This window comes from Myotis yumanensis, unplaced genomic scaffold, assembly GCF_028538775.1.
Source record: "Myotis yumanensis isolate MYYU_CA2020_CCGP unplaced genomic scaffold, mMyoYum1.0.hap1 SCAF_7, whole genome shotgun sequence".
Classification (NCBI taxonomy): Eukaryota; Metazoa; Chordata; class Mammalia; order Chiroptera; family Vespertilionidae; genus Myotis; species Myotis yumanensis.
Genome location: NW_027223758.1, coordinates 12,404,486 through 12,526,381, shown reverse-complemented (window position 1 = coordinate 12,526,381; position 121,896 = coordinate 12,404,486). Strand labels below are relative to the sequence as shown.

General features: G+C 43.3%; 1 protein-coding gene across 2 annotated transcripts; it reads right to left on the bottom strand.

Moving 5' to 3' along the window:
- Positions 1 to 19,459: 19,459 nt before the first annotated feature.
- B4GALT5 (beta-1,4-galactosyltransferase 5) lies at positions 19,460 to 92,694 on the bottom strand. 2 transcript variants are annotated; one of them, XM_070419779.1, is made up of 9 exons: positions 92,411 to 92,694; positions 41,016 to 41,150; positions 28,761 to 28,874; positions 27,726 to 27,850; positions 26,749 to 26,865; positions 25,970 to 26,157; positions 25,168 to 25,290; positions 23,499 to 23,600; positions 19,460 to 22,632 (listed from the first exon to the last, which is right to left on the bottom strand). In XM_070419779.1, exons 1-9 carry the CDS (start codon positions 92,523 to 92,525, stop codon positions 22,485 to 22,487), a joined length of 1,167 nt encoding a protein of 388 aa, XP_070275880.1. In that variant the 5' UTR covers positions 92,526 to 92,694; the 3' UTR covers positions 19,460 to 22,484. The 2 variants fall into 2 exon arrangements, with proteins under 2 accessions (XP_070275880.1, XP_070275881.1); XM_070419780.1 differs by lacking the exons at positions 27,726 to 27,850; positions 41,016 to 41,150; positions 92,411 to 92,694 and having other exon boundaries at positions 28,761 to 28,848.
- Between the last annotated feature and the right edge of the window lie 29,202 nt (positions 92,695 to 121,896).

The following is a 121,896-nucleotide window of genomic DNA, read 5'->3' as shown; positions in this document are numbered from 1 at the left end:
TTTGGCAGCATCTCCGGTCTCCCTTCACTCCGTGTCAGCATCACACCCCCATCCCTCTGCATAACAACCAAAACTGTCTTCTGACATTGCCAAGTAATCCACTGGAGAGAAAAATCTCCCAGGAGCAGTCACGGGCCCTGCCCTGGTGCCTGCTTAACCGCGTTCATTTACTGAGCACCCGCTGTGCGCCCCAGTTTGCTCCCCTCCAGGCTCACAGCCCAGAGGACGGAGTACCAGCAGGGATCACACCCAGGCAGAGCAGGCCCCCAGAGAGCCCTTCAAGACAGTTGAATGTCAAAAGTCAAGTTCATCCACTGCACGGGGGAGAGAAGCCCTAGGTGCAACCCAGGTTTCCCCACTTATTAGCTGTGTGACCTTGAGCAAGTCTCCATGGCGCTCTTGAGCCTCCAGTCCCCATATGTGGAATGAGACAGGAGTCTGTTTTGGTGCCAAACCCCAGTGCGGCCTGGGATCCAGCTATGGTAAGGCCGCTTTCCCCCTCCAGGAGCTCCCAGGCCTGGACAAAGGACACCCACAATGTGAATAATGCACACATGGGTGCATACTCGAACCCTGACACCTGCCCCCAAGCTAGAAAGCAGGAGGTCCGATTCAAACACAGGCTGTCTGAACCAGCTTCCCTGCCTGTATTGTCTTCATGCTGTCACCATCTTTTGGCTCCCAACTCAAGCTCCCTGTGAGCAGAGATTCTTGTCGAGGTTGCTCACTGCTCTGTTTCCAGCACCAGGATCATGCCTGGGACTCAGGAGGGACTCCGTTTGGTTGGGTGAATAAATTCCCTTCTTCCATTTTTGCCCCCATATAGACTACAGTCCGTTCTCCACAAAGGCAGCCTGAAGGATCCCGTGGAAACCTACCTCAGATCATGTCCCTTGGAACGATCTTCATTCAGAGGAGAAGCCAAAGGTTTCCCCATGACCTAGAAAGCCCTACCTGATCTACCCCTCCACTCCACCCACCCTCCAACCCTGCCAATCTCACCTCCTTGACCTCATCGGCCCCAATCTTCACTCCGTTACTCTGTGCCGGACACACTGGTCTCCTCGCATATTCCTGCCTCAGGACCTTTGCACTTGCTGTTCCCTCTGCCTAGAACTCTCTTCCCCATAGATACTGGCATAGCTCCTCCTTTCATCCAAGTCTCTGCTCAAATACCACAGCCTCACAGAGGCCTCCGTCCCAAACACTCTCTACCCGATTATTTTCACAGCGCCTGCCACTAGCAGAAAGGATCTTGTTGAAATGTAAGCCTCTTTATTGTTGGTCTCCCACACACAACAGAAAAGCTCTGCCCTCTTGGGGCTCACATTCTAGTGAGCCAGATCAGGAAGGGCCTCTTTGAAGTGGGGCGGGGGCAGGGGGTTGTGACTGGAAGGATGAGAAGGGACTGGTTGTGGGAGAAACTAAGGCAAGGTCTTTCCTGGCCGAGGGAGTAGCAAGTGCAAAGGCCCGGGGGCTGCTCACCTCCAGAGCCTGCCTTAGAGCAGACCTGTCGGGCAGGCCCTGTTCACTGGGGTGGTGGGTTCCCAGGCCACGCACAGCTGCTGGCTGAGAGCCCATGAGTCACCAGGAGCCCACAGAGGGTGGACAGGGGCTGGGCTAGACCCGGTCCCATAAAGGCCCATTGACAGCCGGATGGGAAGGGCGGCTCCCTCTTGTCAGCCCCCAGGAAGCGCTGGCTGGAGTGACTGACCACCTGGAGCTCCCCAGGAGAGGTGCTTCCCTGGGTGAGGGAGAGAAACGCAGGCAGCCTGGCCGCTTGGATGCGCAGAGCAGCTGGGCCGGGACTTCAAGGTCCCACGGCCCCGTTTTAAACCCTCCCCACTCCTCCACAGCTGGGTGGCCTTGGCCACATCATCCCACTCTTCGAGCTTCAGTTCTCTCATCTCTAAAGTGCAGTGGAAAACAGGACTGAGCTCACCCCTAGGGTGAGGCCACGTGGGAGAGCAGTGGGAACCGGGGGTCATCCAGCAGGTGCTTGGCAACCGGTGCTCAGCTGTGGTGGTCGGCCATGGAGTCAGCTGTGGTCGGCTGCAGTGGCCCCCCTATGGGGCGGGGGACTGTGGTCGGCTGCGGTGGCCCCCCTATGGGGCGGGGGGAGTGTGATCGGCTGCAGTGGCCCCCCTATGGGGCGGGGGAGTGTGATCGGCTGCAGTGGCCCCCCTATGGGGCGGGGGAGTGTGATCGGCTGCAGTGGCCCCCCTATGGGGCGGGGGAGTGTGATCGGCTGCAGTGGCCCCCCTATGGGGCGGGGGGAGTGTGATCGGCTGCAGTGGCCCCCCTATGGGGCGGGGGACTGTGGTCGGCTGCGGTGGCCCCCCTATGGGGCGGGGGAGTGTGATCAGCTGCAGTGGCCCCCCTATGGGGCGGGGGACTGTGGTTGGCTGCGGTGGCACTAGCATGAGGCCAGCAGGGGAGCATGGTGTGGGCTTCTGGTTCAGACAGCCTGTGTTTGACTCAGACCCCCTGCTTTCCAGCTTGGGGCAGGTCTGATCTTCCTGCTCTGTGCCTCAGTTTCCCCATCAGGGGTCATGAGGAGCCTTCCACAGGGAGGAGAGTAAAGCACCCAGCATGGGGCTCGGGCCTGTGGTTATAGAACGGGCAGGCTTTGGGGGGGGAAGACACAGAAGGGCAGGCAGGAAGTGTGAGGGCGTGCTCCCCACAGGCTGATAACACGAGGGTTGGTGGGAAGGCCCAGCTAATAGCTAAGACACAGATCAGGGACATGAAGCCTGCATCTGGGCTCAGTCTGCTGGGTTTGAGTCCCCTGTGCCAGCTGTGTATCCTTGGGCAAGTTACTAACCCTCTCTGTGCCTTGGTGCCTTTTGGTGAAACAGGGACAGGATCATCCTGACTAGCCATGGGGTAGGTGTATGGTCCTGACAGAGAAAATTCACATGAAGATTGGTTGACAGGCTTAGTGCCCATCTGGTGACAGAACTGGGAAAGCTCGCGGGAGCTGGGAGGACAGTTGGAATATTCCAGGCTTAGGGCCTGGAAGGGCCAGGAGGCAGGAGGGCGACCTTGTGTGTTCCTGCAAACACATGTACATGCTCGGCCACAGGTTAGGGTGGGAAAGAGCAGGCCCCTGGAGTGGAAAACAGTACAGAGGTGGCAGCAGGGGCCATCGGTGCCCTGAGAGGTCCTTCTAGAAAGGCCGGCTGGACCCAGATAAGGGCGAGCGGATATGCTTAGATAAGGAGTGTGGACTTTGGCTGGGGCGAGAGGGAGCCATGGAAGGTTTAGGGTTGAGGGCCAACTCGTCCTTTCCATGAGAGCTGGCACAGCTCAAACATTCCACCTCACAGCTTCATTCCCAGCACCCAGCCCAGAGCCTGCGCATAGTAGGTACTCAGGGAGATGGTTCTGAATGAATAAATGAAATCATGGATGCGTGAGAAACCAGCCACTAAAAGGTGGCCCCTATCTCACCATTCACCCACAGAGCTCTAAGTACCTTGAGCGTCCTAGAAATCATTGTAGAAAAACTTACTAGTACAGTAGCTAATATTTGTAGTGCACCTACTGTGTGCTAGGTACTGGGAAGAGCCAAGAACTAAACAGATCTAGCCCGTGTTTGTGGAGCTCGAATTTCAGGGGCAGATGAGGGACAGGTAAACGAATAGTATGGTTCTTTCAGAGTGTTCAGTGCTATGGAGTAACAGAGCAGGAGTGTGAGACCGTGAGGAGGGAGCTGAGGGAACAGTGGTGGGAATGCCAGGCAGGGGGCCCAGCACGGGCACACGTCCTGAGGTGGGAATGAGCTCAGTGAGATGGAGAAGCAGGGGACCCCCGAGTGGCCAGAGAAGAGAAAATCAGGAGAGAGAGAGAGAGAGAGAGAGAGAGAGAGAGAGAGAGAGCCCTGTGATCTTTGTGGATGCGAAGGGAGGACTTTCTTACAAGTGCAGGAGGCACCTCTGCAGGGCTCTGAGCAGGGGAGTGACTTGATGTTGTTTGCTTTTTAAATCCTCCTCATCAAAGGGCTTAACCGTTACTATCATCCCCATTTCACAGCTGGGGAAACTGAGGCTCCAGAGTGCTAATGACTTACCTTAGTTCACACAGCTACTAAGAAACAGAGCCAGGATCCAACCCCGGTCTGCGTGCCTCTGGGAAGCGAATTGGAAGATGCCTGCTGGACCCACGCAGGTCCCCTGAGTCACAGACTGGGCCCAGCGCTAACCTCGGGCACCCAGGAGCCGCCCCGGGCGGTGTCCTTGCATCCTCGCCCTTTCTACTCCCCAGGCAGCTCTGGCCACCGCCACGCAGGCTGAAGGCCCCACAGGGGACTCATGACAAGCTGTCTCCAATCCGCCCTCCTGCTGCTGTGCAGGCTCGGGTAAGCCCTCAGCCATCTCTGGACCCACAATGCACCTGTTATCAGGCCCAGCCCCCCGAGGCTTCAGTGCCCCCCTCCTTTGTACTGTGTGGAGTCCCGGGCAAATGCTGATACTGGGCCCAGGCGGGAGGGCAGAAGGCGAGAAAGATAAACAGGCAGTGGGAGATCCTGTGGCCCCACAAGCCCCGCCTCCGCTGGGTGGGGCCGAGGCTGTGGCTGCCTCATCAGAACCCCAGGGGCCCAGGCCCCACCCAGATAATGTGACCCACGAAGAGGGAGACTCCAGCAGCAGAACTGGCTTCTGTAAGAGGAAGAAAGCAAAGCGGGGGAAGGAAGGGGTGGAAGGAGGGAGGGAAGGAGGAAGGATTCCGTAGCTAGCATCTCCTTTAACCCTCATAGCAACCCATGGTGATGATTTTGCAGATGAGAAAACTAAGGCCTAGAAAGGAAAAGCAGTGCCTGCTCAAAGTCCCCACGCCAGGACGCCGCAGAGCCAGGATCCAATCCAGGCCCATCTCATTCCAAGGGCCCCTTGGACCCCGCCTGGCAGCCCCTCAGATTCTAAACTTTCGTTTTCCCCTCAAAATGGTCCAGCCCAGCGATCTGGACGGAGCCTCCAGGGCCCAGCCAGCCTGGTTGTGAACCCTGGAGCAAGGTGGACAGGGGGAGCCTGGTGGCCTCCCTGGGGACAGCCCAGAGCCATCACAAGCAGGTGTCGGACATCAAAACTGCCTCCCCGCTGGAGCCTGCTCAGCCCAGGATGAACCAGCTGCAACACACACGTCATCTGGGGCCTGGGGACCCGTCTGGAGGTGTAAGAACGGAGCCCAGAACGTCCCTGTAACTTGTCCAGCGTCCCACAGGGAGAGAGCAGACGAAGTTGGTGATGTCCAGGGACAGGGGGCCTGGCTCATTTCCTCCTTCCCGCCTGCTCAGGGATGTTTTTCCAGCAATCGCCTCTTTGTACAGCCTCAGTTTCTCCTCTCAGGCCCTCCTGTGTTAAAAAAAACATACAATGTCCCCCCTTGACCCCATCACCGGCCCACAGGCGCCCCATCCCTGCATTCTGTCCCACATCGAGCTCCTGATGGGCATTGTGCACCCTCCCTGACTCGCTCACTTCTCCCCCCTCCCCCTCGGCCGTGTCCTCCAACCAGGTTTCCACCCTGTGTGCTGCCTCGGGGCTCTGATGTCACCATCCTTGCTGCCAAGTCCATCACGTGGCGTCCCGTGCTCAGGGTCACCTCTTAGCAACCTTCCCGCTGAGCTGGTCTTTGGACCCTCCCAGCCACGCCCTTGGCAACCACTTCTGCAGCTGTAAATAAATGCGATGAACCTCACATTCCCAACAGCATCCCCACCTCTCTCCCGGGCTCTGGACCAGAGAATCTAATTGCCTACTTGAAACATCCTAAATAGACATCTCGATTTCCCCAAATTCCTCCCCCCACCCCCACCCCAACCTCCAGTCTTGGCTCTTCCTAACACTACCCAGTAGTTCAAGCTCCAAAATGAGGCATTACTCTCGAAGTATCTGGTTACATATTCATGCACATAGGCGTGTATTCACCCACCAACAAATACTTACTGAACACCTACTATGCGCCAGGCACTGTTCTGCACACCTGGCTTCCGTCTACAGCAGTGAACAAGGCAGCCATAGGTCTCTACCTTCAGGAGATAAACAAATCATTCCTACTGGACCATTAGGAATGTTGGCTGTCTGCCTCCCCCACGAGCCATTTGAGAGCAGGGTCTCGGGCCTCTTCATCTCAGTATCTCGGCATTTAGCTCCTGGCCCGCAATATCAGAGAGCTCTGGTGAGTAAGAGCGAGTGGGGGAGTGAAAGTGCCAGCAAGTGAGAAGACTCAGGAGCATGAAGCTTCTGAGGCCTAGAGAGCCGCAGTTTGCACATTCAGCGCATGCACAGGAGTAGTAGCTGCACTGCCTCAGGCTGCTTCTGGTTTCACAAGGATAAAAAGGCGGGACTTTGCGGTGCCTGGAAACTGATAGGGACCAGAAGTGGCGCTGGCAGTGTGTCTCCAGAGGGGGTTTGACTACTGATCTGATTCTCCAGTTAGAAGAGCTGTGGGAGTCACATCAGTAAAAAGACACTCTGACGCCATTTCGACCAAAGCCACAAAGCCCCAGGGCGCTGAAAGCGGAGGTTCTGGGGACTTTCGGTCTCGCCGATGTGCACACACCTCCAGGCCCGTCCAGACGCCAGTCTGGGTTTGCCAGTGGGATGTAAACAGAACAGTCATGCAGAAGGGGCTGCATGACCTGGGCGGGGGCCCCCTGAGTCATCACCTCTCAAGAATGGACTTGTCACCACAGAGTGGCAGGTGCTATTTTTATGGCTCTAATTGGTCCATGTCTTTGCGGGGTTCACTGGGAACAGACTCAGAGACAGGGCCCCACCCACAGGTGGCTCCCGGAGTCCCGCCAGGGGCCGAGGGCCACGAGGGGCACAGGGGGCTATTTTTGAATGGATTCATAAACATTTCCTGATTCTGTGGTTATGTCTCCTCACTTATTCCCAATCGTGCTCTTTTTACTCTTTTCCTGAGTGAGACTTGCCAGGATTTATCTACTTTACGCTGCTTCCCTCTGAAAGAATCCTTTAAAGTTTTTTATCATTTCTACTAAGTTGTTTTTTTACTTCATTAGTTGCAGAATTAACCTTTAATTTCTTACTCTTACTTTAATATATATATATATATATATATATTCTATTTTTTAAATTAAATACTTAATTCATTTGTTTTTCTTTTTTTTTAAATATTAGAAGTTTGTAGGCTCCGGATTTCCCCTGTGGGCACATTTGCAGCATCTGCTATGTTTTGGATGACCAGTGTCTACTTTTCAGTCTAGGTAATTTGCCATTGCAGTGTTGACATTTTCCTCTGATGCTAGGGTTATTTAGAAGAGTGGCTCTGATTTTTTAAAAAGTTAAGAATTTGGTGGGGCTCAGGGTTGAGCATCGACCTATAAACCAAAAGGTCACAGTTCAATTCCTGGTCAGGGCACATGCCCAGGTTGTAGGCTCGATCTCCAATGTGGGGTGTGCAGGAGGCAGCCAATCAATGATTTTCTCTCATTATTGGTGTTTCTCTCTCTCTCTCTCTCTCTCTCTCTCTCTGAAATCAATAAAAATATTTTTTAAAACTTAAGAATTTGAGGCTCTTCTGAGAATTTATTCTTAACTATATTGGATTATGAAATGAGAGTGGGGCTTGGAAAAATCTCCACTGTGAATCTTGATCTTGCCACTTAGCCGCTCTGACTAGACTGGGTGACTCTCCTCTCTGAGCCTGTTCCCTCATCTGGAAAGTGGGCACCACAACCAGTGTCTATGTAGGAGGGACCGGTGCCATCGGGTCAAAAGTGAGGCCAGGCACTTGTCCTGAAGCCACCATTGCTTAGCACCTCGCCGTCTTTACTTCGCTGTATGTTTATCAGGGTGACTTCGGGGGCATTGAAACTATGGGGTAGGGATCAAAGGCACCTTCTACAGCCCCGGAGCCACCCTTGATGCTGCCACTGACCATCATGGTAACACCCAGGCCCGACATGCAATCCCTGGTGTGTGACAGACACGAATGCTCCACAGCGGATGTGGGTGAGCTGCTCCCTTGCGGTCATGATCACTGAGTAATGTTCACATTTATCATCACATGGGAATTAGCAGCGAGGACAAACTGTTAAGAGTAACTCATGCCACTTATGAAATGAATGCTGCTCGTGGCTGGCAGACAGCTTCCCTGGGAGGAAGCACAGCCCTGCCTCCTCCCACCACCTGCCGACCTCTCCTCACTGCTCCCCCCCACCCCCACCCCCCGCCTGTGCCCCTCAGCTCCCACCACTGCTGGACCTGCCACCCGCAGGCCCTGCTCGATTCATGCCCAGGACAGCGGTGGGCTGCTTGGCAAAGCAGCCAAACAGGAACGAGGTCCCCGCGGTGTGGGGAGGCTGGGGTGAGGAATAGGGGAAGTGGGGAGTAAGTCTGCTCTTAGTTCTAGAAAGAATAGGGACCAGAAAGAATAGTTCTGACCGCAGCCTGGGGAGCAGTCAGACAGGGAATGAGAATAAACCAGGGTGGTCCATGTTTCTGTAAGGACAAACGGAGAAGCAAAGAAGCCTGAAAAAGCTTCTCTCTCTCTCTCTCTCTCTCTCTCTCTCTCTCTCTCTCTCTCTCCCTCAGTCCCTCCCTCCCTCCCTCCCTCCCTCCTTCCCTAGTCTTCTTTCCTTCATTCAGCTAATATTTTAATCCCGCCTGTTGCTGGCCACTGCTCGGGGAGTTGAGGCGAACTGAGTTTCTTGCCTCCAAGTTTACAATGCAGAGGGGGAAATGTAGGTCATAAACCAGCGCACAAATAAATGAACAAGTGGAAGGATCTAATGATGTGATGTGGAGAACAATGACACAGGACTCGGTGCTGAGGGCTCCCAGCAGAGGGAGGAGCCAGGGAAAGTCCTCCAAAGTTCATGTGCCCTGGTCAGCTTTGACCGCACTCGAATTATTGACTAGTACTTACAGCCTTACCTGAAAAGGGCCAGGCTCAAACACAACATTTCACCTTTTGTACTTTAACCTGGATTAGTTAGGCAACAGGCTGGAAACTTTTTTTCTGTAAAGGTCGTAAATATTTTAGAGTTTGGGGCCACACATCCCTGTCACAACTACTCCGTTCTGCCACTGTAACTCGAAGCAGCCGTAGACCCTATGTAAGCGGAAGGGCATGGCCGTGTTCCAGTAACATTTTATTTACAAATCCAGGCAGCTGACTGGCCAGAGTTTGCCAACCCCCGTACTCTCCCCGAGTTAGGCTAAAAATTAATAGAAATATGAATGGGGAAGCAGGATCACAGAACAAGGAACACAAAACCAACAATATGTACTGGCCAGGTGATCACCAGGTAGCAATAGCAATAGCAATAGCAATAGCAATAGCAATAGCATGGGAGGAAGCAAACCGCCCAACAAGAATGGACAAACCAGCTGGGCTCTGTCAACACAGAAGAGAAGGCAGTGGCAGTGACGAGATTACACAGAAACATGGAAAACAAGTCTGCTGAGCGGAGAGAGGACACGCCACAGGAGGGACGCGCTGGTTACAATATTAAACTGACGCTCCTTGATCCTGGGACACAGCGGAAGAGAGCTGGTTGGAGATTTAGGGTGATGGGGCGGGGACACGACATTTCTGTGTTTGTCATTCTGCCTGAGCAGATGACCAAAAACACAATAGAGGTTTTGGTTATTTATTTATTTATTTACTTACTTACTTATTTTTCAAGACTTTTAATCAATTTTTAGAGAGAGAGGAAGGGAGAGAAATATCAATGTGAGAGCAAAACATCAATTGACTGGCTGCCTCCTGCACGCCTCCCACCAGGGATCAAGCTCGAATCCCAGGTATGTTTCCTGACCCGGAATCGAACTGGCAATCATTTGGTGCACTGGACAATGCCCAACCAACTAAGCCACGCAGGCCAGGGCTGGGTATTTTTTTTTTTTTTATAATTTACAAATTAAGTCAACAAATATTTAATAAGGGCCCATTACATTAGGGGCTACGAAGATTAAAAGTGGTAGTAATGGCAGTTCCTATTAGGAGTTGTTGAGAAATAGCATTTCATTATATTACTTTTTAAATTTTTAATAACGGTCAAATTCACATAACATAAAATTTACGCCCTGACTGGTTTGGCTCAGTGGGTAGAGCGTCGGCCTGCGGACCGAAGGGTTCCAGGTTCAATTCCAGTCAAGGGCATGTACCTTGGTTGCGGGCATATCCCCAGTGGGGGGTGTGCAGGAGGCAGCTGATGGATGTTCCTCTCTCATCAATGTTTCTAACTCTCTATCCCTCTCCCTTCCTTGCTATAAAAAATCAATAAAATATATTTAAAAAAAGAAAAAAAAATTTACCATCTTAACCATTTTTATGTGTACAGTTCAGTATTAAGGATATTCGTATTATTGTGCAACCAATCTCCAGAACGTTCTCATCTTGCAAAAATGAAACTGGATATGCATTAATCAACTCCCCACTTCCCCCTCCTCTCAGCCTCTGGCAGCCACCAGTCTACTTTAGGTTTCTATGTTTGACTTCTCTAAAAACCTCACATTAATAAAATCATATGGTATTGGTCCTTTTGTGACTGGCTTATTTCATTTAGCACAATATCCTTAAGGTTCATCTGTATGTCAGAATGTCCTTCCTTTTTAAAGCTAAATCGTGTCCCACTTTTTTTGTCCACTGATCCATCAGTGGAGACTGGGATTGCTTCCACTTTTCCGCTGTTGTGAATAATGCAGGTGTACAAATATCTTTTTGAGACTCTGCCTCCAATTCTTTTAGATACACATTCAGAAGGGAATCACGTGGTATTTCTATTTTTTATTTTTTAAAGATGTACTGTTCTCCATAGCATTTGCACCATTGGACATTCCCTCCAACAGCACACAAGAGTCCCCATTTCTCCACATCCTCATCAACAGTTCTGGAGGCAGAACTGTTTAGAACTGAAATCTTGACTGTACCTTGTCGCTCCCCAACATCGTCAAGACCATGAAGTGGGTTTTGGCTGGTTGTTGTCTTTCTTCCCCACTAGAATAGAGCACACAGGCCTGTTTTGCTGTTCAATCCCCAGCACCTAGTCCAGGACGAGTGTTCAGTATAACCCGAAGTACAGTGTCGGTGCTCAAATATTTGCTGAATGAATGAAAGAATGAACCCCTCTGTTTGGCAGGTAAGGAACCAAATGAGATAAGATAATGGATGTAGAAAGAGCCAAACACACCCAACCCTGAATCCTGACGCGGGTGCCGCGGTGAGGTCACCGCTCTCAGGTCCTGTCTGCTCCTTTGGAAAAGGGAGGTGACAATACTTTCCACACGGAGAGGAAGAGGTGCCTCAACACACAGGAGCCCCCTAGCACTGTGCTGGACATACCATAGGCGGTCAGTCCATGCAGGCTTCCCTATAAAGCACCACATATAAATACAAAGTATTCTCACTATTAAAGTCTAATGCTTCAGACCAACCCACCCACAGGAGAAGTAAATGGGAGCCAAGATTTGTAGTCAGTGCAAGAGCACTGACATTTCTGTTAAAAGAACTATCTTAATGGAAGTAAATACAAAGTAAGATCACAATACAGAAAGAGGCCATAAGGTTGTGGCTGCCTATTATATAGGGATTCTTCTTTTTCACACCATTTTTTAAATTGGAAACCCATTGAATAACAACAATGTGGTTGTGGGGACATGAGTTGGTCATGGCTGGAGTAGATGGCCCAAGGTTTCTTTCAGCAAAAAATAAAATAATTAGTAATTCTAGATATGACTTAATATTGTAAAGATACTGCCGAAACCGGTTTGGCTCAGTGGATAGAGCGTCGGCCTGCGGACCGAGGGGTCCCGGGTTCGATTCCGGTCAAGGGCATGTACCTGGGTTGTGGGCTCATCCCCAGTGGAGGATGTGCAGGAGGCGGCTGATCGATGTTTCTCTCTCGTCGATGTTTCTAGCTCTCTATCTCTCTCCCTTCCTCTCTGTGAAAAATCAATAAAATATATTTAAAAAAAAAAAATATTGTAAAGATACTGAGCCTTCCCAAGTTAACAATTCAATGTCACGCCAATCTTCACCCTAGATTTTTTTACTAGAAATCGACAAAATGAATCTAAATTTCATTGGATTAATACATAAAAATAGCCAAGAAAATTTTGATAATAAACAATGATGTTAGATGGGTATGTTCAATCTGACAATTCAAAAAGCTGGCTATTCACATATGATGTATGGACTCTTCTGTATGCACACTCCATTCTAGAAAAACTTGTTTAAACATTGGAGGAGAGACACTTGTCTTATAAAAACATACTATGGAAATATAGTAATGTAAATATAAACCATGTAAGGCAGAATGAGACAAAGAGCTCAGCAGAATGGAAGAATCTTGTTATGAAATTTAATGTATGAGATACAGTGTTTCATATAAGTGAGGCAATTATAATAATAAAAACTGTTGGGACAATTAGCAGTTGATTCAGTAAAAAATACATTTGGACCCTCGCCTACCTCACATAAATCAATTCCAGGGGATTAATGATATAAAGGGCGTGGTCAATCATAGATGGGACAAGGGTTAATTCATACTGCCTGCCTATAAAACTTCCCAGGGCTGAGAGATCAAAGAGGCTGACAATTCCATCACTACATCAAGAGCTTATTAAGGGAACTTATGTTTGTTTTTCAAAAGTGTATATTACCTGTCTTTGTTTTCCTATACATACATGTAGGTATTTGTGTATAGGTACAGACACTAGCCAGACTGCTGGCATTAAAGGGAATGAGATTTAGAACTTTTCCCAGTAAACAGGTACTCATGGCCCTAGCCAGTTTGGCTCAGTGGATAGAGCGTCGGCCTGTGGACTGAAGGGTCCAAGGTTCGATTCCGGTCAAGGGCATGTACCTTGGTTGTGGGCACATCCCCAGTAGGGGGTGTGCAGGAGGCAGCTGATCGATGTTTCTAATTCTCTCTCTCTCTCCCTTCCTCCCTGTAAAAAATCAATAAAATATATTTAAAAAAACCCCAAAAAACAGGTACTCATGTATTACATCTATCTACACTAATAAAAGAGAAACATGGTAATTGGCGTACGACCGCTACCCTTCCCATTGGCTAATCAGCGTATCCTTATGCAAATTAACTGTCAGCCAAGATGGCGGCTGGCAGCCAGGCAGCTGGAAGCTAACAGGAGGCTTGCTTCCAACGTTCCCTGCTGGCCTCTGAGCTTCAGTTGGAAACATAGTAACATTTATAGAAGATAAACAAAACTCCAGAAACCTCCTGTCAGTCAGCCGGGATCTCAGAGCTGGAGTCGCAACATTGTTTTTAATACAGAAAACAAAGGCCAGAAACCTGCTCTCAGCCGAGCCTCAGAGAGAAAGCCGGCTCTCAGCTCCAGTGACAGCCATAGAAGGTAAATAAATGCCAGAATAAAAAAAAAAGAAAAAAAGGAGAGGTTTGGAGCTTCAGTCGCCCGCCAGCCTGAAAACGGCCCTCAGCCCCTCACCCAGACTGGCCAGGCACCCCAGTGGGGACCCCCACCCTGAAGCAACAAGATGGCGGCGAATTTGCATACTGAAGGCAGGCGGCAGCAGGCAATGCTGTCTGCGGTCTGGGACCCGGATCTGTGACCCTGCCGGGCGGGATCAGCGGAGCCGCGAGGCCTCCCAGCACCAGGATCAGCGTGACAGGGGGCAGCGCCCAAACCCCTGATCGGCCCTGCTCTGTGGGTGATAGAGGGCGGCGCCCCAACCCCCTGATTGCCCTGCGGCTCTGTGTGTGACAGTGGCGGCGCCCCAACCCCCCCACGGGCCCTGCTCTGTGTGTGACGGGGTAGAGCCATACCTCCCCATCGGCCCTGCCCTGAGTGTGACAGGGTGTGGCTCCTCAACTAAACCCCCCCCACGGGCCCTGCTCTGTATGTGACAGGGGGCGGTGCCCCAGCTCCCCTATTGGTCCTACTCTGTGCATGACAGGGGGGAGCTCCCAACCCCCCTGATGGTCCCTGCTCTGTGTGTGACAGGGGGCAGCTCCCCAACCCCCTGATTGGCCCTGCTCTGTGCGTGGCAGGGGGTGGCGCCGCAACTTCCCTATCGACCCTGCCTTGAGTGTGACAGAGGGCGGTGCCCCAACCCCCCAATCGGCCCTACCCTGAGCGTGGCTGAGGGTGGCATCACAACCTCCCGATCCGCCCTGCTCTGTGCATGACAGGGGGCAGCACCCCAACTCCCCAATCGGCCCTGCTCTGAGCCCGACCAGGGGCTGCACCTAGGGATTGGGCCTGCCCTCTGCCACCCAGGAGCAGGCCTAAGCCAGCAGGTCATTATCTCCTGAGGGGTCCCAGACTGTGAGAGGGCACAGGCAGGGCTGAGGGACCCCCTCTCCCCGCCGAATGCACAAATTTTTGTGCACCGGGCCTCTAGTCTATATATATAAAAGCCTAAGCGGCCGGTCGCTATGATGTGCACTGACCAACAGGGGGCAGACGCTCAACACAGGAGCTGCCCCTGGTGGTCAGTGTGCTCCCACAGCCAACCTCCTGCGGTCCTTCCCCCGGCTGGCCAACCTACCATGGTCCCGCCCCACCGCTGGCCGGCCCGAATTGGCCCCAACTGGGACTGGGCGAGATGGCCCCGATCAACCCCAATCACCGGCCAGGCTGAGGGACCCCACCCGTGCACAAATTCATGCACCAGGCCTCTAGTTTATTTATTTATTTATTTTTAAGTGCAATTCTTTTTTTTTTTAATTAAATCTTTATTGTTCAGATTATTACATTTGTTCCTCTTCCCCCCCGCCCATAACTCCCCTCCTTCCAGCTCCCACCCCATCCTCTGCCCTCACTACTCACCCACTGTGTTCATCCATAGGTGCACGATTTTTGTCCAGTCTCTTCCCACATCTCCCACACCCCTTTTCCCCCCAAGAATAGTCCATTCCCTTTCTATGTCCCTGATTCTATTATAATCACCAGTTCATTCTGTACATCAGATTATTTATTCACTTGATTCTTAGATTCATTTGTTGATAGATGCATATTTGTTGTTCATAATTTGTATCTTTACCTTTTTCTTCTTCTTCCTCTTCTTAAAGGATACCTTTTAGCATTTCATATAATACTGGTTTGGTGGTGATGAACTCCTTTAGCTTTTCCTTATCTGTGAAGCTCTTTATCTGACCTTCAATTCTGAATGATAGCTTTGCTGGATAAAGTAATCTTGGTTGTAGGTTCTTGCTATTCATCACTTTGAATATTTCTTGCCACTCCCTTCTGGCCTGCAAAGTTTCTGTTGAGAAATCAGCTGACAGTCGTATGGGTATTCCCTTGTAGGTAATTGAGTCTCTTTCTCTTGCTGCTTTTAAGATTCTCTCTTTGTCTTTTGCTCTTGGCATTTTAATTATGATGTGTCTTGGTGTGGTCCTCTTTGGATTCCTTTTGTTTGGGGTTCTCTGCGCTTCCTGGACTTGGAAGTCTATTTCTTTCACCAGGTGGGGGAAGTTTTCTGTCATTATTTCTTCAAATAGGTTTTCAATATCTTGCTCTCTTTCATCTTCTGGTACCCCTATAATTCTGATGTTAGTACGTTTGAAGCTGTCCCAGAGGCTCCTTACACTATCTTCATATTTTTGGGTTCTTTTTTCATTTTGCTTTTCTGATTGGGTGTTTCTCGCTTCTTCGCATTTCAAATCTTTGACTTGATTCTTGCGCTCCTCTGGTCTGCTGTTGGGAGTCTGTATAATATTCTTTATTTCAGTCAGTGTATGCTTACTTTCTAGATGGTCTTTTATCACACCATCGAGGGTCTCATTAGATTTCCTGTACATCTCATCAAGTTTATCGACAGACTCTAGAAGCCTCTTGAGAGACCTCAAAAGTGTGGTTCTGAACTCAATATCCTCCCTTGATAGTTTTGTCCTGTTTCTTTGTCTCCGCATTTTTTATGCTTTCTTGGTACACCCCCTAGTGGTCTTTGTGCGCAGTCTTGTTGTAGTTAAGCCTTGATTGTTATAGTTAATACTAGAGGGATTTGACCTCCAGGCCGACTGGCTGTGGTAATCAGCTGTGTCTGTAGTAGAAGAACTTGTGTCCTCTAGGGAGGTGCTAATCTAGCCTTTGCCTGAGGCTATCCAACAAATGCTTCTGTGCAGGGCTTGGGCGGGGCGGGTCCCACGGGATCAACAGGGCAGAGGAGGGAGCAGTTATGGCTGCTCTCAGTCCATCCCCAGGGGCTCTGCCTCTCTGTCCCAGCAACAGCTGCAAACCTCCGAGGGACCGTAGCCAGACAGTCCTGCTTCTCCCATTTGAGTCTGGGTCCCTAGAGACTCGCCCGGATCTGGAGCTCTGAGTCTGAGGCTCCCTCTGGATTAAAACAGACAACCACGCCCTCAGCCACCAGCCTGCGCCGCGCGCACTCCGCACCTTAGTATTTTACTTCAGCACTGCGCCTCCTCTGATTCTCGGTTCCTCCTAGTTGTAGAACTTCCACTCAGCCAGCCTTCCTGTGGTTCTGGATGATATCCGTTCCGTCTTTTAGTTGTATTTTTGAAGTGGTTGTTCGAGGCAGCAAACTCCGGTGTTAACCTATGCTGCCATCTTGGTTTCCCCCAGGCCTCTAGTTTATAATAAAAGTACTTGTGAACTGTGTCTGAACAAAAGCTCTTAAGAGCACATATGCAAAGAAGAAGTTGGGTCAGAGGCAGCTTGGGGGTTCAGAGCATCAACCTTGGGGTGAAAAGACGTGGTGTCCACATGCCAGGTGGCTCCGTGGGTGTTTTGTGACCTCGGGCAAGCAGTGGCTTTGGTGGCTTCTGTGCCTCAGCCCTAGAGCAGCGGAACCAGGGGATTTTGCTCTCCCAGGGTCGTCTGGCAATGTCTGGTGGCATTATTGGTTGTCACAACTGGGGAGGAGAGGTGCTACTGAACATGCCCCAGTGCGCAGGACAGCAACTTCCCCTCCGGAAAGAGAATCCACCCGCCCCAGGTATCCAGAGTTGAGGTTGAGAAACGGGGGTTCTAGAAAAGGGGGCAAGTCTACCTTGCAGGGTTGAGGCCTAATTGTGTACAAGGTGCTTAATTAGCACAGAACAAGCCCTCAGTAAATGGGAACTACTATTTTTATGACTGGACTTCCACAAAATTAAGAAAAACAATATGGTAGGAGGAAGTGGCAGTGCCTGGAGCCCACTCAGCCACACTCTTACCTTGGGAGATAAGAGGTCCGTGCCCTTTCTAACGGCAACCCTGGTCTCTGGCGTGTCTGTGTCGCCAAGTGGAAGTGGTGTGCGAAGGGCTCCTCGCTCCTCACTCCTCCGGCGTTTTCGTTGCCAGCCTCCGCCCTGTCCCAGCTCAGGAGCATGCTGCTGGATGGTCCCTGGGCTCTGGTATATTCACCATCTTTCTCTGGTGGGCATATCCCTCTGCTTCAAGAACACACTCAGCTTCTCTTGTTGGAAAATTAAAACCACTCCCCTTCTCTTTTTCTCTCTTCTCGTGAAATTCAAGAGGTGCCAACACGGAGGACTGATGCTTCATTTCCTGCTATCTCCACCAAACTCCAGCGTGCCCCTCCCCTGAGTTCAGCCAAACCACTGTGCCACATGACCAACCATTAGCTTCCACTCAACTTACTTCACTGCTTTGCTGCATCCTTGCTGTGGGCCACTCCCTTGAACATCTCTTCCCACGACTCTCCTGTCCTAGCCACTCGTTTTCCTCCTACCTCTCTTCCTGTCTACTTCGTCCACTCATCTCTTCTCAAATGTTATTAAACGGAGATGTTAGAGATTGGGCCATGGCCATCTTCTCTTCGCCCTCCAACGCTTCCAGCTCTACTCAGTTCCTCCTCTACTCCTACATCCCAAATCCATCCCTGGTCCCGACCACTCCTTTGAGTCCCCAAACCAGAACATGTATGACTGTCTATTCGTCATTTCTGTTTGCTTGTCTCAAAACCCCCTGAACTCAATACACTTGCAATTGATTGAAGGACCCTCCCTGGGAACCTGGTCCAATTCCAGTGCCCCCGTCTCAGGGAATGGCCTTGCCATCCACCAAATAGGGAAGCCAGCAGCTCGAGACAGTTCTCCATCCCAACAGCAATCTGTGCCCAGGTTGTCTGACCCCAGCACCCCTCCTCTCCATGGCTGTCTGACCCCAGCACCCCTCCTCTCCACGGCTGTCTGACCCCAGCACCCCTCCTCTCCACGGCTGTCTGACCCCAGCACCCCTCCTCTCCACGGCTGTCTGACCCCAGCACCCCTCCTCTCCATGGTTGTCTGACCCCAGCACCCCTCCTCTCCACGGGTGTCTGACCCCAGCACCCCTCCTCTCCATGGTTGTCTGACCCCAGCACCCCTCCTCTCCACGGCGGTCTGACCCCAGCACCCCTCCTCTCCATGGCGGTCTTATCCCAGCACCCCTCCTCTCCATGGCTGTCTGACCCCAGCACCCCTCCTCTCCACGGCTGTCTGACCCCAGCACCCCTCCTCTCCACGGGTGTCTGACCCCAGCACCCCTCCTCTCCACGGCTGTCTGACCCCAGCACCCCTCCTCTCCACGGCTGTCTGACCCCAGCACCCCTCCTCTCCATGGCGGTCTTATCCCAGCACCCCTCCTCTCCTTCGTATGGGCCCATGGACTGGACTCACCGGATTGGCCCCCATTCTTCCCCTTTGCTTCTCTACAATCCCCCACTCTCCCTGCAGCCAGCGATCTATTAAAAATTACTGTCTAATCACATGACACTGAGCCCTACCTGCTGGAAACTCTTGCACCCGCTGCTCTAAGGTTAAAATCTAAACTCACCTTGGCCCACAAGGCCCTGCAGTACAGTCTGGCCCAACCCAACCCCTCAGCCTAACAGTGCCCAGTGTGGTCCTTTGATCTCTCTAACCTTCCTGGCTTCCTGTTCCTGCAGCTCACCCACTATATCTCAGGGACAGCTGCCCCACCGTGCACCTGGGGCCCACAGTATCTCCTTCATCGCACTCATCAAGGTTGGAACTTTAACCTCGGTGGGTGGAACAGTAAGCAATGACACTGACCTTGTCTTATTGCCCATCATTATGGCCCCAACTCCTGGGCATAGAACTTTACACTCATAAATATTAGTGAGTGGTCAGCATTAATATGATTAGAATCTCTGAGCAGAATCAAGCAGATGGCAAACTCTGGAGTGACCCCAGCGGACCTTCTGCATCTAAACCGTCGACCCTAACCCTCCCCTTGCTCAGGGGTCTTATTCGACTTGGGCATCACCTGGGCCAATTCTTCAAAGAAAACCCTGGTGTGGCAGGAGGCCTGGATAGGACAGTGGTGTTCGGTGCTTTTGCTACACTGGCTGCGTTTTTCACTCACTGGTCTGCTTGCGAGGGCCGGGTGGGCAGTGCTTCTCTTAGGAACCCCCAGTGCTGAGCTGAGCAAAGGAGAAGCCCAGTGCTTGAAGGAACACATGGAGGAGCTGAACTCGCATAAGAAAGGAAAGGCCCAAGAAGCCACAGGGTCCTGGGCAAAGAGAGACGACCACCAAGGTTTGGTTCTTGAATATGTATTTTTACTGAAAAAATCATTCATAAATTAACATACAAAAATGTACAAACACATGAGTAAATAATGTAATGACAAAGGACTATCTTTGTGAAAAGTGTTTTTTTAAAACATCTTTAGATTTCAGTGCAAAAATGTACCCCTGGCACCTCTTAAAACATAAGAGCAAGCTCAAAAAAACGTAGTGATGGAAATAAGCTAGCTACGTTCAATGTCATCGTCAATGGTGAGTGGATACAATCAATACATGTGGCTGTTGCTCAGCTATTAACATCTGCGATTGAGGAGCTCTTACTAGAGTCCCTGTAATGTCAAAATGAATATTTTTGCAAGTAACACCCCGCCCGCCCCCCCAAAAAAACAAACCAGAGTGTGAAAGGAAAACCTTTCCCTGTACTCAATAATCAAAGACAAGAATGATGTAAGGGGTCACCCATCAGTAGCCTTAACTAATTTCAGCTGCCAAAATATGCACAAGGTCACATTTGGTTCTTATTGTTCCTTTTCTTTTTTGACATGAGAATTTCACACCACTAACAGCACTCAGGCCTAGCTGTGTGTGTTTAACATTTTAGTTTCCCACACAAGGCTCAACGCGGTGGATGAATGACGAACAGCACACAATAAGAGTTCACACTAATAATACAAACTTACACGTGATTGCAAGTTCATTTAAGTGACCCCACTTCATGAGACCTTTCCTTTTTGTCCTCAACCCAGCATTTTCTTTTTTAAGTCAGGTGTCAGCCTTTTGCCAACATTTGGTTCCTGGCTGTAACGACATTAATTAAAAAAGCTTCAAAGAAGATCACTTTAGAACACCGCCAGCGGCCCGGCAGTCTGTCCTGGCCAGTTCTGCCGAACGGCATCCTAGTTTTGTCACACTGAGAGCAGCTCGGCCTTCAGTGACGGAGGAGGGAAGGGGAACGGGAAGGGTGAGAAGCCAAGGCCAGCACAGAGGTCTCGGGGTGGGGGGTGGGGGGAGTGAGGGGTGAGAGGGAAAGTAGTCTTTATTGCTATATGCACCATACATCAAAGGAAAACCAAATGAACTGTGTGTAATGTTCCCTCGTGAAGGTCTTTTAAAGCACGAAATTCTCAAATTCTTTTAAAACATATGATACAACTTACCAGCATTTTCAAGGGCAGCAGCCTGCTCTCTCATACGAGCCGATAAGAGCAACTGATTTTCTAAATACCACTCTATTCTTCAAAAGAACAAAAACATTAACAAAAACAAGGCCTGGCCAATCACTCCCACAGCTTGTGGGGATCATACGTCCATGGAACCAACACATGCAATGGAGAAAACCCCAACCCACACGTGTATACAAATATATCCCTACACACACATCCATGTAAACCATGAAATTAAGGAAGTTGAAGGCAAACAAGGCAATTAAAAAAAATATGAAGTACTCTTCAGAAAGTACTCCCAATCATGATTTATAAATATGTTTTATGGAAAGGGAGGGGGAAAACTGGCATTTTTCAAAATTCTGCAGAAGTCAACGGGGACTGTGAATTGAGGGAGTTGGCTCAGGGCAAAAACAGAGAGGCACAAATTCAAATGCAATTTAGAATTTGACTTCCAAAGCACATGGGGTGTGAACAGCCCATGTGGCTCCTGCACCCTGGCTTTGCTAGTCCAACTTAAAGTTCTGATTTGGTCTAACCTGGATCTCAGCTGACCCACGACACATAAGTGTCACTTGCTCCCAGATGAGTTCTTCATCATTCGATTGCTCGCTAGCTCTATGTACTAGTTAATAATGTTGACAAAGAATCTTTCCAGAAATCAGTAAAGGAAATATTCAGAGGGATCACTAGTTGGTCGCTAGTTGGTAATTTAGGCACAGATTTTAGAAATTGTGGTCATGTTCTTCAAGAGGGAAAAAAAATTTAAGGGAGAGGGAAAGAGGGGAGACACCACTCATCCTCTCTCTTGATGATGATGAAAGAACGAAACAAAGTGCAGGGACCCGTGGGTGGGCGTGTGCCCGGTGAGCCCCCCCCCCCCCCCCCCCCCGCCCGCCCGAAGGGCTTGCTTTGAGCAGAGGGAGCGCCTGCTGTAAAACAGCAACCTCCTGTTCAGCAAAAGACTGGGAAGAGCATGTCCGTGCCCAACAGGGGAGGGAATCCAGAGCAAAAGTCAAGAGCAAGACCTTGGGAGAAGGGGGCAGAAGTAGGTGCCAGTGACAAAGACTGGACTGTTTTGTTCTTCTGTGACGCGCCCTAAATCCACCCCCTTCCAAAGTGACAGCGATCTGGGAGATATATTCTTCCACAGCATTTTAACGGAGTTCCTGCAGTTGCCAACCAAATAATGATCTAATAAGATAAATCCTCAGTTTGAATCGAAGCCAGCTATAAAATTAAATTTAAAAAAGGCATTTTACATGGCTTATTTACAATTATACTTCTTCAAGAAGTGATTGTTACATGTCTATTTATCTTCCCCAATCCCTCCCCTCTACCCTCAATCCCCACCCAAAGCAGGTAATTTAAAAAAAACGAAACCGAAGAGAACACCAGAGACGGTGGTGTGTGGAGTCTCATTTGCTCTTCCTAAGACACAGCTGCCCTGGGGTGCGTTTGTCTGCCTCTTTGCTCTGAAGGCCAAGAAGCTCCAAAGGCCATTCGTAGGACAGGCTCTGGGGCAGGTCCACGGCGGATCACAGTTCCGGTTCTGGAGATTGTGGCTAAGATGGGACGTCGGGGAGGAGACGGGGAGAAGAGCAGCAGGACAGACGTCTGTCTTGTGAAAATAGAAAGCAGTCCTGATGAAAGGAGTTCCCGAGCGGACGCCCTCGATCCCAGCGGGTCCAAACAGCGGAGGTTCTGTGCGTGTTCTCTGTCCACAGTTTTCCTGAACCCTGTGATCCTTCATCAGACACTGTTCTTCTAACTCCCATCCCGTGCGGAGCCCCAGGACATCTCCACACACCAGGCTGCTTTCTTGGCGGTGGTGGGTAAAGCAACACACATTCCCTCCTCATCTCAGTACTCGGTCACCTGAGCCAGCTCAGGGGTCAAGTTGACAGTAATGTTTTTATACAAGGCGTCATATGTGATGTTTGCAAAGTAGTTCAAGTTGTTGAGGCCGTCCAGCCCTTGCCGCTCTTTGGACCTCCTCAGCAGAGCGTACCTGTTGGTGCAGAGAACAGAGGTGGTTCTGAGAGGGGTCTGACCGCCAGGACAGACGATGGGGCAGGGCAGCCACAGGGGAGGACACATGGCGGGTGACCGGCCATTCAGCTACTCCATGCCCGATGCTGTTATTATTAGAAACACCTCCTGTTTCGTGCCAGCTGCTTTATTACAGATTTCATTTAAGGCACCCACCTCTTAAACAAATGAGGAAACCAAGGCTCATGATGTTAAATGACTTGCCCAAGGTCACAGAATGGGGAAGTGGGAGGTAAGATACTAACACACCAGATGGGAAAGTTCAGAGTCTGTACTCAGTGCCCTGTAATTCCCGTGAAGACAGAGTTCATGCAATCAGAACTGGCTCTCCAGAGGCCATCCTCCCCCATTAACAAAAGACAGAGAGTTGCCCTTGAAAATGTAGAGGTGCAACTCCGTCCACACTCCCCAAGAGTCCAACCTAGGATTTACGTATTGAAAGCAGAGAGGTGTTAAAGCAACTGCAATCACACAAACAGAGGCTCAGGGCCACCCCTCAGAACCGGAGTTTGCAGGCAGGTGCCAACTCCGCTCTGTCACGTCAGTGAAAGTCCAAGACCTTTACCCGAGTGGACTTTCCCCCAACTCTCGGCAGCTGCCGAGGAGACGATAAAGCGTAAGATGAAGAATGAGTGATTCCCTTAAAGGACCTAACAATCAACAGTCCGATTTCACCCTCCAACGCTGGCCTCACAGGTCAAGTCTATTTGGGACCTATAAACAGCTGTCAGAACAGGACCTGGGAGAGGCTGGGGGTCGGGCAAGGGGCTCAGTGTGCCCTGGGACACCTGGAAATGCAAAGAGGAATAAGGAAAAGGCACCAACCTTCCCAGAAACTGGACTTCTCCTCGATGGTGATGAGGAATGGACTTGTACTTCCCTGTGTCACCTTCCGGCCGGCTCACAGAATAGCCTGCATTCTGTACTCTGCCCAAGACAAAGAGAATGGGCTGTTTAGATAAAGTGATCAAGTCCTACAGGTGACCTAGGCCGAGGCTGAGAAACCCAAGTTGAACAACAGAACTTTCTCTGCATCTAAATATTCAAATTACCTATACTCTCTGGATAAGTTCATGGTTTTATAAAAGAAATCTACAAAAAAGTTTTGAAAAAAAAAAAATTCAAAATGAAGTTCAAAATTCTTGAGGGTAAGGTTGACACGGGTCCTCGGTGGTAGGTCCAACAGTGGTGCCCCTGGCCGACGAGTGCACACCCACTCCCTCTTGCTGGCTCGCTGGGGTCCTATCAGACACACCTTTCTCATGGGTGGAAAGAACCTTTCCCTTCCACAAGCTCCCACAAAGCAAGTCAGAAAAGTCAGAGTTGCAATGGGTTTTCTCTGCTTAGGTCTAAATTATGTCTCCGCTCACCTCCCCCATCACTACAGAGATGAACAAATTTACATGACAATCTCTCAATGTAAAACTTTACAATTTATGAAAAGTCACTACAAGGGAGGCAGAATTTAGAGAAGATGTTCAGGATATTATCCTGCCATGATAAAGGTAAGATTTCCCAAGCTGGGTGTACTGGAAACTTAATAGGGCTCTAAGAAATCATTAATAGACTTTGTCTTCTATGGAAAATTTACGGTCATTTTCATATTATTTCAATATCCTCCTTACTCCAAATTATACTCTCATTTGATAAGTATACATGGAATGCCTACTGTGTGCCTGGAACTGTACAGGGTGCTGGGGAACGAACCAACCACAGTTCCTGCACAGAAACTGCCCCCCTCCCCTGAGCTGGGGAAGAGAGGGGGAAAGAAAGAGAGGAAAATTGGACAGATGTTCTGGGAGAGATCAACTGGATTCAAGGACCAGCCAAACCAGTTAAGTTTATGGAAAAGCAGAAAGAAACAAGTGTTAAAATGGCTACTTCCTGGGAATGAAATAGGATGGCAAAGGGAAGTAAGACTTACACTCTTTGGTGTATGTACTTTTGTATCACATGAATTCTTACCAACAAATACTACTTTGTAATTAACAGCCAACACATACTTTCTTTTTTAAAGCCAACCTAAAAGTAAACAGAGGTGGCAATGCTTTTGCTTATTCATGCCTTGTTGAATTACTACACCAGTCACAGAACTGTTCACACAAACTTGTATAATACAAGCCTTGACTGATAGCATGGATAAATCTGTGCACATCACTAACATTCAACCTCTGGCTTGGGGAGGTCTCAGTGAAATGTGCTATGAGTGGAAAACACACACCAGATTTTGAAGATTTAGTAAGAAACAAGGAATGTAAAGTATTTCATTAACATTTTATATTGATTACATGTTGAAATATTATTATTTGGATACATTGTGATAAATACATTGCTAGCAAATTTTATTACCATATTAAAATTAATTTTCTTTCTTAACGGTTTGAAATGTGGCTATTAGAACATGTTTAAATTATGCATTTTATTCATATTGGACAGCACTGGCCTGGAGAGTCTAAAGGAGCTTTTCTAGAAGACACGGGAAGAAGGGCAGTACCTGTTCCACAGGTCGTCATCCTCTCCGCCCCAACCCCAGAAAGCATTAGGAAAGCCATTGATTTTCCGAAATTGTTCCACTGTTAAGCCACTCACTCCGCCGAAGAACTCAGTATAAGGAAGCCTGAAAGGAGATGCAGAGCATCAATCATCTGTGCACAAAAGGGCGATTTTCCCCCTAGAACAGGCCATCTCACTGGAAAACTATGTCTACAGTAAATCAAGGCTCTATGCTACTGCCCTGAACCATCCGAAATTGTTCCCTCTCGCTGAGATGCATCAACCTGAGTAGCTCATTGAACATTTTTTATACCAGCTTTTCTGAGATATACTTGCCAAGCCATATAACTCAAGAACATAATTCAAAGATTTTTAGTATATTCACAGAGTTGTGCAACCATGTCCACAATCAATTTTAATACATTTCATTACCCGCAAAAGAAGCCTTGTAGCCATTAGCAGGTACTCTTCATTTCCCCCATTCCCTCATGAAACCACTATTCTCCTTTCTGTTTCTATAGATTTGCCCATTCTGGAAATTTCATATAAGTGAAATCATGTAATATGTTGTCTTCTGTAACTGGTTTCTTTCACTTAGCGTGTTTTCATCCATGTTGTTGCATCTATCGGTAATTCATTCCTTTATACTGACAAACAATATTCCACTGTGTGGATTTACTACATTTCGTTTATCCATTCATCAGGTGATGGGCATTTGAGTTGGAGCTAATTGGATTTGCCATCTTTGCATCTCATCATCCTTTTAGATTTAACTTCTTTAATTAAGAGGAAATGATACTCACAGATACATATACTTATCCAATTTAGTTGCAAAATGCCTTGGCATCTGTCCACATCCATAGTAGTTACGATCACTTTCAGGTATGTGATCCACATCATGAAAAATAAGACAGTCCCAGTCCAAGTCCTTCATTGCTTCTTGAAAACCGACATTGAAAAGCATGGCTCGATTAAAGGGTTGGGTGCCAACCTAAAAGGAGAACTTTATTTTTAAAAGGATTCTTGAAGCAAAGTCGCTGCTAGAGGAACGCTTACTGAAACCCACGGGAAAGATGGCTGGGCCGGAAGTGAGACAAGACCAGCACGGGCACCACTGACTCACAAGCCACCTGACCTCCAGCCTCGGTTCCCTTAGAAATAAAGGGGGTGGGGATGATAAACCCGAGCTGCTCTCTCCCAGGCTGTGGTGGACAGCGCTTGGATTACCCAGCCCATAAAGGAAGGAAGAACACTCTGCCCTTTCTACTCACAGCGCCTTATCATAAGGGGAATTTCCTGGAGCCCGAAGACACCACCCAAAGCAACTCTAGCAAACGGCCACACAAGAGGCCTTTGTGCACGGGTAAACAAAGCTCCACCCTGGACTCAAATCTGTGGTACTGACTGACCAACATTTCAAAGAGGAGCAAAGAATTGCTCTCTGTTCCCCTCCCCAGCTCAGGGTGACTCAGTCACAAGACTTCCGTTTTACCAGCTCTTCACGGCAAAGACGGATTAGCTTGAAGCACTCTAACTGCTGCCTCAGAAGAGAAAGGAGAGGAGAGAAAGGACGACCACTCACTTGCTCAATGACATAAAATGCAAACCGCAGGCGCTGGCGCTGCAGCATGGGAACCAGGTGTCTGAGCAGGACCGGGAGGTGCTCGTGGCGGTTCCGGAAGGGGATGAGGATCGCCACCTGGAGTGGGTCACAGCGAGAGAAAGAGGCTGCCCTGTTAGTCCCCTCGACTTCTGCAGAATCAGCGGCCAGCCCCTGGGGAGTCAGGCTGGAGGCTGCCTTGACCTCAACTTCCTTTAGAGGAAGAACTACTTTGGCAAGTCAAACCTTTGGAGCAAGTGGAGCTTGTTCTTATATGTGCCCTACTGTACACACAGTGGGCCTGCTGAATGGAGTCATTCCAGACCACAGCCCAGAGGAAGACACACATCTACATGGTGACCCAGTACACGGATATATCCATACACATTACAACTAAAATACAGTACTTCCCCTTACAACGTGCAAGGCACTTTAACATAGATAGATTTATTTAATGATGGTCATTACACTGATTTTACATTCTAGCAACAGCCTGGAAACACTGATCTGTTCCAGACCCTCCTGGGTCACTGCTGCACCCAGCCATCTCCCAGGGCTGGCACAGAACAAGTACTTCAAAATGCTCAGTGTCAGGTGAGCTACCTCCAGTTTTAACTCCACTGAACTTATAGTAACAATGGCGAATAGGGCATAAAGCACTGAATTTGTGAAGATGGCCTCTGTAAATGTGTCCTAAGAGACCTACCAACCCTCCCGCTGCTTAGCCAATGGTCCATTAAGGAGACAAAAGAGTCCTGCTCAGTCACCAGAACAATGTAAATTTCTGGCTACACAAGAGTCCTTAGGGGAAACCCATTCCTCCAAAGTATTTCCATCAAATGCAAATACTTTTCATTGGGTAGCAGGAAGCAAATTATAGAATGTCCTAGTCAGTGAATCCCATGGTGATCTGAAACAATGGCAAGTCTGAGCACTTCAGGTCTGACTCCACACCCTACCTTCCATCGGGGCACGCAATCGGAAGGTGACCAGTGACCTCCGAGCTTGATGGCTGGGTCTTTGGAGAAGAGTTCATGAATGGTATCCATTCCAATTTCACTCATGTTTATGTCTATTGGGCCCTCTGAACAGAGAGAGAGAAAAAAAAATTAAGGCCAGAAAATGGTAGATTCTTTCCCCTATGTCCAGGGTTTTACTCTCTGGAGCAGGTCAATGATTTTTCAGCTTATTGTGTTCCTAATAGGAGTGGGAGTCCCTTCCTCTGCCTTCCAACTCATTGCATTTCAGGTTGTCACTATCACTGCAGCCAAACCAAGACGTAGAGTTCTGCTTCTGTCCAGGTTATATAGAGAAGTTAGAACCAAGTAAGAAAGACAGCAATTGAACTTCTCAAAGAGGAAGGAGAAAAAAGCTGAGCTTGGAGCCATCCCTGCGTGCTCCTGAGGCAAGTGCAGACGCACTGTCCCAGTTCATTTACCAGTTACCCTGACTGGTCGTGCCCAAACTCAGAACACACATCTCTAACTTAAGTTAAGAAGTGGAATTGTCTAAGATACAGAAAAAGTGTAGTGCTTTGTTGTCATTGCCTTAGAGTAAGCATGGGAGTTCAAGAAAATAGGAAAGAAAAAAGAGGCAATAATTTTTTAAACTAGCACTTGTGAAGAAAGTAACTTCTCTCATATCAAACAAGCTATAATCAGTGTAAGATTCATAATAAAAGATGAAGTTGGTTACCTATACTTTCTCTAGGACGTCCTTACAGGCCCCAAGTTACAATCGAGGGTGCATGTGCAAAGGGCAGAGGGAACAATGTAGAAAACGGCACTCAGAACACGGGCGCCTTTGCAGGGGGCTGAGGAAGAGTCGGGGCACAGGTAAGTTTCACAGCCCCCGTTTCCCATGCCAGGGAGATGTTTATGTTTTCTATGCAGGTAGACGCATACAGAGAACAAGAGCAGCCTCCCTCTTATTTTAATCAAATAAAAAGACAGCAGTTTCAAAAGTGGAGGAAGATAAGGGAGAGCTCTACTCACTCATGGAAGGGAGCCTTTCGGGACAGGTATGGTTTGCAAAGTAGGTGAAGTCTTCAGGAAGAAAAGTGGTGGTTTGTAGGAAGGTCTCACTGTGGTTCAAGTCAAGAGGATAATCTAGAAAGGTAAGAAAAAAAGGCAACTCAGACTGGCACGTATATGTGATCAGTTCTGCAATCTCAGATGTCTACCAAAGAAGTTTTTTTCTTAGACATCATTTTTTGTCAAGCAGGATTCTGGACTAGCTCTTCACCGCAGCTATAAATTTGATCCCATCAATAAAAATGTTAACCAGATGACACTATTTTAACCAGTGTTTCTATTCTGATTGATATTACAGCTTTATATGCACTCAGGTTACTGTCAAATTACTCCACAATGTAATTATAAAAACAGCACACACACCCTGTACCTTATTCTCTAAAGCAGGAGTGAGGAACCTTTCTTCTGCCAAAGGCCATTTGGGTATTTATAACATCATCCACGGGCCAGACAAAATTATCAACTTAAAAATTAGCCTGTTATATTTGGTTAAACATTTAATAAACTCACCCCTAATGCCTTGGCAGGGCCAGACCATATGATTTCGGGCCAGACACACTCCACCCCTGCTCTAAAGGAACTACTCTCACTTCTGTTAGCCAACACTTTACTAGTTACCTCCTTTCGCTTACACAGTTCATTGTGATGCTTCCGCTTTGGGTCTGACCTGCTGACTTCCCACTATGGGGACAGGATTTCCCTCCCTTTCTTCCCCTGCCTCACCACACACATGCCATTTCCGTCCTCCAGTCTCCTAATAATCATATATGATAACTGTGGTTATGGAACTATTCATAGCTGAGAAATGTGGAGAGTTATGACTATTTTTCCTTCCTTTCCTGAATATTGTTTTTCCGAGTGACTGTCTTGTTTTTGTGCTTGCCAAGATTTTTTGTTTGTTTTTGTGAGGGCTTTTTGTTAAGGATATTTTTTCCATTGATTTTTAGACAGAGCAAACGGGAGAGGGAAAGAGCGAGAAACACTGATGTGAGAGAGACACTTCGATTGGTTGCTGACCGCATGGCCTGACCAGGACCAGGGATTGAGCCTGTAACCATGTGTGTGACCGTGACTGGAATCAAACCCGGGACTCTTCAGTCTGAGGGGCGATGTTCTAACCATTGAGCAAAATCAGCCAGGGCTGTTTGCCAAGTTTTAACACCATGCCCTTTATCACTGCATTCACAGGTATCGGGTATTCTCTCCATTTCATGGCCCCAAGAATGTCCAGTGCCTCTGACCCACTCCAATTTGGACTGGCTTTCCTCTGTGCCTGACATGCAGATGCTATCCTGGGATCTCCCTCCCTCAGTGTCCTGGAGAATCCTTTCATCTCTTTACAGAATTGCTCTTCATTTTCCCCAAGTTCAATTTCTCCCTTTTCCTTGCTTAATGGAGCACATCCTCAAAGCAGCTCTTACGAAGGGGAAATGGGAAGTGATTTTGAAACCTGTACATCTGATTGTTTTTATTCTTCCTCCTTTGACTCATCGGTTGGTTGAGCTTATAGAATTCTGGGCTGGAAGTAATTTTCCTTTAGAATTTTGAAGGTGCTGTCCAGCTGCCTTCTAGATTCCACTGTGTCTGCTAAGTCCAAAGCCATTCCAATTCTAGATCTCTGTCAAGGTGCCCAGTAGTATCTTTCTGGAAGGGTAAAGAACTTCCTCGTTGTTCAGAAAATGTCATAGTGGTGTGCCTTGCTAGGGGGCCTATTAGCCACTGTGTTGACCATACCTAGCCATTTTGCTACTCTATCAATTTTCTCAATTTTACCCAGCCCTATTTTTATTTATTTTTTTAATTGTTTTATTGCTTAAAGTATTACAAAGGGTATTACATATGTCTCCTTCCCCTCCCCCCCCCCCCGCCCTTGACATTCCCCTGGCCTCCTCTACCCCCCAGTGTCTTATGTCCATTGGTTATGCTTATATGCATGCATATAAGTCCTTTGGTTGATCTCTTACCCCCCATTCCTGCCCACCTACTCTCTCCGGCCTTCCTGCTGCAGTTTGACAATCTGTTTGAGGCAGCTCTGCCTCTGTATCTATTTTTGTTCATAAGTTTATAATGGTCTTTATTATCCATGAATGAGTGAGATCATGTGGTATTTTTCCTTCACCCAGCCCTACTTTTAATGATCATTTCTGTTATTATATTTTTTATTTCAAAGAGTCCTTTTTATTTTCTGAATGTTCATTTCATATAATATATTCTTGTTTCATGTTTGGTATCCTTTTTTCTCTTATCCTTGAGAATATATATTATTGTTGTTTTAATATTCTTCTCCCAGCATAGTTTGTTTCTCCTAATTTGCTGCTGCTTGTGTGTTTCAATCCCTAGCACAACAATCCTTGGTCATCTGCTGATATTTGAGTGGGACACTAATCAGCTAACTGAAAGGGTGTGAAGTGAGGTTCTTCATGATAGGGTATTCTAGTCAGAAGTTTGGTTTAGAAACTTCCAGCACCAATATCATTGTGTCTTTCCTCTTGGTCCCGTCACATTCCCCATAGAAGTCTATTCTAATCTCCTGCCAGAATTGCAGTTTTGGCTATAAGCACCCTGGAACTGAGGACACTAAGATGAGATGACCCAAGTTGGGAGACCCTCTGTTTTACCATCTTTGAATGTTATCAAGTTTCCAATTCTTTGCCAAGATGGGGAAGGAGTTCTGGGCATCTGATTACTTTTCAAACAGCTTTCAACCAACCTTTATCTAAGTTGCCACCTTTATTTTTTTAAAATATATTTTTGTTGATTTCATAGAGGAAGGGAGAGGGAGAGATAGAAACATCAATGATAAGAGAGAATCATTGATTAGTTGCCTCCGGCACACCCCCACTGGGGGGCTTGAGCCCACAACCTGGGCAGGTGCCCTGACCGGGAATCAAACCATGACCTTCTGGTTCACAGGTTGACACTCAACCACTGAGCCACACTGGCCAGGTGCCACCTTTATTTTTATCTCCAAAAGTACTTGATATTGCTCATTCCTGAGCTTCTAGAAGATTCTGGGGTATAAACTGGAGTGCTTGATGGCTTTCCTTACTGCCACATTAGCAGTCAGTTTTTGGGGGGTCTATTATATCCTTTTATCTGTTTTCCAACTTCCAAAAATTTTTGCTGTGGTCTGCTTTCTTGTTCACTTCATTCTTAAGGGCTTATAACATTATGTACGCATACACACATGCAGCATGCACACACACACATTTTTTTTACTGTCATTCAGTGGGGTTTTAAGTGTTTGAAGCAGACGCCTTTTCCCTAGGGGATTCTAAGAAGGAAGCCCCTCCAACCTTTTACTTTTTTACAGATAAGGAAACTGAGACCCCATATAGACAACTTGTACAAGGAGACTTGGCTAGTTCATGACAAAAATCTGACTAAACTCTGGGTCAAAGATCTTTCCATTGGACTGTACTATTTTTTCAGAGTACTAAAGTCTCTCTTCCCAATCTTTTTCATACTGATTCATACTGATTCTGTGAACATTAAAACTTCCTATTCAAATTCACTTTGCAACCTGAAATTCCAGAATCTTCAACTCAAATATTTTTTAAAATATATTTTTATTGATTTCAGAGAGGAAGACAGAGGGCGAGATAGAAACATCAATGATGAGAGAGAATCATAGATCGGCTGCCTCCTGCACACTCCCTACTGGGGATTGAGCCCACAACCCAGGCATATGCCCTGACAGGGAATCGAACTGTGACCTCCTGGTTCATAGGTTGATGCTCAACCACTGAGCCACACCAGCTGGGCTCAGATATTTTTTAAAAAGCACCATGAGATAGTTTCCAAGAATTAAACTTCTAATATAGTGAATCCTTTAATACCAGTATAGGCACATGACTGCCTACTCTACAAGTACTCAGAGGACAAAACTGAATGAGAGGCAACTGGCAGAGAATTTTAACAGTCACTTAACAGGGGGAGAAAGAAACAGACACTTTCTGTCCTTTTAAGTTGTAGCTTTCCTGAAAAACACTGAGCCTGGCCCTAGCCGGTTTGGCTCAGTGGATAGATAGTGCGTCGGCCTGCGGACTGAAGGGTCCCGGGTTCGATTCTGGTCAAGGGCATGTACTTTCGTTGCAGGCCCGATCCCCAGTGGGGGTTGTGCAGGAGGCAGCTGATCAATGTCTCTTTCTCATCGATGTTTGTAACTCTCTATCCCTCTCCCTTCCTCTCTGTAAAAATCAATAAAATATATTAAAACAAAAAACACTAAGCTTGCATTTATATAAAGACGTAAACCACGTCAGCATTAACCCCAAAGGTAAAATTACATTTACACAGAAATTAGCCCAAAGTCCTTAGTTTACTCATGCAAACCCGTCCTAAGTTGTTGAGCCTTTTCTGAAGGTATTAACATTTCAAAAGCTTTGTCAAGAACCTCCTAGCATACTAATCATTACTCTGGATGGTTCTGATTTTGCTTAATTACACACACACTTCTCTTTAAAACAGCATCACAGTAATTATATTTTCCTAGAAGGCAAAGAAATTCTCAGAGGTATTATAATAAGCGTTTTCATAAGCAAATCAACAAAAAACAGAAGTGAATAATAATTCTGGGCAATGATAGAACTAAACCTTGGAGCTATAACCTAAACAGGAATTAAGTAAAAACAACAAAACAACAAAAAACATGTAGGAGAGGAGACAAGACACTCTCTAACCTTGATCCTACTTTTGGGGGTTTAAAGACAGATCAGTTCCTTTCTACTTCCTTCAAACACTGATATAATAAGCCTGCTAGCAATTAACATGGAACAAAACACGACAAAACACCACATATTGTTTCTTCTGGTTACTAAATTAATAGTGTCATAAAAAAAAAAACCAACCCTCAAATACACAACTCCTACATGGAAGTCCTCCATAACTTGGCCCTACATCTTGGGGGAATCCCTCGCCAAGCCCCTAATTTCCTCTTTTCTAATTTTAAGTTCTATAGATAAAAATCTTAAAGAAGTGGAAGAGGAAGAGGACATGAATTGCTCCTGGCCTGGTAAAGCCGCATGGTTATTGTGGGGCCCTGGTTCTCCTGACGGCCTGGAAATGGGTGGGTTATACTGCAGGTGCTTCTCGGGGGGACCAACCATCAATGGCTACTCTTCTAAAGCAGGTATTTACTGAATGAGGGAACTACTGAAAGAAAAAGAACAACCTTGCTGAATGTCCATGCCACGGTTTTACCTTTTTATTTAAATCTATTTCATTTCATTCTTCCAGCAAGGGAGGTGGAAGGACAAAGAAGGCAGCTGTTTTTACATTTGTAAAATGGGAAAACAACACACATCCTTCCTACCTACAGATCCAAATGGCCTGCTTATTCAACTTTATTCTATGCCAGTGGTTCGGCAGCTTTGGTTGCACATTAGAATCATCTAGAAGCTTTAAAAACTCTAATGCCCAGGCTATGCCCAGGCTAATTAAATAAGAACCTCTGGGGGCATGGTGCAGGCATCAGTATTTTTTAAAGCCCCCACCCCACCCCGGGGGATTCCAAAGTACAGTCATGACTGACACGGCTACCCCACTATGAGGTGTGGCAAAAACCTGCTTTCTTCCTTATATTACCAAATTTAGTTAAGCAGGGTCTGGAAAGTGCTCACCAAAAGATTCCAGAAAGAACCACCACTTTCCCCTCCCTTTGAGAAAAAAACAAACACTTGCCTCTCTGCTTAAAAAACGTAGACACGTATATATGCTAGAAAGATGTCATGGGGACAATATCCGTGGAACATAAAGAATTAGCATTCTTCAAGAGTTAGCATGCTTAAGGCTGACTACCTGTAGAGAACAGACAAAAAGAAGACTATGGACTGAGCATCTAAAAACCAGAGAGAAAGGTATGAATATCTACCTCACTGAATATATCAGAGTACATGGCAATGACTTCACTCATTTTATTTGCCTATGGTAACAGATCTGGGTTTTTTTGTTTGTGTTTTTGTTTTTAATATATTTTTTTATTGATTTCAGAGAAGGGAGAGGGAGAGAGAGATAGAAACATCAATGATGAGAGAGAATCATTGATCAGCTGCCTCCTGCACGCCCCCTACTGGGGATAGGGTCCACAACCTGGGCATGTGCCCTTGATTGGGAATCAAACCCAGGACCCTTCAGTCCACAGGCTGATGCTCTATCCACTGAACCAAACAAGCCTCTCTGAAATCAATAAAAATACATTTTTAAAAAAATGTTACTAGATAGGATAGCACCTGGAAATTCATATTTAAGTAAGTATGAGAAATGCCAGGCCATCCAACTCCTCACCTCATCTATAAAACTAAATAGCTAGACTGGATGAACCCAGAGAATTCTCTTCTGATGTCGATATTATCTTGCTTGTCTCTCCTACTACTCCTAGTAAGTTCTACAGGATCCACAGTCTCCCCTACCTATGGCTTTCAGTGATAACAAGAAGCTTCTTCAGGTCATTAAGTCAGGCTCATTCCAGGCTCATAGTCCTACCCCCCAAAGAACATTCTTTTTTTTTTTTTTTTTTTTTTAATATATTTTATTGATTTTTTACAGAGAGGAAGGGAGAGAGATAGAGAGTTAGAAACATCGATGAGAGAGAAACATCGATCAGCTGCCTCCTGCACATCTCCTACTGGGGATGTGCCCACAACCCAGGTACATGCCCTTGACCGGAATCGAACCTGGGACCTTTCAGTCCGCAGGCCGACGCTCTATCCACTGAGCCAAACCGGTTTTGGCCCAAAGAACATTCTTATTAGACAACCACCACTTTAGCTTTTAAGGGTGCAGAAAGCTAGCACTACTTAAATGTCACACGATGCTTTTTAGTACACTTGGCTAATGAAGGCCTTTTAATGTGCGTGTGTGCCACGGCACTACTTACAGGGTAGGGCAGGAGTTGGCAGACGACCATAGTCCAGGCTACTGTCCTCAAGCCCATGGCACTCCTAGTGGGAGTGGCTGGGTCAGAGGTGACAGTCATCTGACTATCTCAGCAGCTTTAGATCCAGAATGCCCTCTCTGACTGTGCTAGGCAGAGAACTGCTTAGGAATGAATAAAATTGATAGGTTTTCACTGGGTACACATTAAATGAAATGATATTTTTTCTTTAATACTTACTCACTAAGGATGTGCCAATAACATAGAAGCCAATCAATATGGTAATCTCAGAATTAGGCGACAACACTTACCTGTGTTTTCTTATTAAATCTATTCCCTTGCATATTCAAAAAAAATCATTTACTGAGAGTCTCCTATGGTCTAGGCCAGTGGTTGGCAAAGTGCAGCTCAGCAAACTGCGGCTCGCGAGCCACATGCGGCTCTTTGGCCCCTTGAGTGTGGCTCTTCCACAAAATACCGGCTCTTCCACAAAATACCAACTTCTGCGCATGGGCCGCGAAGTTTCAATCGCACTGTAGGTGCACGCCCGCACGTGGTATTTTGTGGAAGAGCCACACTGAAGGGGCCGAAGAGCCGCATGTGGCTCGTGAGCCACGGTTTGCCGACCACGGGTCTAGGCCAGTGGTTCTCAACCTTCCTAATGCCGTGACCCTTTAATACAGTTCCTCATGTTGTGGTAAACCCCAACCATAAAATTATTTTCGTTGCTACTTCATAACTGTAATTTTGCTACTGTTATAAATCGTAATGTAAATATCTGATATGCAGGATGTATTTTCATTGTTACAAATTGAACATAATTAAAGCATAGTGATTAATCACAAAAACAATATGTAATTATATATGTGTTTTCTGATGGTCTTAGGCGACCCCTGTGAAAGGGTAGTTCGCCCCCCAAAGGGGTCGCGACCCACAGGTTGAGAACCGCTGGTCTAGGCAGTGTACAAGGAACTGGAGATACAAAGATGACAGAGGCTGTGAGGGCATTGCTGGGACTCAGAGACCAGCAAATCCCAATTACACTGCTGCCTCGAGTCTTCTCACTCCTGTATGCTTTGACCCCTTCAACCCTAAATGGGGACAGGTAGTTACCTTACTGAGTTCTTGTGAGGATTCCATGGGGATAATGCAAGTAAAGTGCATAGCATAATAACATAGCCCCCAACAGCAAAGACTTCCAATTTATAAGGGAAATAGCACAAATTAAACACAAAATGGATGATTAACTATTTCAACCACAAGGATGATGGAAAGAATTACTTTGGTGTATGATAATTTGAGAAATACATGCAAAACCAAATGAGTTCCTGGATATGCCTTCCAAGGGCGCAAGTCACTCCTGCACTCAGTTTTGAAGGACAATAACCCTCGGGGAATGAGTGAGAACCTGTGTTCAAGACCAGCAGCAGTGTAGGGAGAGTCCTGCTTTGCGCCCCTGTAACTTCTCAAAGAGAACAGACCACCTCATTAAATGCCCAGAAAGCTAGCATCACCTAACCGTGGAGTGGCATGATCACTTGGACTGGATAAATGTCACAACGGCACAAATGTTCCTTTATCCAGAGTGAAACAGGGCAAAGAACTCCCTAATTTTACCACACAACCTAAAGCAGGTTTGGGGGAGGGTTCAGGGAATGTCACATGACCAAGGCACTCCAACTCCCCCAAGATGATTTGTACTACCTGTGAAAAACGGCAGTAACATAAAATCCTGTCCATCTGACTGAGCCATATGTTCTAATCAAATCACACAAAGTGTGTGGCATCATTAGGAAAACCTAATGCCACACAGGATGAATTAGGGCACAAAAATGTGCTCTCCTTCTTCCGTGCCTTTGGGAACTGCAGGGATTCCTCTCCCAGGTATGGTTCAGAGCTCAGGCAATTTGTCCTGAGACCACAGTTTGACTAAAAAAACTCTGAAAAGTCATCACTTGCTCTCTGTAAACAAGAAGGAACTACCAACACTTATCTGGTTTGCAAACTATAGTCCTTTGTTGCTGCCAAGTTGGCCAGCAGGACAGACTGGTAAATTAGAATGTGGTCAATTTTAAAGATTTAACTTCCCTTCAAGAGGCAACATTTTCTCTTGAGATCCCAAGCACACAGAATAATTCTCATTAGCAATGTCTGCAAAGACAATTTCATTTCTACATTGAGCTGCCGAAGAAGGGAGGACTGATTTGAAGGAAAGAAAAAACTCTTAAATATACATATTTTATAATACTAGGCTTGAGTGAAATCAGTAAGAAGCCAAAGGAAAGCACATTAGTCCTTAGAGAAGTAAGAGGCAAATCATGAATGCTTAGCAGAATAAAATCTCAGAATCTATTTTTAAAATGAAAATCATTCCTGGCTCAACTGGACAAGCCTCACGACAGTCCCATTTAACCATCTGAAAATACTTCCTTTGTTCAATTTTTGGAAGCGTTAAAAAAGAGAGACATAAAAAAGACAGCTTTCTCTCAAAGGTAAAGAACCGCCTATGTATATTGTCTTTTACAAAAATAGTCAGGAACAGGTTCTTTACAATATTATTTTAGGCAAGCCATTTAACCTGTGTTCTTTTCTCCTCTTTATATAATTAGTGCTTATCTATACTAGTATATATATAAAAGCCCAGCAACCTAATGGTGGAATGACCAGAACGACTGGTTGACCAGTCGCTATGGTGTGCACTGACCACCAGGGGGCAGATGCTCAACGCAGGAGCTGTCCCCTGGTGGTCAATGCTCTCCCACAGTGGGAGCGCCGCTTGGCCCCAGGATGAGGCCAAGTCTTTGCACCTATCAAAATACCTGAGACAATCCAGACTCTGGTCTGACCCCACCAGCTGATGCAGGCCCTCTAAGGTGTTATCTAGAAAGAGTGTGGGCAGCTGGCATAGGCAGATGGCAAGAGGGGACATGACTGTGGACCCTCCAGGGAGGCTGTCCTGATGGCTGAGGATCCTAGAGCACGGCTGCCCTGAACATCCCCAATGGTGTCACCGACCTGGCATCACACATCAAGGACATTCACCGAGTGGCTTTGGGGTGCAAAACTCTCCGCCAGGTTCCTCCAGGACACAGAACACACTTTTACCCAAGACATTAGCCCGAAATATCAGCTCAGACTAATTTCCTCATTCAGCGGTCACTCAGAGGGCAGGTCCACAGCTGCTCGGCTGACCGGGATGAGCAGAGCTCCCACAGTGGGCCGATCCCCGCAGGCCACACCCCACCCCACCAGTGCATGAATTCATGCACTGGGCCTCTAATCCTATCTAATAATAGAGAAACATGGTAATTAACCGTAACTTCGCTACCCTTCCCATTGGCTAATCAGCGAGATATGCAAATTAACTGCCAACCAAGATGGTGGCCGGCAGCCAGGCAGCTGAAGTGAACAGGAGGCTTGCCTGCTCCAGTGACGGAGGAAGCCAACATTCCCCGGCTGCTGCAGCCCAGCTCTAAGCTGCATTCTAAGCAACAAAGTTGCAATTATAGAAGCTAAACAAGCTCCAGATACCTGCTTTCAGCCAGCTTCAGCCTCAGAGCTTAGAGCGGCAGTGATGGCAACAATGTTTCAATTATAGAATCTAAACAAACCCAGATACCTGCTTTCAGCCAGCCGCAGCCTCAGAGCTGGAGCCAGCTCTCAGCTCCAGTGACAGCTATAGAAGGTAAATAAATCCCAGAATAAAAAAAAGAAAAAGAAAAAAAGGAGAGGTTGGGAGCTTCAGTCACCTGCCAGCCTGAAAACGGCCCTCAGCCCCTCACCCAGACTGGCCAGGCACCCCAGTGGGGACCCCCACCCTGAAGGGGGTGTGACCAGCTGCAAACAGCCATCAGCCCATCATCCAGGCTGGCCAGGCACCCAAGCAGGACCCCCACCCTGATCCGGGACACCCTTCAGGGCAAACCAGCCGGCCCCCACCCGTGCACCAGGCCTCTATCCTATATAGTAAAAGGGTAATATGCAAACTGACCCTAACAGCAGAAAGACTGGGAATGACTGGTCACTATGACACACACTGACCACCAGGGGCAGATGCTCAATGCAGGAGCTGCCCTCTGGTGGTCAGGACGCTCTCACATAGGAGGAGCTCTGCTCAGCCACAAGCCAGGCTGATGGCTGCCAGTACAGCGGTGGTGGTGGGAGCCTCTCCTGCCTCCTCAGCAGCGCTAAGGATGTCCGACTTCAGTTTAGGCCTGCTCCCCGCTGGCAAGTGGACATCCCCCGAGGGCTGCCGGGCTGCCAGAGGGAAGTCTGATTGCCATCTTAGGCCCAATCCCCTGGGGAGCAGGCCTAAGCCAGCAGGTGGTCATCCCCTGAGGGGTCCCAGACTGCGAGAGGGCACAGGCCGGGCTGAGGGACCCCCTCTCCCCCGAGTGCACAAATTTTTGTGCACTGGGCCTCTAGTAAGGTAATAAAAGCCACAGGTATAAGTTCCAAAGACTGGTGCAGAAATGTTCACTCTTGTGTTCACCATAGCAATGTTTAAATGAATAGTATGAAAAGCTGAATGAATTCTTTAAGGCTGAATGAATCTGACCATCAGGCTAGGCCACGGAGTTGTAATTAAACCACAGGATGAAAACCACACCTGACTGGGAAAGGTAAACCAGGTGACCTAGTAAACTTCTTTCAGAAGCTGCTTTTTTAATTTGTGGAAACTGTCCCAGATGACATGATTATTATGAAGTGAAGTTATTAATAAGCATTCATGGACAATGCGTTCTACTGGGTGGAACAAATTCCAGTAGAGTCCAATAGGAAGAACAGAGCTGGAGTGACTCTTCCTGTGTGGGAACCAGGCTAGATTAGTTTTGAAAACAATATGGAACATTGTCATCACCCTGTGTAACTCAAAAAACAAAACTAACAAATCCCACATGTGAAGCCATAAAATAAGTATCAGGAAGTCCAACCCAGTTCTGTTTTTGCTCATTGCCAGTACAGATACATTTTTTGAAATTACTTCCAGAAATAGCTTTTGGTGCTCCTGTTTTGCTGGTGTCCTAATCTGTGCTTCATCTGCCTACCTGGGGCAACTACACTGAAAAAAGGTGTCTTGAAAGATACTCTTTACCTCCCTGTCCCTGGTAGGTATTAGGAACAGAAAATGGAGTCATTTAGTTGAGCTTAACATACTATTAGCAAAAGAGACAAGGATTCATTTTGCAAGAGTTTCTTTTTAGTAATAAGGTAAGACTCAGCCAAACCTTCCCTCTTTTACAATGCACTTTGTCTCATCAAAGACAATTATTCCCACCAATGTTCCCTCTCCTGGGAGGAGACATTCTAAGCAGACCGCGTCTTTACTAAAAATATAATACCTGAGTCATTTACGCTGCTATTCCTCTTGGCATAAGCGCTCCGAACCACCTGCTCATAAACCTGAGCACCTATTGTCCTCATGTTGTCCCGGATCAGAATGCCTTGAGCTTGCATCATGAAGAGGTAGGTGTTCACTGCAGGAAAGAGAAGGGAGAGGAAAAAGGGGTGAATTCAAAAGCAACCATTAAAACAAAAAACATATATAACTTTGGTTTCTTTACTTTTTTAAAAACTCTTTCAGCTCTAAAACCCTACAAATGCCATAACTGTTTTCCACACTGGGTTCAATGTTTTTAGGATACTAACAATCCTTGGGTAGCTAGTAGGACGTAGGGGGAATTTCTGTCAATATTCAGCAGTTGCAGAAAAACCATACATTTAAAAAATTATACTCCACCAGGTCTTCAAATATTCAATCTGTATTCTAGCAAGGGGACGATCAGAAAGACCTTTATGAATCATTAAAATCTTTAAAAAAGATCTCTGATCTCACATATATGCATAACCACAGAAACAGACAACAGTGCGGTGATGGCCAGAGGGACAGTACAATGTTTCTCAACCTTGTGTAAAGTGTAAATAAAAGCATCTTTAAAAAAATAAGTTCTCTGATCTCTTTAATTCACCTTCTCAATACCTGATGGAAACCACTGACTGCTGTGCTTAATGAAACACTCAGATCTAGGTCTGGTCTTGGCAACCTTATGAAAATGGTGGACTAAGACTCCAGCTACTTTTCTTTGGGGTGTTTGGAGAGAAAAAGAAAATAATGGAAGAATGTAAGCAGTATTCACTCCCCACCCACCTCAGCCCTGAAGTCCTGAGTAATGGGAAAAAAGAAGGGGCTAAGTACAAGTGTCAATTGAAACATATTTGCTTCGCAATATGTACAAATATAAAATCATGATACTGTACAACCAATGCTAATATAATGTTATATTTCAATTACATATTCATAAAAATCAGAACAGAACAAAAATATATTAACAAATGATTATTCTGATTAACTCCCCAATCACTGTCATTTTGGAAAAGTGAGTTCCACTGCGTTTTCTTTAAGTCTCTCTATGATATGAAACTCAGGGATCACAAATACAAGTGAATATAATTCTGGTGTTCCATTTGCCATCTCAAATACCATGCCATCTGTTTTCAAGAATCGAGAGGTCTAAAGACATAGCTTCTTAACTAGTCAATCTAATTTACTCACTTTGCCTGCACCACTGTGAAGGGGGGTGTCTCACCGGGTAGCATATTTACAAACCTAAACTCTGGTGTATTAGGATCCTCTGAACCCTTGGTCAACTCCAACCAAGCCCCAGGCAGGTACTCAATGGAGAGCTAGAGCCACTCCTCCAGACTCAATATACATGGCCTGCGGGCTGCCCTGGCTCTTCAACTAGACATCATTATCACAGTGTCCTGTACCTAATGGGCAGTAAATAACTAAATGGGTGAAGTTTAGAGGTCAATTTACTTTATTCCAAGCTATTGTGTTTGGTGCTTGTGCTGGTGATGGGGGTGGACATGAGGACCCGCCAACTGCCTAACTCTCAATATTGAAAAGCTCAGGTGGCCCACATTAAACAGGAACATAAAATATTTCAAAAGATTTCAAATCATCTCTGAGGTATATGCCGAGCCATAAAATAATAAACAAAAGAAGTCAATGTTCAGAATGCTTTCAGAAATGAGGTAGCACCTTCAAAGTAGGCCTTGCGTTGACTGCAAGGCAAGCACCTGCTTAATGTCTGGCGTTGGCCGAGAATAGATCAGAGAGTGTTTATTCTCTATAGCTGGAGAGTTACAAAAAAAGATAGCTTTAAATCCTTTAAAAAACGTAATTCTGTGAAGCCTCTGAAAACAGAGTTACATTTCATTTCCTATTTACAGCAGATAGCACGGTGCCTGGTCACAGTGGTAGGCAGACCATAACAATATGTTAAACATAAGATTTAAACTTCAATATCAAATTTCTAAAGTGGTTCTGTGGTATTTTTTATCCTTTGGGCTACAGAATATGAACATCGCATGTATTATATATAACTGCCCTGAAATCCTCCTTCCATTCCCAACCTACTATGAAACCAGTTGCCTTCAATAGCATAAAAACATGTATTCGTTGAACATTACGTGTAAAACTGTTAGGCACTGACAAAAATACACTACCTCCTTCCTCACAAATTTCACTCTCTTCTCTGCAAAGGACACTTTAGTCAAGCCCCTCTTAAATTCTCTCCCTTTCTTAGTTCTAGGACCCCAAACACTAAGGCACTTTTCAAACTTTGCCCTGCCCCTCTGCTGAGCAGCTTTTTAAAGCCTGCTTCCTAGGCCCCACCCCCAGAGACTCTGATTCAGTGTGTCAGAGAGGAGTGGTGAAGACTTGCAATCATAACAAGTTTACAAGTGATAGATGTGGTTGATCAGAGAACCCTATTTCTGGAACCACAGTTCTAGGCAACTTCAGCTATATAATAAATAATAGCAAGTAACATTTATTGAGCAATTAGTTATATAATTCTTTATCTCATTTAATCCTCATAATTATCTTAATAGGAAAGTAAACAATCCAATTTACAGTCAACTTCTAGGCTTTAGTTTCTCCATGTAGGTCAACAGCGAAATGGACTTGAACCAGGACTAGAATTTATGCTCTAACCACTAAGCTTTAAGACCTTGCTCATCCATGTTCTAGCCACAATCTCCTCAAAGATTTCAAGAACCCTGAAGCTTTAAATAATTACTCTTAAGGAGATAGCTCTCAAATCTTTATCTCTTACACAAAGCTGCCAGATGGTTCTTTCTTAATCACAGATTGATCCACACTGCTACAGCTCAAAGCCTTCTATGTCTCTTGCCTTCATCCCTGGGCTTCTGCTGACCTGCAGTGCTTCTGTTCTTCCTGCCATGCAAACCTTATTAATCCTTCAAACCCGTTTACATACTTCTCCTGTCTCCCCCTTCGAAGATCTCTATGGTTCTGTTACAGATTATCAAAATGAGCCTTTTGTTTATATTTTCTTAGTTGGCTAACAACTGTCTCATGTGTCAGTATTGTCATCCAACCAATAAACTTAAACCACATTTTATTAATGCTTTTCCTAAGTATCCACGGGAATGAGCACAATGCTGAAAAAATAAAAGGCTGAGGAAATAAATTTTACAAAACAAAAGAAAATATCACAAATTCATAGATTTGGGACTGGATGGGATTTTAAAGAGCACTTTTCAAAAACACCTAATGCTTCCACACCACCCCAAAACTATGCCTTCCAAGAGCAGAGTTAGCATGTAAAATACAGCCATCTTCAAGGAAAATTTTACTTTGGAGTGGGTCCAAAATATCTCCCAGTCACTTTTACCTAATGGTTCTTATTCTGCCCCTTGACAAAACAGTCAAATCCCTTTCCTGCATTTCAGACATTTTCAATCTCCCTCACACCCAACCAATCACCCTTACCTCTACCCTAACTGTCCCATCTCCCCTCCCCCACCCCCACCATGTGCCCCTCCCATGGTATCATCATACTTCCCTCCCCATCCTGGCTGCTCTCCTATGGACACTGGCCCTGTAGTCTACACTTGACAAAGGGCAGTGCCCACGCTGGCAGAGTGGTCCAGGTGCAGTCTGACGGGTCCAGAAACAAGCAGCCCTGTTCCATCTGTTACCAAAGCTCTGTCAACTCGAGCCCCCTCATGGAGACCCACATTCACAATAACTCAAGACCAAAGAAATTCTCCAACATAGATGTTCAATGATCTAACCAACCCACCATTTCCCAAACCAGAGCCACCCCCCACCCCCCATGTAATAATTAGTAACATCAAGTGATTCTCTACAGAACTCACAATGGGAAATTCTGTTTTGGATATTTCTGTTCATAGCATTTAAAACTTCCATTACATGGCAGTTAATCAAATGATTAATACTGCTGTTGGAAAATAGTCACACCATGTTACTGATTCATATTAAGCTTGCTGGAAGCAAATCCTCAATCTTATTAGATATGTTGCTGCTAAGTTACTTTTCCTGTTCTGTGCCCATGCAGTTGGTTATATAGAGCTTACAAGTGTCCCTATTAAAAGTCTTATTGCTAAATTTAGCCCATGGCTCTGGCCTAAGCTAGGAAACGTATATGTACACACACTGCTTTCAATCTTAATTATCTCATTTAAAATTCACATATTTGTGAAGCAGATAGCATCTTGATTTTTTAGTTTAGATAAGAAAGTCAAGTCCTCCAGAAGTCATTTACCCAAGGTCACAAGGTGAGTGAAGTCAAAAACTGAGAGAAGTGAGGTTCTGACACATTTTGATGAGCTTTACTCTGAAAAAAAAGTACTTTACAATAATATGGTCCTGATCAACAGTGGCTGAATCACAGCTTAAACACATTTTTCTGAATTGACACACAGCTGTTAAATCCCCCACTGGTTCCCTATCTACTGAGTAGCTACTTGCCTGAGAGCTTTCCACACACAGTCCTAGGCCACTGGGGGACAAGGTTAAGTAAGACAGCACAGGATAAGGTCGACACAATTAAATAATTATAATACAGTATGACACATGCTAAAATAACATTTACTACAAATTCAGGCGTGCTAATAACTTTTATACACTTTCATGAGAAATTGTAATAATTATCCAGCCCCATATCTAGATGGAGGGAGCTCTGATGACCACAATTTGGTTGAGAAAACTAAGCCCCATTCAGGTTTACATAATGGGAAATGCCAGCCAGATGCCAATGTAAGAGCCTTGGGCCATGACTTTAACTGAAGTTTCCGGGAGCAAAGCACGGGTCTCCTAGCAGGAAGGCAAACCCTTCCCCTCTCCATTCGAATTCCAGTCAACTTCCATAGCCTATGAATCAGGTAACATGACTGTCACTTGAACACACACATTAATAAATGCCACCGACTCATAAAAATTCCTCACAAGATAATGAAATCTGTCATTCCAGATTAGGAGCAAAATGAACCCAAGAGGAAAAGAAAGAATTACAAGATTCTATATACTTAAGAGTTTATAATCTTTTATCCTAAATGTGTGTATCCTTAATGTTTGTTACATCTGGCTTGGTTAGAAAAAGAAGGCTTCCTGATCACTCTTTAAAATCTGTTTTACTCTCAGTGCCCAAACACCCCAACACTCTCTGACACTCTCTCTCTCTCTCTCTACGTTCCCTGCTCTATGTTTCTATTTAACATATTACATATTTTTTCATTTGTCTTGTCTATTGTTATCTCCCTCAATAGATTGTGAGATCCATGAGGGCAAGATGCTATGCCCTCCCTGGTGGCTAGAACAGTGTGTCTGGAACACAGAAGATGCATAATAAACATTTAAATAAATGAGGATCTAAGTTGGGACAATAAACAAATGAATCTTCTGAACTCAGCTGTGCCTAAGGAGGCCTGGATAATGGTATTTAAGCCTTTCTATTATATTAGCTCCCTACTCCTTTATGAGAGGAACCCAAAATGTTGTGAGTTAACCAGCTTCACCGCACTAACCTGTTCCTAAGAAAAGTTCAGCAATTCCTTTTTACCAATTGAGCAGAGCTCATCACCCCCTCTCCCCGCCCCTCCCCCCAAAAAGTTCTCTGGTACTCTCACTCCTCACAAAATTGTTTGGTTTTGTAATGTTCCTTAATATAAGGCACACATTTATTCAAAATCTTGTGCAACATTATTTGTAATATGAGGAACCATTCAAAATAGCCCAATCTGAAAAGCGCCCAGAAGTCCATCAATAGGAGAACAGATTAAAATTTTGTAGCCTATTTGAATTTCAGCAGTGATTAGAATAAGCAAACTACGACTATATGCAACCTCACAGATGAATCTCTCATACATTACGTAAAATGACACCAAACAGGTATAATTCCATGTACAGAAAGTCCAAACACAAGCAAAACAAATCTACAGTGTTAGAAGTCAGGAGTATAGGTGTGGGGGTAGGGGGGCTGAAGGGGGTTCCTGGTAATCTTTTATTTCTTGACCTGGGTACTGGTTACATAGGTATACTCATTCTGTAAAAATTCATCAAGGTATTCACTTATTTGAGCACATCTTAATACATGTTATACGTTAATAAGGGAGCACAGGAGAACTGCTATTAAATCATAATGTGAGGGCAGGGGCAGGAAAATATTCAAGAGGTGATTCTAGGATAAGGTCTTGAAAGAAAAGCTCTGAAATAGGAAAGTGAAGGGCACAAATGAAGACAAAGGGGCATAAAGGGAGAAAACACATTCGGGGAAATAAAAGCAGTTCGGTGTGGCTGGATGGAGGATATGTACGGCAAACACTTGAGAGGAGGCTAGAGAAACAGGGGAGAAAGATCACAAAGGGCTTTATGTGCTACACTTAGGGGCTGGACATTGAAGAAACGGTCCCGGATCAGATTTCAGCTGTGCCAACTAGGCGGTATCAATCAAAACGAGTAAATTCACCCCAACTCAAACTCATGGCTCCAGATAAAAGACTGAGCTTTTTAGTATCCACACAAATTGCTTAAAGGGAGTGACTCTGGATGAATTGAATGGGTTCTGAAAGTAGAATCCCATTTGGTTACTGAAAGTTGGGTGTCCAAATCTTATCAAGGTTGTATTTTTATTCTGTACATGAATCAGCAGGAGGAATACAGTATCTGCCAAATCGTGGAGCAAGAAGATGGAGTGATGATGTCAAGATATAAAGCCGGTGCCACTAATAATAACCAAGGCCGGGGCAGCTGGGGCAGCAAGCAGGCATTTGGCAGTGAGCAAAGGTGCCACTTAGTGTTAGGGTGGGCCCGTCAGACTCCGTGTTCTTTCCTTGGATTTACTCACATCATGCATCTTTGTTCTGCAAAACCCTTACAGACCACACGGTGTGTGATTTATAACAGAGTCAAGTACATTCCATGAAAACACTAGAACAAATCTATGGACCAGGGGTTATACCCCAATTCGTAGGTCCCTGCTTTCAAAATAAAGGATAGGGGAAAGAGAGAGAAGGGAACAGAAGCAGAAAAGCAATAAATAGAAAAAAAAAAAAAAAGCACAGGAAGGTTCTCACTGTTTCCCTCCTCCCATATATGATATACATTAAAGATACAATAAAAATTAATAGGAAACAACAGAAATGTGTCCGAGGACTGTTGAAGCTTGATTTTGCCACGCTGAAAAATCTGCAAATCCTGCACTACCTTTTTTGATCAATATTTTCTGAGAAAAAGCAGAACCTGAAAAATAATTGATCTCTAGCCCCCAAATCAAAGATTATCAGTTTCATTGCTCTGCACAACAGATGTTGTGTAAATAAATCCACTTATTCTACTTACAGAGAGATGGGTTCCTGTAAAAAGTATACACTTACGGAGTCCCAATGAACCAGTGCTTCTCTAAATACTGTAAGCATTATCTCATTTCATCCTCACACGAAACTAGGAGGTAGATTATTACCCTCATTTTGTAAATGAGGGGACTGAGGTTGAAATAAGTAAGGACTATGTGGAGCTAAGATTTCACAAGAAGCCTTTGTCTTCAGAGTCAAGTGTTGAACAATCATGTTCTATCGTCTCTCAGTTTCCTAATGCCCAGAAAGCCCTCGAATCCACAGCTGTCACTCCTGCACTCTGCTTACTGGTTCCTTTCACCTGGCCCTTTACCGGTGATATCTTATATATGATTGGCCCATTATTTCACTTCAGTAGTGGATTCCAATGCTCACAATAAAATAGGCAGCATCCTTAAAATTTTTAATAAGTTCCATAAGAATTTTTTGTAAGTTTGAAGCTCTAATGTGAACCCTAGAATTTTTACATTTGAGATTTACTTAAAATAATACCGGACAATACTCATACTATACACTGAGAGATAATAAGGTCCAAGGTTGTGAGTGATACATTTGAGAAAGAAAAACACTTTTTTTTTAAGATGCAAGACATTTTTTTACAATAAAATTTCACCCTTTGACACATCTATTTTAATGTTCTGGCGCAATTGTGTGACAATTTTCACACAAAAATTATTTAAAGAAAACTGTGTTGGGGTAAGAGGAGGAATTAAGAGTAAGGAATCCCAACAATTACTTTTTGGGGAAAATTTCATTTGATGAATCTTTTGCTTTCCTCCTCCTTCCCATCTGAGGCAGAAAAACCACCAAGTCAGTCATAGGTTATGTTTTCCACCCTCTCTCTAGATTTTATCCCCAGCTATTAAAAAACAAACAAACCCAAGTGGTAAAATTTAACAGCTATGAAATACCCTGTAAACATTTCCGCTGACCTGTTAGTCTATGTTCTGTTAAATTATTAAACTGTACATGAGATTAGAAATGAAAATGCTGCCTAAACAGATACTAACTAGCTGTGTAGTTTATAGCAGTGATTTTCAGCAGGCGTGCCACAAGAATTCTTAAAGCATGCAATACCTGATTAGTCAGGGGCACTGACCTCTTTCCCCTTAGATTGTCAAATAAAAAAATAACAAGAACCAACACAACAATAGCCGTCTGGTGTGAATGAATAAAAATTATACCTATATTTTAGGTCAGATCAGCAAAATATATAACATAGTTTTTGGTGTGCTGCAGAATTTAATTAGTCTATGTGTGCCATAAGATAAAAAAAGTTGCAAATCGCTGGTCTATGGTAATCAACTTAACTGGTTCAGCTTTGTTTCTCCCAAATTCTTAATAGCATGATCAATTACCAACATCCAGACGTAGAGAGGGGCTCAGCAAACAAGGATGCCCAAATCTTGCACTGTATATATAACCTAAATGTAACCCTGGGTCAGAGGAAACTGTAAATTACCTTTGGGGTGCTGTCTGCATTGAATGCCTGTATCTACTTTGGCCTGGGGGTAAAGATTCAGAGTGAGTACAGATGTCCCCGATGGGAATGTGCTAGAAGAGACACAGACCAGCAGAGCAACACTGCTCTCTGGAACTGACTCTGAACAAAGGCTCTGCCCACCTCTTGGGCCTAACCTAACCTATCCCCTTTCTATCCCACTGACCAGGCAGAACCATGCCTGCTGCCCCTGCTGACACCTCGCCTCTGCATGACTGTGCTCTGGTGACGACTGCTCATACCGAGCTGTAATGGCTCTTCTCATAGCTTTTCCTGACGGCATCCTCCCCGATTAGAAGTGTCTTGGCTCCTTCCCAACTGACACGTAAACTTCCATCCACAACTCCTAGAACTCTGAGCACGCCCCTTCCAGCAGGCTGTAACTCCTTAAGAGTACCGGTGGTCTTATCCTTTTCTTCATCTACAATGTCTGATAAATAGTAGACACTCAGCTAATTGATTAAATTAACAAATTACTGCTTAGTGCGCAGCATCCTGTGGCCACTCGGTGAAGGCACCGTGTTTTTTCAAGTTAGAAGTACAACGATTTTTCTGCAACCACAGAAGAAAGATTCTATAAGCCAGAAAAGGGCAGAGTGAAACTGATACTCGACTAGCTTTGCTGGTGTAAGTGTAAATCGGTATAACCCTTTGGGAAAACTATTTGCACATTCAACAAAGAGACATACCCTCTAATCTAACAATTTCACATAAATTAACCCAAATACGAGGACATTCTGTGCACAGCTTATTATTAAATTATTTCTAAAAGAACTTGGAAAACAACTCAAAAGCAACAACAAAATAACAGGTAAGTTAACTGATACATACACTTGACAGAATCTTATACAGCATTATTTTTATTTTTTAAAATATATTTTTATTGATTTCAGAGAAGGAGGAGAGATAGAAACATCAATGATGAGAGAGAATCGCTGACTGGCTGCCTCCTGCACGCCCCCCCTACTGGGGATAGAGCCTGCAACCCGGGCAAGTGCCCTTGACTAGAATTGAACCCGGGACCCTTCAGTCCACCAGCCAACACTCTATCCACTGAGCCAAACCAGCTAGGGCAGAATCTTATATAGCTTTAAAAGGAAAAGCTATGAAACCTTATAAATAGAACAAATGTAGAACACCTAGCATAGACTATCACACTCTTACTCTCTTATAAAAATCTTCCTTCTAAGAAAGAAAGGTGAAGGGGAAACTCCTGAACTAAGGAGGCCAATAACATTGGTGTGAGTTCTGTCTGGCTCGGCCACCACATCTAGAAGATGGTTTTGTTGAACTAGATACGGCTTTCTCAGTCTTTTCAACCAAGACCCAACCCCCATCACTGATACACTGAAAAGCTATGAAAAGAATCATTAAAGATTAGTTAGAGCTTTAATGTCACCAGAGCACATTCATACAGAGGCCTTTTGCAAATAAAAACCTTAGTTTGTATTTACACTGAATGTTTTCAAAATATAAATTATATAATATTGACTATGCTTTTACAAATTACACAAACCCCTGTAAATTCTGACTCTTCTCCCTTCCCTTTGGACCTTGAGAATCACTAGACTGCAAAGTCTCTCTCAACTTAAAATCCCACAATTCGAAAGTACAGCATAGGGAACAGAGTCAATAATATAGTGTAATTATGTACAGTGACAGATGTTACTAAACTTATTGTGGTCAACCATTTTGTAAGTTTTATAAGTGTGGAATCACTATGTTGTACATCTGAAACTAATATAATATTGTATGTCAACTATAAAATAAAACCCCACAATTATAATTTCATTTTTTCCCTCCTCCCTTCATTTTGGAAAATCTGGTTTACATACACCTCAGATTTACATCCGTCTGTCTTCCCTCTTCTCCCTTTCCATAGGGGATTAGAGTGTGACTGTCCTACACAGCTGGCTTTCCTTTCCAGAACAATGATGCTCTAGCCCTCGTTGTGATTAAAGCTGGGGAGTAGTGCCTGAATTAGATGGAAAAGCACATTTCCGTAGCCACCTTCTCCTTCATACATACTGGTCAGGAGATTGTACTGGAGTTACCTAGAGTGGACATGGGTCTAATTATTTATATTTCCTTTCTTCCTCTCTTAACATGCTGATAAGTTGCATTTTAGTGATGATTTAAAAGAATACAATTCTACAGCAAAGAACTGAATTCTGAAATGCTCTCCACCTGCAACTAAGTTTCTTCTATCCCTTTGCAAATACATAACGCAAGATTTTAAGATGAAGCTAGAAATTACTTATCTAAATGATTCAAAAGAGTGGTCATAATGAATGCTGGTGAGACTTGGGGAAATAGGTACCTCGTACCTTGCAGGAAAGAACATAAATTGGCATATCCCACAGAGAGCAACCTGGCAATAGATATCAAAGTAAAACGCTCATACTCTAACCCAATAGTCCCCCCTTTCAGGTATTCACTCTAAAGAAACAACTGGACAAACAAGATGTTCAGGATGTCTATCTCAGTATTAATAAAAAGCTGTGGGGGTTCAGAGGGACCCACCTCAAGATGTGCCTCAGTGGTATGCAGATTACTTTGAGCTAAAGGCAATTTTAGCTTCAGGCCCAAGAGAAACTTCTGCCCCTCCCTTTAACTACCTAGAAGAACTTGAATTAGGGGTCTTGCCCATAAGAAGAGACTATCAGACATAACTTCTTTTGACCTGTCTATAGGGCAGGGCGAGCTTCGGTTTACTAAACGTCTGTTCTTTATGCAAAGACCCTTTGAAGCCCCCAATTACCACATCCCCACCTCAGGATGTCAAATACCTCAACCTCCCTTTCTGTCTCTGAACCTCTCCTGAATGTGGGGTCTCTGACCATCTCAGGGATGCAGGGTTCCCTTACATATGTATATAGTAAATTTGGTTATTTTCTTTTGCTAATCTGCCTCATGTCTATTTGATTATTAGATCAGCCAGAAGAGCCTTGAAGGTAGAGGAAAGTTTGGTTCCTTCCCCAACGAAGCAAAACCCCAAACCTACCTAAATGTGCAACAAAAGGGGCTCGGAGGAAAAATTATGTCAAAGTCATACTATAGAAAACTAAGCTATCATTATTTCATTTTTAAAAAAAATCATATTGTATGCCCTGGCCAGTGTGGCTCCCTGGTGAAGAAGTTAGCCGGCACACTGAAGGGTCTCGGGTTCGATTCCCAGTCAAGGGCATGTACCTGGGTTGCAGGTTCAATCCCCAGCCCGGTTGGAGTGAGTGTAGGAGGCAACCAATCAATGTCTCTCTCAGAGAGATCTCTCTCTCTCTCCCTCTCCCTCTCTTTCACTCTCTGAAAATCAATGGACTCAATGGAGAAAATCACCTCAGTGGGTTTAGCAACAACAAAATCATATGTACCAGGCAGCCCTGGCTGGTGTTGGCTCAGTTGGTTGGGCACTGTCCTGGGCACCAAAGGGTTGCCAGTTCAATTCCAGGTCAGGGCACCTGCCCAGGTGTCGGCCTTAATCCCCAGTAGGGGGAGTTCCAGAGGCAGCCAATCAATGTTTCTTTCAGGTGTTTCTCCCTTCTACTTTCTCTAAAAATCAATTAAAATATTTTTTAAAATCATATTGTATAACAATGTATATAGGATATCATATTTGTGTTAAAGAAAAAGATACAAGAAAACATATGCACAAAACAATTTTAGAAATTGTACATTTAAATGTTCAGTGTCGTTTCTGCTTAGAATTATGGGTCATCTGCGCTTTCTTTTCTTTGTAACTATGTAGCATTTCCATGACTGTCAGAAAAAAACTCTTGTATGATAAAGAGATTCTCTGTTCCAACACTGAAAATTCTTGCAGTAACCAAATCTGTTTGAAATGACCTCAAATTTCAAGTTTCCAGAGTTACTGGGAATGCCTTTTTTACACAGCCCATGTTTAATTTCTATGAATGCTGCCTTAGGACATCCTCTTTTTCTTTCTTTTCATTTTTTAAAACAATAATCATACATTTTTTAATTGGAGGGTACAAAAAACAAAAAACACCCACAACCAAACTTTTGTCGTATGGGAGTTCCCCTTTTTACTGCTCCGGGCTGTTAAAGAGAAAGCCACAGGCGGCACCAGTGCTAGAAGCCCATGACACCAAACCTAGATTTAATGGCTGATCTAACTGCAGTTTCAACCTCTCCCAGAAATATCATCTTAATCAAACAGTCTGAATTTTCTGATCAACACCAATGAGGAGCCTGTCCACCCCATAGAAAGAGGCAATCTGCATGATAAAAACCCTTCCGGTTCTCCACCCCGCCAGACCCCCGCCCCAAGGTGTCTTTTATTTTCTTCTGTTTATAGCTCCCTTGCCCCACCCTTCTTCCCATAGAAACCTTCCATTTTGTACAACCCCGCAGAGCAGCCTTTTAGTTGCTGGATGAAATGCTGCCTGGTTCATGAATTGCTTAATAAAGCCAATTAGATCAAGTTTACTTCACTGAGTTTTGCTTTTTAACAACACACAAATGATTTCCCCAATCCCAAACTATTATTCCACCTTCACCTACCCCCAATGATTTATAATTATCCTAAAACCTTGGTGCTTCTCGTTGTAACTTCACCAAGCTAGTTTCTTCTGTCTAGCTGACAATCCTAAAGTATTCTTCTATTGGCAGTTCTCTGGTCTCCCTCCTGATCCTCTTTTGGAAAGGAGATTATTCTCTGTGTCATGGGGATAATATACTATAATCATATTACTGTTAGCCTGAAAGATCATAACAGACTAACAGAGTTATCTACTCTTTGGGAATTTAAGTGTTTCCAGAAGGCATCATTCTAGCCAATATTAACACCCAAATTGTCAAACACATGAAATCAGAGCCATGATTTCCATAGAAAGGCAAAAATTATCAGAGAAAGCACGAGGAAATGTCTTGACTATAAGGCAAAAACACGTAGGAAAACATACCCTGCAGGTATGAAATCCTTCCTCCAGACAGAGGACTTGACTTTTTCAAACATCAAATGATAGTCCTAGAAAGGAGTCCTCTGAGCCATGCAGAACGCTCATTTTCTGTCATCTATTATATTGCTTTGTCTTTCACTGGATCCAGAATGATCAGACATTAACTCTTTCTTTAGTTCACCTGATAAAGCAATGCAAGACCCACCAAGTCCACAGAAACAGAAGGCCCAACCTACTCTATAAGGGAATGTTGAAAAACACAATGCATGGTCAAAACTTGTAAGATGACTCTAGAACATTAAAAACGAATTCTTCTCAGAGATGACTTGATTGCAAAGGGGAAAATGCACATTTACTATGGAGAGATCAGACAAGCACCTTTTGCCCAAGGGATCAAACTGGGCCTCACTAACATTGGAACAAGCCAACAAGCCAAAGTATTCTTGCCAAAAACTTTTAACCTAAATCTAACCAAGATTGTAAGCTATCTTCCTGTTTACAAAAATACAGGGGATTATGGAACACATCAGAGTGATACCTGGTAATTATAGAATGTAAACAGTCTATAAAACACTGGCCTAGACTCAAAAAAAGTTACTATAATGGGGGAATGGGGTTGAGGAGGTGGCTAAGACTGAGACCAAAGAGATATAATCAAATATATGATTTTGGGGGGGGGGGGGGCAACTATAAATAACATTTTGAACACCACTGGGGAAATTTGGATATGGACTGGATATTAGAAGATATTAGGAAAGTACACTTAATTTTCTTAGTGGTCATAATAATATTGTGATTATATAAGAGAATACTATCCTTATTTTTAAAAAAGATGCATGCTGATGTATTCAGAGGCTAAGTATATTGATATCATTTTACAATTTAATTTCACATGGTTTAGGGGGGTAAAAAGAAAGCCAGAGTTAAAATAAATAAAGCAAAATGGAAATAATTGTTGACTCTAGGTGGAGGATTATGTATTCATTGTGTTCTTTTAACTGCTCTGTATGTTTAACCTTTTTTTCTTTTTTGGATGTATGTAAATTGCCAACTAAAATAAAGTACACTAATACCATAATCATACTAAGAATCCTGTAAATGTGTCCAAAATTATAATACAGGGAGAAAATACCTTAATAATGTTCACATCAGAAGTTAACACTTCAGCAGCTATTCTATGCCCCTCCCCCTTCTTTAATTTGCTATTGGAACCAAGAATTGCATTTACTCTATAACTATAATTTCATAGGAGAGCTGAAGAGAAATGATAAAGAAATCTTTCTGTTACTCTCTCACTTAATCTTTGAATGGCTTTCCACTGCCTTCACAGTCAAGCTCAAATTCCTCATGGTTAGCATGTCTTAGAAGAATCCATAAAACCTTGGGCCCCTCTCTCAGATCTTGCCACTCCTCAATTCCAACCACAATGAGCATCAGCAATTCTCTGAAACCAGCCAAGATATCAGACAATGTGCTCATATTGTCCAACAATTAAAGACACAAAACTCAAGATGAAGATAAGAAAAAAAAATCTCAGGAAAAATCAACTATCATAACAAAAGCATGAGCTCAGGATGAATAGGGAGAGGAGGGGGAAAATTCTAGTGAAGTCCAAACCCATCTTTGCATCCCTTGCCTTTACCATGTAGAATTCCTAAAGTTGGCTTGTTCGTGAACCTGTTCAATTACATTCCTAGTGTGGATTAAAAAGGGACCACAAACTCAGGGGAGGGCAAGCTCTGGGACGGCCTGCATGGCGGGCCTTACCAACTCAGAGGCCTGAAGTAACCACCTACATACGATGGGCTGAACTTAACACCTTAACTAAAAGTGAGTCACTGAGGTAGTCATATCCTAGGTCTATAGCTTCCTTGACAAAGGTCAGTCTTTACCTTACCTGAGCCTGTCTACTGCATCTATGATAACATACCTTTGGAATGTTATCAGGGCACAATCTCCCACCAGGAGGCCACAGAACCACTCATTGTTATCTGTTCTCCCACTTACAGCTCTATGTGCTGTAAATATTATTAACTAACCTATACCTCTACCGATGTAAAAGTATGTGTCTGTTTTACTTCTTATCCAATCTCAGATCTCCCCACTTTGCTTTCTTATTTCCCTAATCTATCACCAATGGATTGCATGTAACCCCCTTATGTCTCCTCCTGTGAGTCTGATGTGTAAAATAAGTGGCAAAACCACCATTTTCTGGGGCATTTTCTCAATCCGTTGAGATTTTGCTTTCAGGCAATTGTCATCAGTTTGATTGAAATAAACTCATAAAAATTCTCTACAGGTTTGGGCATCTCATGTTGACAGTAGGTTTACCAAAAGAAAAATGGTTAATTCCTGACATTGGCCTTACTCTCAGACTAAAATCAATTCCCTAGGCTTGTACACCCCACAATAAAAAAACTGCAAAGGTTAAGTGCTGAATACAACTCAGTGCGCCCAACGACCTTAAGATACTGACCCTCTGCAGGCAACCATGTAGCACTGAAATGCTGCAAAAATTAAATTATGTTGCTTTGTAATAGATTTAGCACTTTGTTTTTAAATATTAACAAGACTGCCAGAGGGAGTATGTTTATCAAGGGATAAGAATCCTTGCAGTACTCACTCAGAGGCCAATTAACATTTCCCACCACACCTAACAACGAGTCTCTAGGGTTCAAGGTTAAGACCCTGTGGGTTTGTCAGCAGAGGCCTCAGCCCAATAACCTATTACAATCAGTGCATTAGGGGTTCAGCGTATAAGCACCTGAGCAAACTTAGTATGCCTGTATTTTGTTTTGCTTCGTCTGCAGTCTGAATCCCAAACCTAATGTGGCTATTTGATTCTTAGTCTGTCTTCTCACCTTGGTTTTCCCTTCTCACAGTTATTTTTAAAATCAGCAAATGCCTACCATTCGTAAACTGTCGGTGGCCATCTGTGCTTTTCACAATTAGAACACTGTTAAAAAGGAGCAAAATTTTCAGCTCTAGACTTTACTTCAACAATCTTGCAAATCTTTAAAGAGGTGAGAGTATGACTTCATCTATCAAGCAGGGTCACTGTACTATGAGACCACCCTAAACCAAACCTAATTCTTAAACTCACACAACTATAGGCTCTGAGTTTTATTACTGCCTCTTCCCCAACTCCCCCAACATAGCTTGGCAGTTTCTGAGTCTTTGCTCACAAAATGACTCAGCCCACTGATAAGGTAACTGACAAATTTTTAAGGGATTAAAATATCATCAGGTAAAAAGTGAATTTAAAAAAATATTGTTCTAGCTCTGGCCGGTGTGGTTTAGTTGGTTGCGCATTGTCCTGTGTACCAAAAGGTTGCCAGTTTGCTTCCCAGTCAGGGCACAAGCCCGGGTTACCGGTTTGGGTTTGGTCCTGGGGGTGGGGGGTTGAGGGTGCATTTGGGAGGCAACCTATCAATGTTTCTCACATTGATGTTTCTCGCTCTCTCCCTCCCCTTCCTCTCTAAAATCAATAAAAACATTTTTTAAAAAAATATTGTTCTAAAAAAGCTGTGAACTGTGTAAGAATAAAAGGAAAATTCACTTAAAGAAAAATAAAGATCAGGTAGCAACAATTATAACTTTTCACCTAAACAACTCTTCTAAATGAACCTACAGAAAGATTTTTCTTGAAGTGTCTTTGCTAACTTGTTAGAGCACAACACACTCAAGAAAATGCTCACATCAGGACAATAATATTAAGTAATTTTATGAGATTATGTCTGCATTTGTGCTAAGTAATTTATGCTGGGAATATTAATAAAACCCTAAATGAAACTAAGCTATTGACTGAAGACTGTACTAACCTTGTCCCCCAAAAGTGAGGATGAATGAGTAAGTACCTTATAGGCCCAGCACAAAAGTTGACCTCTTCCTTCTAAAAAGTTCATTGTTACTATGAACTTTTCTGCACTTGGCAGTTGTGTGGTGTCTGTGAAATCAATGAAGGCTTCTTGGTCGCAGGGCTAGTGCAAGCACACACAAAACTGAATTGAGGAGAGGCACAACCAGAGAGAGAACAGTGAAATGGCCTGTCCTGGCCCATGATGGTGAAAGGAGAGGGAAAAACTACACAGCAATAGTTTTCACTCTTTAAAAGAACAGGTGAAACAGCATCCATACACTATGTTTGACTAGTACCTGCTGCTTTCTCCTGAGTAATAAAGAGGAGTCATCCTGGGAAGCAGAGAATTACTTCTACCTACTAGGCACAATCTTTCAAAAATTACAGGTTTGGGGCATTCCAATACCACCCTATGAGGTATGCATGCCTATCTTTTAAAAGGTATTATAGTTTTGCTGACTTCTTTGTTCTCTGCAGTATTTTTATAGCCTTTTCAGAAAAAAACTTAAGAGTACTGGTCAGAGAGCACTGCAACTTTCTGATGTCACCTGGAGAGCATGGACTAGCAAGAGAACCACAAGGTTTCAAAGATAGGACAGCCACAACTATACTACCTACTGCGAAAAAATGAGCCACATGCAACTACAGTACAAGTTCATCTTGAGTATGCGATATCTTCAAGTAATCTCCCTCCCAAAAGTCTGGCCCTAAGAACACACTCCAGATATTAAGTCTGGTAAAATGTTCCTAAATCATTTTCCACCACTTGATCCCTCTCAGCACCATACCCTTCCTTACTCCAGTTTCTCCAAAACAGTATCTCCAGAACAGCACTATCTTGAATCCACTGACAACTTCAACACTGGCTAAAGTGTACTATTATTTCCATTTTTTAATCTCCTTTCACACCATTTAGGCTAAACACACTGATCTCTGATTCCAAATGCTGAGTGCAAATACTGATGGTGATCTTGTTAAAGTAAGGCTTCTTTGATTCTATAGAATCTATTTCTGAAGTCTAACTGTCCACATGGAGAAAGAGTAGAAATTGCCTTTTATTATGCATCTGAATGGGTGAAACAAAAATTAAATATAACCAGAATGTAATACAAAATAAGTCACACCCTCCAAAATTACATATGAATTTGTGTAATATGATAGGTAAAATATCTTTTAAGTCGTATGTCGGCACGTGCTCTAAAAGACATTTTCTACCTTAGGACACAGAGTAAACAAATTTTATTTCTTCAGAGCACAAGAGAATGGCAAGGTAGAGAATAAGATGACATTGGAAGTGAGCCTATAGCTCACCCCTCCTGATATGCCAATCAGATACAGCCTAGGGCTCCTGGGATAAATTAAAAGTTGAAGGTCAGCTCAGTTACTAATTTCCCAGAGACAGCACAAGGGAATCAAGATAGAAAAGCAGAACCAATCCTAGAAATCAAACGGGGCTGAATGCATGTCATAGCGTTATTTATAGTCCAGGACAGGTGGATAATAATTTGGCTAGACAAGAGTTTAGGCCCTTTCCCAAGTTTATTCACCTGCTGTTCAAAGAATGCAGATGCCTTCCTATTGCAGCCACAAGCTAAGCACCAGCCTTGAGTCCTTAGGTCAGTGATGGCGAACCTATGACACGCGAACTCATTTTTTGGTTGATTTTTCTTTGTTAAATGGCGTTTAAATATATAAAATAAATATCAAAAATATAAATCTTTGTTTTATTATGGTTGCAAATATCAAAAAATTTCTATATGTGACATGGCATCAGAGTTAAGTTAGGGTTTTTCAAAATGCTGACACGCCGAGCTCAAAAGGTTCACCATCACTGCCTTAGGTGGATACACCACTGGTTGGGGGTGCATTTGGGAGGTGTGGGCACTGCCTCTGAAGGGCAAGACTTATAATCAGCTGGCCATGAGGTCTTGAAAAGAAGCCTACCAAGGCATGCTTGATAAGATACACTGTCACTGAGCCCTGGAGGCCATCCAGTAACTCAGTCTTTGTGAGGATGAAGTGAGATAGGATATGTAACAAGGACACACTCTTCTGAAATTTCCTCCTTGCTCAAGCCTTATTCAAAATAAAAAAATTAAGAGTGAAGGATTTCATTTAATTTAGATGAAATAAGTATTATTTCAATTATATAGCAAACAAGCCTAGAGTCAATCACTGCCTTGATCTGGCTTAAAAGCTCCCACTAAGTTTGCTCCCAAGACCTTAGAGATGCTTGGCCTCCATATGTACTTCAATGCAGACACTGTTGTTGCTGTTACTGTTAACGAGCAAAGTGAAAAGTTCTCAGGTTCCTAGAGCCCAAAGCAAAGTCCACTCCAACTTCTCTGATATATTAATTTAATTCTTTGCCCACAGATAATTACATAAAAAAAGAAAATCTAGGGCCAAGACCCAAAGCTAACCACAATTCAAAAGGAGAAAACAATGGATACTTTGATCTTTTCAACTTTCATTACAGCTGATGGTTTCTGCACTGGTTGGATGCCTCAATGAATTATGGGAAATGACCTGAAAGGTCTACTGGGAAGACTAAACTGGGGCTGTCTTAGAAATAACCTCTTGCCTCTAATTTTCTTCTCAAAAATTTTTTTAACAAACAAGGATTTTTTTTTGCAATTGCCAGTCCTGAAGTTAAGCTAAAATTTAATTTTCATTCCAGCCTTCATCTTCTCTGCCACCACTGTCAAGAGCATTACTGAGACTTGACTATGAGACCAAATGTTGGTTAAACAAACGATGCCTTGTTCACATGTCAGCGGAGATTTCAGTGGCCTTAATTTCTGAACTCCACAGAAGAGCCAGGTTTTCCCTCAATGCATTCACTGCCATAAATACTGCTGTTATCAAGCGAAGAGTGAAGAGATTATTTAGATGTTGCAAATAACTCGACAAATGCCTAAAGCAAGAGGCAAACATTATAGGATTTAACCCCAAGCTCAGCAGTTTGTCAAATGAGCAAGCTAAAAATTATGGCCTCCAAAATATCTCTCAGCCCATTTCCAGAAGGAATGTATTCTGATTTGATTGCTACTTTTAAGCTGTCACTTTTTCAGTTTTTCTATTTTAAATGAGCCAAGCTTATCTTTAATTAAAAATGCCACATAATATCAGAAAATCCATCATATCACGTTAGCCAGAGAGTAAATCATCTAGTTACATAATATCATTGTCATTATTTTACCAGAGCACAAATAAGAAAGAGAGCTTCATAGGCTAGAGACACTTCTTTGGAACACGGAACACAAGGCTAAAGTTATAGACACCTCTCTATAGCAAAGAATTCCTCTTACAAGTAAGACTCAATACAAGAGGCTCATATTAATCATTCAAAGAAGTTTTAAAAGACAATAAAAGCACTGACACATGCTACAACATGAACACTGAAAACATTGTACTAAGTGAAATAAGGCAAACACAAAAGCACAAATATTGCACGATTCCACGTACATGAGGTACCTAGAAGAGTCAAATTCATAGAGACAGAAAGTAGAAATGTGATTACCCAGGGGAAGGGGAACTGAGAAATTGTTTAATGGGTGTGAAGTTTCCATCTGGGATGACAAGTTAGGGACATGGACAGTGGTAATGGTTGCACAATATTGTGAATGTACTTAATGCCACTAGATTGTACACTTAAAATGGTTACAATGATACATTTTATATGCATTTTACCACAATAAAAAAGCTGTATATAAAAACCAGAGTTGTAACTTAATAAGATTAAAGGTGGTAAATAATAAACCTAACCCAAGGGGTATGAAGGTTCTTAATTTAAAATACATTTAAGAGTCAAAAGAATCAATACTCCCAAAGTGTCAAAACAGTCCAGACAAAGCTAGTCAGTCTCATTCTTCTCTTATCCAGTCTCGTGACTTTAAATGCCATATGTATGCTGAAGACTCCCAGATTTATAAGTCCAGCCTTAATTTCTACCTTGAACACCTGGTCTGTATACCAATTGCATCCTCAACATCCAACAGACCTCCCTCACTTAACTTGTCCAAACACTGTCCTTCCAGCCCACAAACTTGCTCCACCTGTTGCCTTTCTGTCCTGGTTAATGGTAACTCTACCCTTTCACCCTCAACCCTTGACAGTCTTCTCAACCAGGCAGCCAGGGCATCTTTTTAAAATAGAAATCAAAGATCTCACTCCTCTCTATTCAAAAACCTCATCTCACTCAGAGTAAAAGTCAAACTCTGGAAAATGGCCTACAAGTCTCTGAATCAGGAGTCAGAAAACTTTAGAGGCCAAATCCTGCCTACTGCCTGTTTTTATAAACAAAGTATTACTGGAACACTGCCACACCTATTCATTTATGTACAGTATTGTCTATGACTGCTTCAGCACCACAAGCTACAAGGCGGAGTTGAGTACTGCAAAGACAAAAACATTTACTCCTGGCCATGTAAGCCTACCCACCTCTGCTCTAAATGACTTGTACCTCATCCTCACCTCTCTGTTTACTCTGCCTCACTGGCTCTGCTCCAGCCACAAGAGCCTCCTGGCAGTTCCAAGATACCCTAGGCAAGCTCCCACTCAAGGTCACTGCCCAGGCTCAGGCAAGCTCGCACCTCAAGGTCACTGCCAATGCTGCTTTCTCTCCTGGGCTGCAACCTCCACCCCCAACACCAACTGCAAGGCTTGCTTGTGCAACTACTGAAAGTCTTTATTTAGCTGTCACTTCAGGGAGACCTTCCCCAACCACATTCTAGTTAAAAGTGCAACCCCTGCACACCAAAAATCCACTTATCCACACTTTCCCCCTTCTCTGCTTATCTTTCTCCATAGCACTACCTGTCAAATATGATACATAATTTTCTTTGTCTGACTTGACCTCTACACACTAGAATAATTATTAGTTCCATGAAGGCAGATCTTTTTGCATTTTAGTTGTGTATCCAGAGCCTAGAACAGTGCCTAGAATATAGTTCCAACCCAATAAATATTTGTTAAATATAGTTGAAAGAGTATGCATGGCATAGTTAGTGAGCCTAAGGCAAAATTTCAAGATTTCTATTCTAATTGTAGGAGTTAAAAAAAAGTCAAATGATTAACAAAAAAGGTTGGGGAAATTAGAATCTGTACCTTAAAAGAATCTGAAAACACAATCTTGGCTTACAACACATTCCAAATACAAAGTTAAAGATAAATTTCTCGATTTAAAAAATCGAACACCAGTTTAGAATTTCAATTAAGTAATAAATGCCACACGTGTTCACAATTTGAAACCTATTTCAAGCTATAGCTCTCTAATTTATATTCTACTGAACTTTATTTTTTAATCTTCAGAAGTCTATATCTTAATTTATACATATTCTATTCCAATATTTACCTTCTTAGCTGAAATGACCACACTAGAAAAAAACCTCCTGTTCAATAAAGTAGTTTAAATAAAAGGTATGGCCCTGGCCAGTGTTTCTCAGTTGTTAGAGCACCAACCTGCACACTGAAGGGTTGCGGGTTCGATTCCCAGTCAAGGGCAAGTACCTGGGTTGTAGGTTTGATCCCCGGGTTAGGGCTGTGCGGGAGGCAACCAATCTCTCTCTCTTTCTCTCCCCCAGCCCCCTTTACCTCCCCTCTCTCCCTCCCTTCCACCTTCTACTTTCTCTAAATAACAAAACAAAACAAAAAATCAATGGGAAAAAAATTCTTAGATGAGGATTAACAACACAAAATAAAATAAGATAAAGAAATAAAGCCCCCCCCCACCCCCCCGCCAAAAAAAAAAAAAAGAGAGAGAAAGAAAGCAGGCCTAGCCAGTTTGGCTCAGTGGATAGAGAGTCAGTCCGAGGGCTGAAGGATCCTGGATTTGATTCCTGTCAAGGACACATACATGTCAAGGGTAGGCTCAATCCCAGCCCTGGTCAGGCGCGTGCAGGAGGCAACCAACTGATGTGTCTCTCTCACATCGATGTTTCTCTCTCTCTCTGTCTCCCTCTCCCTTCCACTCTCTCCAAAAATCAATGGAAAAGTATCCTCGGATGAGGATTAACAAAAAAAAATTTTTTAAAGCATACACAAAAACTAAACCAACCCTGTGCTAACAAAATTGGCAACTCTAATTTTTATAAACAATATTTAAAAGAAAAAATAATGTATCATGCAAATAAAGTCAAAGATGGAAGGATAGTAAATTCTTTGCCCCACAATCAAGAACATTAATGAAATTTGAAAGGCCAATGTGTAAGAACTCCAGATTTTGAACTTACCAAATAAAGTAATAAGCCAGCCTTCTGATGTTTAACAACACTAATATACCTGAAATGAACTCAGAAACTAAAATCAGTTTTAGAAAAAAGCTGTTTCATTTGGAGGAACAGGTAAGATTATTCAGGACTTTTGACTTTTTAAGATTACATCTATAACAGTAAAAGCGTAATATGCCAATTAGATCATACAGCTGAATGACCTTCCAGAGGAAGTCTTGGCTGCGGGGGCCAAGGCAAGACACCGCAGCTGCGAGGACTGAGCCCCTTGCACAAATTTCGTGCATCGGGCCTCTAGTATTACTATAATGTTTGAATTTCATAACTTCATATTCCTTTGTAAGAGAAAAATAAAGATAAATTATATACTAGAAATAAGCTGTATATCACAAATAAAAGTTCTCAACTGAAAATCACTAATGAAGCACTTAGGTTAGAAATAAATTGTTTCAACCTCACAGTTAATGATCAGATGAGAAGTTAACAAACTATCTGCAAACAAATGTGTTTTATTTGACAGATCAGGTGTCTTCTAGTTTTCCTTTCATCTTTAAACTGTGAATTGCCAGATAAATCGCTTGGTAATTGTAAGTATCAACTTTGGACAACCACCTACTAATAAATCCTAGAGGCTGAATGACCTTGGGCAAATTACCTAACTATTATGTGCCTCAGTTTCTTCATCCATAAAATGGGGATAACAATATCCCTACCTCGTTTAGAAATAAATGAGTTAATATTTATAAACACTAAGAAGAAAGCCTGGAACATAATAAGCACCACATTTACTTAAATGTTTGCTATTATTATTCACATAAAAATCCAAATTTCTAGATTCTCTTGAATATTGAAAGACCTGGTAAAAACGGGCATACAAGTCCCGCCTTTATGCGGAGGAGGTGCTAAGTAGCCTGGTGGTTGTCTCCTTTAAACAGAATACCATTTTTTTGTAATATATTTTTATTGATTTCAAAGAGGAAGGGATAGGGAAAGAGTGGTAGAAATATCAATGGTGAGAGAGAATCACTGATTGGCTGCCTCCTGCACGCCCCCCACTGGGGATTGAGCCCGAAACCTGGGCATGTGCCCTTGATCAGGATCGAATCCGGGACCCTTCAGTCCGGAGGCTGACACACTATCCACTGAGCCAAACCAGCAACACCTTCTCCATGCTACCATCTCCAACAGAAGCTTCAGCAGGTGCAGCGGGTATCCACCCAACTCATCCTCAATAGCTTCAAATTTTTCTTTTCTGCCCCAGGACCCATCACAACACAACATGCCCTAACCAACCAGGAAATGAAAAACTGTGGCCCAGACAGACTTGCATTTGAAAGGAGCGTGGATAGCAGCTGCTGCACTCGAAGGTCAGACTCTGAGTGGCCATCCAGAATGCTGTGGGCTGGCAAAGGAAGGAAGGAAAATGCTGGCTCCAAGCCTGGATCCCAGTGCTCACCCAACAATCAATCAATCTCTTGTCCCACTCCTTATCTGTCTGACTCCTAGCAGCTGCCTATCATAAAGGTAATGTGAAAATATCAGTTTAAATTTTACAAAATAGAAAAGCAGGGACTCACAGCAGACAACAGCTAGAATGGGGGGGGGGGGGGGGGGGGGGGACGGGACAGCTACTGCCCAGAGATGGAATGCAATTCACACTAACATTCAGAACTTTTTTCTTTTTTCAGACCCCACCTTTAAGAGCTCTCAAACACCTCATGTCATAGACATTTCTGGATAGTTTTTAAAGCTTTATTCCTTAGAAGTAAGAAAAAAGCATCCTCTGAATTGGAGCTTTACAGTAATCAAAGTGAATGTTTGCTACGAGATATATGTGCAAGAAAAACGGCAGCATGAGCATTGCAGAGGGATCTCTCCTCTTAGTGCTGAGCTGCTGCTATAACAATCTTCTCTGACTCAGCACCTAAAAGGCATGATGGGAAGCGAGTACCATAAAAAGGCCGTGCATTATTAATAAAAGACTTGGCATCAAAGCAGAATGATTTGGAAAACAGGAAAATGTCCACAGAATAAAAGAAAGAATAGCAAACAGTTTAAATGATTTTTGACAGTGTCATGCCATTCAGAAATGTCCCTTCTGAGTCACTGTTATTCTAAGTGATATTTTTCTCTTTTAACCCTTAGTTTTAGGCCTAATTTTGGCCTCTTTATGTCCTTTCTACCTTAAATTTCAAATGGTTATTTACATTCTGAGTAGACTTCTCTTGTGTTAATTTGCTTCTGTCAGCTTAAAGACTCTACATGTGTTAGATCACAATGAATACAGACTGCAACAATACTGCTCTGCAGAAGTCCAAGGAGATACCCGCACATGACCTGGAACAGTTCATATCACCTAGAATTAAGAGTCCGTCTTCTCAATCCTAGAACATGTAAACGTGTGGCATAAGCTCCCAAATCACTGCAGGCAAGCTAATGGTGCAACACTCCATTTATTCTTAGAACCATTTTAGGACCCCCAAATCTGGCATCAAGTGATCAATCAGGAAAGAAAGATGATGACTTCAGTAACTCAGAACTCAATCCTGCGTCTCTGGTAAGATATATCAAAAGAGACCAGCAGTTCTCAGCCAGGGGTCATTTTGCTCCCTAGCAGACAGTTAGCAATATCTGGAGACATTTTTGGTTATCACAAGCTGGGGGAGAGGGAGCAACTGGATCTAGTAGGTAAAAGGCTAGAGATGCTACCAAACACTCTACACGGCACAGGACAGCCCCCAACAACAAAGAATTATCCAGCCCAAAAGGTCATTAGTGCTGGGACTGAGAAACCCGTGTTTAAACCATTTAACTTCTTTATGCTAACACTTACCACTGATATTGTTAGACAGAAAACATAGTTGTTTTGTATTAATAAAGCTTGTAATGGCTGGTTCTTTTTTTATATATTTTTTAATTGATTGCAGAGAGGAAGGGAGAGAGAGAGAGAGAGAGAAATAGAAGCATCAATGATGACAGAGAATCATTGATTGGCTGCCTCCTGCATGCCCACCACTGGGGATTGAGCCAGCAACCCGGGCATGTGCCCTGACCAGGAATCGGACCGTGACCTCCTGGTTCATAGGTCAACACTCAACCACTGAGCCACGCTGATCGGGCCTGGTTGGTTCACGTTTAGATTATTAAACAGATATTTCTTTTTAATTCCTTTTAAATTGGAAACGTCTTCCTTAATATATGAGCACAGATTAACATCTTTTCTACGAGATAAAGAATAAAACACATGAGCAGGATTTATGTAAAGCAGCTTCTGCTTCTGACTATGACTAAATAAATACCTTGCTGTAGACATGGGATCCCTCACAGAATAACCAGAAAAGCCAGGTAAAATGTGTGTGAGAGACAGAGAAACTCTGAAGACTTTTGAGAGTTTTTGAGCGTACAAGGAGTTAAGGGAACAAAATCCTGGAGAAGGATGAACCCCCTTGGAAGTGAGCCAACTTACTGCAGTTGGTTTGTCCCTCAAAACACTTGCTAATTCTGGGTACCAAGAACAAGTCTGAGGAAGCAGCCAAATACTTTGGGCACAGGACTGGAGCCACTACTAAAAGGCAGAGAAACCAACAGAACTTTGGCAGTATCTCAGGTCTGAAGAAACAAAAATAGTGACTTAAGGGACCAGGATCCCTGTGAAAAGATTTGAAGCAGTTTTCCCCTTTAGAGATTTGTAAATCCTAAAGCTGCACAGGTCAGGAGACTAAGGACCAAACAGAAAGCCTCTGAAGAGCAGCAGAGTTTTCATCCACCCCAAGTGCTGAGGAGACGAAGATTAAAGCTCAAGACACACCATGGGAGAAGGGTCTCGATGAAGAACTAAGGTTCTCAGCGGGAACGCCTGGAGGGCTGCTCCCTAAGAAGACAGGGAAACCAGAAGTAAATGGGTCCTTACCAAAACCACACGCTAGCTTTGGTCAACTCAATCCCTGATAGGATAAATGGAACCAGTCCTCATTCTATCTGCCTAGTAAATGGAGTGAGCCTTCTTTAGAGGAGGTTAAAATGATCTACAGCTGCTACATTTTTTTGTACACAACTTCCAGTTTTCAATCAATATTATCAGGCATGCCAAGAGATGGGACCAAATGACTGAATATCAAAAGAACCAGACAACAGGGAAAGATCCACAGGTGATATGGATATTGGAGCCATTATTCATGAGCTTTAAAATAACTACATTCAGGAAAATAAAAGGAAAAAAATAAAGAAAAAGATGGGAGCGGGGGTATGGAGAACTTCACCATAAAACTGGAATCTAGAAAAAGTATCCAATAAAAATTCTAGAACTGAGAAATATAATTGCAATTAATTTAATAGATGAATTTAATACTGGATTAGACACAGCAAAAAAGGAGAATTAGTGAACTAGAAGACAGGACAATAGAAAATATCTAGACAAAAATATGGAGAGTAAGGGAGGTGAACAGAAAGGTATAGATTTGTACTGAGTGCCAACCTTGGAAAGTGTCTTGGCAAAAGTGATTATGTATCCATGGATCTTCTATGTAGAAATGAACACAAGTGCTACCGATTTGACAATAATATAAACTTTATGCCACCTGGTCATTTCTAGGACAGTACAATAATCACAAAATAATCTTTGGACTCAATGAGAAAGAAATGAAGAGATCCTTAACATAGTAAAGATAAAGAATCCAACAATTCTTAGCTCTCTTGAGCAATCTCAAAGGTAAAATGATCAAGGCAGTGTCAGATTCAAATGGCTCCATTTCTGCCCAATAATTGTAACTAGAACCTTAAAGGTACTAATGTATAACATCCTTCTAACCAACATTTTATTATAAAAATTTTCAAACGTAGAAAGAATTTTAGTGAACACCCATATACTCTTAACTTTCTTATCACAAATATATCCATTCATCAATTCATCTTATTTTTTCATGCATTTCCAAGTAAATTGCAGAGATCTAAGTATACATCATTAATAAGAGATCAATATTTGGATACATTTTTAACTTTTTGGTGTAAAATTTCATAAAACGAGTAAGTGTACATTTGCTGAGTTCTGAAGATGCACACACCTGTGTAGCCCAAATACCTATCAAGATGGGAAACGCTCCCATCACCCCTGCACGTTTCCTCAAGCCCATTCCCAGTCAATCCCCATACTCATTTCCCTCTCCAAGAATAAGTGCTATTTTTAACCCACTATTTTTCAAGGCTGTATTTTGAACAATCTTTAAGTCTCTGGTGTGAAGGAGTCAATCTTAGAAAAATAACGAAGAATCCTCATGTTTGGATTTCAATTTTATCTATACTATATATTCCTTAAATATTTGGCTTTCCTTTCTGCATATGACCAAAACGAATCTTTCTTGGCAAAAATGAGTTGCTCTCTCAGCTGTGAAGTGTGGTTACCTGGCTTTATCTGGCAACCAGTTAATTTAACATAAATTAGCAGATTGTGACTGTACACTGGTCCTAGAATATTACTCAGCAGAAAAGAGTTTTATGTGATCAAAACAGTGCTTGTTGAACCAGGCAAAACTTCCTTGAGGATCAAGTAATTTAATATTTTCATTTCTGAGACTACCTATTGATGGGAAAAGGAGTCATTCTGATAAAAACTAAGGTGCAGCACAATCAGCCTGCTTTAGACGTTACTACTACATAAAATACACACAAAAGAATGCTCTTCTATGGCATATGGTCAAGTCCACATTCTCTTATAGGACTGAAAACCAGATAGTCATTCTGCCTCTAGAACAGCGGTCGCCAACCTTTCAGACCTCACGGACCACCAGTGGTCTGGGGACTACCAGTTGGCGACCGCTGCTCTAGAATATACTTTTAACATTTTAAGGTGGCATATAAAACTGTACATATAATTTGAGCTCAATTATGTTTCTGAAAAATTTCATATACCAAGAAAGAAATAGCACCCAAATGTTAATAATGAATTAATTTTGGGGTTATGAGATTTTAGGATGTCTTTATTTTCTTTATGCTTTGCTGTATTTTCCAAATTTCATACATTGAATATATTATATTTATAATTCAAAATAAATAAACACTACCATGGGGGGGGGGGGGGGGGAGCCCAAAATGCTAGCCATTCCATCCTGTAATGATCCCCATCATACTCTGATTAAGGAGCTACAAAGCCCTTTGTACCTATTTTAATCTTGCTGCTCACCCCAAAGATACATATAACCTGGTTTTTCCAGCAACAAAATATCTGAAATTCCACTTACCACACGTTTGTAAGGATAACAGACAGTAAATAATTCAACTGTTTTAACCCAAGCTCCTTATAATCATGCTTTCTCATTATCTTCAGTGTATTCCCATCTGCCAAGTTTTGTTTTTTTTTAACTTATTCACTGTAGTCTGCATTACAAAACCAATAAGTATGTTGAGTGTGCTTTTTCTATTTATACACAAAACTCTCTCTGCCTCACCGCCAATCAAAAAAAAAAAATCCTGATGTCGTCGACATCATCAACATCATCACTATCATTACCCAATGCCAACTTTATGAAAATCCTTGGTTTAATAGCTCACTGGGAATCATTTCTAGTCTTGATATTGCCTGGAAGACTGAGTAAATCCTTTACCACCTCTAAGTTTCCATTTCTCCATCTGTAAAACACAGAGGTTGTTCCAGTAATCTTGATTATCCTCTCCCACTCTTTTATGTTGTAATTCTTCAGATCCTGTTATGTTCTATATATGGACTTAGTCCCGAAAACACACCTAAGATCACAGTCTCCCAATAGGCAGAATATCAATCACAGGTGCAACTATCATTTATTTGATATGCTCACCATTGCCAGGGAGGGACCTTGCTAACCACTTCACTATGAAGTAGGAATTATTACCATCCCATGAAAAACCTGATATAGGAACAGATTGGCTCAGAAACTTGCCCAGAGTCACAAATTAGAGAGCTGGTACTGAGCTCAGAAGATGTGGCCCCAGAGCTCATTGAGGTTTATTTCTTTTTCTTTTCTTTTCTTTTTTTTTGTTTTGTTTTGTTTTGTTAATCCTCACCTGAGGATATTTTTTTCCATTGATTTTGAGAGAGAGTGGAAGGAAGGGAAGGAGGAAGGGAGCAAGGGAGGGAGGGAAACATCGATGTGAGAGACACATCAACTGGTTGCCTCCTCTGCATGCACCTTGACCAAGGCCAGAATCAACTTGCAACCTAGATATGTGCCCTTGACCGGGAATGGAACCCGAGACCCTTTTGTGCACAGGCTGATACTAACCACTAAGCAACTTCAACCAGGGCCAGAGCTCACTGAGGTTTATATCTCCCAGGTACAGGCAAATTCCCTTTGTCCTAAACAGAACACAACACAGATGATTGATATCGAGATATAAAAGGCTAAGTGACTGGCTGTATGCCCACCCAACCGTCCGACCGACCAACTGGCTTGCCGGGAGCCGGTCCATCCTTGCTGCTTGACACAGTCGCTGCAGGAAAGAAACATCTGCACAGCATATGTTTCAAGGGACGTGGCGTATATAGCTTACTGTTCTTAATATGTTTGCTCCCTTTAGCGCCATGTGTTTTAACCAAGGTCACCTCTCCGAGAAAGGTTGTTTCCCCAGGGGGGGATTTTTCCCTGAGGTTAGGGAGGGGATACAACCCCTTAATTAAGTGCCAGGCGGGTAGTTAAGCTACATAATCTTTACTCCCTGGAATGGAGATAAGAAACGCCCTAACCTTTGTAATAGAAATTGACAGGATTAAAATCGGCTGGTATAAATACGAATGTAACAAGACAATAAACATCAGATCCTCAGCAGAACCTCATCAGTTCCTAACCAGAACTCCGACCAGAACTTTGGCTGGAGATCCTGGCTAAAGGTCCTGACTAGGCTGCTGATCAACTGAAGGCTGTCTTCGTGTCATTCCTTCTTCGCCGACTCCGTCCACACCTTTGGGGACCCCTGGACCCGCTGGGATTGGACCCCAGCACTGGCTGATACATATGACGTGCACTGGTAATTTAAAAATAAACGCTGACTCGTGCATTCGTGATACATGTAAAGCTCTTGCTGGTGCCAATCACATGTGTGTTTTAATTTTATAATACTATATTATATATACTATTTTGACATGCAATTTTTTGCAGTAATGTAACACAAATTTTTTTTTTCTAATTAATTTCCTTTCAATGTGCATGAATCCATGCACTGGGCCACTAGTTGATAGACGGAAAGTCTATACCTCTTATATCTAGGAGACTGAGAATTGAATATAGATATACTTACTATCTCACAGTTATACATCATTAAGAAACAAGCTTACTTTCAAAAGCCTGGCTGACAGTGTATTTATGCTTAGATATGATTACCTCAGTTCCATGGTTATAGCAGTGACTCCAAGACAGGCCTGCAGCTTTGCCTACAGAACAACTCTTTGCATAAGGAGTAGCCTGGGGGAAGTTCCCCAGTTCCATACAGCTCCCTCCCAAATGGCTAACACCAGACACAAGGGAGCACTGATGTGAAGGGGGACAAAATCTTTGCAACTAGAAAATACGTCAAAACCACATGATGGACATCCACTTTCAACCTAACAAGGAGTCACATCACTCCACGCACAAAAATAACATACCTGAGATAGGCTGATAAAGTAAGCTCAGCAGAAGTCTAAGCTGCTCTTTCTTAAAAAGCATCAGAGAGCTTAATAATCAGTATTGTTCTACTAGTTATTTCATTTTATTATTAGATCTCTAAACTTGTTTATTTGTTGCTGTTTGATCTGTCAGATAAAGAAGCATTAGACACATGATTCTACCAGTTGCTCCTCATGTTTCCAACTTTTTTCCTCAACTCATTTTAGCCTGCATTATTCCATACATAAAGATTCACAAATTTGCAAAAAAAAAAAAAAAAAAAAAAAGATTCACAATTGCTATACCTGCACTGTGAATTATACATTTATAGGTATAAAACCTTTATGGTTCAGTTTGAATATTACTTTTATAGAATTTGCATCTGACTGCAAACCGAAATTATAGTGACTTAACTAAGTGAACATTTATTAAGATAGGTTACTGACTAAAGCGTTGCTCAACTTGTAGGATTAAGTCCACTTTAAGACCTTACTTTTCACATTTCCAAAGAAAAGTTAGAAAAGTTCTGATCCTCATAATTCAAAAGTGCCCTTTCTGTATAAAGGCAGAAATTGTCCCCAGATCAGGAAAAAACAAACAAAAAAACAAAAAAAACACTACTTATCCAGGCTTCACACCTACTACCACTCCTTACAGCCTAATCCAGTAATATAGTCATTTAACGGTCATTGTTTCCAGGCAGCTAATAGCATCTATTTTTCTTCTTCTGACTATAACTTTCAAGAGTTTCTATTTCCTCTTCTTAAATGAAAAGGAATAAAAAACAGTGAGTGAAAAACTTGATCTAATCACATGTATCCTGATCCTATAGAGGCAGCATAGACTTATTCAAGAGTTTAGGCCAGGGGTCCTCAAACTACGGCCCGCGCCACATGCAAATACAAATATTGTATTTGTTCCCGTTTTGTTTTTTTACTTCAAAATAAGATATGTGCAGTGTGCATAGGAATTTGCTCATAGTTTTTTTTTAAACTATAGTCCGGCCCTCCATCAGTCTGAGGGACAGTGAACTGGCCCCCTGTTTAAAAAGTTTGAGGACCCCTGGTTTAGGCTCTAGGGGAGGTTGGGAGCAGGCTGGAAGAGGTTAATGGGGGAAAAAGAAAAGCCTATGTAATACTTTTAACAATAAAGATTAAAAGAAAAAAAGAGTTTAGGCTCTAGAAAAAAGAAAAAAAACCAAGCGCTTGTATTCAAATTACACCCCTCACAAGTTATGTGACCTTGAATAAATTATTTAGCTCTACAAGTCTAGTCTCCTCATCTGTAAACACTACATTTCAGGGCTAGGGGTTAATGAATAATAGGATAATAGATACAAAACACCTATAGGGCTCAACAAATGGAAGCAGCACCTGCTGCCACTGCCATGTTGGGAGACAGGAAGATGGACTGAAGATGTGGAAAGGAAGAAACAGAAATGGAAACTACTGACCAGTGTTAGTCACTTCTGGGAAACAGGCTTTCTCACACACCACAGTCCCTATCTAAGTCACAGGAAAGATTGAAGAGGAGGAGAAAGACTCACCGTAATCACGTGAGCTAAATGTTTCACTCTGTCACCCTCTGGTTAGCTAAAAATGTGCAGTTTATAGGAAGAAATCAAGATTATCCTGTGCATCGAGAGACAGAGAAGCAGTCTAAAACAATTTTCAGAAAGGTATGGTGACTATATTTTCAGAATGCAAAACTAGGTGACATGGTTAGAAAAAATAATCCTCCCCCCCCCCCACCCCCGCCCCGCAAAATAAAGGGAATTTACTAATCAAAAAGATTTCTAAAACCCCTTCACTTTCACCTTTTCTTCCCAAAACAATGTGTCTGTGCCAAGGACAGCCAGGGAAGACCCAATGGGCCACAGTGGGATGTCCGCGCACAGCAGGATGAGGAAGGCTGCAATGCATGAGGTGTCACAGCCAAGGAGAGTGAGGAGAGCATCCAGCAGGGAAGAGGAGGGTGTCAGGGTGGGGTACCAGAGTACAAGCAGGGCTCAGAGGAGTGTCCCACAGGGAAGAAGGAGCAGCCTTGTACAGGGTGTCAGAGCCCATGTGGAGTGATGAGGGCACCCACGCTGGTAGGTGGCCTGGTGCAGGGTGTGGGAGCTCAAGAGGGGTGAGGAGAAAGGACAGCCCAGCAAAGAGAACTGAAATATGTTTGGGGTGAGAAGAATGTCCAAAAAGGGACTGGGAATAGAGTAGCATGGTTACAAACAAGGGATTGATCAAATGTATTAAGGAAAATAGGAGTTAGGATTCTCACTGTCAAAGAGAGGAGTTACAAATATGGAAAGGAAGAAAGCTAGAATGAACCCAGAGGTGTAGGATTTAAATAGTAGGTATTGGTGTGAACTCACAATTTCCATATATAGATGTGTGTAGAACTAAATATAGATGCCAATATGTGCATGTGTATGCACACATATATTCCATAGCTCTATACACTGAGATAGCCTAGAAGCCACAACACTCCAATAGCAATGAGTGCACCTGGCACCTGGATCTTAACTTCTAAATACCCATTCTCCACTAAAAGGAATCAGTTCTGTGGAGAAATAGGTGATTCTAGGTCTGGGATAAGGAAAGCACAAAATGTGCCTAGAACATCTTATTATGTCAGGAAGGAAATGTTAAAGAATGATGGATATATATAAAAAGGACAGATGTCAGGGGGAAGGGGTTCCTATTGGCCTAATCAGGACAATTGAGCATGAACATAAATAATGATAATAACATTAAAGTCACAAGCCCATGGTGATAAAAATAAGTAAACTTTAAAAATTAAAGAGCATGGGTACATCTGATAGATATACTTTACAATAGGAAAACTGGGGAAAAATAAGCACTAAGTACAAATAGGTTTCTGAAAAAGCCTTTACTTCTACTTTGTAGAATCCTCTCAAAAGAGGAGATAGAGCAAATATTATACGTTCATATTAAAGTATCCACATTGTTAGAACATTTAAAGAAATTTGGAAATTCTATTTAATTTTGTTAATATTTAGGAATGAGATTTAATCAACTTGTCACCAAAGGGGCTAGAATTTCCCATCAAGTTTTCCATATGTTGGTAAAAAAAGCAAGTACATTTTCTTTATAGCTTTCCTTTCAAGAATTTCTTGCCAAAAATAACCTCATATCAAGGCATTATGTGGAGTTCTAGTGGGCAAGCAGAATTAACCAGGAAAAGAGGTAATAGCAAAGAAATTGTAAAAGGTTATACTAACACAAACACTAGGTTACTACTACCCTTCTAAAATCAGTTCTCTCAGCTTAGCAATTCCTAACGTGCAAATTTTTCAAATATCTGTGTGTATAAAGATGAGACAGAAAACACTTGTGATTAAGAGATTATGAATAAATTATTTAATTTCCTTTTATCATTCTTAAAGTTGATTTATAGTTTTAAAATGTTGTTCAACAGAACAGGGTGGCAACATTTGTTAGATCCCAATTAAACATGATTCTAAGATATTTCTGAGGACACAAGCTTACATAAATAATCTGTGTTTGTTCAAGTATCACAATGAGCCCTAGCCAGTTTGGCTCAGTGGATAGAGCGTCTGCCTACAGACTGAAGGGTCTGGGGTTTGATTCCAGTCTAGGGCACGTACCTCGGTTGCAGGCTCCTTGCCCTGGCCCAGGGCCTGGTTGGGGAGCATGCAAAAGGCAACCAATTCATCTTTCTCTCTCACATCGATGTTTCTCTCTCTGTCTCTCCCCCTTCCACTCTCTCTAAAAATCAATGGAAAAATATCCTAGGGTGAGAATTTTTTTTAAAAAGTATCACAATGAAGAGTCAGTTTTTCACACATACAATACACAACCTAAAACAATAATTTCAATCCATGCAGACTGTTTTGCTATTTTAATAACAGAACTATTAAATTAATAGAACTAACAATACTCAAGTTAAACTGGTATTAGTGTTTAATTTGTGGCTACTGGGGAATGTTACTAAACATACACCATAAAAGCTGTGCCAAAACAAGTCCTAAAAGAGGTATTTTTGCCATTCTTTCTGTTGCAAGCTTTGCAATTGGCTTTGGTCAAAACTGGCGTAAATAGCTACAGAAATTAGCAATCTATCCTCTGAAAAAAAGCCCAAGGGAACCAAAAGAACACAGGTGGTAACACGCCAGCAGTAATCCTCTGCTCCCAGGACACCTCGGAGCCTTCAGCATCCTTGGCTATAGCACCTGCCCCTCCAGCTCAGCACAGCCTGGGAGGTACCACACAGCATGGGAGGGCTTATCCTTCGCAAACATGCTGATCCTTGTTCTTCCAGATCTACATTTCCAGGGTTCACAAGGACAGGGTAGTGGAAAAAAAATGTGTTGTAATTAACTGTTTCAACCCTGCTCTGCCATGTACCAATTCATCAGAATTGCTAACACTGGCAGGAAGTATCTTTCCTTCCCCTTTTCTCTCTGTTCCAACTAAGCACTGTGATAAGGAAATGTGAAAGGGGATGGAGACATTTATCTGTTGAATTATCTATCTAGTACAAAGACTTACAAATATCTGACAAAGATTCTCTCCTTTAAACCTCACGGTAGCCCTGGCCAGGTAACACAGTTGGTTAGAGCATCATCCAGATATGCCAAGGTTGTGAGTTCAATCCCTAGTCAGGGCACATACAAGAATCAACCAATGAGTGTGTGTAAGGGTAGAACAGGTCAATCTCTATCTCTCCTTCCTCTCTCTCTCTCAAATCAATAAATAAAAATTTTAAGAAATAAAATAGACATCACAGTAATCATGTATTCATAGACTGTTTGTCTTCCCTTTTTACATATTAAGAAATACTCAATTCCAGTAACTGGATCAATAAGACATCTGAACAAAAATGAATTCCAATCATCCAAAAGCTTTAAAATCCAGATAAATCAGCCAAAGCCTGTACTTATGTTTTGTTTTGCTTTGTTGTTGTTGTTTTGGGGGGATCCTTTGGGCCCTATCACCTTTATGTTTTTCATAAATATAAAGGTCCCATCAAAAAGTTACCTCTGTTCATGGAGGTCCATTATACTATTCACTCTACTTTTGTATGTTTACATTTTCTATAACAAAAAAAAATAATAATTAAGGAAAAACATTATCTTAAACATAAAGCCAACCAAAAAAAGTACCTCTTACCCCTAGTGACAAATGAAATTCAAATTAAATCCAAATCTTTTAATTCATACAAATCTCAAAATTTCTGGATACTGAAAGCCAAAATGAAAAAGCCAGGCATGCCAAGCCAACAATAAAACAGAAAATCAAACCAACACCAAAGTCAAAACATTTCACATTCCTCCCACCCTCACATTCAGACACATTCAGACTCTAAGACACAGACACACAACACACACACACACACACACACACACACACTGCACAATGAAAAATTCCACCTGTCCCTTTCAGATAAAGCAACTTGTGGGTGCTGGCCTGACACTAGTCAAGCTCAAGCTTTTATTGAAAAATAATCTTAGCAATAGAGGCAAGGTTATTTCCACCTTCCATCCTATAATATGGGGCGCTAAATATAGCTACTTATGAATAACAGACTTACTTTCTATACTATCCATATGCTCTTCCAATTTCAGAAAGTGTTTCTTCCTCATCTATCCTTGGAAGAAGTATAATATAAAACAATTTCTCATTTCCTAGTCAAAAACTACCTCTCAAATTAAAAATAAGACAAGCATATTCAAGACATAAAGGAATAGCTATTATCATAAATTTGAAAATACCAAAGCCATTAACCTAAATACTTTTGTAATTAAAAATCAGAAACCAGGTTCCTAGCAATGTATAAGATTTCTTGTATCTGCCCCTTCCCAAATGAGGACTGACTGTTTTCCTACATTTACCCATTTTTTTACCTAAATTTCAAGCTTAGATGTAAGATAAATCATTAATACATTTATTTGTGATTTTTCAATTTCAAAGGATTACCATACCCATACTATATAAGATATAAAGCACTTAAAAGGGTTAAAGTCCATGTTGAATCCTAAATGGATAAAACTTAAAACTTCTTGTCATCTGCCCACAAACCAGGCCCCCATATAACCAAACATCTGATTGCACTGGATTAATTGATCTGCAACTATTCTATGCATCATACTTGCAATTATAATTAACATTTTTACAAATCCATCAGGTTTTTATTTAATCCTTTTCGTTTCTCATCTAGAAGTCTTAATAGTATATCAATTTTAAATTTAGCCAAATGAGCAAGGGACTGGCTAGTTGTATCTTTTAGGACCTCAGCTTTTCTGCCTCAACTTTACTTCACTGACTTAACAAAATATTTATTGAGCATCTACTGTGTGCCAAAACCGTGTTCTAGGCACTAGAGCTACAACGATGAACAAGAGAGACAAGACATGGCATTCCCTAACCGGTTTGGCTCAGTGGTTAGAGAGATCTCGGGTTCAATTCCTGGTGTACCCTGGTTGCAGGTTTGCTCACCATTCCCTTCCTCCTCCCACCCTACCCGACTCCCCATTGGGGTGCATGTGAATGCAACCAATCAATGTGTCTCTTTCATATCAATGTTTCTCTCTCTCTCTCTCTCTCTCTCTCTCTCTCTCTCTCTCCTTTCCCACACCTCTCTCCCTTCCACTCTCTAAAAATCAATGGAAAAAATATCCTCGGATAAGGATTAAAAGAAGAGAGAGACATGGCCCACGGATTTTACAATGAATTAGAGGTCTCAGGATGGGCAGCAGTATAGGAGTTAGACCGTGAAAAAGAAAAAGACAGAGTCTAGTCTGTGCTGGAAACCAGATGAAGGCCCACAAGGCTGGGGGGAAGCGAAAGGAATAGCACAACGGAGCTGGAAAGGGAGGCAGAGATCAGATGACTAAAGAAAGGCCTTATAAGGTAAAATAAGGAGTTTGAATTTTATCTTTTTTAAAAAATATATATTTTTATTGATTTCAGAGAAGAAGGGAGAGGGAGAAAGAGATGGAAAGATCAATGATGAGAAAGAATCATTGATCAGCTGCCTCCTGCACGCCCCCCCACTGGGGATCGAGCCGGCAACCTGGGCATGTGCCCTTGATGGGAATCGAACCCGGGACACTTCAGTCTGCAGGCTGATGCTCTATCCACTGAGCCAACCCAGCCAGGGCTGAATTTTATCTGAAGAAAAATGAGAGCCACTGAAGAGTAGGAGACAAGATTCACCTTGTCAGACAAATACTTCCTGAGCACCTACTAAGTGCCAGTCTTGTAAGTCTGACACTCTTCAAGATGTAAGGGAAGAGACCTCAGCATGTAAATAAATGCATCCCTTCTCCATTGGTCCCAAGAGCATCTGTGTTATTAAGAAACTCAGGTCATTGTTCATCACCATCATTATAACTCTGTTCAGGAGATAAACAGTAGAAACATTCCCTATAAATATGAACACCACCAATACCACTAATCCCTGCCAAGAACAGGCACAACCAATGGGCCCAATGATGTAAGACATTAAACTAAATGTCCTTTCAAAAATTTCTTTAAAATTTTTTTTGCTGTCTTAAATGTCTACTATTAAAATATATTTGCTATTATTCCTGGCAATTAAGGGATGTTAACACCAACTGAACACCAGTTGAACTGACCCCCAATTGAACATATCTGTCCAGGAACATAAAATCACTCAAAACTCTGAATATTTTTTACTAACCTAAAGCTGTGCTCCCTAGCCAAAGACTTAAAAAGTAACAGAGACATCAACAAAAAAACAAGAAAGCCCACTGCATGGGAGAGCATATTTTCCAATGTTATCTCCAATAACAGTTTAATCTCCAACATTTACAGGGAACTCATACAACTTAACAAAAGGAAGATAAAAAAACCCGAATCAAAAAATGGGCAACGGACCTAAATAGATACTTTTCGAAGAGGACATAAGGAAGGCCAAGAGACATGAAAACATGCTCAAAGTCACTAATCACCCAAGAGTTGCAAATCAAAACAACAATGAGGTACCATCTCACACCTGTCAGAATGGCCATCATCAACAAATCAACAAACGACAAGTGCTGACAAGGATGCGGAGAAAAGGGAACATTCGTGCACTGCCGCTGGGAATGCAGATTGGTGCAACCACTATGGAAGACAGTATGGAGTTTCCTCAAAAAACTAAAAATGGAACTCCCATTTGACCCAGTGATCCCACTTCTAGAAATATATTCCAAGAAACTAGAAATACCAATCAGAAAGGATATATGAAAAAAATAAAATAAAATAAAGAGGATATATGCACGGCTGTGTTCATAGCAACACAATTTACAATAGCTAAGATTTGGAAACAGCCTAAGTGCCCATCAGCAGATGAGTGGATTAAAAATAATGGTACATCTACACAATGGAATACTACGCTGCTGTAAAAAGGAAGGAACTCCTACCATTTGCAACAGCATGGATGGACCTGGAGAGCATTATGCTAAGCAAAATAAGTCAGTCAGAGAAAGATAAATATCACATGATATCACTCATTTGTGGAATATAATGAACAACATAAACTGATAAATAAAAACAGAACCAGAGTTCTGAATGGTGTTTGTGTCAGTCTGCAGCTGTGTATGGTATTATGTCTTATAATCCTGCATCACTTCTATCCTATCCAGTCATATCTAATGTAGAAAATTAGTTTCCAGTGGAAGTAATATGTAGTGCTTTTATGATATTTGTGTGCAATATCCCCTCTTCCATTGAGGATATTTGATAATAAATTTTAAAAAAAAACAAAAAAACAAAAAAACAGAACCAGAGACAGAGAAGCATCAATCAGACCATCAAACCTCAGAGGGGAGGTAGGGGAGGATGGGGGTAAGAGGGAGAGATCAGCCAAAGGACTTGCATGCATGCATATAAGCATAACCAATGGACACAGACACCAGGGGGGTGAGGGCATGAACTGGGGGGTGGGGAGACAATGGGGGGATAAGGACACATATGTAATACCTTAATTAATAAAGAAAATTAAAAAAAAAAAAGTAACAGAGAGCCCCGGCTGGTGTGGCCTAGTTGGTTGGGGCGTTGTCCCATGCACTGAAGGGTATTGGGTTCGATCCCTGGTCAGGGCGCCTACAGGAGGCAACGGATCAATGTTTTTCTCTCGCATTGATGCTTCTCTATTTCCCTGCCTCTCCCTTCCTCTCTCTCTAAAAATCAATTTAAAAATATATCCTCGAGTGAGGATAAAAATAAAGTAACAGAGATATAATGCCGGCTTCATTCATCACTGTACCCCCAAGTAGGAGTATAACATGCACGGATTAAATTAATGAAGTTAGCTCTAAGAAAATAGCCAAATCAGGCAAATGCAAAGCCAAGTTGTAATTGTTTTTCTTTTATCACAGGCCCCCAAATATAAAAATTTTCTAAGTACCTACCTGTCTTTAATCACTACCATTATCACTCACATTTAGATAAATACTTTTGAAGTTCCACTGATACCAGGAAAAAAAGTCAAATTGCCAAATTTTACCACACGAGTTACAGGAGTCCAGCAGGTTTTACATGTTATATTTTTCTATTTCCTCATTCTTTAGCATTCTCTTCATTTTCTGAAAATGTTTTGAAGGAAACAGGGGGGAAAAGTCCTGTGCTCACATCACACACCTCCTAGTCATCCAGGGACCATCCTGGCAGCCCATTTCTCATCAATACCTGTCATCTTGTGCCTGTGCTATGGACTGAGGAGGCATGGGGAAACAGAGGCTCTGGTGAATAAAGAATTATCAGCTGGTATTCAAAGAACCAGAAGGGAAAAAAATACTTAATACCAAAGGACCAGAATAGACATTTCTCCAAACAAGATATACAAATGGCCAATAAACACATGGAAAGATGCTCAAGAGTATTGGTTATTAAGGAAATGCAAAGCAAAATCACAATGAACTATCACTTTACACCTACTAGGATGCCTATACCTCTACTCAAAAGAAAGGAAAAAAAAAAATAACAGAATGTAGACAAACTGGAACTCTCATACATTGCTGTTGGAAATGTAAATTGGTGCCACCACTGTGAAGAAGCCTAGCAGGTCTGCAAAAAATTAAATAGAATTACTATGTGACCCAGCAATTCCACTCCAAGGTATATACCCAAAAGAAGTGAAAACAGGGACTCAAACACATACTTGTACACCAAAACTCATAGCAGCATTATTCACAATAGCTAAAAGGTAAAAACGATTCAAATGTTCATCAACAGATGAATACATACAATGGAATATTATTCAGCCATAAAGAATGCAGTTCTGACATATGCTAATGCTACCACATAAATGAACCTTGAAATCATCATGCTAAGTGGAATAAGCCAGACACAAAAGGACAAATAGTATATGATTCACTTATATGAAGTATCCAGAAAAGGCAAATTCATAGAGACAGAAACTAGATTGGCCAGGGGTGGATGAGGGAAGGGTTATTGCATAATGGTACCAGAGTTTCTGTTTAGGGTGATGAAAATAGTGGTGATGGTTGTATTACATTATGAATGTAATGCCACTGAACTGCACACTTAAATTATACAAGTACATGGCAAACTTTATATTATATAGATTGTCACACACACACACATACACACACACACACACACAGAACAGCAAGGAAAATAAAAGTGCAAAGTAGGTTGGGGCAAAATGAATACCAAGTCACTTCAAAATCAGAATTAATACAGGAAGCATTCCTTCCCCCAGTGTAAATGCAGTCTAACAATGAAGAGGCTAACTTGCCCAGGCAAACAAGTCTATTCACTCACATCACTGAATAATTTAAGTGCATATAATATAGTAGGCACTATCCTAGGCACAAGGAAATTACAATCCAGAAAACTTCCCTATCATTACTCTATAAATTATGAGGATATGGATAAAATGAGCTTTTATTAAATAATTAAGAGTAAAAAAATTTTTAAAGAGTAAATGCTTTTATTTAAAATACAGATTCAAAAATAAGTACATCAAGAATTCTAAAGCCAGTCTACTATCATCTTTGCTCCATCTGGTTTAACTTCCTTAGTTTGGTAATTTTGTCATTTTTCTGTACTGAAGTAAAAGATTTTTTTAAACTACACAAACATGACCACAACACATTTAGAAAAACACTAATTTCTGACCTTCATCAGCCAACAGTCTACTAATCAGAAAATATAAACATCACAATCATGAATACAATTTAGTCTTGGCACCTAAAAGCAGAACTTCTCAAAATGGGTCAATTAACAGTTCTATGAGAAAAAAATAGTCCCGTTTTTCCATCTTTCAAAGTTGAGGGGTGTTCAACATAAGAATTAAGCAAAAGATTACATGTCTATTAATCATACTTTGAGGACCACTTGGAGGGTGAAGAAAAGTTTCCTTTTTACTGGTATTTAAATGTTTTACAGCTCTTTAATAATAATAAGCAGTTGTGCTCACTAGTATACCCTAGATTAAGTTTTGAAACACAACACTGAGCTTTCCGACAAGGTACACTTTCCCGTACCTGATGCTACACAACATTTTTCATCTTCATAATTAGGCCACTAATTGCCTCAGAGCACTGTTTATAATTGATGACAGTAACTAAGGTACCTCAGAAACAATGACCAGCTTTCCTTCTGATCGCTGCAAAGTACCTGCATATTTCTGTAACCTGGGAAGGAGGAGGAACAATACCTCGAGTCTAATAATTGCTTACTCAAACTAACAAAAGAAGGGAGGCAAAGGGGAATTTGAGAAGAGAGAGCACTTTAAATTATTCAGTGTGATTCCCATGCTTGGGAAAACACTGAATTCATGGGATCAGTAGGAGGTATGAATGTTCTCCAGTATAAAGCCACAATATAAAAAGAATTACTGGGTCAAAATGTAAAATTCATTTTCATGTAACATCCAGTTACCTACTAGTAGAGGACTGAGGATGGGGCAGGAGCTAATGAGTCCAGGGCTCTATTTCATTCTTAAAAGAAAAAGTGTGACGCTAGAAGAAAGGACTGATTTAGCAGATTGAAACTTAAAAGGATTACCCAGAAGATAAAAGGGGAGAGGGATCTTAACATCCAAAACATATTTCCATAAAATTCTTTTATTTTTTTCCTTTGACCAAGACAGCACAATTTTCTTTTTCCCTTTTTCCCTGCCTTTCTTTGTCACAACAATTTCAAAGATAGACTTCAATATTGAAATTCATATGTCCTAAAACAATAGCTTTGCAGTATGAACTTTGCCATTCACCCCAAAAAGTGAAACTGTGAAGTCTGATGATTACACACAAACACTGCACCATTCCAGCAGTACCACAGAATCTACAGCTCAGTATTTCATTAGAGGTGGGAGACTAAGTGAATGAGAAATCTGAATTTTTTTTAATGGGGTGTCTTTTAATAGTGACAGAAGTCACTATTCCCTTTTATACTTCAAGGTTCAACTCACACTTGCTCAGAATCATGTTAATATCAGATCTAGAAGGGGCCCTAGAATCTGTGCAATTACCTAAGTTCACAGATGAGAAAACAAGTAAAAGTTTATATCTAGTTACTGGTAAAGTTAGACTGGAGCCCAATCCTCCTAATTCTCAGTGTAGTACTAGTATTATATCTAGAGGGACATCTCCTATAGTTATAAATAATAATTAAAAATATGGAGCTTTGTGTCAAGTTCTATATTAAGCCATTTTACATGCATATTACATTTAATTCTTTTACAACACTCAGAAAAAGAGTAACACTTAATACTCTATTTGGCAGACAAAACTGAAAATGATTTGCCCACTCAGGGCTGATTCAAACCTAGGTCTGGCTGATTTCTAAATTAAAGTTCAGTCTTATTCTACCATGGCCTACAGGGTCCTGACCCCTCCTACCATTCTGACCTCATCTCTTACCACTCACAAAATCCAGTCAACCATCACTCAAGCTCATTCCTACCTCAGGGCCTTTACATGTGCTGAGTGCCCCCCAAACCCACCCCAACCACCACCCCCAGACCTGTGAGTGACTGGTTCTACCCTTTCAAGTCAAATATCACCTCTTCAATCAGGTTTTCCCACTCGATCTAAAACAGTCCCTCAGTCACTCCCACCACTACCTGAAATTATCTTATATACTAGCTGTCTCCAATTAGAATAACAGTACCACAAGGACAAAAACTTCCAGAAATGTTCCACGATATTCATTTCTAGACTGCCCAATACACAAAAGAGTACCTGATAAAAGGAGACACTCAAAAAAATTTTTTGTTGAATAAAGGAATGAATACCTGTGTCATTAAGAGTCAGTATCATACAATAAGCACTTGATACATACTATTTTTTTGCAGTTGTTTCTTATGAGTAATCTTATCTAGTAAACTTATAATTTTCTGCTTTGGGCAAGTTAATGACTCGACAAGGGTTTATATGATCATCTATTTTTAAAAAGCAGTCAAAAGTCTAGAATTCAAATAACTCCCATAGTTGGCAACGTGATAGGTAGACATTCAAATACTGTATTAAATACTGTATCATTGACCCACCGATCTTAAATTCCTTTAATATTCTCACAACTTTCTACAAAAAAAAACAAAATAAAACCACCACCACCAGTATGTAAAGAAACACATTCTTTTATTTGGCTAGTAATAGAAACTAAAGAGTAACTGCTTTCACTAATAGTACACACAGCCTCCCTCTTCTCATGATAGCGCCATTAATTTCTTTTAAGCCAACACCCCATCTGTTCGCTTCAGATTATCTTTTATCATGACCAACGTTAACCTCCAGTTTTCTCTATTTCTTTGACAGGCCTCAGCAACATCACATTCCTCACTCATGGCTTGCTCAAGTTTTGCTTGCTTTTTATGGTTCGATGTGTTCAACATATCTTCCATGATCTAAAAAACTGTAAAATTAGGGCAAGTAGGTCAGTAGCATTTTGGCTGCTATGGCTTTGGAATTCCTACTCCCTTGAGAGCTCTAAAGAGTCATGGCAACACAAAGAGACCTTCCTTCCTGGTGATTTATTTTACGCTGCTCCCACTGGCCTGTCAAGCACAGGGTAGGAAACTGGATTGGAGCAGAATTGCCTACTGGCTTGAGTACTGAAGGCCTGGAAAAGTAACTGATACTGTCTGAACGGCTGCCTCCAAAGACTGTCCAAGTCTAGCAGATTTTCACTGTTAAAGACATTTCAACTCCAAACCCATGACCTTGTTTCCAACATAGCAAAAGAGAACATAAAACATGACCAAAGTCCTGGTCAAAAGGGTACTGTTCAGATTTATAACTTCAGCCTTCTAAGAAGAATGGCATGATGCAATATTCAAAGAAAATATGTGAGTGTGCATATGCAGGCACATATGGAGGGAGGGGGTATCTTCAAGAGGGTAAGGCTTCTTAATTTTCTAAAATAAAATAATCCACATTTCACCACATTTATTTCATTCCAGAAAAGCACAGGAACTAAGTGCATTGAAGCATTAGAGCGCATTTTCATGTGAGAAACAATGACAAAAGGCTTTTTCCATACAATACTAAACTGAGGGGAATCTGAAATTGTTCTGTGGTTATTAGAAAAAGTTGCATTTGATTAGAAAAAACAATGGTTCTCAACCTGTGGGTCGCAACCCCTTCACAGGGGTCGCCTAAGATCATCGGAAAACACATATATAATTACATATTGTTTTTGTGATTAATCACTATGCTTTAATTATGTTCAATTTGTAACAATGAATTTGGGGGTCACCACAACATGAGGAACTGTATTAAAGGGTCGCGACATTAGGAAGGTTGAGAACCACTGGAAAACACGTATCTTATCTAAAATCTTAGTCAAATATTTGTACAGAGTGTGAACGAACTTTCAGCTTTCTATATGTAAACAACTTTCTATACAATTTCTTCACACTGGACAAACTGTAAAAACAACTCATTAAGACTTTGATTAAGATGTAGTTCTACTTTTTCAAGCAGCTTTGTTTTTTGTGCCAAGTATAAGATCAGAGAACCAAGCGACTTGCTCAAGGTCATCTGGTCAAGTCAGGTGGGATTAGAATTACTGGTTCCTGCTTTCCAAAAGCCAGCCATAAATCAAACTTTTCTTGGAACTAAGCAGGCCAAAAGGGAAAAACCATTCTCCATTTCCTTTCTTCAATAATCAAAGGACAAAAGTTTAAATGGCCGAACTGCAATTAATAAAATTTCATCACTGCATCAAGTATTACCTCTTACCATGCACAGGCAACTCTCTCAAAATTGGCAACATTTCACAATTTGCAAAGGTCAGTAACCTCTATATAACCTTCCCATATGATGGCATCATAAACTTATTAAAATGTTTTTAAATCAGCACTTCATATATGCATCTATAAATAGTTCTAAATCTTCTAAAAAACTTGGTCAGACTGGAATATGGAAGTACTCTGAGCCCTTAGGTCTTTTCTAAGGTAAAGGATCATAAATAAGTTCAAAGTTTTCTTCAGAACCCTGAAAGGAACAGGGAGATTTCAACAGTGCAGGTAAAATTAGTGATTAAATAAACAAGAATCACTCAGGCTGTGGGGCTGAGAGGACTAGAAAAAGGAGGCATTTTTATCACCCTATCACCTTCCCCTTCCTTTTTCAAATCCACCATTTCCATCACACTTTCTACCCCATCCTTTTCATTTCTACTTTAAAACTGCTAATTTAAAAAAAATTACCTTTGAATTAACAACAAAAACATTATGTCCAATGAAGCCATATTTTTAAAAATACTATTTGGATTGGGATGGGAATATTAAAGTAGCTAAGAGTACTTTGTATTTGTTACAAATACATTACAGTCATATTTAGTAATTTTCCTCACATCCAATCTCCTCAGTCAAACAGTACCATCACACCATTTCAGATGACCTCAGGTCCAGGAAAATTTCCCTTTGCTCTGTAACTATGAGTCACTGATATTAAAAGCTGACATTAGATCTCAAAAGTACTAAGTTAATGGCTAGATTGAAATCATGGCTGGGTTACATTATCTGAACAACTTTAAAACTTTTATAACCAACAATGATTTTTCTCATCTCAAATTCAAGTCTACCTATTTCTGAATACAGTTATAAAACATTCTTAGAGTGATGGTTTCTCTTTAGCCCTTGAGCAAAATGTGGCCACAGGGTATATAAAGCAAATCAAAAGCGAGGACTGGAAAAAATTGAACCTGGAAGGAAATACAAGTCTGACACTTTCCATTCTGCCAGAAAACAATTGTCATTACTTGGAAATATATTAGGTTGAGCCATACCAAACTGCCATTATATACAACCGTATTTTCCCTGCAAAAAACAGAAATTTCATATGGTTTGACCTAATGTTATTTTCTAAGCTCATTTTAATAATTATCTCAAATAAGGTCTTCATATCCCAAAGCACATAAAACCTTCTAGTGTTCTAGACTGCCTTAACCGTTTGAAAAGTTTTGCCACGCCACTGTTCAAACCTGGTCATTTGAAAAATTTAGCTCATTAACAGAAAAGCCAAGTAAAAACCACCAAACTGGCTGAACGTAACCATGTTTTCATGAAACCTAAAACCACTCCACATCCTCTTCCACTAACAGAATTTAAATCCTAAGCAGACCTGCCTTTTAGAAGACTTACATTTAAGGAGATACAATGAAAAAGTTAAGTGCTTGGCAGCCTTTTCAGTTATTAGTAATAAAGGAATCTAAGCATGGTAAAAGCCCATCACTTTTCACTGGGGTTCCACTGACCTAAAAATCTACCATTAAGGAATTTTAATTAAGTTGGTAAGTTCCATTTCTGTTGGAGAATTTGGCTTCTAATTCTTCTAATCAAAAGGGGGATTGCAATCCCTGTGGGATACATTTTTCCATTTAGATATGGCTGATTTACACACCCACAACAGAAATAACCTGTCACCTTCACAAAAGGGGTTATGGCTCCAAGACTGCCTCTAGGTCCAAATCCATCATTTCACACCCATTTTTATCAGAGTCTAATATCCAATATGCTAATGAACTACTCTCAATGAATTCTATTAATTACTCAACATGTTCCTGTTCTACCAAAATTCCTATCTACTGGATGCTTTTCCTAAGACACCTTATAAACTGTTAGGGCAATCTGATGTTGCCTGTTCCATCTTCCTAGACCTAGTGATAGTACGAACCATCAAGTGAAATGTGCTTTTAAAAAAATCTGGAGAGAATCTCCTGCTCCACCTAGAAATGTCTCTATTTAGCTAGGTCAGTGTTGATAGGTCAACAGGCACTAGTCACTACTACAATCCTACAGGGCATTTCTCTGTAATTAATTAAACCATCAACCTTTTCCTAACATCCAAATAATCCAGACTTTTCCTAGCAGAATTTACTCTCCTTGCCCCACCCTCAACATCTCCTGATCATTTTTCACCCTAAACTGAAGTTTTCCTCTAGCACCCCAAGGTGATGCCACGTCAGGGCCAAACACATTCCTGAAACCTTCCATCTACTCCCTTCTTTCTAAAGTTTTTTTTTTTTTGTTAATGAAAACTCTGCATCAGGTACAGTGATAAGTGTTTTAAAAGGAAATGTATCTACTCCCATCCTTCAAACCCTATGCGTTTAGGATCCAGTATCCCATTTTACAGGGGAGAAAAACTGAGGTGGAATAACTAACCCAAGGTCATACAGGCCAGGGACTCAGATCCAAGTCTGACCTCAACGTCCTCTGACCTTAACCCTCTTGCTATAGTGGCTTCTAATCTCTGGCCACGTCCTGGAGGTCTGCTCTGTGGTCCTATAAAGTCTCCGGCAGGGTTCCGTTTCTCCAGTGGCTGTCTTGCCTTTAAAGGACATGCCTTTGCGAAGAATGAGTAACCGTCCCATCTCTTCTCCGTTCTCCTCCTTCCCACCTGACACCACTTCCCCAAGGCCCTTATCCCAGTCTCCTTCTCTAGGGCCAATGTAAATGTCCCCTCGGACCCCAGGGCAGGCACCAGAGAAGCCTGAAGGGCCGCCTTCTACCATGAGCCTAGGAGAGGGCAGAAGTGAAAGGAAAAGGAGAGGCGCCCACAGCATCTGAAGTCCTCGCTCGGGAGGAAACTGTGGCAGGGGACCAGAGAAGGGTGTGAGATTCTGGGCCGTGGTGGTGGGTAGTGAGGGGTGTTAGGGCGGGGTGTTAGGGCGGAAGGGGGGCGGGGGGGTAGTGACAAGTGTGCCCTTGGGGGTGGGCGGGGCGGGGGTGGGGCAAAGGCCGCGAGCCGGCCTGGACGCTCACGCGGTCTGCGGATTGAATGGGGAGTGGACGTCCCTACGGGAAGGGGGGTGCCGCCGGGCGAGGAAAGGGATCGGGTCACCGGGAAGAGAACGTGTGCGTGGGGAGCAGGACCGGAGGTGGACGCGGAGGGGAAAGTGGAGGGAAGAAAGGGTCGGGTGATGAGCAGGAAACGGTTTAGTCACGGGGAGGCGGGAGGGGGAGGATGGATGGCCACCAGGAAGGTGGGGCGCCTCCAGACCCGCGCACTAGACGAGGGGTCTCGCGGCTCGACGAGGACCCGCGGGCGGGCCGAGGAGGTCGGGGTGCCCGGAATGCCCGGACCGGGGGCTGGAGGGGACCCCGGGGCAGGAGGCGCGGGAGTTCTCGAGCCGAGAAGCGGGAAGGGAGGGTCCCGAGGCGGTGAGGGCGGGAAAGGGGGCGTCCCGGCCCGAAGGAGGGCGGCGAGAAGGCGCGTCGCGCTCGCACGGGGATGGGGTTCGGAGGGGAGCCGGCGGCGGGGGTGGGGAGGGAGTTTAGGGGCGCAGAGGGCGGGAACGTCCTGGCGTCCCCGAGGGTCAGGCCGGGGTCCCCGAAGCTTTCTGTTTTCCAGGCTCGGGGATCCAGCGCCGGGGATCCAGCGAAGACCGGGGTTCCCCTAGGACGAGGCGGGGGTTCCCGGGGTCCCCTCGAGGCCACAGCGGCACCCCCCGTTCCCGTCTCACCTATGCCGGGCGCCACATAGACGAAGTAGAGCAGCGAGGACGAGAGCGAGAAGAAGAACAGCGCGGCGAGCAGCGAGCGGCGCGGCAGCCGCAGCAGCCCCCGGCGGACGCGCATGCTGCAGCCGGCGGCCGCCCGAGGGCCGGGCCGGGCCTGCTCCCGCCGCTTCCCGTCCGCCGCCTCCTCGGCCTCCGCCGCCGCCTGGGCCTCGGCCACCACCTCCCGGGTCTCGCCGGCCGCCGCTCCCAGCCGCCTCGCCGCTCCCAGCCGCCGGCCGCCGCGGGCCGGGACACATGAAGCGAGCAGGGGCCGGAGCGGCCCGGAGGGAGCGCAGCGGCGGGGGCGGGGCGGGCGGCGGGGGCGGGGCGGGCGGAGCGGGGGCGGGGCGGGCGGCGGGGACGGGGCGGGGCCAGCGCCGCCGGCCCCGGAGCCGAAGACCCGCGCGCGCGCTCACGCCGGGCCCGGCCGCTGACGGGCGGCCCGCGGGGAACGGCGCCAAATGGCGTCAGCCCCTCTCCGGGCGCGGCCACCGCCCAGGCTTTCGGGGAGCGTCGCTCAAGTGCCCGTTGGCCCCGCGCTTGGGCACCCCCAGCTCGGGAGCCCGAGAGGCCGTCTGCAAGGTCTGAAGCGGCTGGTCGCCAAGTGCCGCACAAGATCTGGGATTGTAGACAGGGGAGCTCGCTAGACGCTTTCATTCATTCACCCATTCACTCATTCATTCAGTTCTCCATGTATGGAATGCCAGAGATATGCCAGACGCCGTTCTTGATGCTGGGGAGGCTACAAAGAACAAAACAGACAACATCGGTGTCTTCTTGGAACTTGCATTGAAATGGCTGGAGAAAAAGAAACAGGTCAATTCATAATATCTGGTACTGATAAGTGATATGAACGCAAGAAAACAGGAGGCAGGCCAGTGGGGTCAAGGAAGGCCAAACTGAGCAGGTGACATGAACTGAGACATAAAAGAGTGAATAGCAGGTGCAGAGGCCTGAGGCTAAAAAGCCTGATCTGCCCTCAGGTTGACTCCAGTAAGATAGGGAGAGTGCAGGGATGAGGCTGGAACTCTAAGCAGGGTCCACACCCCGCAGAATCATAAGGAGTGTCATGATAACAGTGATCAATGTGAAGACATATGCTGAGAGATGCCTGGTTTTACTTATCTCATTACATCCCCCCAGCATCCCTAAGATACACACTCATTATTCCCATTAGAGGCCTGGTGCATGAAATTCGTGCACAGTGTGTGTGGGGGGGGGGGGGGGGGTCGTCCCTCAGCCTGGCCTGCACCTTCTCCAATCTGGGACCCCTTGAGGGATGTCCGACTGCCAGTTTAGGCCCGATGTGGGATCCGGCCTAAATCGGCAGTCGGACATCCCTCTCACAATCTAGGATTGCTGGCTCCTAACTGCTCACCTGCCTGCTTGCCTGCCTGCCTGATCGCCCCCTAACAGCTCCCCTGCTGGCCTGATTGACGCCTAACTGCTCCCCTGCTGGCCTGGTCACCCCCAACTGCCTCCCTTGCGGCCATCTTGTGATGACATCGTGTGACACCACCTAGGCTTTTATTATATAGGATGGTTAAAGAAGAAGAAGGAGAAAGAGAAGGAGATGATGAAGGAGGAAGAGAAGGAAAAGGAAACTCCTAGAGGGAGGAGCAATTCACCCAACCCGAAGGGCTCAAATCAAAATTGACCTGTCTCCCAAGGCAGATCCTTGATCACTAGGTTGTAACTGCCTCAGCAGTCCATTTGGCCCCTAATTCTCATTCTGCAGGCAAGTTGGTATCCTACTTGATAGGATAGTGTGAGACCATATTCAAAACATCACTTTTCAATCAGCCCAGGCCAGAAGATCTCAAAGGTAGAGAAACTCACGGCCAGGGCCAGTAGAACCAGCCCCAGCTTCAAGAAACTGACAGCTGAATTGAGGAGGCAAGTGGTCCCTGTGTAGACACATTTGAACCTGAGGGACGGGGGGACTATCTTGGAACGCCAGAAGCAGTCAGGAGCAGAGAGGATTTTGCAGGTATTCTGTGAGAACTAACGATAGCCTGCATTATATCCCTAAAGTTGATTTATACTTTTCACAGTGTTTCTTTGACCCTTTAAGTGAGGGCTGTAGAACAGACTGCCCAGGTTCTCTGACTCCCAGCTCTTCCATTCTTACCTGAATGACCTTAGGCAGGTAACTTAACTTCTCTGTGCCTCTCAGTAAAATGGGGGATGTTATTAGTAACAACTGCATCAGGTTGTTGTGAGGATCTGAGTAATATGTGCAAAGCGTGGCACACGTAGTAAATGCACATGGCTCTCTCCAGCTCCAACAACCCTGGGGGATGAGATGGGAGAGAAGAGGCTTAAACAACGAAAAAGAAAAGCAGATGTGGGTTGACTCAGACTGATGTGGGTTAAAATCTTGGCTTGACCTCAACTGGCTGTATGACCTTGAGTAAATCACTAACCCCTCTGAGCTTCTATTTGTTATCTGTGAAATGGTGTGGAATAAGCGAGAGAGCAGAGGCAAGGCCCTAGACCCGAAATAAGCTGACCTGAACCACTTTTTGTTTGGCCCACACATCGACCTCTCCCCTACCATCTCTTCAATAAACATTTTCAAACATACAGAAAGCTTTAAATCAGGGGTCCTCAAACTTTTTAAACAGGGGGCCAGTTCACTGTCCCTCAGACGGTTGGAGGGCCAGACTATAGTTTTAAAAAAAACACTATGAACAAATTCCTATGCACACTGCACATATCTTATTTTGAAGTAAAAAAACAAAACGGGAACAAATATAATATTTGTATTTGCATGTGGCCCGCGGGCCGTAGTTTGAGGACCCCTGCTTTAAATAATAGTACAAGGAACACTCTCCATCTTGATTCAACAATTGTTATCATTTTTCTAGTTTTATCTATCTGTATTTATATGTACAATTTCTTTCTGAGTTATTTAAAAGTAAGTTGCTGCCTTAATGGTATTTCATGTCTCAATACTTCAAAAATCCTAAGAAAAAATGCATTCTCCTATATAAACACAATAATATCTTCACGCCAAAGAAAATGAACAATCATGTCATAATATCCTATAAAATATGGTTCATTCCCAAATTTCTCCATTTTTAAAAAGAATGTCTTTTATGGCTGTTTATTTTTCAACAGTAATAAATCAAAATTTACACATTGCACTTGGAATTTTTTCTAATATTTGTTTATCTACAACAGTCCCTCTGTCTTTATTTTGTCATAATTTCCCTCCAACACTTTATTTAAAACATTTTAAACCTGTAGGGAAGTTGCAAGTATGCTACAATGAACACCCATCTAACCACCATGCAATGTTGCTTTGTTTAATTGAGCTAGTAATAGGTCAATTGGACTTCCACGTGGAAAAGAAAAGACTCTTCGCTGCTACCTCCCACTTTCCACAAAAGCAATCCAAGGTGCCTTGTAACTCTAAATATGAATTATCAAGTACAAAAGCTCTTAGACAAAAACATGGAATATCTTCATGCCCTGGGAGTAGGCGAAGACTTGTCAGAGGACACAAACACAAACCAAAAGGGAAAGATTTGACAGAATGGGCTATATTCAATTAAGAATTTCTCTTCATCAAAAGACACCCTTAAGGGGAAAAAATGGGCAGCAAGGTAGGAGAAGAAATAGAAACATAGAGAGAGGTGAAAAAGAACTCATAGCCAAAATATTATAAAGAGCAACAATCCAATAAAGAAAAGAGGTGGGGCGGGGGAGGAGCAAGCAAAAGACACATGCGCATCTCATAAAAGAAGATATCCAAATGGCCAATAGCATATGAAAAGATGCTTACATCTTTTGAAAAATGCAAATAAAAACCACTCCTCAATACCACCTGTTGTCAGCTGGTTTTGAGAAAAAGGTGGGGCACTTGGGACCGAGCCTTGAGGAAGTCCAACTTTGAATGGCAGGGGAGAGAGGGTGACTACCAGGAAGGCTCAGGGGAAGGAGGCAAAGCCAGGAAGCTGTTGCTCTGGGAGCGGAGGGAAGAGATGCTTCTTGTAAATAAGCCAAAGGTGGGTCGCCACTGGTCCTGGGAGCCCTCACTCTATCACTTGCACATCTGGGAAGTGACATCACTGGACTGACTTCTACAGCATGCTGGGAGGTGGAAAGGTCTCAGGGACTTGTGTACCTCTGACCATGCTGGGATAGGGAAAAAGATCTGGTCCCTTTGGTTGATAGAAAATGGGCTCTAATTGGGAAGGGATGGTGAGGATCTAGCCAACTCAAAACAACCAATGTCCTCTACAGTTAGATTTCCTCACCATTCACCTCTACCTTAGCCTAGGTGGGCAAGGAATTCCTCTGTTCCCCTAAGAAAAGAGATGGGCAGGCCTTCCCACATCTGGACTACCTACCTCTGACCAATCTCTACTCATGTCCCGTCTGAAATAACAACGCATTGAAAAAGATAGTTGTTGTTGTTTTTAATGGAAGGAGGGCAAACAGATGTTGGGGGTGAGTGTCCCTACCTCAAATTCTTCCTTTCATATTCCATTTCCAACTCACTCAAGCCTGCATTTATGCGTTTGTTCATTTATTCATTTGCTATTCAGTTCATTAGTCAAACAAGCTCACTGCACTTTTACCTCTGCTCAAAAGTTATTTCTTCTACGAGACCTTTCCTCTAAAATATCTTCCTTATTCCCATCCCAGAACACTCTATTCCCTTACCCAGTTTTTTTTTCAGAACACTTTTCATCCTGACATTTATATTATATACTAGAGGCCCGGTGCACGAAATTCATGCACGGGGGCGGGGGGATCCCTCAGCCTGCCCTGCACCCTCTTCAATCTGGGATCCCTCTTCAATCCGGGATCCCTCTTGCAATCCAGGACTGCTGGCTCCTAACCACTTGCCTGCCTACCGTCTTGATCACCGCCTAACTGCTCCCCTGCCAGCCTGATGGCCCCCAACTGCCCTCCCTGACCGGCCTGATGGCCCCAAACTGCCCTCCTCTGATTGCCCCTAACCGCTTCTGCCTCGGCCCCCACCACCGTGGCTTTGTCCAGAAGGAAGTCAGATGCTCAGAAGATGTCTGGTCTCCCTATCTAATTAGCACATTAACCTTTTATTAGTATAGATTAGATGTATGTTTCTTTGTTTGTTTTCTGTCTCCTGTATCAGAACATAAGCTCATGAGGTCAGGGATTTTGTTTCTTCTCTGCTGCATCTTTGCATCTAGCACAGTGCCTGGCACCCAACAGGTGCTCAATGATTGTTGAAGGAATGCCAAAACAATATTAGGTGTGCACCGAGCATAGGCAGGGCATAGCGAATGCAGGGGTGGTTCTCGCAGCCAGTGACAGGATGAACAGGAAAGTGAGTAACTGGTACAGTGCATGAGGGCAGGACTCCTGTGGCAGGCAGGCAGGGAAGGTGTCCAGTGAGATTCTAGATGGTCTTTGAAGGGGAAGTGAAACAGGCTTGCTCAAAGCACTGAGAGGAGGCCGGCCTGGCTGGAGCAGCAGGTCCCTCCAAGGAAAAGGAAAAGGGGAGGGGTGAGGCAGGGGTGGGAGGGCCTGACCCTGTGGCTCAGCCAAGGCCCCGGAGTCAGAAAGATCTGGTGACTAACCAGTCCTGCCTCTGTGATCTTGGCTGGTTATTTCATCCCTCAGAGCCTCCATTTCTACATCTGTAAAATAGGGATCATACCGTTCCTTTCTCCTGGGGTTGCTGTGAAGATTTAAGATAATATCTATAAAGTGTCTGCCATGTAACAGGCGCTCAATCAATGGGAGCTTTCGCTATTCTTACACGTGTTCCTGTGGATCACAGGGAGCCCTTAAAGGTTTTAGAGGAGGGGAGTAGTCTAAAGCAAGTGAAGTCCCTTGGAGAAATGCCAGGAGAGCACAGGTTGGGCCTTGTGTGTCCTGCCCACACTTTCAAACTCTACTGGAGAAGTTTCCAGGCACCGGTCTTAAGGAAGCCATTGCACAATCCATAAATACTAATCACCACTAGTGTGATAACATCACAGAGCAATGACTACCTCAGTTCAAACTCCCAGAGGCAGTCAGCAGATAAAGATCATTGACATGAGCATAACTGCTCTCCAGGTCCCAGGAGCCTTACTTAGCATTAAGTGCTTCCATGCCAGAAATGCCAATTAACTGTGCATTGGCTATAAGGTTCATCCTTCTAACCTCCGGGCAGGCAGTGGTTAAGCACCGCCTTTTCGAGGAAACTGATGCTCAGAGCAGAAGTGACAGGCATCACTATCTGCCAGCAGCTTTAAGAACCAGTGTGTCAAAAAAATTTTTTAAAAAGAACCAGTGTGTCCTTTGCCACTGTTTTCTTTCGACCATGATAAGCATCAATTTCCTGAAGAAACTCGCCCAACTCCATCTGGCCAGTGAAGAACATGTAGTGTGTTCTGTTTTAAGCCTCTAAAATATAGGGGCTGTTTGTCAATACTGCCAACCCGGCTTATGCTGACTGATCACAAATATACTCTTCTGTAACTTGCTTTCTCTTGACATTATTTTTATAAGATATATCCACAATAAAACATGTAACTTAAGTTTATTCATTTTCCCTCCTGGATAGTATTTCAGCATATAGTTAGGCCATACTGTTTAAATTCCTCTTCTCCTGATGATGTCTAATTAGGTTATATCCAATATTTCACTATTATTGATTAGATTATATCCAATATTTCACTATTACTGATCCTTAGCTACAATTCAAAATCTAAAATATCTGAAACCTAAAAGTTTTTTCATAATTTATTTGGCACCAAGACCTGACCTGACCTGACCTGACCTGAACTTTTTGTTGTTGTGTTGTTGTTAATCCTCACATGAGGATTTTTTCCAGGGCTTTTCAGAGAGAGTAGAAGGGAGGAAGGGAGGGGAGAGAAAGAGAGAGAGAGAGAAACACCTATTTGTCTCTCTCAGAACAACTGGTTGCCTCCTGCACACACCCTGACTGGGGGCAGGGATCAAACCTGAAACCCAGATATGTGCTCTTGACCAAGAATCAAAGCTAAGACCCTTCTGTGCTCAGGCTGACACTCTGACCATTGAGAAACACTAGCTGGGGCCTGACCTGAACCTCTTTAGTGTCAAAACTGGGCCTTGGTAGACAGAAAGCTATCTGTAATCTTTGCCACACTTATTGTGAATATACATAAGCTGGAGGAAATATTCAGATTTCTTGCTTACAGAGTGTTCCATCCTTCTCAAGGAGTGTTTTTTAAATATTCCATGTGTGTACCATATTACCTTCAAAATTCTGAGATTTTCTAAATTGCAAAACACATCTGGCCGCAAGGGGTTTGTATAAGGGATGGAGTACCAACTGTCTGCAATAGTTCACTGCAATGAACACCTGTGGCAGAATCTTTTCCCAAGTTGGCCTCAACAATATTTCCCAACTCCATGCTCTTCTAGAACTTTCTTTAATTCCCCTACCTTTGATTCTGGGTGGGAATGCGAATCACTTACAGTCAATGAAGAGAAGTGGAAATGACACTACACAGGTTCTGAAGTAATGCAGCTTCTGACTTGTTGATTGGCAGTTAGCCACCATGCTGTGAGGAAGCCCAGGCGCTCTGGCCAGTGGCTCCAGCAGAGATCCCAACTGCCAAGTCATGCTCAACCTTCAAGTCTCCGCAGCAAAGGTCTAGAGCAGCTGTCTCCACAGCGCCCTCTCCAAATCCATGAGCATAACAAAATGGTTATGGTTTATACCACTTAGTCCGGAGCGGATGTTACTCAGCAATAATAACTGGAACAGAGGCCTTCTGTGTGTATCCTGTGCATCGGGGCAAGAATTTCTCCAGAACACATGCACACAAGAATGGATTTGATGAGTGATAGGGTGTGCACGTCTTCTGCTTTCAGACTGTTTCCAAATTGTTCTCCAAAGTGGATGTACCAATTTACACTCCCTGCAGCAGTGAGTGAGGGTTCCCATGGCCTCCTGCCTCTCCCATAGTTGCTATGGTCAGACTTTTCCAGGGTTCTGGCCTTCAGCCACAAAACCCCTCTGAAGAGAGAGTAAGATACGAGGAACTGGTTTAAAAGAGTTGGCCAGATTTGGCCCATGGGCTATAGTTTGCTAAACCTGCATTAAAGAATGAGTCTTTATTCTATCAACATATTTATTAAAGATTATTGAATTTAGTACAATCAATCAGTACCTTGATTTTTACTTTGTATTGAAAAATTATTTTTATAAGCCACCACCTTTCTGTTTATCCTGTTTACTTCCTTCACTATATTAAGCTTCTTGGAACATAATTTTTACCATGTCATTCTTCTACTTCCAAAACTTTGGTGGCTCCATACAACTTAAAGAACAAAGTCCACGCTTCATTTCATCTTTAAGACCTTCCATGACTTGGCCATGACTCTTTGCATCTCTAACTTCTCGCAACCATGTAAGTAGGGATGTAGAGTAAACATTTCAAATAAAAAGTGGGGGATGTAGTTAGTAACATTCCATGATTCTGTATCTCAGCTGCTTTAGTCAACATTCCATGATTCTATACCATAGGGGACTCAGTCAACATTCCATGAGTCCATACAGCCAACATTCCATGATTCTATACCACAGGAGGCTAAGTTTACATTTCATGAATCCATATAGCCAATATCCCATTATTCTATACATAGGGGGCCTCATACACAGAAGAAGGGGGTTCAGCTAACAGTCCTTGAATTGAAAATTCTTCCTGAGGAGGAAGCTTTGTAGATATTCCATATTGATACCCAAAGAGGCTCTGCAAACATTTAATGGTTTTATATACAGATGCAAATAGTGCAAGATTCTGGCCACATGATAGTGTATACATGATAGTGTTCCTCACAAACAGTTCATAATTCTTTTTTTAAATATATTTTATTGATTTTTTTTACAGAGAGGAAGGGAGAGGGATAGAGAGTTAGAAACATTGATGAGAGAGAAACATCGATCAGCTGCCTCCTGCACACCCCCTACTGGGGATGTGCCTGCAACCAAGGTACATGCCCTTGACCAGAATCAAACCTGGGACCCTTCAGTCCGCAGGCCAATGCTCTATCCACAGAGCCAAACTGGTCAGGGCAGTTCATAATTCTTTATACAGAAAAGTTGTTCACACACCCTAAAATTCTATACATAGGGAATATCCTGTAAACATTTTTTGATTTTATACCTAGGAGAAGACTTTACAAATATTATATAATTCTATAGATGGAAAAGGACTGTGTAGATTTTTCTTGGTTTTCCAATGTGCTGTGCAAACAGTTGGTGATCCTAGGAAGGGCTCTGCAAACAATTAATGATCCTACTCAGAAGGTGTTCATTACCTTGATTCTACCTAGAACTGGGGTGCTTTGTAAATATTCCATGGTACTAAACATAGGAAACTGCCAGTTTATGAGTCTACAGATAGAAGGGTGTTCTGTAAACATTCCTTGATTTTACACAGAGGAGGGGACGGTGCAAACAGGCCGTGACTGTACGCACAATATGGTATTCTGCAAATATCTTGTGATTTTATATGTAGAGGATTCAGAATACATTCCAGATTTCACACAGATGAAGGGGTCCAGCAAATACTCCTTGACTCTGCCGAGAGAACAAAAATTCTCTGTAAAAGTCCCTCGATGTCACATACTAGGTGAAGATTTAAAAGCAGGTCTTGATTTAATGCACAGGAAGGTGCTTGGCAAGTGCGTGAAGAGTCTGTGAGTTGTAGGGGGCTGGGCTAATCCGGTCTTATGAAGGCAAGTTGGGGACTGGGCGACAGTTTTAGCAATGGACACCGTACCAGAGCCCCGAGTCTCCAAATATTTCAAATGCACATAAAGATATTTGAAACCTTAAAAATAATTACTCCAAAATATAAAATGGAAGCTGCAAAAATTGAAAGTAATCGATGTTTAATAAAAATATCTACAAATATATGCCCAGCTGGCATGGCTCAGTGGTTGAGCGTGGACCTATAAACCAGGAGGTCATGTTTCAATTTCTGGTCAGGGCACATGCCTGGGTTGTGGGCTCAATTTCCAGTAGGGGGCATACAGGAGACGGCCTATCAATAATTCTCTCTCATCATTGATGTTTCTATCCCTCTCCCTTCCTCTCTGAAATCAATATATATGTGTATATATATATATATATAATAACTTTATGTATATATAATAACCATATATATATATATATATATATATATATATATATATAAGTTATAATGCTAGAGGCCCAGGAAGATTTTTTAAATGGCCCTGGATACTAGAAAGTTCCATCGGTAGGTCAGAGAACTCTCATATCCAAGCCCATGTTGCTCCCATCCAGTCCAGCTCCTGAACAGAAAGCTGACGTTTCAAAGCTGGGCTCCGTTCATTCACTGTTGGGGAGAGAAAATATTCCAACTCCCAAGAGACGGACAGGGCTCCAAATATCACCCACTGATTGGAAGGAAGGCTGCCCGTGTTGGCAACTGGGAAAGCCAATTAGCCAAGGACATTATGTTGTGGCAGGTGTCTGGAGGAATCAGATATTGTCATGATCTCAAAAAAGAAAAACAGCTGTTTCTGCTTCCTCCCCCTCTCTCCCTGTATCCATCTCCTGAGTCCCAGGGGAGGGCTTTAGCCAGCAGCATTACTTTAAGCAGAGCAATGGGGGCCAGAGAGGAGCTGTAGCCACCGCTAAGCCCCAGGGCCACAGGCAGGAATGAGGAGTGTTGATCAAAGGAGGTGGGAGAAAATCTGAGTCTAGGGTCTTAACATCCCGAAACCCAGACATAATGAATCAACCCACGTGACAGCAAATGTAATATTGCCTTGAGCTAGAGGCCACAGAATGGCAGAGGTTATAGCTATGTTTCTCAATTTTCTTAACCCATACTCCATTTCAATGAACATAAAAGCTTTTCTGTCTCCTTTGGCACTACTTTAGATTTCAAAAATTCTTTTCTTCAAAAACTCTTAAATGATTAAAGGAACATATAAAAGAATATCTTTATAACCTTGGATAAAAAAGGATTTCCTAAACCAGGTACAAAAAGCTAAACTATAAAGGAAAATATTAATAAATTGAACTATATCAAAACTGAATATTCCTATATGACAAAAGACCCCACAAAAGGAAAAGACAAGTGACAAGCCGAGAATATATTCACAACCAATATACAAAGGCATTAAACCCAGGATTTATAAAGAACTCTCACAGACCAATAAGGGAAAAAAAATGACAATCACTCCAATGAAAAGGGGACTAAAGCATTTCTGTGAGAAGAGAAAACCCAGAGGGTCCATAAACACGTGGGAAAAAGCCCAGTCTCAGGATTAATCAGGAAAATGCAAATTAAGACCAGAGTCAGATGCTGTTTTATATTCAGAGATGGACAGAAATTCTACTTCTGGATGTGTGCTCCAAAGAAATTCTGGCAAGTGAGCAGGAGATATTCATAAGGGTGATCACTGCAGCACTGAGTGTAACAGGGAAAAGTTACAAGCAACCTAAATTCCATTGTGAGAGGAACAGGCTAATAAAATGGGGTTTTATCAGTCACATGATGTCATAGGATGCAGTAGTTAACAGCCAGCAACAGAATGAGACACAAAGTAGGGTAACACTTGACTGTATTGTGAAACATACAAACAATGAAATTATAAGAAAATATGAAAGAAGACTTTCTATGATTCAAAGTCCAAAAGCCATAAAACATTGATATATTCGACTACCCTAAAAAAAATGATGGTGAAAGAGAGTGTGCGAGAGGAGATGGGGGGAGGAAAACTACCATGTGCAAAGTCAAAACACAAAATGGCAAATCAGGAAAAAATTCTGGTAATTCATACCACAAAGAGCTAGCTACTCTTCCTCATGCAAGAAGAGCTCTTAGAGACAGATGAGAAAAATAAATAGCAACCCAATAGAAAAATGAACAAAGAATGTAAACAGTTCATAGAAAAGGGAAATCAACTGGCTGTTAAGCATATATGAAGTTGAGTTGTGCAGCCTCTCTCATTCCAAGAAACGAAAATTACAGGAACCAACATGTCCCGTCTATCCATCACATTGTCAAAGTCCCAGAAGCTTGATAACAGGCTGGGTGATAAGAGTTTGAGGAAATGGGCTCCTTCACAATTCCTGGAGGGGTGTAAATTGCCCCAACCTTTCTAGTGGCAGTTTGGCAAAATCAGAATGATAAATACATATACCTTTTCTGAAAACTTGTCCTCAGAACAACCCTGAATATGTGTGAGATGACATTTGTATGGAATTATTTATTGCATGGGGCATAATAGCAAAAGAAAAAAAAACTATAGAATGTGCAACCAAGAATGAATGTACAACCCTACGGCAAACTATAGACTTTGGGTGATAATGATGTGTCAACATAGGTTCATCCTTGGTAAAAAATGCACCATTCTGGTGAGGAATGGTACATGTTGATAATGAGGGAGACTGTGGATGTGTAGGGGCAAGGAATATGGGGGAAATCTCTATACCTCCCTCTGAATTTTGTTGTAAACCTAAAATTGCACTAAACACACACACACACACACACACACACACACACACACACACACCTCAAGAGGGACAACTAAGTAATTTTTTAAAGAAATTATTGGGTCTGGCCAGTGTGGCTGAGTGATTGAGTGTTGACCCATGCACCAGGAGGTCGCCAGTTTGACTTCTGGTCAGAGCACAAACCTGACTTGATCCCTGGTGGGGGGCATGTGGGTGGCAGCCTATTGATTTTGATGTTACTCGCTCATTGATGTCTCTATCTCTCTCTATCTCTCTCTCTTGCTCACTTCCTCTCTAAAAGAAATAATAACTTTTTAAAACAATTATTGGATGAATTAGTGATAGAGTTGAGACTGAGGGTCACCTATAACTAAAACAAATCGCAATCCATGACCAGCAAAGTGCACCCAGGAAAGACAGAGTGGGCTGGGAAAAAGCATATCCAAACATGTCCTTCCTTTGATCAACACTCTTCCATAGGCTCCTATTGCCCTCAAGAAAAAATCCAAATATCCTTACATGTGTGCCAGGCCCTGCATGAGTGGTCTCTGCCCACCTCTCTCACTCCTCACCATTTCCCACTCAGCTCCTTTTCTTGGGAGTATGGACCTCACTGCTATCCCTTATTCCCTTGAATGAGACATTTCCCACTCACTCAGACCTCAACTCCACCAGGAAGGTTCAGTTGTCCGGGTTACAGCTCACAGACGCACCCCAGGAAGGTGCTGAGCTGCCAGGGTGGAGCAGCTGGGTGAACACCTAGGTGGAGGGCAGTGAGAGGGAGGAGGAGGAAGGAGAGCAGAGGTAAAGTGGGTGGTGGCCATCACAGAAGGCTTTGTTGATTCTAGTGAGGCTATTACAAAGAATGAGCTTGGAGCCAGGAGCAGGTTTTTGGTCTGATTGAGGATTCTCTTGGTTTCTGGGGAGTAGCTGATTAGGGCAGAAGCAAGAAAACCCAACATCCTCCATCACAATTAATCCTCACTTGGCCTGTGCACCCAGAACTCATGCATGGACTGTTTTAAACAAGCACAAGCCTTTCTGTCTTCTGTTTATATTCTAATTGACTGCAAACAGCAGGCACTGAGGCATGGTGGAAAGACCGAGAGCTCTGGAGGCTGGCCTCTGGGTTGTAGCCCAGCCTCTTTACCTAATAATCTGGTTATTTAGTTTGTTGGAATCTCAGGGTTTTATGCATCTGTAAAATGGGCTTGATAAATTGTACCCACCTCCATAGAGTTGTCATGAGCATTAAATGAATTATTCCACAGAAAGAAGGCCCGGAGCATGGTCAGTGCCCAATCAGTACTAGCTATTATTACAAAGTGTCTAGCTGCACCACTGTTAACAGGAATTTCTCAGGAATTCTGTGTTGGTTTAGCCTGGGTGCATAGGCAAAGTTTGCTGGAAATTCCAGTCTTTGCTGACTAGGGGAGAGGGGTTCTTCCCACCCCCTCGCCTCCCCCCATTCCCCTCTGTAGAACCTTTACATGTTAAACACCCCCAAAAGGCTCCAATGATCCCTGGGCTTCCTGGACAGGTGCAGAGACTTGTGGAAGCATCCAACTACAGGACAGAGGGGCCTCAGAGCCCACATCTAATGCACCTTGGGATAAATAAATGGGGGACCAGAAAGGTTAAGGCACAGGGCACACGAGTTAGGGACAGAACCGGGTCAGGAATCCAGGTTTTCTCCCTCCAGGGTTGAGGTACTTCTATTTCCTTCTATAAATGTTTAATTACACAAGAAAAGCGGTCTTCTCATTTAAAAAAAAATAATGCAGGTAAGTAAAAAAAAAAAATGTCTTTAATGATCACCCTTGTGCCATCTGCCAACATTCTTTTTAAAAATATATATATATTTCTTTATTGATTTCAGAGAGAAAAGGAGAAGGAGAGAGAGAGAAACATCAATGATGAGAGAGAACCATTGATTGGCTGCCTCCTGCACACCCCCTACTGGGGAACAAGCCCACAACCCAGTCATGCGCCCTTGGTCGGAATCGAACCTGGGGCCCTTCAGTCCGCAGGCCGATGCTCTATCCACTGAGCCAAGCCGGCTAGGGCTGCCAACATTCTTTATCCATATCCCCGGCTCTATTTTTTCACCAAAGCACTCATTTCTACTTGACACAGCACCCACTGGACGCAGAACGCCAACAGGGCAGGGATTTGTGCCATTTTTTATTCACAATCGTGGTCCCAGTGTGAAGATAGTGCCTGAAACAGAATAAGTGCTTTTTACCATTTGGCATTTTTATCCATCTGTACTAGCACCACCCAGTAAAGAGTTCCACAGTGATGAAGAGACTTTATATCTGCACTGTCCAATCCACTAGCCCAGCGGTTCTCAACCTGTGGGTTGCGACCCCTTTGGCGGTCGAACGACCCTTTCACAGGGGTCGCCTAAGACCATCCTGCATATCAGATATTTACATTATGATTCATAACAGTAGCAACATTACAGTTATGAAGTAGCAACGAAAATAATTTTATGGTTGGGTCACAACATGAGGAACTGTATTTAAAGGGCCAGAAGGTTGAGAACCCCTGCACTAGCCACTAGCCATGTGTGGCTATTGGACACCTGAAGTATGGCTGATGCCCCCAAGGAGCTGGATTTTAAATTTTATTTCATTTTAATTAATTTACATTTAAATGTGACAGCTGTACCCGATGGTGCTGTATACATTACTCAGAGACTGTTTTGCATTTTTACGTTTTACATAAATTTTCATGCTTTGTGTATGCTTCTGCTTCTAGCTTATTTTTCACTGAACACTGTACTTTGGAAGTCTTTTTATATCAGGCCAGATAGATCTGCTTCATCCTTTATAACTGCTGCCTGGAATTCCATAGTGTAGGTATGCCATAATTTGCTCAGCTGTGCTCTATTGAGAGACATTTAGGTGGTTTTCAACCTGTCACTATTAAAAATAGTGCTGTAATGAATGTTACTATGCATATCTTCTTGGACACATATATGACCTTTTCTCTCTGGTGAATATCAATAATAAAGTTATTATTATTATCATAATCACCTATATTTATTGAGCCTTTATTATGTGCCAGACATTGTACTATGCCATTTACAATGATCCCATTCTTATTACAGTCTAATAAGGGAAGTTTTATTATTATCTCCATAATACGAATGCAGAAACTGAGGCACACAGAGACTCAGTAATTTGCCCCAAATCACACAGCCAGGAAGGGGCAGAGTCAGGATTTGAACTCAGGCAGTTGCCTCCAGAGTTGCTTGTTTAATTTCGGTTTTCCTAGCTCCTGCCGAACTACACTGCAGAGGGTCAAGAGGTTGTGCCCGTGTATATACACAGACATGGGTCTTTCATCCACAGGGCTGAACTGCCACCCCAGGCATTTCTTTTCAGGGCTGAGACCCTGGGAGCCTAAGTCTAGTGTAAGACACCCATCCCTGGAAACTTTGGAGCTGGGCCAAGCTGCCATTTGGGTCTATGTGGGCAGCAATAAACACCTGCTGACATGCCCTCTGTCTTGCCCCTTTCCCTTGAAGGTCACATGTCTTCCTCCCTGGCCGGTGATGAGTTCAGAGTGGTATAGAGATGACAGCAAGATAGATAGTGAGAGAGAGCAGCAGGCGGACTTACGCAACCCAGTGGAAAGTGATACAGAGGGACTGGCTGATTGGAAACAAACAGAAAAGGAGTCAGGCAGAGCTTCCTGGAATCCAGGTCTACGAGCTGCCAAAAATGGGCCTCCTCTCTTAGGAACAATTGAATGTCACTGGGGTAACTGAACACTGCTGGCGAGAGAGGCCTCCTGCCCACAGCCTCACAGAGTGGCCTGTGTGAGCTAGGCTGGGCTCCAGAGGAAAGAAAGAGCCTGGCAAGGCTCCCTGCGAGGCCATCTGAGGAGACATTGCCGCTCTCACGCTGGACCGGCCTCTGCTGTAACAGGGCTGATGGGCCATAAGCTAGGGGATTCCCCGGAACAGAGGTAGCTAGCAAGGGGGGTCACGCCTTGAACTCAGAAGCCAGGATACATGGACTCGAAGACAAGCTTTTCCTGCTGTGTGACCCTGGGTGTGGCATAACCTCCCAGTCTTCCCATTAGTACAAAGGGATAAAAAATGTTATAACAATTAAATAAGACAGGGGTCCACAAACCTTGCAAATATCCTAGCCTTTGTGGGCCACAGGGTCTCTGTCACAACTCAACTCTGCTGTTATAGGCCAAAGCAACCAGATTCAATAAGAAAACAAGTTGAACCCCGGTTGGTGTTGCTCAGCAGTAGAGCACCGAAGATTTGCAGATTCGATCCCCTGCCCCAGTCAGGCACCTGCAGAAGGCAATCAATAGATGTGTCTCTTTCACATTGATGTTTCTCTCTCTCTCTCTCTCTCTCTCTCTCTCTCTCTCTCTTCTCTTCTCCCTCCCTCCCTTCCACTCTCTCTAAAAATCAATGGAAAAAATATCCTAGGGTGAGGATTAACAAACAAAAAACAAAAATAAATCGATGTGGCCATGTGCCAATAAAACTATTTTTTTGTACACTGAAATCTGAATTTCATGTAATTTTTGCATGTCACAAAGTATCATTCTTCGATTTTTTAAAAACCATTTATTTACAAATGTAAAAAACAGTCTTAGCCTGAGAGCCATTCAAACAAGGTGGTGTCCACCCAGGGGACCTGGCTTTGGTATGCAAAAAAGCCTTTAATTTATATTCAACTGTGGAAATGTCACTGGAAAAATAAAACATGAATCTCCCAAGGTAAAAACAAAAATAGAGCCAGTGGGCTTACTACAATACCTTGCTCATATATGAGCTCTAAACCATTACCAATTATATTGAAGAGAACTCACAGAATTTGGAAAAGTTAGGATAATTGAGTGACCCCGTAAGATTTCAGCAGCTAAAATAATAAAAACTAACATTTATTAAGTCCTTGCTATGTGCTAGACCCTGTCCTAAACACTTTATTTGTATGCATGTGTTAATTGATCAGAATAATCCTATTCTTAAGCGCATTTTACAGATAAGGAAAGAAAAGGCAGAGAGAGGTTAAGTAAACAGCAGGAAGAGGACCCGCACCCAGAGAACCTAATTCCAGAGCCCACATTTACTACCACTCATGTGATTTTTAAAATATATATTTTTAGTGCCCTAGCCGGTTTGGCTCAGTGGGTAGAGCATCAGCCTACGGACTGAAGGGTCCCCGGTTTGATTCCAGTCAAGGGTACAAGCCCGGGTTTCGGGCTCGATTCCCAGTAGGGGGCGTGCAGGAGGCAGCCGATCAATGATGCTCTCTCATCATTGATGTTTCTATCTCTTTCCCTCTCCCTTCCTCTCTATATGTTTTTTAATATATATATTTTAATAATTTCAGAGAGGAAGGGAGAGGGAGAGAGAGATAGAAACATCAATGATGAGAGAGCATCATTGATCGGCTGCCTCCTGTACCCCCCCTACTGGGAATCGAGCCGGCAACCCGGGCATGTGCCCTTGACTGGAATCGAACTGGGGACCCTTCAGTCTGTAGGCCGACGCTCTATCCACTGAGCCAAACCAGCTAGGGCTCATGTGATATTTTTAAGCACTTTATGTTTTAACTCATTTAATATTCCTAAGAATGTTCTGTGGTGGGAACTAATATTATGCCCATTTTACAGAAGAAGAAAGTAGAGTTCATAGTGGTCAAGTAAATTAACTAAGAGCATACACCTAATAAACAGCAGAGTCAGAATTTGAACTCAAGACAGTCTGATTTTAGAGCCTATGACTTTCACCCTTAACCTGTAACATATAGCTTTTCCTAGCACAATTTACCACATCATACTTTTCCTAATCCCCATTCAAAGACATTTAGGTTGTCTCCAGTTTTTCACTTTCCATGTTGTGAAGCAAAACTTCAGCTTCTTAAGATAAACACCTAGACCTGGAACTTGCAGGTCGAAGAACGTAAACTTGGGGACTTTAGATGCATATCATTGAGACAGTGGTTGTGCCTGGGCACGCTCTAGCTGCTGAGCAGTCGAGATGGTGGTTAAAGGCCAGCTTTGAAGTCATACAGATCAGCGTTCAAATCCCAGCTCACTGATGTACTTAGGTCAGCGGTTCTCAACCTGTGGGTCGCGACCCCTTTGGGGGTTGAACAACACTTTCACAGGGGCCGTCTAAGACCATCGGAAAACACATATATAATTACATATTGTTTTTGTGATTAATCACTATGCTTTAATTATGTTCAATTTGTAACAATGAAATTGGGGGTCACCACAACATGAGGAACTGTATTTATTAAAGGGCCGCGGCATTAGGAAGGTTGAGAACCACTGTACTAGGTGGATAATATTGGGCAAGTCACTTTACCAGTGATGTGGGCCTCAGTTTTCTCATCTGTACAGCCCTACCTTCACTGATCCTCTTCTCACTTCTTTTTTTTTTTAAATATATTTTTATTGATTTTTTACAGAGAGGAAGGGAGAGAGAGATAGAGAGTTAGAAACGTCGATGAGAGAGAAACATCGACCAGCTGCCTCCTGCACATCTCCCACTGGGGACGTGCCCGCAACCCAGGTACATGCCCTTGACCGGAATCGAACCTGGGACCCTTCAGTCCGCAGGCCGACGCTCCATCCACTGAGCCAAACCGGTTTCGGCCTCTTCTCACTTCTTGCTGATTATATTAACTTCCTCACAGGACAGCTGTGATTATTCGTATTGTAATCACTTGATGACCGGGAGGTCCCACTTCTCTTATTCTGTGGCAAGTTCTCAAAAGAGCAAGTCAGTAAAAGGAAGTAAGGCCAAAAACTTGGAACCTACAGAGTCACTGGAAATTGAGTGGAAGCGCGGGTCATCAGAACAGAGGCTCAATCCTTAATTCTAGTCCAAGATCTTTAGATCATAAGTGACAGAACCCATTCAAACTTGCTCAAGTGAAAAGGAGGATCTCACTGTGAGGAGTATTAATAAGAGCGTAAGTGACAGAAACGCAACTAAAATTGGTTTAAGAAAAAAAAAAGTTGATTGGCCAATTTAATTGAAAAGACTAGCTTCAAGTCTCAGCTTCAAGCAGAGCTGGATCCAAGGGCTAAAATAGTGCCCCAGATACATTCCCTCTCTCTCAGCAGTGAGCCTTTCCTCCTGCGACAAGATGGCACCAGTGGCTCCAGCCCTCTCAGCAGCTACAGGGCAAAGAGAATCCCTTCTCACTGCTGTCAACAAAACATCCCAGAAGGAAGTCCCATTGGTTCTAACAGGGTCATGTGTCCATTTCTGAACCAATCACTTATCACGCTCAGAAGATACCGTAAAATACTGTGGCTGGGCTGGCACAGAGCCAGGTGGAGATGGAATCAGCTTTGCTGAGCACTATGGACAGAAAGTAGGAGAGAGGGAAAATCAAGGTACTGTTTCTGGAAGACCTGAAAAACATCCCAGGTAGAGGGACCAGCATGTGCTAAGACCCGAGGGAGGGACTGTGTGAAGTAGGAGCCATGCAGGTAGACTAATGATGAGCCAAGTAGATAGAGAATCCCATACTTTCCATCTGCTGATTCACTGAACCTTCATGACAATCCTGTGAGATAGCTACTGTTTTTAATATTATTTTGCAGATGAGGAAACCGAGGCACAGAGAAGGCAAGTAACTCGTCCAAGAACACATAGCTCCATCAGTGGTGACAGAACTGGGCTTCTCCAACAGGGATCCCAAGCAGCTCTAATCCTTAAGTAAAAGAAGGAGGAGAAATCCATCCATTTGGGACAGGTGGGTAGTCTGGGGACCTTCCGGGACCAATTTCACCGCAGCTGTAGCCATAGTCTTTGCGGGTTTTATATCAGAGGGAAGGAGAGTGCACACAGCCTTTTCTAGCCACAGACAGGAATCCCTTCAGGCAGTTATTGATGTTCAGCCACAGGAGATGCCACAGTGAGGCACTCCGAGGAGCCAGCCCAGGGAGAGGCCAGCGAGAAGACCAGCACTTTTCTTGGAAGAACTCATTTCCCTTTCTAGCTCCATTAGGAGAGAGTGTGTTAGAGGAGAAGGAGTTGGAATCTGAGGCCAGGCCAACCTCCTTTTCAAATGGCAGCCCTGTCACCCACTCACTGTATGATCTCAGGCAACTTACATCTGAGCCTCCATTTCCTTGTTTAAGTAAAATAAGAAAAAGTAAGTCTTTTAGTTTCCCCCCAACCCCCATTCCACAGCTGCTAGTCTCCCCACCCCCAAATGCATGCATCACAAATAGATAATAGGTAGGTAGGTAATAGATACCTATATATAAATATACATATATATAACTGTATATATACTAATATACATATATATGCCTATATTGTATCTGTTGGGGTACTTTTGGTTATAGGTGCAACAACTTACAAATGTATGAATTACTCATCAAGAAGTCTGAAGGTAATAAATGCCTGTTACTTATTGATGTCTAATAGAAATCTCAAATTTAACATGGTTAGAATTGAACTTGGGATTCCTGCCCCCAGAATCTTTTCTTCCTTACCGAACCCTTGGTTGCTCAAGCCCAAATGCTCATTAGAATCACTCTCGATTTCTCTCTTAAACTCACATTTTACATCCATTCCATGGCCCAGTCTGGTCCTGCTTTCCTTAAATCTGGAGGTAGCTCTACTGTGACAAGAACGAAACAAGAGTTCAGGGCTCCTCAATTGCCCAGACTTTTTGAATATGTCCACAGAGTCACGTGATTACTTGACTAGAACAGCAAAATTAAGGTATTTTAATTGCAACCACCAAAAACATCAACTCCCCGCATTCCCTGCCCTGGCAGCAGGTGGCATTGAGAAGCCAGGGCAAGAGCTAAAGAGAAGCTAAATTGGGGAATCCATTCATTTTGGGCTTAGTGGCTGTCACCATGGCACTCACAACCTCTTAAGTGCCCAGTGAAGGTATTGTCTACTGTCCTGGCATGGGAGTGGCTTCCAGGATACTTCTCCTGCCTACACTACTGACTGACCCAATACTGAGACACAAAGGTGAAAGCTCAGAGGTCATGGAGACCAGAACAGAGAGAGGGGGAGAATCTGGACCCTTGATGATAGATACTGCACCCTTAAATGAACCAACTTTGAAAAGCTACATGCAAATATCTTCTATGTCAGTCATATCTGTGTAGATTGGATATTATTTACTTGCACCCAAAAGCATCCCCACAGATACAACTGTATATGCTGATGCATGTCTAATTAGAGTTCACCTGGAAGGAGAGATGCAAAACTAGTAATGATGAGGGGAAGACTTACGTTTTCTGGATATTTCGATTTTGTCTGAATTCTGCTTATCTTGGATCAGCTTTCACCATTTCAAAAATTAGAAGGCAAAATTCCCAAAGTCAGCAGAACAATTGAGTTTTACATTTCTTTTAAGTGCATGAAATAAATTGAATCTGGCAAGCCTGGCCCTTGCTGAAACCGTCTCAGAGAGGCTGTTGGGACAGCGAAAAAAGAAAGGTTGTTGATGAGTTTGGTTACTAAAGAGTTGGAAGGTGATCTGGGACAGCATTGTAGAGCTCCAGGGACAGTCAGAATTTTTCCTGCCTGTGTTCCCGCCACTGAACAGCTCAGTCAGCCCCGCCTAGCGTTTCAAAGGATTCCCAGCAACCTGGCACCAGCTGCACCCTCTTGAAGTTTCTCTGAATGTCTGCTTCAGATGTGTCAGCCTGTCTGCTTTTCTTCAAAGACGGTAGAGAAAATGCTGTTGGCGAGCTAAGGGACCTCAAAGATGGCTTTGCCATTTGCTTTACAAGTCTGGAGGTAGGGTTTTTTCCAAAGTCACATGAAGTCATTTGGTGACAGGGTGGGAGTCGCCAGGGATTTCCCTGTCTGTCTGTGTGTGCTCAGTTTGGCCCCGTTTTGCTCCTGGTCTGCCCAGGGGCCCTTATCTCCTCCAAGGGGCCTCCCTGGTTCTCGGTGTTAGCACTGGAAGAGTCCCTCTGGAAAACGACCTTGACATCCACAGTCTGTGCGTCTGGAGAATGCTGCATTTTCTAACCCTCTCCCGGAGATTTACAGAGCATGTTAGCAGGTTAAAGACTCTGGAAAGTCTTGCAATAAAGGAATCTATTTTAAGAACAAATTTCCCCCACAACAGCAGCTCTGGAATCTGTCTGCCTTGGGTTCACAACCTCTCTCTCCCACCCCTTAGCTAGGTGGCCCTGGACTAGGGATAAAATGACTCTGAGCTTCAGTTTTCTCTTCCATAAAATAAGGATTTTAATAGCACCCACCTGAGAGTTGCCAGGAGTCCACAGTCTCTCAGTGTTTCCAAATTTAGAAATGTTTAGATTTTAGAAAAGCAATGTGGGATATATGCCATATATGTTATAGCATCTCATCATCAAACACATTGATATGAAACACAAGAATAGTCACACTAAGTGGGTTCAATAAGACAATAAAGAGCCTCAGAAAAGGTGAAGGTTTGCTCCCAAATAAGTTTTGGTGCCAGACTTCTGGGAAATTGTTGGTTTTCATAGCATTTAAAAGTAAATTTCAGAATTGCAGATAAAGAAATGAAAACATGTAATGAAAATAATAGTTACTCTTGCCCTAGCAGGTGTTGCTAAGTGGTTAGAGCATCAGTCCGCATGGAAGGGTCACTGGTTCGATTCCTGGTCAAGGGCAACGTACCTGGATTGCAGGTTTGATCCCCAGCCTTGTCGGGTGACTTCATGAGGCAACCAATCAATGTGTTTTTCACATCAATGTTTTCTTCTTTCTTTCTCTATCTCTCCCTCCCTCCCCTCTCCGTTCTTCCACTCTCTCTAAAAATCAATGGAGAAAAAAAAAATCCTCTGGTGAGGATTAACAACAACAACAAAAGTTACTCTCTATTAAGCATTTATTTGAACCAGGCAATGTTCCAACGCCTCACATGGATTAACTCTGAATCCACAGGAACAACCCCATGTGGTTAATTTATTGTGTCTCCCCACTAGGCATATGAGCAAACCGGGACATAGAGGAGCTAAGTAACTTCCTCAAGCAGCAGTGTTGGGATTAAATGAGCTAATGGATATGAGTTGTCTATAACAGTGCCTGGCACACAATCCCCACTCCATAAATGTTAGCTATTATGATCTTATTAATATCATCTTTTCTTTCTTTCTTTTTTTATCCTCACTCAAGGATAATTTCCATCAATTTTTAGAGAGAGTGGAAGAGAGAGGGAAAGACAGAGAAGAATATCGATGTGAAAGAAACATATCGATTGGTTGCCTCCTGCATGAGCCCCAACCAGGGCTCGGGCTGGGGAGGAGCCTGCAACTGAGGTACATGCCCTTGACCGGAATCAAATCTAGGACCTTTTGGTCCACAGGCTGACGCTCTATCTGCTGAGCCAAACCAGCTAGAGCTTATATCATCTTTTCAATGGTGGAAAATTATTCTAATTTTACTATAACGAAAATATTCGGGGGGGGGGGGTGTTTTTTAAAAAAAATGAAACTGAATTTCTGAATTGAGCCTAGTCTCTCAATTGGTTTTCTGACTCCTTCTGTGAAACCGGATGCTGGTCAGGGCAAAAATGGATATGTCATCTCAAGGTTGACCTCCTTGGCCAAGATGGCCAGATACTGGGCAGCCCTGGGGGGGGGGGGGGGGGGGGCACAGCTTTCCAGGAAGAGCTTGCTATTCTCCTGTGAAGAGTGCTGTTAGCTGACAGCTTCCAGATACAGCATCTTTGAGATCTATCTCAACTTTCAAGCCAAGACCAAGGTCATCCTGAGCAGCCTCCAGCCAATGACTGAGGACAGTGGGGGTTAAGGGCAGTCTATGTGGTGGAGCTCCACATTGACTTGACCAAGACTTTGTCAGAGCTGCACTCCCGCCCGAGGCTCCCTTGAGCCATTTGGCTTCCTCCCATATTTTTCACAAAACATAACACTCCAAAGAGCCTTGATTTAGGGCTCAGCTTACGGGGTAGAAATCCCTTGATCTTTGAGGGTGGGTTTTCCTCCAGTCCCAGCAGATAAATAATGATCCAGCTTACATGGGAGCAGTAATCCATTCCCCTTCAGCAACGATTGGTCCAGAATGGGCACATGATCCAATGAAAGGTCAGGAGAAGTCAGGGGTTCACTTTACTAATAAGATACATAGAGCTTCACATGGTGAGAGCCCTTTGTTCATGCCCCTCCCTTCTTTCTTTGATCAATATCCCGTATTCACATGATATGTGGCACTGCAGCAGCTGTCACAAGTGTTGAGTCTGAGGCCAAAAGCCAGCTGCTGGAGATGACAGAGCGGAACAATGAGAAGAGCCCGGGTCTTTGAGAACACCAGGAACCACTGCAACAACTTTGAAGCTGCCAACCTCCAGTCTTTTTGTTGTTCCAATGGAAGTATTTGGACTTTTCCTAGAAGGGAGACGCTTAGAAAATCCTCCCACCTCCAAATTGTCAACACCTAAATATGACACTTACTTCTCCCTTGATTCATATCCTTCTAAGATTCCCCATTGCTCTTAGGGCAGGGTCCAAACTCCTTGTTATAAAGACCTGCAATCCGGCCCTTGCTCGCCCCTTGCATCAACCCTGACCATCCTTACTTAGACCCCAACCAGACTGAACTTCTAGTTCTCACATAGCCTATTTCACCTCTAGATTTTTGCAGTGCTATTTCCTCTCCTCTCTTCTTCCCTCATTTCATCTGGCTCTCTCTTCATTTTTCAGATCTCAGGTCAAATGCCTCCTTCCAGGAAGCCTTCCTTGATTTCTAGACTGGATTCCATTAACCCTTGGGACTCCCATTGCACCTTTTGCTTGTTTCTATTAAAACACTTATCAAACTAGATTGTAATTGTCTGTTTTTTCATGACTGGTGAATTTGTCTTTGCTCTCAACTATTCCACTTCCAGCTCTTTTTTCTTCTTTTTTTTTAACCAGTGGCCCTGCTGACCAAAAGCTGCCTTGGGTTCCTGACCAGATGCTTGTCTGTACATTTACAGAAGCAACTGCTCCTATAGACCTCTCCATGAGCCAATTCTCTTTTGCAGTTTCATTTCTGTGGCTGGGCACAATTTGTTCCTCAGTTAGACCAGTGATTCTTCTCTGATCTTCCAAGTCCTCTTATGAGCCTTCACTTCCCCACTCCTCCCATAATTGTGGGAAGTCTACTTCCTGTAATAAATCCCTTACCCTGTGGGATAGTCATGCACAGTGACACTGCTGCCCTAACCAATACACAGTCCAGGAGCAGACACCACCTCCTGGCTTTGGGGGTGGAGACTGATCCAGGGTTTTTGCTGTAACAATGGAAAGCAGAAGCAATCTTTCCCCTCCCATCCACAGTGATTGGTACAGCCATGGGCATATAATCCAGTTCTGGCCAATGAGAGCCTGACCCAGGATTTTTGCTGAAACAATGGAAAACAGAAGCAATCTTTCCACTGGTATTGCTGATACTACTGAAGATTATCTTGCCACAATATGTAATGGGCCTACCTAAGAATAAAGCCAACAGGGAGGAAAGCAGAAGAAAGGGAGAGCCACAGATTCCATGTGACATCACTTGAGCATCTGCATCCAGCTTGCCCTGAAGCTAAACCTATTTCTGGACTTTTCCTTGTTGTAGCTCAAGTGAGTATGAGTTGGATTTTTGAACCTTCCTATTGAAAGTGTCCTGGTTGCTGTGGGTGAACAGTAAACATCTACTGAATGAATGGATCCCAAATTGGCAGTGGCACTTTATTATTACTTTCTTTTATTTATTCTTTCCTTTTAGAAAAAAAAAAAAGAAAAGAATTTAGAGGGTTAGTGTCATATGAAAAGTTTGATCATTTAATCCAACTTTTTTTGTTGTTGTTACAGATAGGGAAAATGAGGCTCAAAGAGGAGTTGTAATTTACTCAGGGTCGTATGACTAGGTTCTATTAGAATCACAATTAGTGGCCAGGTTGAGAATGTCTACACTGAATCTGCTTGTGAGAAAATAGCAGACAAATCCAAACTGAGAAACAGTGTTGTCTAAAAAAAAAAGACAAAGGGTGGTGGGGGAGGGGGAAGTACTATTCAAACATGTCAATGTCATAAAAGACAAAGAAAGGCTGTAAAATATTCCAGATTATAGGAGACTGAAGAGACATGACAACTAAATGCAGTGTCTGACCCTAAACTGGATCTTGTACCTGAGGGGGAAAAACTTAAGGACATTATTGGATCAATTAACACAATTGGAATACCATGGTAGAAACGATAGATTAAATAATTTTATCAGTGTTAAAGGTACTGAGGTTGGCAACTCTACTGGGGGCATGTAAGGTAATATTCCTATTCTTAGCGAATACATACTGAACTATGTAATAGTAAGGAGACATGATATATGTAACTTATGCACAAATGGTTCAAAATTAAACACACAAACAGAATGATAACATAAAATAAAATTAACTATAGATACATCTGGTGAAGGGTATATAGGTGGGGTTTTTTTGTCCTCTTTTATTTGTCCAACTTTTCTGTAAGTTTGATGACAACAAATAAAACATTTAAAAAACAAAGGTAAAGATGTTAGAGACCAGACTCTTAGGCCAGCCCTCTTACCCTGTGGGTTGTAAATGATTGCACAGGGCTTCGGGCAACTTTCTGACTTACAAGGGAGTTTACAAAACTCAATCCATGGTCGTAGGGTCCTGGTGAATTATTCATGTTTATCATGTGCAAGAGCTTCATAACAGAACATTCAGAGAGGAGAGTAGAAGAGGCCTGACAAGCTTCAGAACCAGAATAATTCCTGAGAAGTGGTAGCCTTTTTTGTTCTGCCCTCTCTGCCTTCAACTGTTACAGTCTGGAGTGGGTCCATTAGGGCGCTTTGGGCTGCAGGTAACCGGGTACTCATTTAAGAGGGCCTTAAGTGACTAGGACACTTATCTCAGGTAAAAAAAAATAAAAAATCAATAGGTAGGCTTTCTCAGATATTTTAACATCTTAATATTCGTTTTCAAGGATTTCTTGGCCTTTCCCTCATGGTCTCAAAATGACTGCTGTAGCTCCAAATGTCACATTCTGAAACAACAGTGTCCAAAGGGTGGGAAAATGCGTGTGCAACAGAAAAGGGCTTGGGAGAGAAATCTTCTCTTTCTTTGACAGGGAGAAGAATGCTTCCCGGAAGTCCTCAGCAGACTACCCCATCTACCTAATTGGCCAGGACTGGGTCCCATGTTACCCCAACAAGAAGACAAAGGGAGACAAGCTTGCCATGTCTGACTTATACCAATCAGATTTCACTCCTTGGGCCTGGCATAATTGTGCCTTACCACCCAGAATTAGGTTCCATTGGCAAGGAGAAGGGGAATTAGCAATCAACAGAGTCTGCTTTATGGCTCTGGTGGTCTCTTGAGTGGGGACCTTGGTTCTCCTTTTGTGATCTGGACCAAAGACCCAAAAAGGGTGCCAAGAAGCCCAGAGCCCCTGAGGTTTATGGCCTAGACCAGGTACTCTATGCTGGACATCAGTTGTTCTTGCCTGTCCAGCATTCATTCCCCCTGTTTACTCACAGCACCCAGTACATAATAGGGGAACTTCACCTCACCGACTTTCAGTCCCTGAAGTTCAGGTGAGGCTGTTCCTACTCCAACAGGTATGTGGCCAGGCCAATCAGAGCATTGCCTGCCTTGAGTGACAGTTGATTGGTTCCAAGATGGTCCATAACTTAAGTTAGTTCAATCAGAGTAAATGCTAGAACTTCAGCAGAGTTTCCAGGAAACAATTCTCTTTCCCACCAGACCTGTACAGTAGTCCCCTCTTATCTGCGGTTTGCTTTCCATAGTTTCAGTTACCTGTGGTCAACTGTGGCCCAAAAATATTAAATGGAAATTTCCAGAAAAACACTTTCTCAGTTTTAAATTGGGTACCATTCTGAGAGTCATATAAAATCTTGTGCCATCCATAAACCATTTCCTTTAAGTGAAAAGGTACACACGTAGAGGAAAAAGCAGAGTGTGTATAGGGTTCGGGATAATCCAAGGTTTCAGGCATCCACTGAGAGTCTTGGAAAATATTCCCCGTGGATAAGAGGGAACTACTGTACCTGGTAGGATGCAGGTCTGGAGCTACTGGTTGCCATCTTGTCAAGTGGAGACTGAGAATGGAGCCAACTCACTGAAGAGCAAAGCCAGGAGATGGCAAGACAGTGTCTGGCAACCTCATTTGGGTTCATGGATCCAGCCAGGCCTAAAGCCCGACAGAACTCTTCGGTCATTTAAGTCACGGCCGGCCGGGGTGTTCAGTTACTAGAGCCAATAAATTACCCTTTTTTGCATAAACCAGTTTCAAATGAGTTTTCTGTCATTTACAAATAAAAGAATCCCAAGTTTCTCAACTTTTGGAGAAGCATGTTTGAAAGGAAAATTCCCAGGTCTGGTCCCCAAAGATTGTGATTGAGTCACCTGGGCTCCTCCAGGAACCTGTCCCTCCAGGTCCCCCAGTTTAGATGTCTTGCTTACCCCAACCTGAGACTCTGCGACTTTGGGGAGGAGGGGGAGTGCCAGTTAATTGCGCCTGGAGGTAAAAGAAACTCACAAAGTCCCAGTTAGCTGCTTGGCAAGGACCTAGGGAAATACCTTTCATTCTTTCTTAATGACAGTTGAGGAAATGAAAGCAGTTCATTTCTCAATCGAGAACCGGCAAGGTAACGTTAAACTTTGGTAACTCTCCTTGCTCCACAATGTTTCTAAAGCAACTTGTAATACTTAGGCAAGAACTGTTTTCTAGCCAAAACCAGAGACTGTAAATCCTGTGGCTTTGAAGGGCCAGGTAGGGAGGCAATAAATAGGAAGCAGTCCTGCCTGTGGGGAACAGCAGAGCCCAGGACGTCTCAGCCTAAAAATGACATTTAAAATTATGTATACACTGCCATGGAACCAGAGATACACTTAAAGTCCTCAGGCTCTAATTACTCTTTTTCATCTCCACACTGCTATCCTCTGAGGTGGCTTCACTCTCAGAGAATGTGGACCCC

Coding starts and splice junctions, on each gene's coding strand:
- B4GALT5 (XM_070419779.1), bottom strand. CDS start 92,525: ATGCGCGTCCGCCGGGGGCTGCTGCGGCTGCCGCGCCGCTCGCTGCTC. Junction 26,866..27,725: donor ATTGCGTGCCCCGATGGAAG/GTAGGGTGTGGA, acceptor GACCCACTCCAG/GTGGCGATCCTCATCCCCTT. Junction 25,291..25,969: donor TTGGATAAGTATATGTATCT/GTGAGTATCATT, acceptor ATCTCCTTTCAG/GCTTCCTTATACTGAGTTCT.